This window comes from Salarias fasciatus, chromosome 4, assembly GCF_902148845.1.
Source record: "Salarias fasciatus chromosome 4, fSalaFa1.1, whole genome shotgun sequence".
Taxonomy (NCBI): Eukaryota; Metazoa; Chordata; class Actinopteri; order Blenniiformes; family Blenniidae; genus Salarias; species Salarias fasciatus.
In genome coordinates, this window is record NC_043748.1 from 11,949,349 (window position 1) to 12,071,934 (window position 122,586).

The 122,586-nt window shown below is 45.5% G+C and overlaps 6 protein-coding genes across 9 annotated transcripts; 3 read left to right on the top strand and 3 right to left on the bottom strand.

Moving 5' to 3' along the window:
• Window positions 1-2,962: 2,962 nt before the first annotated feature.
• prkar1b (protein kinase, cAMP-dependent, regulatory, type I, beta) lies at window positions 2,963-48,708 on the bottom strand. Of its 2 annotated transcripts, XM_030089152.1 has the most exons (11): window positions 48,576-48,708; window positions 46,665-46,852; window positions 35,230-35,400; window positions 32,146-32,237; window positions 17,759-17,820; window positions 15,152-15,198; window positions 12,746-12,904; window positions 9,640-9,700; window positions 7,561-7,682; window positions 4,031-4,112; window positions 2,963-3,812 (listed from the first exon to the last, which is right to left on the bottom strand). In XM_030089152.1, exons 2-11 carry the CDS (start codon window positions 46,836-46,838, stop codon window positions 3,640-3,642), a joined length of 1,143 nt encoding a protein of 380 aa, XP_029945012.1. In that variant the 5' UTR covers window positions 46,839-46,852; window positions 48,576-48,708; the 3' UTR covers window positions 2,963-3,639. The 2 variants fall into 2 exon arrangements, with proteins under 2 accessions (XP_029945012.1, XP_029945013.1); XM_030089153.1 differs by lacking the exons at window positions 46,665-46,852; window positions 48,576-48,708 and adding an exon at window positions 37,750-37,895.
• Window positions 48,656-70,909, top strand: dnaaf5 (dynein axonemal assembly factor 5). Its single transcript, XM_030089179.1, has 14 exons — window positions 48,656-48,765; window positions 50,310-50,878; window positions 51,114-51,298; window positions 51,468-51,592; window positions 51,823-51,941; window positions 52,968-53,200; window positions 53,503-53,727; window positions 57,743-57,886; window positions 59,200-59,368; window positions 62,376-62,523; window positions 65,576-65,726; window positions 66,830-66,986; window positions 67,069-67,260; window positions 70,534-70,909. The coding sequence occupies exons 1-14, from the start codon at window positions 48,656-48,658 to the stop codon at window positions 70,686-70,688; spliced, it is 2,682 nt and encodes an 893-aa protein (XP_029945039.1). The 3' UTR covers window positions 70,689-70,909.
• A 1,345-nt stretch (window positions 70,910-72,254) lies between these two features.
• LOC115386722 (glycerophosphodiester phosphodiesterase 1-like) lies at window positions 72,255-75,518 on the top strand. Its single transcript, XM_030089157.1, has 6 exons — window positions 72,255-72,539; window positions 73,224-73,399; window positions 74,043-74,148; window positions 74,432-74,524; window positions 74,943-75,154; window positions 75,371-75,518. The coding sequence occupies exons 1-6, from the start codon at window positions 72,279-72,281 to the stop codon at window positions 75,516-75,518; spliced, it is 996 nt and encodes a 331-aa protein (XP_029945017.1). The 5' UTR covers window positions 72,255-72,278.
• Window positions 75,519-77,176: 1,658 nt separating this feature from the next.
• On the top strand, window positions 77,177-80,530 carry LOC115386737 (MAPK regulated corepressor interacting protein 2-like). Its single transcript, XM_030089175.1, has 5 exons — window positions 77,177-77,638; window positions 77,726-77,795; window positions 78,079-78,218; window positions 79,137-79,241; window positions 80,115-80,530. Exons 1-5 carry the CDS (start codon window positions 77,587-77,589, stop codon window positions 80,183-80,185), a joined length of 438 nt encoding a protein of 145 aa, XP_029945035.1. The 5' UTR covers window positions 77,177-77,586; the 3' UTR covers window positions 80,186-80,530.
• trap1 (TNF receptor-associated protein 1) lies at window positions 80,476-86,178 on the bottom strand. 2 transcript variants are annotated; one of them, XM_030089113.1, is made up of 18 exons: window positions 85,981-86,178; window positions 85,276-85,446; window positions 85,118-85,200; window positions 84,887-85,027; window positions 84,597-84,668; window positions 84,350-84,510; window positions 84,149-84,258; window positions 83,931-84,004; window positions 83,471-83,626; window positions 83,085-83,205; window positions 82,939-83,008; window positions 82,623-82,770; window positions 82,287-82,472; window positions 82,054-82,192; window positions 81,880-81,965; window positions 81,536-81,681; window positions 81,372-81,444; window positions 80,476-81,181 (listed from the first exon to the last, which is right to left on the bottom strand). In XM_030089113.1, exons 1-18 carry the CDS (start codon window positions 86,090-86,092, stop codon window positions 81,080-81,082), a joined length of 2,151 nt encoding a protein of 716 aa, XP_029944973.1. In that variant the 5' UTR covers window positions 86,093-86,178; the 3' UTR covers window positions 80,476-81,079. The 2 variants fall into 2 exon arrangements, with proteins under 2 accessions (XP_029944973.1, XP_029944972.1); XM_030089112.1 differs by having other exon boundaries at window positions 85,276-85,449.
• A 1,085-nt stretch (window positions 86,179-87,263) lies between these two features.
• crebbpb (CREB binding lysine acetyltransferase b) lies at window positions 87,264-119,822 on the bottom strand. 2 transcript variants are annotated; one of them, XM_030089177.1, is made up of 31 exons: window positions 118,949-119,822; window positions 109,712-110,340; window positions 103,659-103,826; window positions 101,391-101,643; window positions 99,924-100,037; window positions 98,280-98,519; window positions 98,072-98,181; window positions 97,851-97,984; window positions 97,649-97,766; window positions 97,358-97,532; window positions 97,169-97,231; window positions 96,784-96,905; window positions 96,492-96,674; window positions 95,945-96,346; window positions 95,648-95,821; window positions 95,360-95,543; window positions 95,030-95,148; window positions 94,700-94,939; window positions 94,476-94,564; window positions 93,504-93,584; window positions 93,306-93,362; window positions 93,145-93,222; window positions 92,969-93,036; window positions 92,740-92,890; window positions 92,414-92,560; window positions 92,215-92,328; window positions 91,935-92,100; window positions 91,369-91,536; window positions 91,002-91,163; window positions 90,403-90,684; window positions 87,264-90,316 (listed from the first exon to the last, which is right to left on the bottom strand). In XM_030089177.1, the coding sequence occupies exons 1-31, from the start codon at window positions 119,031-119,033 to the stop codon at window positions 88,016-88,018; spliced, it is 7,377 nt and encodes a 2,458-aa protein (XP_029945037.1). In that variant the 5' UTR covers window positions 119,034-119,822; the 3' UTR covers window positions 87,264-88,015. The 2 variants fall into 2 exon arrangements, with proteins under 2 accessions (XP_029945037.1, XP_029945038.1); XM_030089178.1 differs by having other exon boundaries at window positions 93,504-93,614.
• Between the last annotated feature and the right edge of the window lie 2,764 nt (window positions 119,823-122,586).

Genomic DNA, 122,586 nt, shown 5'->3' on the forward strand with positions numbered 1-122,586 from the left:
GTGTGTGTGTGTGTGTGTGTGTGTGTGTGTGTTGCTGTGCACTCTCTAATTCTCGCTCTGGCGTAGGGCCATGGTGTCGAGGCCTCCACTGTACTGTTGGCGTGGCGGTGCCAAGTTCTGTCCTCGCTGGGCCCACCCAGGATGGAACAGTCATGACCACGCTTAATCAGGTACTCACACACACACACACACACACACACACACACACACACACACACACACACATATACCTATACACACACACTCTTAAGTAACACAAAGTTCGAAAACTCAACGTTTCTCTTCAGCTTGTCACTCGTTCATGTCTTATGTCCTCATTCATCATTTTCTTCAGATTGTGACACAAACACCGACTGGAGTTCATACAAAATTCTTGCAACATAGGAGAAGTTCCAATTCTCTGTGATTTCAAGAAAAAAAATTGTTGGCAAATCAGGAGTTTCCTCATACGTTCGTGTCTTCAACTAGTCATGAGTTGTCTCAGGCCAATGACAGAGACTTTGTTTCTCTAAAGAAAGCTGTAACTACTTCTTATCTCAACCTAAACTACTCAAAATTTCAAAGATAAGTTTCCTTCTGACTTCAAAAATCGTGTTTGAACTTTATTTTTTCACCTAAAGGGACAATACACACAAATGCACTAACTACAGCTTAGGTCATTTTGAGACGAGCGTTCTGAATATTTCAGAGGAAGAAATCTCTTAATCCTGTTAAAGAACTGTCACTTTTTTTCACCGACGACGCGGCGGTTTCACCGTCCGAAGCGGTTCACTCCGCGTGACCGTTCTGACTAAACAGACTCAACAATTCATCCCACTTCTTTATCCAGGTGAAGTTCGCGCTGCGCCGGAGCCGATCCCAGGCGAGCGGAGGTGAGGGCGGGGTTCGCCCTGGACGTCAGCGCTCCATCAAACACACACATTCACACAGCTCGGGGCAATTTATTCACCTGTAAGCCTCAAACATGAGTTTAGTAATGCAATTCATGTTATTTATGGCAAGACTTTTGTTGTGCTAGAATAGAATGTAGGGTGAACATATGGTGTGTGTGTGTGTGTTGTGGGGGGTATTAAACCCAATGTTAGCAGGTTGGGGCACATTCCTCAGTTGATTTAGGAGGCATTAAGATGAGGAGGAATGTGTCAAAGCTGCGGCAGCTTTAGTCCTCGGCGGCGTAAAGCGGCTGGGAGGAGCGCCGGGGCTTTCTGACAGCTCCGAGTGACGGATGACTGACACCCGGCTTAACGGGGGACGGACGGACGGACGGAGAAGAGGTATACCTGCAGGAAGATCTGAGATTATTGGGCTCGATTTTTTGTTTTGAAGCAAGAAAAGAGAAATTATTCAAGATTTAACTTTAAAAGGAGATCCAGGCGTGAAAGAGCAGGAGCTGAGATAAAGGAAAGGAGGCAGAGCCAAGTCCTGTCAGCAGAGGAGGAGAGGAGGCCAGCGGCTGGGATGAACGGCTGGAAAAGAATGTGGAAAGTTGCACTCACAATGGGACAAGGAGGGGCGAATCAGGAGAAAATTGCCACTCAAATCAAAAGGATTTCAGAAGCTTATCTTTATTTGCTCAAGATGGTTTTGATACTTGAAAGAAAAAAAAAATGATACAGAGAGAGAGAGAGAATACAGAAAGGTTCTTTTCTTAAGGTCTCATTTGAACCACATCAGTCGCCGGGTCAGTTGTGCAACTTTGACAGATTACAGCAGATCAAAGGAAAGCAACAGGTTCATATTATTTGATTTTCAAATATTCTTTTAAATATATAAGTATATATATATATAGAACATGTAAGTAATGTCTTTAAAAACGCCTAACTCCAACTGCTTGTTTCGTCCAACGTTACAAACTCTAAAGTGGTGCAAAAGCTTTCGTCTAACATCAAACGAAACCAGCGTAAAAAAAAAAGCATCAGGTAAGACGTGTGTGTATATGTGTGTGTGTGTGTGTGTGTGTGTGTGTGTGTGTGTGTTAAAGATTCATTCAGTCCTGAGACAGTGTACACATATACAGTAGATTGGTGTGTTTCATGTGTGGACTAGACTGATAACAGGGATCAGATTGAGCCTCTTATTGGGAAAGAAAAATTCCTTTTTTTTTTTTTTTTTTTTAGGATTAACACACCAATTGCAAAAAGTTTCAAGATAATTCTGGTGATTTTCTACATGTTTTTACTGTCGACAAATCAAATCCGTGACCAACAATGAAGCGCTGCGTCGTCCCGGTATCAAACTGCTCCATCAGCTGTTGCACAAGAAGTCGGTTCATTTCAAGAAACGCTGCAGTTTGTTTGGAAGCAGCTTCACAGACGTCAACTTCGATGACGTCCACGCTCCGGTCTGAGTGAGCAACACGTGTGTGTGTGTGTGTGTGTGTGTGTATGTGTGAGTCCTCTGACACACAAGAAGAGGGGATGACGAAGTGTGTGAATGTGACCAGTGTAAGAAGCTGTGCTGTAGAAATCGCTGTGTGAGAGACAGTCTGGAAATCTGTGCTGTAAGAGACGCTAATCACTGCAAATGGCCCCAAAACTGAAGAAAAGTGGAAGACTGTAAATTCCAGATGCATCATGTCGCAGTTTTATTTGCAAATAAACTAAATCTAGCTTCATCTAACCAGAAAAGACAAAAAAAAGAGAAGATTATTTACAATATAAAATGATTATGAGCGTTCGCACCAGTGTGTGCATCAGAGAAAAGTCATCTTCATCGTGTCCAGTGAAAGTCAGCGTTGAGTTTGTGGAGCTGCTTCTAAATAAATAAGCTTCCTTCTTCTATGAGATGCAAAAACTGAGAAAACGACAGAGCTTCAGCAAGCAGGTTAAGAATTAGCAGGGTTAGCATGCTCCAGATACAAAAGTCCTCAACAGAATCACTTCATTGTTGGTTTTTCTCTTTTCATGTAATTTATAAGCAATAAAAAAAAAAAAAAATTGAGAAAATCAATGTTTTTTTGAGGTTTTTTTTTTTTTTTTTTGGCTCAGATCTAAACTACATCTGAACTCATAAGTCCAAAGCACACAAAGAACGCAGTGAAAAATGAATCAAACGAGCCAATCGTCTATTTATTTTCTCACACCTCTACAGCTACATCTTTTTGGGAACAGAGGTCTGTTTCACGAGTGAAAACAAGGCAAACCACAGCCGGCGAGCAAAACAAATGAGTACTCACCTCCTCCCGCCGCAAGTAAACATGACTTTTACTTCCTTCTTGTGTCCTGAATGTTTCCAAATCCTTCCATAAACTAATGAAAGTGCAAAAACACCACTGGTTGTCATTCCGGGAGCTTGCATCATTCTACAGCTGACACACTGTATTTGCACGGCTCTTTTACGTGACGTGTTCGATTTCGAATGACCTCTCGCCTCGCTCCTGCGTGTTGTTTCGGACATAAAGCTACGTGACGGCACAGATCAAGTCAAAAGTGCACAAGGGCCAAGAGAGACAAAGAAAGAAAGAAAGAAACTCGCGACATGTATAAAGGCAGGAAATGAGCGCTCTGTCAGTGTTGATTTGGAAACCCGTGTCCTTCGCCCCGTCCTGCGTCCCATCCCTCCCACTGACCCGAGGCTCCGGCGCCGCCGATGCTGCCCACCCCTGCTGGTTGGTGGAGCCCGGAAGGGGGTGCCGAGGCGTCACACGGTGAGGGAGATGAAGCTGTTGTATCTCTGGATGTTCCTCTTGAGGATCTCCGAGCAGGGCCCCAGCACGCGCTCGAAGCGGGGCCGGTCCAGCTTCACGCACTTCAGCGGCCCCCGGGCGACGACGGTGGCCGCCCGGGGACGGTTCAGCAGCAGGGCGATTTCACCTGGAGGGCACGAAAACCGTTTGAATTAAAGATATATTTTCCCTCTACTAGTTTAAAACGTTAAACCAATCAAACAATGTTTGACATGTATTAGATGATCATCTCATAAATTTAAAACGTTATAACATTTGAGTTTTCTCAGCTTCTGCATCCGACACACACGTGTCCATCCCGTCATTCCTCACGTGGGAAACAGAAGCCGACTGAAGATCACTCACCAAAGTAGTCAGAGGGTCCGAGGCGTCCCACTTCCACATACTCCTCGTTGTCGGACCGGCGCTGCAGAACGGACGCGATTCCCTGGAGGAGAGAGGGAGAGAAGAAAAGAGGGAGAGACATTAAGGAGGCACCGAGGGAAGAAGAAAGAACAGGACGAGAAGCGAAGGAATAAAAGGCAGGAAGGAGTGTATGGAGAAGGGACAGATAGAGGGAGGGGTAGGGGGTATTTAGCAAAGGGGGGGCTGAAAATCATCGGGAGGATTAAGCCGAGGAGAAATTCCTTTGCTTCATAGAAACACAGGTGCACAGGATTTACTCCGCTTCTCTGTGGAACGGACACCTGTTGTGTGGGACGCGTATGGACTGAAACACACAGCTCCAGCAGGGTATGAAGTCCAAAAACCCATCAGTTTGTAAAGAAATCAAACAGCAACAACTGCATTTCTGCAAAATCCAACTGAAAAGTACAACATGTTTGTATCAGATTTCTTTTTTTGTTGACATAGTGACATGTTCTTTCCATGTTGGGTATATAAATCCAGACAGAATCTGTGTATTAAATGCGACTGTCTGCAGGTTTTCCTGTGCACGGGAGCCGCTGCTGTAAGTGGTAGCAGGTTGAAATCCGGCGGGGGAACTTCCCAGCTTGTCTTGGACCGTGTCATGTAACAGACTTGACCGTTCCAGCGCCCCTCTGCCGTCTTTAATCCGTTTCTGCTAGCTCCAGGCCTTCTGCTGACCAGGCTAATAATGCTAAATATGAATATAATGAGCCTTAATGAGAACCAAGAAGAAGAAGAAAAAAAAAAAACCTGTCAGCTGCCCACTGCACGCACACAAAGGTAAGGCTGTGTGTCAGCGAAGGGGGCGTGAGCGACTCAGGGAGTTTTTGTTCGAAATGAGCTGTGGAGAAGAGTGTGTGTGGTGTGTGTGTGTGTGTGTGTGTTTGCAAGGAGGGGTTACCATTTAAGTAAATGAATTCTCCTGTGTGAGTGTCTTTTTCAAGAAAACTGGTTGAAATGCAATGACCACAACATGACACAGCAGGGTGAACCCAGCTCTGCAGCGAGGGTCTCCGCACTGCAACATCCATCCATCCATCCGCAACTATCTACCGCAACTGTGTATATAGCTAAGGATGAATATATGCATTGCATGTCCTCTTATTTACTAGAAAGTTTCTTCTCAAACTGGTTAAGAAATCACAAGTTACAAAGTTTACGTCTGACATCTGAACAGTAACGATCCGATTTTCCAAATGTCGGCGCAGCAGAAGGCCTTACGGTGGATGTAAACAGTTTGAACAGAGCAGGACTTGAGGACGAGCCCTCCCACCACCACAGCGGCGGCTCGGAGCGGAGCGAGATGTGAATGGACAGACAATGAGGTGTGCGCAGCACTCAGACCGCTGCCGTGTTTACAAGCGGCTGATTCCTCTTCTTTCCGTTCACGTCCAAACACAGAGAGTGAGACAGCGCAGCCACGCCGGTACAGTCGTCCTCCGGCGAACAGGCCTCGTCCAGTGTGGTCCAGATAACCATCTTGTACTGTACCACCCCAGGGGCTGCACTCTACTGCACATATATTTCTTTTCTAAACATCGGAGAGCCTCCCCCTTTTAAACACAGGGCGCACAGGACTGGCAAGGAACAGCCGGGGAGGCCGGGGGAGGCAAGACGAAAACAGGATATGAATGAATGCAAGCTGGTAGACATAGTGAAAGTGAATCTGAGTCACTTTAAGAAACATATTTCGAAAATTATCAGCAGAAAAGGATGCAAAATTCACATTCACACCCTGTAATGCCTATATCTGCACGACAACGTAAAGATATAATGTATAAATGTAGCGTCATGGATGTGAAGGAGCGAACAGCCGCCACTTGAATAACGGTCCTGAGAAAGAGAGAGAGAGTGCTTGGACAGCGATGAAGAAAGATGATATGCTGAGCAGCCGGTTCACGGGGCCACCCAGCGCCAGCGGCGCCTGCACCTTCTCATTCAAAAGCAACTCGCTGCCTTTCTCTGGAATCTAGACTCCAATTCAATACTTTTTACACGTGACGGTGAATTCTCCACCTGACTACATCGATCTCCAATCCATAAAGGCAGGTTTAAACGCCATTAACTAAATTGCATTTCAGAGAACATGTGTAAATAACAGACGAAATATAGTGCAGACAATTTGCGCAGCGTCGCTTCAGCGTGACCCGCAGTGACCTTTCAGACCACTTAGGTGAGATTACTTTCATTCCAGGTCAAAGGACAGATGTGAGCTGCTGCTAGCGCCGATGACCGAGACGGAAGTGAGTTTATGAGCACAGAAGATGGCAGCAGTTTAAAAAAATGAAGATTGCAACCGGAGGAAAGGGTTTTGCACGTTAGGTGAGTCAAGATCCACCAAAAACCACAGAAACAACAGAGACACGAAGGGGTGAGTCAGACTCACAACTTCCTTTCTCTGCTCCGTTCTTTGGAATCAGCTTCATTTCTATCATTGCGTCCCTGCAGTCTCCTGCTCATCCTCCTCTCCGCCGCTCCCCGCTCTCCCCTCCCGGGAGGCTGGGTCTGCTGACCCCGTGTGAAAGTCGGCAACACACATTCCTCCACAGTGCAGCCCGCTCTGGGAAAGTCGGGCTGCTTCCAGAGACGGGGAGCCAGAGTTTAGAGGTAAAGTCGAGGAAAAGGGAAGCGTTAAAGGAAAGAGCATAAACTGTAAAAAAAAAAAAAAAAAAAAAGAACTTTTTTTAACAGAAAAATAGGAAGAAAACTGAAAGTTATTCCAAAATGAGGGATTTAAAAAGCACTGAGTCTCATAGCGTGAGACACACAGACAACTGGAGTGAACTTCTGGCTTCCTGATACAACTAATCCTACTTTCCTTTGTTTTCCCTCTTCTTCCTCCGTCTTTCCATCCTGTAATCCTCCAGACTCCTCAACACTGTTGTTTTTTTTCCCTCCGGTTTGAGTCAGATTGATGTGTTGTACGATGCAAGCAGCCAAATAAAAAAGGCTTCAAGTACTGAATTTTTGACACGAACTGTCCACACTGAATTCCCTTTGTGTTGAAGCAGCGCAGTGTAAACTCTCCTTTTCAGCAGACGTACATGACAGAAAGAGTTACAAAGTGCAGTTTGATAATGGGAGCAGCGAAGGACGAGACGGCGGCAGGTTGCGGCCCGGTCCCCTCCAGATGGAGGCCTCTTGACTCGACCCTGGTGAAAGCTTGTGTAAGTATGGAGTTAATCAAAAGTGTGTTAGGATGACAGGCAGGGGGCCCTTCATGAAGCTGCGCCGGGGGCCCCCCTGTCCCACAAAGCCCGCAGTGTGAGGGAGGGGGCTCGTCTTTGTGGTCGAGGGCCGGGGCGGTGAAGTCTGTCTGCTGGTGGCAATAAACCGGGATCAGTTCCGATGTCGGCGAAAAGCCCACCAACGTCTCCGTACGACGCCGTGTGCACCAACCCGGGGTTTTGGTTTGGATCGTGATCATCGCTTCCCCCGAGCGCCGCTGCAGCGCGGCGGATTCTCACCTCTGTGATGATGAAGAAGTCGTCGCCCGGCTCGCCCTGCACCACGATCTTCTCCCCGTCCTCAAACTGAACCGGCTCCAGAGCGTCAGCCACCGTCAGGCGCTCCCACTTATCCAAAGACTCTGCGGATATGCAACAAATCACAAGGAAAAGTGTGTGAATGCGCTGCAATGACAAGATGGAAAAACATGCTATTGTGTATCTGTGGAACATTATTATATATTTCACTGAGTAAATACAATCACTGAGTAAATGGGTTCAAATGGCCGAGCGTGTAAAAAGAATAATTCCATTCATTTGTGGTGGAACTGTCACAAACTGTAGTTTCATGGAACGAACTTAAAATGAGATGTGACTGACAATAAGAAGCTTTAACATTTTAACTCCCAACCTGTCAGCGCTGACTGAACAGCAAGCTCACTTCTCGTTACTTTATGGTTCATGACGCTCTTTAAAAATCAAAAATCACCCAAAAGCAGAGCAATAAAGCTTTGCGCTGATATACCAGCCATTAGAATGACCCACAGGACCTCGGAAGCATAAAAAGACAACATTTACCGCCATAAAAAGGCACTCATTCAATGCAGATTCATGACAATTCAACAGTCAAAAATTTGAGCGTTTAGTCTTACTTTCACACTTGTGGATTATCATTGTTGTCTGATCAGAATAGTTTATACATTTCAATGTAGAATGTGACTGATCTGCAGTGGAGACATCATCAGATCTGCCTGGACGAAAAAGACGACTCGCCGCTCCGACTGAAGCGAGTCGGAGGCGAAACACTGCGGCAGGATCTCTTTGTCTGAAACCTCGTCTCAGTAACTGATCCCAGCGCGTCTCTTTGTGTGTGAAAAAAAAAAAAAAAAAACGTCTATGTACTTAGGATTAACTAGGAGAGGTCTGACAGTGTGAAGGTGTCCAGTGTCCGTCCTGGTGGGGCCGCGGTGTCTGCCGGACCCGGATGGATGTCTCCCGTCCGGCAGCGGGTCCTGTAGAGGTGATCCTGAACGGCTCGGCAGGTAACGTGAGACACAAATGTGCCGAGTAAAGAAGCTACACTTCACGCTTCGCGGCACCTGCACCCACTTGGATCACCTTGTTGCACATATATAGAGTAAACACACTGGGAATTGGCCGTTGGGATGTTCAAGAGTGTGTGTGTGTGTGTGTGTGTGTGTGTGTGTGTGTGTGTGTGTGTGTGTGTGTGTGTGTGTGTGTGTGTGTGTGTGTGTGTGTGCACGTGATTTGTTTCCTCTCCTCGACATCAAGGGCTTTGCACCCAATTTCGTGGCTATCTGAAAAATCAAAGACAAACAAAAACACTCCCGCCTCCTTCCCCTCCTCCGATTCAAAGAGGCAGAGCGGAGAGGCCGAGTGACAGAAAGAGGAATGAAGAGAGGAAAACCACTTGGAAAGAGGGAGGCGGGTGTTTGAATACAGGCCTCAACAAGGCTGTCAGAAAGGAGAAGAAAGGAGGTGAATGAAAGGAGCGCGGAGCTGGCGGAGACGTTCTCCTAAGACCTAAATTGAGTGTATGTGTTTACTCAGCCAGCTAATAACTCTGTACAGGGGGCATGGCCTTATTCTATACACCGCACACACACACCGCCGAGTGGAAACGGAGGAGATGTCAGTTCCAATTGCAACTCATTTCTAAAGTCTGAATGAATCTCATTTGCTATCCCTCCAAACCCAATTGCCTGTGCGGGCCCGGCGTTATCCAAATTCCAGTGGGAAAGAGGGGCTTAGCTTAACTCGCCGCTCTTTAATTGTCGGCGTGGAGACGTTGCAGTGCGGACCGGCTTCTGGTATGAGCGGCGTGAGGAGATTAGGGGGTGAAACACACAGCCCTCGACTCAGCCGCCCGGCCCCCGTGCGACAACGTGCGCCGGCGTTTACATGGGTTAATCTACAGTATACGTTGATTCAACTGCCCTGGAACTCGTTGACCTTTGAGATATTAATGCATAAAATGTGGCGCACGTGCAAACACGCTCACGGTCCGGCACGTTCGTGAAACGCACAAAGAGTGAAACGCAGGCTATACGCTAATCTCTGCCGCACACGCTGACTTACCGAGGATGGAGACCTTGCTGAGAAACTCTTCGTACATCTTTCTCTTTCGGAGTGTGCTGCCCTGTAGGACAACGAGAAAAACACAACTGGGATCAAACATTAGAAAGACGAGTAATAAATGCTCCGTTTTCACCTCACGATGAGACTCTCACAGTTCATGGGGTCGTCGTTATAGAGATGTGCGCTAGTGTTTATGACGTGCGTACGTGTGTGTGTGTGTGTGTCTCTGTGTGTGTGGCCCACCCCACCCACCAGGCAGGCAGGGGGACTTTCCCCTCTCTGCCTCCGCCATGAAAATCAGGTACTTCCTGACAAGTCCGGACCCAGAGGGTCCCCCTTCTCCTCCGCTGCACAGAGCCGCTCAGGGGAGCGGCGGCATGAAGGAGGGGAGGAGAGAGAGCGAGGAGAGACGATCCCGTCCGCCTTTGCATATGGAAATGATATACTGAGGCTCGGGGTGTCGTTAGTGCAGAAGTGCCGGAGTCCCGCTGCTGCCTCTAATTTCATATAATTTCACATTTTGTCTTGAAAGGGTTGAGGATATTCCCGAGCGAGCCAACGTCAAACTCAACATCGTGAGCAACTTGATTAAAGGAATTCTATCCTATAGTGCCTCCTGGACGATGTGTGTGTGTGTGTGTGTGTGTGTGTGTGTGTTATCAGTGTGTGGAGTCAGAGCGTGCGGTCTGTTTTCAGTTTTGCCACTTACGTTTCTCTGCTGTCTCTGCAGAGTCTAAACTTGCTGATTAAGCGAGCAAATACAAACAGTTGCGTGCGCGCTGCGCACTGTGTCTCCCTCACAGTCGAGCGCACGCACACACGAGCGCACACCCACACACACACACACTTCCATCGGATGTTGAATTGTCCGTCTCCAGAGCTCCTCAGACAGGCTTGCTGAGCTTAAAGGCTTACCAGGCGCACATAACGTTACATTATATAGTTGGTCTGATTTATGCCGGTGCTGTAAAAGGGCTGGGTGGGCCGCAGTAACGTCAGCTGGAATGAAAATTATACTTTTCTAAAATGTTTTCTAAAATTTCAGATGACTATCTACAGCATGTCGTTGGTGAACATCTTCTTTTTTTTCTCTCTCTCTCTCTCTTTGCATTCTGCATCTGTCCTTATCCATCCTGTCTACTTGGGAGGGCCCGGGCACATGTTTCATATAAAAAAGAAGAAGGAAAAGAAAAGAAAAAAAAAACCTACTCATACTTCTGTTGACTGTAATGTCTTCTCTGCTCCTGCGGTTAAAGATGAACCAGCCTCTGCGTCTCTTGTCTGTCTTTGAGGTGGAATCATCAAAGACTTGAGGTGTGGAGCAAAGCCAGGCTAAACCAACTGTACCTTGACGTCCCATCTCCATCACCTTCATCTCTGTCCAACGCGAAAACGCCGCCCCGACACCGCTCCGCGGCCTTTCATATCATCTCTGCCCGCTCCCTTTCGTCTTGCGTTGTGTTTGTTGACGGTGGTCTGTCGCTTTGTTAATGGCTTTGTCTGTGGCTGAGTGTGTTTGAATACCAAGGTGACACAACAAGGAGGGTATTGTATGGCTGAGCGCGACACACGCCAGAGATATGTCTTTATCAGAGGTGACGGTAAAACAATGTTTACCCAGTGTATTCCTGGATACAGAGAGGGGATGGATGCGCTGGCAATGAAGAGATGCCAAGGAATTACATAATATCACTGACAAGATGCAGAAATCAACATGTTTTAAATTCAGTTAAAAAACAGCTGAAAAAAAAGTATTGATTGTAGAAAATAAATTAGTTCATTCCAGTGGGGAACATGCAAACTCCACAGGAGGGTCCCGAGGAACAAACCCAAGTGATGGCTGTCGCCGCACAGACGCAGGCATTCAGCCTAGTTCTTACTGGAAAACACATGCACGCGCACGCACGCACGCACGCACGCACGCACGCACGTGCATGCACGTGCACGCACACACAGAATGCTCATTGTGCCGGCCTGAGACGCTGCCAGAATACCACACTTTGCAAAAGCCAAGCTTTACAAATCATTGACAGCAATAATTAACTGCAGGTTCACATAATTCACCCCGTCGCCCCTCCTGCTGCTGCTGGAGAAGAACGGAGGAATGAATTAAAAAGAGAGAGGGAGGGAGAGAGAGAGAGAGAGAGAATCCTCCCAGAGAAAGGTTACCGGGGCGGACTGTGCCCTCAGCTTAACTATGCGCTCAAGAGGTGACATGAGTGGCGGGCAGGCCAGTGCCAACTTTACCCGGAGGTGAAAGGTCCAGACGCAGAGCCTCGTCCATCTCCGAGTGTTTAAACTGTTTGACGTACAGCAGAGCTTTCGGCGCGGCGGGCGAACGCCGACATGCTCACAGGGCGTTCCAGAGGTTAATTGGAGACTATCTAATTTATTTGGAATAAGGTGTTAGGGGGAGACGTGAGGAAGCATTTAAGCAGTCAAGGAGTCCTGCATACACCGCACACACACACACAATAATTAGTCATTTTAAGATGTGTGCGTGTGTGTGTGTCTGTCAGTGTGTCTGTGACAGCCGGGGCAGAGCACCTTGTGTTTCCAGTTTAAACATTTAGACATTCCTGCTAGATAAGCTCCTGCAGTGGGAAGTGTGTGTTCAGGCATTAGAAATGACCCTTCCTCTCCCTCGCTCCCCTCCTCTTTCACTTGTTGCTTTTACGCGTGTAGGAAGAGGCCGAGGGAGACGTTGCGAGGGGAGGATACACTTTAGCGAGGGAGCGTGTGTCGGCCGAAAAGTTGATGGATACGGAGTATTAAAACGAAATGCTTTATGGACCCTCTAAGTGGCTGAGTGGGAGAAAACGGTGCGAGTGAACGATCATGACTGATGGCTCTAAAGGAGGGGAAACATTTTAATAGTTTGTACAATACATCATGCTTATTTTTGTGGTGTGTCGTGGTGCATGACTGAGTTTCAGCTAAAAAAATTGAAAGGATTTCTCAACTCCTTAATGCACAGAGGTTATAACAACATAGCAAGCCAATAAGCACCATCTGTATTATAATAATAATAACAGCGCGCTGGAAATCTGATAAGCTTCCAGCATGAAGGAAATGCATCGCACTGTGCGTGGATGGAAGCTCGTACCATGAGAATGCGTCGGTAGCTGTCCCGGTCGATGCCCCACAGCTTGAGATCAGTCTTGGCCTTGACGGTGGCGGCTCGAGGAGTCCCGTAGATGAGGGCCAGCTCTCCAAAGCTGCCTCCCTCTCCGATGCTGGTCACCCATTCACCGTTCACATAAACCTGCAGAAAAGATCGGAATTAATGAATGACCTTGCAGTGATGGAGATCGTGAAGCTGAGGCGGACTCTGTGCTGCTCTCTCTCTCTCTCTCGCTCTCACACGTGTGTTTGATCATTATGGTTCTATTAAGGCCTGCCGCTGTAGCTCTTCTGACAATACAGCCTCAGTGAGACTCATTCGGGTTATCTCTGGGGCCGTTACGGTTTCACCTGCCGACACACTATCCACCATCTTGTTAACTTAATTACAGTGAGAGAACGGCAGTGCCCAGGAGGAAGGAGAGACGGTTTATCCGTCCGTCGGCTGCTGTTTGCCGGAATTGTTGCAAAGCCATTATGCAGGCTGAGAGGAGACCACAGGGGACTCATCCTTCACCCTGGACTGGGATGGTTTCAAAGAGATGCTGAGTGTCAGCTCCTGTTATTTCAAGCCAAGGGGAAGAATTATATACGTGTTTGTAAAGCGTTGGTGCTGCAGTAACGTCTTCTGTTCTCTCCTAAACTGTTAGTTTGTACACATGTACATGTGATCCATCCACCAAGACATGAGGTTCCTATAACTATGATCTTTTTTTTTCTAATGAGAGCTTTTGGTAGTGAAGAGTACGGCTATTCAACAGATAATAGTTCAAAATGCTTCATCCAATGTAAAAAACATTCAGCACATCCTCGCTTATACAACAATGGATGACTCAGCTCGGAATACTCGAGTGCGGTGTCCATTTTTCCAGAAATAGAGGTAATTAAAAGGTGCTCAAGTTTCAAATAAAATCACTTTGTGTTTGGAAATGAAGGCTTTCATTTGATCTGCGGTGAACGCGACTGTGTGCAGGCATGGAGGGGTGTTTACATTCGGCGGTTGTCAGCTTTCAGGCAGTTTATGAGACGCTGGCAGATTTACACCCTCGCCTAATGAGAGACATCTCCACGCTTTAATATGCCCGGCACTGATCTCCGGGTTGTCTAGGGTCTGCGCTGCAGCTGGGAGGCAGCAGCTCTTCTGCAGGGTTAGCAAACCTCAAGTTGCTGTTGCAAACCACATTCAAGCAGGTCTGAGCGAACGTTACGTGGGTTAGAGAGAGCGGTGGGGATCGACTGAAGAATGGGCTGCTCCTCACCCTAACGATCCAGGCAATTTCAAAACACTGGCTGAAAAAAAAAAAGCCACAGCCTTGCGGTGAACACGAAAACAATGTTTCCCGCTGTTGTAAGTGAAAGACCAATTCCGCGCCAGAGGTTACACAACTCTACCTTAACAATGAAAAAAGTCTGAATCAAACAAAACAGAAAATACATTTGTGGACGCGCTGTTTCAAAACTTTCAAATTACACTAAATTTAAAAAAAGGAACTTTTGCTCCATCAGGTCTTCTGAAGATTCGGGCTTTCCAGGTCGACGTCATCCTCGACAGTGACCAGTCAGGACTGAAAGGTTTTCCTATTTTTCTCCTTTTCCTTCACTGAATTTCCTCGCTTGCATCAGAACCTAAATATAGGCTTGAAACAACAAACAACAAGTCTTTTGTAGAAAAGAAAAAAAAACCCCATCAGTTACTCCTTTACAGGAATTTTAAAAGAGGTCACTTTCCTTATCTAATCACATTTCACAAGACACTATCTGAAAACAAGAAAATCCTCACAGGAGTCAGCCAACGCACTCTTTCGATTATTATTGCAGCGTCTGACTATTTTTAGACACCCTTTTCCCTGATTAGATGGGTCAGTGATATCGGTGAGCCGGGCCTGCCTCTCTCCTCTTCCCCACTGTCTCTGAGCCGGCCGCTGTAAGCCGATAAGGTCACTTCCTGTTTAACTTTCCATCGGCTCCTGTTTTATCTCTCTCCACTTAACTCTGTCACTCCGTGTCAGGCTCGCCGAGACAAAAGATCTTCTGGGTTCGTGCGCCCTCACCATGCCTCCGACTCAACATCGCCAGGTACAGGTCGTCATCGGAGTGGAACTGAACTTTGAAAAAAAGCAAAACGCGGGGGGGGGGCGATCGTACGACCTGGCCACCGTCGGAGGGAAATTTTGTCTCATTACGAGAGGATCAGGTCGGGCTTTCCACTGAGTCACAGTCGCTCTTGTAGTTTGACATGAAAAGCAGGAAAGCACAAAGCTAAAGCTGACGTTGAAATCCTCTTTAATTGAAGTGTTTCACTTTGATCCATTTAAAGGGTTTAGAGATGAATTAATCTGTGGGAGAAACTTGTGTGTGTGTGACTTGTGCCACCGTGTCAGCCACTTACGTCCACTTCACCCTGGTCAATCACATAGAAGTTGTCTCCTTCATCACCTGGAGGAGAGAGAGGAGAGAGAACACAGACGTTTTTACACAGAGAACTTTCTTAAAGAAATGACAGCATTAAAAGATTAAAAACCAGCTTATTCATGCTGCCTTTACTTGGGTTTTCTGTCATTCAGTGGCAGCCAGCAGAGACAGTGAGCTTCGTTTCCCTCAGTCTGCAGGTTATCTCCTCATCTCACACCAGCAGAAAACTTACAGTCATCACTGCATCACTTCATATCAGACACAAAAATGTCTGAGCACACCAAACTGAAGCGCTGAGTAATGACATGGAGAACAGATCTGCAGTAAAGTTTACGACCACAGACAGCAGGATTATATTTTCTGTTCTTAGTGTCACAGAAAACTATTGGCTTTATTGGCAAATTTGATATTGTATGAAAACAGATGGAAACTGATCCACTGACAGACAACTGCATCTGACAAATCTGCAACATTCCACAAACAAACTATGTAGCACATCGAATACAATGAAGATGCAATGTCAGATAATTTCTCATATGGTGTTGTTTCATACCCAAATACAAATTTTCTTGTTAGTCAGTGTCCTTCTCCCAAAACATTGCAGTGGAGCAGGTTTATTTTACACCGTCATTTTTTCTCCTCAAAGCTACTTTAATCACATTACCGTTCCTAGTTTAACGCAAACCGAAGTGCAATATGTTTTTTTCATGTTGGGTCCCAGCAGATATGGCCCTGTATGTTATATTTACAAAACCTGTTGTCTCATCTTGTTGCTGGATCTCTGCTGGATCACTGACCGGGAGTCACGAGGTCTGCTTGGTTGACGACTGTGAAAAGCATCTCGTCCGGAGACAGGATTGAAAAATCGCAAGTGTCCCTTTAATTATGCTATCCATTACATAGGGCTCGGGGGAAATTATTTAAAAAGAGATAGGCAGGGACTTCAGTGGGCGAAGTCAATCTCTTCCTGCAGAAATTCAGGATCCAGAGGTTCAAGTAGGTCATGATACACAGGTACAGATGGCACAAGTATGCATGTGCATGCATTTTCAGATGAGGGTGTGTGTACATGTGTGTATATGTCGACTTTTGTGTGTGTTCACCTGAGGAGTTGAAAGGCTGAGAGCGCCCTGTGAGTAAAGTTCACCGGAGTTCACACGGCTAATTAATACTGAGTGGTGAGGGCTCGTTAATCATGCAGCCCTATTTGTCACACAAAACGCTCCTTGTCTGTCTGAAGGGCCGTCCCAGAGGAGACCCCAGACACACACACACACACACACACACACACACACACACACACACACACACACACACACACACACACACACAACCTGCTGCAACCTGGCCTGCTGCTATCTCCCTCTCCGCGTTTCTGTCTCTCTTTCATCTCATCTATCGCTCTTTAAATTCTCTTACTGTGTCTTTTTTTTTTCCTTCGCTCTTCCTGTCTTTTATCACTTTGGTGCCTGCGCCTTTGTTTTGCACCTTTTCATTTCCCCCGTGCCTGAGAGTGCAGGCAAATATTTGACCAGTGCGCACACACACACACACACACACACTCACACACATAAGACACATGCACACTCATATATCCTTTTCCACGCTGGTGTACTCGGTGTGGACTTGTTTTAGCACGGCTGATTCTGCCATCACACTGCAGTAGTAACATAAACGCAAACACTAACTGACCACGAGTCAAGAAAGCACAATGAAAATAATTCTAAAATCCATTTTTCCTATTTTGATAGGATAGATTCCCTCTTTGTTTAAATACCACTTGAGCCTCACAGTCAATAACTTCTCTGACTGTCTAAATAGTGTGTGAGTGTCCTGCAGCAGGGTCGGGTTCTTGAAGTTTTACAGTAGTCCAGACGTTTTCAATGACATCAGTACGGCGTACGGCGCATAACACACTCTACGGTGAACATAACAGTGGAGGGTCTGGGAACCGAGGTCCTGTGAAAGTTAGCGAGACTTATTATCGCCAAATTAGGACAGATGTGCTCGTTGGTGGAAGAGACCGAGCTCCCACGTTTTGCTTTATGAGGCATGCGTCACATGCGTAGAGGTACGGACCCGGTATTATCTCTAGGTGGGAATTTGTCTGTGAGAATGTGTGTTTTCAGTGTTTTGAATATGTGATTACGTGCGTCTGTGTTTGATAGGAGTTTGAGTGGGGGCGGGCGGAGGGGGAGTAGCTCTGGAAAAATCCAGTCTGGCCCTGCCAGCCTGTCTTCCTTCAACGTCTCGGGATGATGTCTATGGCTGCGTACTGGGCAGCGGAGAGGGACCTGACATCTGCTCCAGACTGGGGGAATGTGTGTGTGTGTGTGTGTGTGTGTGTGTGTGTGTGTGTGTGTGTGTGGAGAAACGAGAGGAAAAGGGAGGGAACATGGGAGCGGTGAGACAAAATAAACATGAGTCATTGTGCCAGTGCAAGAGATGCATCCTTTGAGATAAAGCCACTGAAGGTCATCGCAGAGAACGGCGCACGGAATCGAATGAAGAATGATTTCACGATGTGGTCATTCATCGATCCACTACTGACGCCACGCAAATTCATTAAAGGAGTCATACGAACCTTGCTGGATGACTGTTTCCCCGGCAATGTGGGTTACTGGGAACATGGCATCAAATATGTCACTGGAGAATAAAAACAAACAAGAGAGGGGAGAAGGAAGACGGCAGATTAGACAACCATTTTTAACTGTTTATTTAACCCAGTATACAGTGAATACAAGATGTTTTGCTGGATTAGAAAAGCACACAGTCAGTTCTGTTAGCAGGTAGTGAAAGCAGGAGAGGGAGGGCCGAGACGGTTTGCCTGATCCCTGAATATACACACAATCTTGCGATTGCGATTTATTCTTTATCATCTACACCCAACACAACACCTATTAATCAATTGTATAACTTTAAAGAACACGTGCACCAATGAGAGCACACGATTTAGTCCAACGAACGCGCCACCATTCATTATCAGACTCAGATATCAGTTAAATGTTTTTTTTTTGTTGTTTGCATCATTACAATAAACTGCTGCTGTGCAAACCAGGCGGTTTTGTTTCAGCTCACGATCAAAGACTGTATCACAGTGTGCAACTCTCTTCAGAGGCACTGAGAAAACAAACAACATGAAGGCTGTGCCTGAGCACTTAATTTCTGTTTCAGGCCAGCAGGGAAAGCGCCTGTTCAAACCGCTGCTAATCGGGCTGTTTAAATGCATGAAGCCTCAAAAGATTAGAGCTCCAGTGCTGGGGATGTGTCGGGACAAGAGAGAGAAGTAAGGTTCCTTCCTCTCCTCCTCCCTGTCTGTCTCACACCTTTAGGGTATATTTATCCGTCCAATCAGCCGCATACCACCCGTCTCATAGAGAAATATAGAAAAAACAATAACGAGGGTCAGGCATATCAGAGACACACAGGACCCGCTGAGTGACTGCGTGGGGCATGTCTGAGCCCGCTCTCGCTGATTTCTGTGCGTCTTGTGTGTATCTGGGCCAGTCAGGCTGGATCTGAGCACACACTGCCCATGAAAACACACACAGGTTAGTGCAGAGTAATGTGTGGGTGCAGGGCGAGCGCGTTCTCCTGACGGCGCAGCAGGCCGGGCTGCAGCGCTCGGAAATGAAAAGGCTCGGGCGGACAAACACACTTTGCAAAACACTCGCGGACATGAAAGTGTTGCTGTTTTGTGAACTTGCCGAGTAATAAACTTCAGGTCAACAGATGTTGAGGGGAAGAGAGAGAGAGAGAGAGAGAGAGAGAGAGAGAGAGAGAGAGAGAGAGAGAGAGAGAGAGAGAGAGAGAGAGAGAGAGAGAGGCTGCAAGAATGTTACTGAGTGGCGTGGAAGTGGATGGACCCTGCTGGGATTTGTTTATGTGTCACAGACGAGGATTTGGACCAGCAGGTAGGACCCGAGCACTTGCACCTGGCTATTGACTCATGCATATTTGAGGGACACGGATCTCAGACACGCACATGTCGTCCAAAACCCGCGCTCTTTGAAGTGAATTAGCGAAGCCCCCATACTGCTCGGTGATGTGGTGCCGTGCATGCTCACGCACACATTCGCGAGAACGTATTATCGGGGCACAAGGATTCTTAATGAAAAAGTTGCATACCAGCACCCTGATACGGCCGGCGAGTTCAAACGGCTCGGCGGTGATTAGTCAGAGCACATGTGTGACCAGCTGCTCTCGGCACGGAGGCTGTTTGTTTAGAGAGACGGTTGATTTCAGATCAAATGTAACCAATAACGCGATGGTCGAAAAATAATCATCTAATTGAAGTCAAAATTGTGCACAAAAATAATAGCGGGATAGGTTGTACTTTAATAAGCGTGTTTGTTTTGATGGATTTCATGCTGAGCTTGAAGCTCCAAGGATCAAAGAGCAGCAAAGATGCATTTGGGTAATTACACCTGACCACGTCTTTCTTTCCTCGCTCCGCTGCTCCATCCAGTCAGTGAACGCATCGCTGAGCACAACAAAGATACTTACGCAGGTAATTACTTCCTCTTGTCTCTACCTGTCTCTTTCCCTTTCTTTATCCTCCACTTCCTCCCTGTCTGTTCACAATCACTTTTTCTCTTCCTCTCCCTTCTCAATTACCCTCTTTCTTCCCTCTAATTCCCCTGACGGCCCCACCTATTTCCACCATCTCTTGCTCTGTCGCCCTCTCCCCGAGTGTCCCAGATGGAGTGATTAATCTTGTCCTTTCCGCTACCTGCAGCCTCTTTGACCCTCGGAAGGGGCACGGCGGTCGCACTAACAATGGGCGTGCTGTTCTGATGGAAACAGCTCGCTAGACGGAGGGGCAACGGAGAGCGGAGCGGCGGAGTTCACCTCCACCTGAGGGAAGGGGGCAAACAGGCTGCGTTCCTTCACTCAGTCTGACACACAGCAGCACAGCAACAGCCTCTTATTGTAGTCGAGCGCCCATAAAAGAGCGGCGAGGTAAGGGGGGTTTGAGCCATTACCGAAATAAAGCCCGGCTCGCTCCGTGCAGCCGGATTGCTTATTGTTCTTCCAGATTGACGGCGAAGACCTCCCGCTCCTGCACACCTCTTCCATCCTCCTTAATCTCTCCCGCCGCGCCGCTGTTTATTTGTTCAGCCGCAGACGCCTTATCTTTTACATTACTACATCAACACACAGCGCGGCCTCGGTGCCATTAACACCGGCGGCGGCCTCTCCGGCGGCGTGCCGCCATGTCTTTGTGCTTCTTAATGGGCCGCAGGATGTTGAGTTACACCATCCAGAGTCTCCGCTCTATTGGAGGGATTTTTTGCAATATCCAACTGTATATGGGAGCGCCGCCGTCCAGGCCGTGTGTCAGCTTGGCAGTGGGGAGCGCTGCTTTGGCTGCTGCGGCGTCGATGCCGTAAGTACACGAAGAACTCGTTTTCACTGCAAGAGTTTATGGTAATTCAGAGTGTTAATCCTGGAAAATAAGAACAATAGTCTTTGTTATGTAAGTCTGAACAACTGCATCATGCAAGCAAGCGGCAGGAGGACGAGGTCTGAGGCCGACACAGCGATCACTGCGTTTTTTTTTTTTTTTTTTTTTTTTTTTTAATGAAATCATTTCACACATTTTACAAGCACAAAGACGCAGATGTAGCGGCGCGTAAACTGTGAGCTGACAATTAGGCGAACATGTTTCGAGGAGCCTTTGCTGGCTGTGCCTCCTGAAAACCTCCGGGACCCGGGGAACGTTAAACAGGAATCACGCCGCATGCTTATCATAGTCTACCTAGAATTAAAAGCTCTCGGAAGACTGCGGAGACACTGTGAGCATTCTCGACAGCCTTAAGTGGCGGGTTGCTAAAAATAACACGTACAACTGTACTGATTTTTGTCTGGCTGTTTTTGTGATTAGTCAGCATCGTGTGCAAAGTCCCAAATATGAGCATGTAAACATAAATTAGATTTTCACTGTTGACTGTGTCTGAAAGAACGGTTTAGCCTGTTATCAGAGCAGGCTGGAAAACAGCTTCACGAGGCTGAGTAGGTGGCGCAGAGTTTAACACCCTGCACGTACAGTAAAGCACAACCAGCCTCGCGGACTCTCATGGAACAAGCGGCTCAAGTTTTTGTTGCTGGAAACACAATGATTTATTTTTGATTAGCGTTTAAAATTGCACAAATTTACAGACGGAGAGACTAACATGCCGGAGCACGCCACCGACGGCAGCCAACGGCGTGAGAGAAAAATAAAGGCGGAGACGAGGGAGGGATAGCTATAGAGCAGTGAAGCATTCAGAGAGGATATTTATGACATAAAGGCTGTTAGCGAGTGGCCGCATTCACCCCGGCGAAAAGTAAAGGAATAAATATAGAAGGACGGGCTGGTGCAGCCTGATCGCTGACAGACTCACAGCGCCTTTCGTATGCTTTACATACACTGAGAAACTGCATTGAGAAAAATATCTGGGTAGTTTTAATGGGTGTGAGGCTTTAAAAGAAATTTTCCTCACTGCAACTGAGATAATTCTGCGTTGATACTGCTGGAAACTGGGATAATTACCAGTTCAGAAGATCCCATTTCCCACTGTACAGTGTTAAAATGATAAAAACAAGCAAGCAAAGCAAATTCCCTCCCGAAGTGCCACTGACTGCTGCTGCCAGAGTCCAAGAAGCAGACATGATGTACAAGCATCGTTCTTTGTGACCCTGTGAGACCATTTGTTAAAATCTAGTATTTTATTTGCTCACAAGTCACTTCAGTATAAATGTTCTGTAATTACAAAGAAAAAATTAATATTTTGGCCCATAACTCCAATATGTCCTTGTGCTCTGTCAAAGTATGTCTCTCTGGTAATAAAGATTATAACTTTGTGGTCCTCAGAGTACTCAGAGTTCCAGATCCCCGACACACAGCAACCAAGAGGAGGTTGAATTTAAGCTCTGGATGGAGAGTTACTCATACGACACATTTCCTAAACCACTGTTATGGTTTTATTCCATCAACAAATGATATGAAGCTATGCGGCTTTATAGTTACAAACAAGTTAAAAAAAAAGTCAACATAATGTATTTGTACACAAAGCGAGGAAACTTCCGAAGTTTCGTGTAAACTGCTGCCATACTAAGTGACATTGGTGTCCTCTAAAACTTCCCACTTTCCCACTGGGAAGCCTTCATTCTGACTATAAACAGATGTATCTTTTGTTTTCCCATGATCTAACGAATAGACTAAAGTTTACTCTGGTGCATTCATTTCTGACTGCACCAAGAAATACCTCAGCTATTTGTGATGCATTTTATACGAAAATAATTAAATCCTATGAATAGATGCAAAAAAAATGCTATTTTGTACATAATTGAAAACTCCCCAATCTCTAAATTTAAGAAGACAAGAGCAGAACACGGAGGTGGTCCTAGAGGTTAACAGGTTATGGGTGATGGGAATGACCACTTAGGGACGGTCAACCATGTGGGAGGAGAGAGGACATAAAAACCAGTCAAGGAAAACGAGAACTCTTACTTTCCAAAAACTCCACAGGCTTTTGGCCAATCTGCTTTTAGGTTTGGTCCTCGGGGCGATAAAAAATCCAGAGCTGATCAACATCATAAGCTCCAAAACCCACACTGGATTTACTCTGTCATGGTCTGCTGAAGACCGAGGAACTCCTTAAAGTCCTTAATAGAATATAAGAGTGTGGCAAAGCTGCAAGGAGCGAACATTGGCGTATGTGACATCTTCAAAGGGAACTGATGAGAGCAGGATTCAACGTTAAGGGGAACCTGTGTGAAACGAGCAGAGGGCAGCGGGGACACTGTGTTAAAACCACACACCTGGCGCTGCTGGGTTTTATAAGGGGCGTAAACATGGACGCATCCTGTTGCCTTAAAGTGTGGACGTGTGTCTCGGTGAGTGTGTGTGTGCAGCACCGCAGCGCCCGAGGGTCAGTGCATTTATACTGGTGATCTGTGTGACCTGCGGACTTCTGCTAAACCCCACTGAAGAAAACTGTCATTTATATAGACCCGCAACCACCAGACCACCTGAGGAGAACCAGACTGGGGAAAAACAGGTTTTCAGGCATTTTTCTACTTTAAAAAATCAGTTTCACTCAAAATTCCCCTACATGGATGTAGAATAGTAAACACTTACTGACACAGCAGCTTCTTATAAACATTTGAGCCTCATTTAATCAGTAAACTATCAAATAAAAAATAAATGTAAACTCCCCTGCCAGTCTGGAGACATCACACTTTCACCCTGGCATCGGGACGGTCGGAGCCAGAAAGGCACGGCGGTGGTACAAAGAGCTGGAGAGAGTGACTAAGAGGGAGCAGTTGATGGGAGGATGTGAAGGAAACAGCAGGATGTGTTACAGCGAGGGAAAACAAACATCCAAGTTTGACAGTATCTTCACTGTAAGCTCATTCATTTGAGAGTGAAAGTATTACAGATAAGAGCAGAATTATTTCCCAGGAAAAATACCAGGTCCATTTCTGAAGTAGTCCCTCTTGTTCTCTTGAAAAGTATCTATAAATAATATTAAAGATTAAAGCTGGATTAATAAAACAGATATAAATAAAATCTGACGTGTTAAACTGGTCGTCTGGCGACATGAATAAAAACTCCGCGCTCCTGCTTTAATGGACTGTTGTGTCTATTAAATGTGACAGGACTGTTTTACAGGCCTACCTGTTGATCCGACACACACCACCTGCTGATGCAGCCATGATCTCAGCCCCGAAACATCACAAACATGTCCAACCCTGCTGCCTCTCCCCTTCTCTCCTCTCCCTTTCGCCGCTTCCTATCTCACATTTTCTCAGAGCAGTGATTAGCCGGCTGAAAGCTTACTTAACTTTTGGAAAGCATTCTTCTTCTTCTTCTTTTTTTTTTTTTTAAAGTTGTGAAACCTTTGATTTTAATTCGTTTCTATCGCATCTTAATATTGGTGGATTTCACACGTTCTTGATGCCCTCTTTCTCGTCGTTTCTCGCCCCGGGGCAGGAAAACACCAGCTTTCCTCCACTTAGCCAGAAAAGGGTCAGGCTGAATCAGGCGCTGACAGGGCTAAGCCCTCACCACTCTGATGTGTCCACAGGGGACACGTCCCCGGGACGAGTGGAAAGAACCGGAGAGACACACACTCTTTCCTCGCCCGTCGCACAGAAATAATTCCACTAAATGCAAACAATTAAACATATATAGTCAGATTAAACCCTATAGGATATGTACGGGTTTGACAGCCTCTTTCACTCACTCTCTCCCACACACACACACACACACACACACACACAAACACACACGTATCCTGACACGTCGCTAAACATCATAAGGCATGCCGCCGTCCCGCGGGCATGTCTTTTTCTTCCCCCCCTCCCCTCCCGCCCTCATTCCCACCTCTCAGAAGACAACAACTGGAACAAGAAAAGCATTTGAGAAGCAGATCGGGACGCAAATTGCCTTTTGTTGGGGTTTTAAAGCTGAGAGGTGTTTACACAACACGGCCCATTATACATGCATGCTCAAACACATGCACATGTTGAAACCGAGACGGCCGCAAAAGTTTGGAAAACAGCTCCAGGAAGAGGGAGGGAGGCCTGGATGAGGAGACGACTAGATGGAGAGAAATGGAGGAGGCATCCCCAGAGGAGCCAGTGGAACAAAGTGTGTGTAAATACGTTTTAAAGTTGGACTGCAGGTAGTCGCAACAAGACAGATTCACATGCAGGAAAGAGTTCTATTGAGCAAAGAACAAGCTTTTTTTCTGCATAAAATCCTAAAATGAAATATGCTCAGTTTTATTCCTTAATTTCATAACATGCCTTCGAGAGCCAAGCATTCCGTTCGTGTTTTGTGTTACATTTGAATGATCTCATAAATGCTTGGTGTCTGAATTTAGGATTCCATTTAAGTTTTATATAAACTGATCTTTTTCCTGTACGATTCAGGAGTAACTGATATTTATACACAAAAAAAGTTTATGTACTGGTTTGGGCAGGCGATGTCTTGCAAGTTAATTGTTCAAATGACACTTTTTGCATACATGTGAACCAAAAAGAGTCATTTAAACAGAATTAAAGTGCTTTCACTGCACGTTTCTAGAAAATTAACCCACCCTGTCCACTGCTGCGAACCAGATATCAGCAAATCCTCCGGCTTCAGATGGGAATTATGACTCGAAAGGCCAAGTTAATGATGATGGCCTAAAATATGCAAAATAAACTCCACAAGACATGCCATGCCAAAACCTAGCGAGCACGGAAATAGGCTGCACCCTCCAATCTAAATAAAACTCGGAGTGACACCGAAAAACCAATAAGGACGTCATGGGAGAATTAACACGCTATAACAAGACTGTTGTCTGTGCCTGTGCACTGGAACCTATCGCAGTGGCGCAGACAAAGAGGGCGGGATGTATACAATAGGAGGCCATGGGCCAACCCGGGCTATTCTGTCAGGCGCTAAGCTGCCCCGTCTCCGAATAATGTGTGGTGGTCAGTGTGTGGGTTGTCCTCTGGGCCCGGCTGCAGGAACATCATGTCCTCACAGCAGGGGCAAGCCCCGGCGAGGAAGCCGCGGTCATGCACACTCGCACATTTAGCCTACATGTTAATTCACGCGGGGTGAAACGTGACGACGACCACGATCGCAGATGAACTGTGTCACTGCAGTACATGAAGTGTGGTGTGGTCACACACACACACACACACGCGCTCACACACACAGGTGCTCGGCCCTAATGGTGGCACTGATGTTAAATACATGTTCTCTCTTTCACGACACTTGACCTCTGCTCCCACCGCGGTTAAAAAGCAGTCCTGACGGTCGTTTTCCTTTCAAAGACTGACGTGAGGCGGAGAAGATTTGTGACTTTTCAAGTGATGTTTCTGGCAGGTTTGGACTAATCCAAACCAAAGCTACGAGGTACCAAACACAAACATATACCTCACCTTAACTTCAGCCGAACACAAATTCACGTCTTCATTTACAAATCTGATGTTAACAACCTTACAAACAGAAGCACACACACACGGAAACACGCGCTCACGTTCTCAAACTTGATTGCATAAGCAGCCGAGAGGGCAAAACTGAATCACAGATAGCTGGAAAAGCGTCCTCTAAAGACTCTCGGGTGCGTTTTGGAGTGAGTGAAGCGTTTTTAAAAGGACTCCAGACACTGAAACAACTGCATTTCTCACTAGTTTCTGAAGTTTTATAGGGAAGTGGATAAAGAAGGATGACAGGGGGGGCGGAGGAGGGAGCAGGGGACACGTTGAGTCAGCAGAAAGCACATGCGAGAGGACAGCATTTTCCAGCGATCCGTGCGCACATGTGTGCCGACGCGCATGTTTCAGTGTGCTTATCTGCGCTCGCAGGCAGAAAAAAAACGCAGCCTGGCTGATGCCGCCTTTCGTCAAATTACACGTGTGCGCGGCGCGGAGGTGAGGGGGTCGGAGCTGAAGACGAGACGTGACGTCGTTGTTGGGGGGGGGGGGGTGGCGACGCTTCGCATGGCACGTTGCTCCTCTGTGCCGCGGCGCTGGACGGCGGTGGGGATGGTGGAGGTTCAGTCAGGCCTGCAGCTCTCCTGTGGTGACTGACCTCATCGCCTGGCCCCTGGCATTGTGGCAGCAGCACAAAGCCACGCGGAGCGAGGAGGCTGCACAGAATTGTGGGGGGAGGGAGTGGATGTGCGTGGATGTATAAGAGAATGACTGGGAGACAGAGAAAAGAGAAAGGCAGGAAGGAAAAGAGGGGAAGACAGAGAAAGCAGTCGATTCTAAGACCACCGAGTTCTCAGGAAAACCGGGGATGAGTGCGGGGATGAGTGCCCCCCCTAGGGGCTGCTGTACGGTAACAACAGATTCAGTGTCCGACAGCCTGGATGTTCGTCTGCGGCTGCATTCTGGCCCATTTCGCCGAAGCGAAGACGTTATTTCAGAAACAATCTGTCTGTGTTTCAGACCCAGGTCTATTCACTGCGCGCTGCTCGAGTTCCACATTACTTCTATTGAGCTATCCGATGCGACGATGACAGCTGTGTTCATCTGATACGGCGAGACAGTACTCTATCTCCCATCGCATCCTTCTTCTTGTTTTGTCTCTTTGTGCAGGCCTTAAATAAACGTCCGGCGAAACACAAGACAAGACGGATTCCTCTCCGGCAGTTTTAGGGCCTTTCCCCCCGCCATTGTTTGTTTAAGTTTTCAGTTGCCCGCTGATTTATTTATTATTGTTATTGCACCTCTTTCAGCACACACTCACACACACACACACACACACACACACACACACACCAACAAAAGAGTCCCGGTACACTAAAGATGTCCCCTGTCTATCAGCAGGAGCCGGTGGGGAAGGTGCAGAGGTTAGGGTTTAAAGGTCAAAGGTCGGCTAATCATTCACTTCATCAACTCATTACCGTGTTTGTTAATTAGAGGATTGAAGCCGGCAGGATGAGATGAGCAGAACCACTCCAAGAATCTGCCTTCTGCTTTAAAATATTGTTATTTAATTCATTTCATGTGACACACAAAAAAAAAAAAAAAAGCTAAAGAAACTTGATAAGGAGGGTTTTCTCATGTCCGCCAACCTACTTCTGTGAATATACAGTCAGCAGGGCTTTTAGTGTGGAAACGATTCCCAGGAGGGTCCTTTGTGGTCTGAATGCATTAGACTAATGTGAGCAGATCGGAGCAGACGGCTCGACCAGTTGATATGTGTCTATTTGAGTGTGCTTTGTTTGGGTCAGGAGAGAAATAAAAGCACCTCTCACAGATTCCTTAAAGGCCTCTTCAATATGTTGTGCTATCGGATTTCTCTTCGCAGTGACACACAAACACAGCAGAGACACCATTAAGGCATGTGACACAAACTTCTTATTCCATAACATATAAACCAGAAGCTAAATTTAATAGTCTGCATGTGACAAACAGGCTAAATCTGCAAAAATACATTTACAGTAAAGACCAACCCGTAAACCTGACAAGCAGCTGGGATTAAACCCCAACAGGTGCAAAAGTAACCAGCCTCTGTTATCAGTCCGGATCATTTCCAATTAAACAGTTCATCTGAAAAGTATGCAAATCAAAATGAAACTAAAATTATCAGATATCCGGATGGTAAGAGGAGATAACAGTTTCACTCGGTGTGATAATCATTTGAATGCAAGCGAGACGGACTTCAACATGACGTGAAATTAAACACCTGCTCCTTCCTTATCTTATGGTGTCTGTCTGTACGCTGAATCCTAATGAGGACATTAGTGGATGACAAATCAAACTTTTTCTTAGTTTGTTTTAAGAGGAGCAAGAGAGGAAACACACATCCAGGCATATATCAAGCGTACAGTACCTAATGATGAGGGGACTACTGAAGTGTCGCTCGGGGGCTTTCTACGCTTTATCACCGCGAACAAATCAACTCCATCCCGACCAAAGAGAACGGGCACATTCTTCAGTAAAGCTTCGCCTTCTGGTTTTTACCATCGCGGAGGAGGAGTCGTACGGCAACTGAGAAAATGTTGCTGCAAATCAATGTCAAGGGTTTGCAGGAAATACTTGGAAAAACCATAAGACCAAAGTAGTGATTGTCACAGGCCTTCTTCCACAGTCACCTGATAATAATACCTCTAAAAGTTTATGGGGACACTTGAAGATGGAAAAAGCACATTATTCCTGGAGTTTATGGATGCTGACTCTAAAGAGAAGATGCTAGAACAAGTGTGCTGATTGGTTTGATAATTTCAGATCATACAGGTTGGCAGCTTCTTCTTCAATGTAACATTTTTGTTTTATATCAATCTTTATATGAATGTTTTCTACTTGCATCTGCGAAAACGCAGCCAAATGCGGCCAAACTTCACCTCCAGGCAGCGGAGGAACAACGAGCTGGCTGCGAGCGCACGCACACACGGCTGGTGGAGCTCAAAAATTTTTGAGGCCATAAAGTTTGACATATGGAATGGTGTGTTAATCAAAGACTCCACGCTCCCAGCTGGTGCAGACACACTGGGAAAACACTGTGACATGCACACTTGAGAATGCACTTGCAGTGTGTGCGTGCATGTGTTTTCTCATGATAGAGTAATCCCTGTCACTCTTTGAAGTGATGGTGGTGTTTTTTGCACCTGGGCATGTGTGTGTGTGAGAGTTTCATGATCGATACTGAGTTTTAAGATAGGATGAGCAAAAGAGAGGAAACAGGAAGCGGAAGTGGGGCTAGTTTGCATTAATGTGCTGATTTCTCTCCCTTTCTGTCTTTGCATGGACTGATCAGGTACCGCTATAGCTGAGACTAACAAAAGATGTAACCTGAATATTTAGACATTCAGGCCACAAAAGCCTTTATTCCTTACTCACCCCCCGATCTCCTTAAGAAACCACACACACACAAAAACCCGACTACTTTGGATCATCCGCAATGTAAGCTGAGTAAGCGAACATTTACAAAACAGGATTTGATCAAAGCTTGGACGACTCTCTCGCTCTGTTTTAAGTCAAGTAATATTGTGCTTGTCCCAAGATGCCCGAGTGGATCATTTTTCTGCTGTCTGGTTCACTCCTGTAATTATACACTCAGTCATTACAGCCCGAACAGAAAACTAATAGGCAGGCTTCACTGCTGAAAGAAAATCCTGTGGAAAGACACCATGTGTGTAATGTTTAGAAATGGGCTTTTTGGGGGAGTGCCTCAGAAACATAATGATCAGAATTAACCCTACAGACGAATTAGAAGAAATATTTCACAATTAAAATCTGAACATAGAGTACATATGAAAATGTACATTCTGACTGCTGCTAGTTTTCATGTAGGATTGAGTGTGCAATTACGGCAAGTCAAAACACAGCAGAGCTGTGCAGAAATATCAGGTTTGGGCAAAGTTATGAAGTCTGACAGCCGGGGTCTCCAAATAAGTTGAGCAAAAGATTTCTATTAGCGTGTCTGGAAGTACTTCTGCATTACAGGAGGGGCAGATAAGCCAGGAAAGACTTTCAGAGAGAGCATAAAAGTGAGACAGCAGAGGAAAGGTCAGGAAAAAGTAAGGCTGGAAAGAGAGGCGGTGGAGAGAGCGGCGAAACAAAGAGGGCTTTATTGTTTTCGATCTTCCTCATTACTGAAACAGATGATAGCATAATGTAATGCTAATGGGGGAACAAACTGTGTGGTGTTCGGCTTACATAACCGATGACTGACTAATGGCACAAGGTGGTTTTTTAAGACACACACAAATATCCACTTTGAGGTTTTCGTACTCTCACGCACCAAACCTGAACAAAAAGAGTGCTTGTGAAAGTTTTGAGAAACTTGTCAAGCAGAATTGAAAGTCTACAGATGTGACGATCCACAAATGTGACATTTGATCCATCCTCATATTGACGTGAAATAGCTTATCTGATGTGATATTATGACAAATGCCTGAACCAGTCATACAACGTCATAATCTTCTCACCTAATGTAATATGTGAAAGAACATCTGATAACCCAAATGGCCAGCTGTTTGCAAAAAGAAAAAAAAAAAAAGCAAGCGCGAGAGAGAGAGAGAGGCGAAGGAGGAACTGAGAAGTTAGACTCCATCTGCTAATCTGCGTCAGTCCAATCTGGCACTTCTGGACAAAGCCGATGTGCTTCATATCATGGCTGCAATAATGTAAACAGAAGGCAGAAGTCAGCTTTCACAGATTTCCTCTCCAAAGTGCCGAGTTTTTAAGCTGAGAACAAATCGCAGATGCACGAACTCATGCAAAATATGTGGCATATTCTGAAATGGCGCCATCTGGAAAGGCCTTCTGGTTGCTTTGTACAGTTTTCCTTTAATGCCGGGTGACCACACTGGCCGTACGTCAACACTCTCCTGTCTGTGGCAGCTCCAGGCAAAACAACCGCGGGCCGACCGCAACGCAACCGAGCCGCCAGCCGGCGAAGCGGCCCGCCGTCCGGCATCATCAGCTGCAGGCGAAGAGTGAAGAAGAACAGCAGTGAGGGCGAGGGAGGGAGGGAAAAACAACGGGCGAGGAAGTGGAAAGAAAGGCCAAGAAATTGCTCCATAATCGGACAAGATTTTCACAGAGTGGGATCCTTCTGCGCTGCTGTTCACGCTCAACCGCAGATCCCACAACGACCACTTCCTGTGCGCACGGTATCAACGGTGGACGTTAGTTTGTGCGTAGTGAGACAGCAAACACGACGGCCAGTCCAACAAATTCTTCATCACGCCCGGTTTGATGGACTGATGACAACGCCGTTGCAGCGCCGGGCGTGCCGGGAGGCCTTGAGCACGTTAAACCCTGACAGTTTATGGTCTGCCGCCACATACACTTCTGGTGTAACTCTAATCTGCCGCTTCAGCCGCCCAGCGACACGACTCCTCAGCCTGTCCGGACCCGTCACGTGTCGCGTGCGGCTCGAAGCTCCCTCAGAAGCAGTGACGTGCAATCAGACGCCCGCGCGCCGGCGTCGAGGGACCGCGCTAAATTGTCAGCCGACGAAAGAGCGGAAAAAAGTGTGTTTTGGGTTCGGTCCGCCGGGGCTACAGCCAACAGGAAAGCTCCGGTGTTTTCCTCTCCACGGGGCATAATGGATTCTCCCTGCCAATGAAACACTATTCCGGCTGGCGGGCGGGACCGCCGGCCACCTGAGAGCCTTTTCCCACAACACCCAATCCTTAAGCCAGAGCCAGACCCAGAGCCATCATGGGAGATCCGAGACAGATGTGAGGACGGCGAGAGCGCGGCTGCGGAGGGGAGAAATCTGAAACAACAATCAAACGGCACAGATGGCAGAAAAAGAAAAACCAATCATTTCTAAAAATGCAACACGACACTGACGCGCATTCTTGTAACCATAGCAACCAGTTCTACAAAAAAACAAAACAAATACAGACGTAGATAAACCCCCATAGCCACATCTGTCCATGCTGAGAGGCCAAGAGGGCAACACAATCAACCAGAACAACAGTTCATGACTTTATCGGCGCCGCCACCTAAACGTCGTACCTTCTCTCGTTGTCGTCGAGGTGAGCGAACAGCACATTCTTGGAGATGGCTTTGGCCAAGGCAGTCATGGTCTTGTAGTCTTTTGGAATCACCTGTTGGAGACAAAGGAAGTAAAACGACCGCGTGAGATAAACTCAGCTGCGACGACACACGAAAGAAGCCAGAACAAACCGACTTCAAAAGGAGGCTAAACTGAGTAATTAAAGAGCAGCATATTGGCAAACTCTGAAAGGGATACACCACACGTGTGCTCGTGTATTTTTGGGAGAGTCCATCTGTTCGGGGATTGCGCTGAGAATGTCGCACAGACGTTTAAAAATTCAAAAGATCTCCCGACTCATTCATAAAACATGCATTCTTTTTTTTTTTTCCATGTCCCGGACTCTGCGGCGTGTGTTCATGGAAAGTATGAAGCCACAACAAAGCAGCCCCATCCAGAAATCTCAGTTAGAACGGAACCTACACCTATTTCAGCATATCGTCAAAATGAGAGAAGAGAAAAAGAAAGGAAAACAGAGGACGAGCGTTATATTAATGCCTCTCGCAGGGGGATGACAGAGGGGCATGGGTATGTGTGTTGTGGGAGAGAGGAGGGGAGAGGCTGTAATTAAGTTAAAGCAACAGATGTCTCCACATGAAGATAACCACACGGGGGCCGTGCACAATATGCGCAGAAATGCGCGCGCAACCACATCTCATACGGTATATAATAAGAAGTACCAACATTCTATCTGTTTGCAGAACTGCGGGATACTTAGCGGTCGGGGAAGAGAAATCGGTTGGTCTGGCCTGGAAATGCACTCGGAGGAGGACACGGGTTTTAGGTCAGCCCTCCGACACGTCTTCCCAAAGATCAAGCTGCAGCTTCAACAGCCAGGGGAGCATTAGATGCCGGGGCATCGCTTTCTTGCTCTCCTACTCATGATTCAGTGAGTGTGTTTCTACCGGTAGATATTGTGCTTTAATAAAGCCAAGAGGCGGAAAAAAAAAAAAAAAAAGTTGGAGTACAGACAGATGTGAAAAGATGGGTTTCTTCATGATTTAACAGCTGCAAACAGTTGTGAAAAAAGATATTAGTGGAATCCAGTTGGTTAAAAACATGTTTACTTTGCAATAAAAAGTCAGAGCCAGGTGGACGATTAAAAACCATCTTTATACAGGAACATTCACATTTCTTTTTCTCCATATTAATAACATTACTTTCACTGTCTGAAAAATCTCTCTCAATCTGTTAATACTTAATTTATTCTGCACTAAACCCATATTATTCTGGAGACGGGGGTTCGCTAACTGGCTGTATAATGTTAAATTTCACACTGTATGTACATCAGTGAATGTCTACGGGGGGAAACATCTGGCTCACCACATCAGGGCTTTCCACACGGCCACAAGAATTTTACAAATTTAAGAAAAAGCCCAGCCAGGAAGAAAAAGAGAGAAAGAGGAAGAGCGTGTGCTCCATTGATCCCTCTGTGGGAAACTTCTTCCCTGCATTTAACCCTCATCCTGCTGGGAGCGGCGGGCCGCCGCAGCGCTTCGTGCGGCGGTCAAGGGTCTTGTTCAGCGAGCCATAGTGGTAATCTGTCAGCAGTGGGATTCGAACCGGCAATCCTCCAATCCCAGGTTTGCTTCCCCATCCTCTAGCGCAGTATTTTTCTTCATTTCAAAAATGCCAATGAACCTTTTGCTCTTTATCGCAGCTCCGTCGGAAGACGTGCACGCGCGCAAGCGTGCGCACGCATTCAAAGGTCAAAGCAGATAACAGAGATGCATCTATTTCCCGTCTGCAATGGGCCACTCTGGCAGGTTTTTCACGGATATTTAGGTTTATGTTCTTTTCCGGAGGCCATCTTGGCTCAAGGTGTGGTTTCTCAGTCTGGCTTCTGTTACGGAGGAAGTGGAAGGAAACACAATGAAGCTGGTTTCATTTTTCTGTGGCAAAGACAACTCTGTTTTTCTTGTAGAAATGAAAAGAAAAGTCATTACTTGTCTCTTTTAATATCTGCACTTTTGGAAGACAACACACGGAGCTATTTTTAGTCATCGTTCATGAAGTCCTTCCTGTCTGCTGCAGTTACATTCTTTGTAATTATTATATTGTTTAGGCTGACGTCAGGCACTGCTTGGCAGTTTGTGATGGTTCAGGCTCAGATGCAATACAGTCTGTCATCAGCGGGCAAGCCCATCAAAGCACAGCCGGCGTGTGTTTGTGCGTCTGGATACTTTGCTGCACGTTAACGGTTCAGGCCTGACTGAAGCGATGTGCTTTCATGTTCTGATTCAACTTTAATTCGCTTTCCTCCGAGGAGCCCGCCGTGTTCTGCAGGCACGTGAAGTAACGCCACTGACGTGGCCGGCGGCGTGAATCACCACATCCGTCACTGAGACGGTCTGTGAGAGAGTGAAGGACAGTGAAGGGAAGGAAGAAGAAAAAAAAAAAAAAAAAAAGCTGGAGATGAAGGCAGGCTGCCTGCCATGACACACGGCTGCAGCGTCTCTGGTAGAAGTCTCAGGGCCGTAAACTCAGACGTGCGTGCGCACACCTGACACACAAAGAGACACACCGCACGCTTCGGCGGCCGCGCAATTACGGCGTGGTGACGGGGTTCATGCCGTTATGTCATTACCCGGCAATTACTGGCGTGTCAAGTTAAATTACGATGAACAAGCACTGTCCAATCCAAGAATGTGCATGTGTCCGGAGCATGAGCACGCTTCTGCGTCTGTGTGTGTGTGTGTGTGTGTGTGTGTGTGTGTGTGTGTGTGTGTGTGTGTGTGCATGTGTGTGTGAGAGAGAAGGTGAGTTATGGTTTCTGGCACAGGAGCGTTTTCCCCTTTTCCCATGGCTCTGAAAAAAATTATGTCATGGAAACAGAGGAGTTTTTAGGGGAGACTGATAACTTTACCAGTAGAACCATAAATACTTCGACTTCTTTTATCATTTATAGGTTCGGGAATAAAGTAACATCTTATTCTAATCTGATGTCGTGTTCTGTCAAGCTATATGAAGCGTCTGTACTAGCAGCAATATGCACAGGAGTGTGTGTCTGATAACAAACAGTGTTTCGGTGTCCGGGGGCTGACCTTGCGTACGTAGCTGACAGCATCCTCCTCGGTGTAGACCTCGGCGCTGACCCCTCCTCTGCGGCGGCGGGTCTTGACGACGGGGTTGGGCGGCGGCGGGGAAACCTCATCGTCGTGCGAGTCTGACTGGCTGTTAGATTTCTGGCGCGCCATGATCTGCTTGCATTCTTCCTGCAGGAACAACGACAGAGACGAGATGTTTAGAGGCTTGTGCTTTAGAAAGGGGGAAAAAAAATCAATAAATACATACAGTAAATAATTTGCTGCTCTATCCACTATTCACTTGTTCTTGACACGCTGTAAAAAAGGTACGTGTTGAAAAACAGAGAAGACAAATGCAGCTTCAGGCAAGATCATCTGAGACGACCTGCTACTCTTTTAACTCATAAATGATCACATGAAGAGGGGATGACGAGCCTCTTCTGACTGCGTGCATCATGTGGCGTCCTCAGCAGGCCAGACCACCGACCACAAAGAACGCTTGATCAAATAAAACACACGTATTTGTGGTCTGAGCACACTGGTACCATGAGGAAGACGTCAAATCCTGACATCCACAAGGCCGTGCAGTCAGAGAAGGGAGAGCTGGTACAGGTGCTCCCCTCCTCAGCGACGGTCAACAAGGAATAATTAGCATGTGTACGCAATCAGATGACTGAGAGCTTGTGAATGAGTGAGATTACTTTGAAGCGAGGCGAGGTGTTTGCACAAAAATTGGCCATCGTCCGACTGCTTTGAGTATTTTTATACAAATGCCTGACGTCATGGATTTATTTTTTTTAGTATTTGAGAAAATGAATGTCTTCCAGCATAGAGTGAAGTGAACGCACATTCTTGTGCAATACCTTAGTTGACTTAAAGGATGAAATTTTAATCTACAGCATTCCCTTAAATTTGCAATGTAGAACTAATAAAGTGTTTTTTTTTTTTTTTCACAGAATGAACAAAAACAAAGCTTATTACATTCTACACATTCTACAACTCCTCCACTGAGTTGCGTACTTATAAAAGAATGCCTCTTTCAGCAAACTGAGAACCCAATTTGGTAAGATCCTGTATAAAGCATGCTGAATGGCATATTTAACACGTTACGTACTTTGTTGGTGCGCTGAGCCTCAACAACCACAAGATGAAATGTGATCACATCGAGTTGGATAAGCTGACGGAGTAAGTGATCAAAAACATTTCAGCAAATAAATCTGAGTCAGAACAAAGCAATGCGTTGGATGACTGACCACAAAGATAACTTAAGCATTTGGAGAAAAAGAAAAAAAAAAGGAGCAACAAAAGAGATTTAGAAAAGATTTAAAGAGCTGAGAAGTGGTACAACTGAGAAAATCCCTGAAAGTTTGCAAACAGAAGTTGTGGCGAGCTCAACGACGGAGCGGCTCTCACCGCAGTAACAGAAGCGTCTCTGGTGGAGGCTGACCTGATCTGCACCCTTTCTTCAAACGCATTAAAAACAGATGTGATCGCGATCAATGCAAATATTTTCAAACAAACCGCACTGCACGCCACTCAGTGATTCACAAGAACTTCTCTCTTTTTTTTTTTTTTTTTTTTGGTACAACGCGATGGATGCGCCCAATACTTAGTCTGTAGTGTCTATTGGCAGATTAGCGTCTACCGATGTGTTATATGTGCCCATTATATTCCGCAGAAACACAGAGATGCAGAGAATAGGTGACAGCAGTTATTTCACCTGAAAAAAAAAACCTGAGACAGCCTGACCTCAAAACTCAACATCTCTCCGCACCATATTCTCCAACTGTCTGGTTGAATAATGACTGCATAACGTTGAAAAACAAAGAGAAACCGAAGCACGAGCGAGATCAGCTAATTAGGCAGACATCCACGGTGAACTCATTAGCCTGAACTTTGACTTTATTCTATGAGACGGCACCTTTCACCCAGCGATCATTCCCTCTTTGTCTGACTGCGTCTCTCCCTCCTGCTCATTACGCTCAAAGGTTACCGTGATGCGCTGCTCACTGTGTAAAACACTGTTATAATAAAGATCTCATACACAAAAACAACTCGGTGGGGCACACACACACACACACACACACGCGCACACACACTTTTTTTTTTTTTTTTTTTGCTTACGCAGAGTCACCGCCTGAGGGAACGCAGCCAGCAGGAGGAGCAGAGGGGAGGTGGATCCAGAGAGCAGCAGCATCGATGCACACATTCACACACTCCAACCTCCAAAACACACGCACACACAGAGGCAGAGTGCGGCGGGAAAAGACAGCTCGCACACACACACACTCAGCTTTATCAAGGAGGCAACCGCTGCAATCAAGTGGCACACACAGCTTCCTCCGAGGAGCCAAAACAAACACTTCAGTACAAACACGCTTTTTTTTTCTCTCTTCCTTCACACAAACTATGGAACAAAACACTGAGCATCACTTCATCTAAACACACACACACACATGCATTCACCTTTACCTTGACGTGACATCCTACACGCTTCAGCCTACTAAAGATCATACAAATGTGTGAAAACGTATTTACCATGGCATGGACGGCTCCCGGTCAGGCCTGCTGTGAGTCCCTCAGCCTGTCAGAGGCGCCCAGACATCCAGTCAAAGTTTGTGTGTCAGAGCATCGACACACTTTCATCCCCATCTCATACACACCTGACGCACGCGCCACAATGCATCAGCATCCCGCCGCTCCCGCACAAGCATGTGGGCCAAAAAAACAAAAAAAAAAAAAAAAAAAAGAAGGAGAGAATCCAAGTTGGTTGTTGTGTGAGACAAAGTGAGAGCGTGCGGGTGGCTGAACGTCTGCAATCCCAGCGACACGGCGGCCAAAGAACAAGTCTATTGATGAAAACACTGATCACAGCAAAAAGGCTGTCTCCTCATCGCTCCTGCGCAACTCTGTGTCTCTGCTTCCTACCCTCTCTCTCCCTCTCTCTCTCCCTCTCTCTCACAATCAGGTGGCGCAATGAGCGGGTTCCTCTCGCTACCCTTCGTCCCTTCGTCACTATGACAACTGTGCACTGTGAGCATCCTGAATGGCTCGTAGTGAGGCTGAGCAGGAAGCACGCACCTACATCCAGACAGCAGTTCAGATGCCTGTTGACGGATTCTCTCTCTCTCGCTACATTCATTCACATCACGAGAACGAAAACACTGCTCTCCTCAGTACGGACTGCTGCTCTAACTGATCCATGGATGTGAAGATTCCCACAGGGATACAACACAATCCTGCAGATTCCCATGTGTGTGTGCCCCGGCGCTATCCATCTGTGTGTCTTTTTCACACACACTTATCTTCGGCCCGCCCACGGGCTTCCCTCTGAGGTCAGAGGGTTAGTCACTGAGTGGGGACTTTGTACCAGGCTCTGACAAGTGTCTGTACTGCTGCGGTCGAAGCATCCAAAGAGGGAGATGCACGAAAATGTATAATTATACACAGCGAAGTCTTTATCAGTTTAACGTGAGGAAAATATCTCAAAAAAAGAGATTTTTTGAGACATTAATTCAGACAGTATTTATTGTCCAGAATGAGTTATTTCGCCCTCTATTAGACAATCTCTCTCTTCCTCTCTCCTTCTATCTTCTGCACTCTCTGCGTCATCATCAGAGGCTGCGTGCCAGAAAGAGAGGACAGAGGGGGGGAGGGCGAGGAGAGGAGACAGAGGACACAGGCGTAAGCAACACACACAGAGGCGTTTTCAAAAAGTGTGCTTTGAATCAGTGACAGAAGGACCTCAGACCGCAGATTCAACAATGAGAGCGCGGACAAAAGATGACACAAATCCAGTCCCTCACATGCCCTCTCCTCAGAAAGTATCTTCTATTAAAAACATCATTAATTCCAATTTAAATTCATCTGCGGATTGACGATTCCTGTTAAAAGGGTCCATATTATACGGGTTTGAACCAATTTGCACCGAGCAGACGTGAACAAAAGTTATGACTACCTCTCATCTGAATCGCTGTGTGACGAACCAGTATTAATGAGCCCAGCCATTCAGCCCGTTCAGCGCCAAACCATTCAAGCCATCCAGAAGGATCAGTGAGTTCAAAGCATAAACACCTCAAAAGAACTATTCTTCCGTGAACTCCATTTTTCATATTAGTCAGATAAAAAAAAAGAAAAATCAAACATCAGCAGTCTGACCCAAAAATTTATCTTATATTTCCTAAAAGAAATGTTACCTCAGGACAGCACTGCCCTCGTCCAATGGCACGGACAGTCTCTCCCTCTCCACTGCTGACGCTGAAAGCGTGCAAGCGAGGCAAAAAAAACAAAAAAAAAAAACAAAAACAAAGTGACGCACAAACACACACATCCAGGTAATGAAGCATGCAGCGCTGATCCACCAGAGAAGCTAACAGTCAACTCATCACTCTGTTCCACACCATTACAGCGCAACAATAGACAGAAAGTTCACTGCTGTATTCGGCCTGCCGCTGCGTGGACGCCAGTGAGACGATGCTCATTCCTCTGCAACGCATAAACAATCCTGTCTCGCTATCTGATCATGTTGGCTTTAGCATATGAGATCTGGTAAAAGGGAACTTTTAGAGAATTGTGTCTATTACTTGGAAAAACAAGAAGGTGCGGCCTAATCACGAGAGAAAATACGGTCCTAAAGCAGTGTTGTTCTTGGATGTAACAGTGTTTGACAGCTCAGATAAGCATGTTTTGTTACAGTCCTGTGGAGTCTCTCTACACAGCTCTGCTTTCACACAGACCGCGGGCTGGCAGAGGAAGGTGAAAGGATGCAACGGGCAGATGAGAGAGGACAAAGAGGGACCACCGTGGAGACGGGGACCGGGGTGCGATTCTACCTGCGGAGGCGCAGGGTGAGCTCGGGTGGAGGGGGTTTAGGTCGGGGTCACTGCGCGCAACCTGGGCTGATCTGACAGACGACCCAGTCCAGCATGATGGCGATGAGTGAGTGTCGCGAAGACAATGGCTACACTTTAAAGTTTAAAAAAAAAATGCTTCTGTTGCAGAAATACATTGAATTTTCTAGATTTGTACGGAAAAAAATAAAATCAATGTGGAGGAAAAGACAGGGAAGCTAATCCAAAGCCACACAAGGCTCCTCTAAATGCACTCAGCAGACTCAACAAACAACAGAAACCCTCCCGACGAATTGTCAATCAGAGGCCTTTGAAGGGACTGGTGAATTTGTTATGATAGTCCCTGGTGACAGCTCAATGGCTGGCAGCACATAATGCCTTCTCATTTTACAGGGGAGGGGGTGGGGGGCAGCGGCTGATTGACTGATACAGTGAAAGACACGGAACAAAGAATCTCTCCCATAATGCAGCGTGATGGGATCGTTCACAAGCGGGGCTGATTTGGCGGCGCTGGCGTTTGTTCCTTCCTGACATGCTTGTTGACGCCGTGTTGAGTTTTACAGAATGTACTACCACCGGCTTCAAAGAGACGAACAGACACACGGCCTGCAAAACACGACGCCGACGTTTCAGGACGCCGTTTTTCTGTCGCTGGAGAAAAAGTTTGTTATTATTCTAAGAGAAAGAGAGAGTGTCTGAGCTGACAAGAATGAAGAAAAGTAATAGAAATGAAAAAAAAAGAACAGAGAGCTTTCATAAATCGGGGGCAAGAGAAAGAGCACTGTTATATGGAAAAAAAAAGAGAGATGAGTCAACTTTGGGAAAAACAGCAAAGGATATTTTTTTAAACTCTGGGGCAAAAAGGTGAAAATGTACAAAATAAAAGTGTTTCGTGGCTTGAAGAAGAAAAGCTGTATAAGTGTGGAGAGCGTGAGGACTGAGAAATCGCACGAGGGATAAGAGGCATAAAAGACAAACTGTAAAAACCCAGAAGTAAAGCATGAGACGCAAACTTATGATGACCCGCGGGGCTGTAAAGAACAGAGGAGCATTCTGGTACAAACAACAGTTCACACAACACAACAGTAATCACACTGTACTCGGATTACAAACAGGCAGAAGCTGCCACTGAGCAAGGAGATGCTCTACTTACTACATCTTCACTCAGTAAAAGGCTTTCTGGCCGTTGGCCAGTTTACCAACAAGCTGCTGCTCTAAAAATAATGCCATAAATACAGCGCAAGTAAAGGAAGCTATTTTGTGAAACTGAAAACCTGACGAAAACGTCGCTTCAGGAATGTTTACGTGGCTCAGAAAGGCGGCTATGGTCAACTTTCCATAAATGGTTTACGGCAAACAACCCACCCCCTTTTCCCCCTGGGGCCAGGCAAATCAAAGACGACTAAACGAACGCATCAGGAGATCAAAAGTTCCATAGCGAAACATCACATGTTGAAATGCGGCACTTCCAGGCTGTGCTGAGGCGTCACATGCATGCAGATGGAGCTGCGGAGTGAAGCCTGTCATTGCCCTGAACCGTGCAGGTGGCGTGTTATATAAAGATGCAAGTGTTGATTCCTGCAGAAAGAGGAGGGAGACACGTGTGAAGCCATCAGATATGTTATCATGTGAAGAGAGAGGGGTGAAACTCATGATGTGCCTGCAGTACAGAACAAACTGTCAACAGATGAAGCAAAGGGAAAGCAGTTCGGAGACATGAACAGGAGAAAAAAAAAATCATCTGAAGATAAAATACACCAAATTATACAAAACATCTGTGGTGCAAGCTGCCTGCTTCCCACACTGAGTGACATTTTCTACAGTCACACATTCAGTAATATCACATTTGGATATTTGGACGGTGCTGCTTGCAAGGAAGCCTTCTGGCAAACACTGACCGCCTCGAGAATAACACTCGGAACCGGTCTGCTTCACAGTGCAACATATGACCGCTTTAGATCGCTGAGGACCTGGATATCAGGAGGTGTTTAAGGTCAAGAATAATACTTGGGAAAGTTTATATTGATGTGATTTAAAATCTGAAAAAAAGTTTGGGTTGTTGTTTCTGGCTGCATCCACTTCAAGGCGTCAGTATGTTTCTTCAGCTGGGTTTCCACACGACGTTCAGCCTTCATTATAAGATCATTTCTGCATTCTATGGCTTCTTTGCTCTTGCCATCTTTCCTAAATTTCTTCTTTTGCTTTTCTTTCACTGGAAGTTTTGAATTAAACGATACTCTCTCCAGCTGATCATTCTGGTGTAGAATGGAAGCCAGACACTGTTTTCAACCTGCCTTTTAATGCGTCGTCATTCACGGTATTACTGTTAATTACTGTTTACACTTTACATTTACAATGTTCAGTTCTGTAGCAGGGTTCAGTTCCTCATTAATGATATTCTTCATCACTGCTTTGCTACTTTTCTTAAATAAGCTGTAATTTCCTAAAACATCACAAGTTAGAGAATAATTTTAGGTTTTCTAGGTGGATGGAGGTGGATCTGAAAGTTCAAAGTAGAGACAAACTCACTATCACAGAGGAAAAACACAATGTGGTGAAATGCTTTGTCTTCATAGCCTCTATTGCCCACATTGAGGTTTAATTGTCTGCAATTACACCCTGAGCTAAAGTGACAGAGACAATGAATTGGAGCATTGTTCTGATAAGACATCATTACCATGCATAAATAGGCAGAATGAAAAGGAGCCTGTTATTCTGACATTCACAACATGAGACGTCTACCAAACATGTTATTATGCATTCCAAAAATCCAATAGAACTGGTACGTTAGATATTTATATGAACTCAAAATTCAAAAAATATAGAGAGAGAAAAGGAAACGTGTATGTGGAGAAAGTGGATGAAACAAGACAGAGGAAAGATGTTGGGAGAAAAAGATATTCGAGGTAAGATTGCTATGAAAAGTATGAAAAGTATCCTGTGCCACTGTGAAAGGAGGTCAGGTCTGGAAAGGGGGGGGGGGGGGGGGGGGGAATAATACCCCAGTTATCTAACTGGCACACAGAGAGGTTTGGACACAGTGGTGGACGAGGGGACAAAACTTCCGTGAATAAAGGGGCTCATTCAACACGGGACAGAAACTGTATATCTATCAATTTGTCCTCCGCCGTTGCCAAGGTTACCACCTTTTGTTGATGAAAATGGCTGCAAGAGATAAGAAACCTGAATACGAACTGGAAGAGAGGAAAAACCTCTTTGAACTGATAGCTTGAACTTCCTGCTCAAAATAACATCTAGAAGTAAAGAGACGCTACAATGAGTTTGAGCAGAATTCACAAATAATATATTCCTTTAGTGAAAGCTTTTTGTTGGGAAAAATATGGATTCCTGTGACGACAACTTCTCTTTGCAACACAAAATAATCCTCAAGAAAAGAATAGCATGATGGGTTTCAAAGAAAAACTGAAAAGAGTATTACTGCTTTATCCGCAGCCGTGTATTTGAATTAAATTGACAGGGCTTGTTGAATGAAATATTGTGCCCACAGTTACCGTGTGCATGAAGAAAGGAACACAATAAGCCTCTTAAATAACTGGGACACCGCCAAAGCATACATGGCCCGTTTCAATCCCTGGAGCGACCGACCCGACGACATAAGCAGAGATTTGGGCAGCTTGACTGGAATAATGTTGGGCAACTTGCGCGGGGCAGCAATTCTGCTTTTTTTTTTTTTTTTTTTTTTACCCCAAACCTTTTGTACACACCGAGCCATTTGTCTGACCGCGATTCAGCAACATAGCATGGTCTGCTCCCAAAACAGCCCACTTTATCCCTTTTCACCCTAAAAGATTCTGTTTTGTTCCTGCACACAATTGCGCAACGCAAGTTTATTTATATGGCACTGTTCAGGCAACGGGCAATTCCGAGTGCTGTACGGCTACACAGAAATACATTAAAATGATTCTTTTCTCTCTGGGGTCACCACGCCAGAATAAAACACAAGAAGCAGTAATGACATACTATTACAGGGTCAAAATGTGCCTGTATTGACACACACGCCTCAGAATTACATCTCTTGAAAAAACTTGCTTTTCATGGGTGCAGACTAGTGATTACCACGGGTCTCTTCTTGTTTTTGTTTATTCCTTTTTGTAAATATGATTAAAAAAATATGTAAGCATCCTGTCTACAGGTTCAGGATTGTTTTGTCTATTCATTCACAAATGTGCAGATTTTGTATGGACAGATTATTGTGACACAGATATATTAACCCCAAAGTGAAGCAAAACATCAAATCCCATTTACACTGGAGCAGCCAGCAACAGGTCAAAGTGACACATTCCTGCCCCCTTCAAGAAGAGCATGATCATGAACGATGGGTGAGGTCGATGTGTAAAAACTGTGAGACACGCTAAGGCTGTGAATCTATCTTCATCTCAATATCAACATGTATACATTTCATGATGGAGAAGGAGATGAAGCATTCATATCTAGCAATTTAAAAAAAGCAAATGTCAAAGGCATAAACATTGCAGCATTGGATGCTTAATTTTGCATCATTTGCAAGTCATATGGCGAACACAGCACATTATTCCATATTGTTCATTAACATCATGCAGCCCTAATGCCTGCGAGGAAAACGTAGTTTCGGTTGCCCTGGAAGCATGATTTATAAGGGTTTACCACAATTATTAGATTAACTATGTGCTGTGGAGAGCAAAAGATGCCATGTACGTGCATTATTATATTTTTCCATCCATACACACACACACACACACACACACATATGATGGGTATATATATATATATATACACATATATATATATACACATATATATACATATATATATATATATATATATATATATATATATATATATATATATATATATATATATATATAAATATATATAAATATATATATACATACATATATATATACATATATATATATACATATATTGCACTGGAGTGTCAGTAATGGTTAAAAACACAAAGGATTACATGAATTTGGCCTATTTTTTCATGCTCGCTTTTTGGGTAAATTCTCATTCATCTTTCTTAAAATATAAAAACATTTATACTAATAACTAACAGAAAGATGTACAAAAACCTCATTCTGCCTGAGGCCCATTTGTTCTTGTGACGGCCACACATGAAGCAGATGTGCTCAGTGTGATTGTTATCCAGCACGTTTCACCAGCACCTCTGCTCTTCTCCCGAGGTCTGCCGTATTAGTATTCATGCTGCCTCCCTGACTATGCAGCACTACAGTCTCCATTAACAGCAGCAGCTGTACTATCAGCACATTGTTCATTTTCCCAGAAATAAAACTCAAAGCATTCAAAATATGGAAACATAAAACAACTGTACATGCAATTGTTTAAAAAAAAACTGCAGTAGATGGTGTGTTTGTTTAAAGGACTACAACACTTTGATATTTTTGAGAAAACCTGATCATATCAGAAAAGTCTCACATGCTACAACACATGTATGCATATCACTGCGGCAGAGCAGAAGATTCTCCTCCAGACATTACGATGAACTGCTTTTTGTTTTTGCTCGCTGCTGCATCTGATCTCTCCTCATAATCACTCCTCTTGTTGTCGATTTCTTTCTAAAGCTAAACCCTCCTCAGGCCACCATCTCAAACGCACCTTCATGACCTTTACGTAACAGCAGGAAAAGAGTGGGGCCCCTTGTTTGAGGTGTAGAAATCTCATGACCTACTCGTGTGATAACCCCCCAAGTGCGTCAAAGACAAACTGACGAACTACGAAAAACACAGAGAGACACTCGTTCAGAAACGGCTTCAATCACAGCGCTCATACGCTAATTCTGTGATGCTTAAAGACTTATTTTAAAATCACATTATAAATGATCACAGGAATTGAAAAGACCTTGCTGCACACACACACACACACACACACACAAACACACACACAGAGCAGTCACGTTGTTTGTGGGCCACGGGAAATGTGCTACTGAGGCTGCCCCAGTTTTAAAGTGTTCTCTAGTAATAATTCTTCCAGCTCTCCACTCACAAAAGCCGGCTCGTGCCTACATGGATTCTGTCTGTTAATGAATATGTCGCTTCTGTCGACCGTCTGCTTCCGAGCAGACACACAGACAGACAGGCGGACACGAAACGTCCGCTGTCGGCAGGCAGGACACTGGCCTTTTATGGGTGCTCCTTCCACACTCCCTAATGGATTCTCCTATTATAGGGTGGAAAATAAAAGCCCTATTATGACCGTTTCAGGGAATCTCATTTTTGATATCGGCAAAATGTGACATCTCCCAAATGAAACAAATAAAACAAATCCGACAGGAAACATCAGCACAACCACTTCAAAACATACATTGATATTCTATTAAAAAAAGCTGTAATTAGAATTTTTAACTTTTTTTTAAGCTTTCATTCATAATAGATATATCTTGTCACGTGAGAATATTACTCAATTCTGGCAGGAATTCATAGCTGCAATGAAAATAAATATAAAACAGACATGGCAATAAACACTTTGAAGCACAGCACACAACAAATTTTCAACAAAGATCCCAACATTGCAAAACAGAGACGTACAGTGACAACCCCAAGCCAAACAGGTATATAAACTTTAACTTTTGTTATCACCAACCTTCTCCAGTTTTTCAAAATGCTCCCGCAGGAACTTCATAGGACGCTCAGGCTTAGCGATGCAGAGGTTCACAATGCACTCTTTGAGGATCTGCTGGATGTTGTGCTTCTGCACAAAAATTTCACAGCCCTTCAAACTCTCGTCTTCTTCCAGAGTGGAGGAGGAGGTGGCCATCTTATCTTTTATCTCTGTGGCAGTGGGAGAAAACAGGGTGGACCATGAGAGGAGGGGACGGAAAAGCAGAACAGAGGGGGGTAAAGCAGTGCGGCAGGGGTGAGGAGGGGGGGGGGGGGGGGGGGGGGGGGGGGTGAGGAGAACAGAGCGATGGACAGGAGGGGGCAAATCTGGGAGCACATACTGTCGGCTATGAGGCGAACTAATGAGAATGAACTGTAGGAAGGAGGTGAATTCATCTTTCAGTGGTGATGTATGCTGCCTGTAAAGGATCTCAAAAAAATGCTCAATGATGATGGTTTTAAGTGTCGTTGAAGAAGACGACAGACTATCTTTAATTTCCAAAATTCCTCCGCTGAAATATAACAACACATTTAATGTGGAACAATGAACATTGAGTCTTCTGCATTGTGATATACTTGGCTCGGTAATACTTTATAAATTGTTTTAATGAAATTGAGATGGATGACTGTATTATGAATACTACAGCTGGGTTCGGATTCATTGCTAATGTCATCTATTTGCTTTAATTTTTCAGTTGTCATGTTGATGTAATTCTTGAAAGCAGGGACGTCAAACATAAGGTTTGAGAGGAAAAACCTTATAGGCTCCAATACGGCCTGCCAAATTGGAAAAATGTCAAAGATTTTTTTTTGTTAAATACATTTTTTAGTAGTGGACAACTGAGCATGAGCTGAGACATCAGTGATGCTGAACGATAGCTCCCTGGCATTCTTCTCAAAATCATGCTGTCAGGGTGAGTTTGTAAACACACGCATCATGAAATGGTTAAAGGTGCTGATCCCAGCACCAGATGGTGTAATTAAAATCGGCTTTATCTTGAGACTCTTATAATTAATTGTTTGGTTAGACATTTTCATCACATTAACTCGGCACTGCAACAGATGAAAACTTAAAAGTTTAAATGTAAAGGTTATTGTGGTGCTATTCTACAGGTCTGGCCCACTCCAGATGAAATTGGACTGTATGTGGTCCTTGAACTAAAATGACTTTGACAGCCCTGCTTTCAAGAGTCATCGCCTTTTATTAAATATGGTAAGTTTTCATTAAGCTGGCCTCTTTAACCAAAACATTTGATACAAAATAAATACACTTCAACATCACTGCTGTTTTTCAAGCAAAACCATGAGGACTGTATATATTTAACAGGTGGATAGAGTTAACTGAGCATGAACAAATTGATGAAAGACATTTGATAAAGTAAATACTTCAGCAGGTGCAGAACAGGGCAACTGTCTACCATTGTCAGAAAATAGCAACGATCATGTCTATCAAATATGCCATGAAACGCTAAATTAAATGTCTCATAGCAAGCCAGGAAGGTGAAAAGCTGCAGCTAGCTAACTTGAAACTCCCCTGGATCACTTCCTCATTGGGACATCACGTCTATAACATGGTTACTGCTGCAGAATAAATAATAATAATGCCTTGCTTTTGGGGCGTCGGGCATCTATCCATCTCCACAACAAATACCCCAGCAGCGGACTGCGCGGATCAGTTTTTGTCAAGTAAACTGGGAAGCTTGTGATGAAACTGAGCACCTGTTTAACTACATTCAATAGACGGCTAACGCGGCTAGCGACGCTAGCCTCGCAATGACAACCCAGACCACGGCGCAGGGGAGGGGGAAATGCGGCTGTCAGCATCGTAAGCGCTCCGGGGAGGTCACGGTCTCACCCGCCGACTGCGGAAACGCGGTCCGGTGGTCGTGCCTACCGTTGTCGGTGGAGGATGCTCAGTGAGAAAAGCAGCTCGCTGGTGGCGGCAGACGGGTGAGGGGCTGTTTGTGAGCAGGGATGCTGCTGCTGCTGCTGCTGCTGCTGCTGCTGCTCTCCTCCGCCGCGGCTCGCTCTGCGTCAGTCCCGATGACGTCAATCTGTCATCTCTCTCACGAGCGCCTCTCACGAGGCCGGCGGCGGCGAGCACGCGGGCCTGCAGGTAAAGACCAATGGCAAAAACCCTTAAAGGAAACACACGCTCAAACAGAAGGATATTTAACATCCCTATTCTATTTTGTTTATTATTAGATTTTTTTCCCTCGGTAAAGGGAAGAAGATGGGCGTGTCTTCATACAGCTTTGAAATTGTAAACATTCCTTTTCCCAGAATAGTCACATTTCCTGTTAGATTCAGTAGATGAGCTTGTTTTTCTCTTTCTTCACAAAGCCCTCCGCATTGGAATGATGGTCCTCTTTATGATTGGTGCCATTTCCAAAACTGTGGTTACCCATCCATCCATCCATCTTCTACATCCCGTGCAGGGTCGCAGGGTGCTGGAGGAGTCAGTCCCGGCTGGCAAAAGCAGGGTACACTCTGGACAGGTCACCAGTCCATCGCAAGGCAAACACAAAGAGATAGACAACCACATACACTCACATTCACACCTAGTTTATAGTAACTGATTAACCTTAATGTTTTTGGACTGTGGGAGGAAGCCAGAGAAAGCCTACATGAATCCCCTTGTGGAAATTCCTTTTTTCCCCCAAAATAACCCATGGGTGGGCAGCTCCAGGATGCTGGTAGAGGTTGAGGGTGTTGCTCAGTTTGTCCACTGTGGGATTTGAGCCTGCAAGCTGCTGCACCCAAGCCCACCTATCCATAACCTTGCACCTCCTTATCTCACTGACCTCCTCCAAATCTCATCCAGCCACACCCGCAGACCTGCCTCATACCTCAGTCTCTGTCCCTCACATTCATATGAGCACCACCTAGTCCAAACCTTCAGCTGCTCAACCTCCCACCTCTGGAACTCTTTATCCAAAATATTCATTCCTGGATACTTTTAAATTATTTTTAAAACTTGTGTTTTTAAAACAAGCATAGTCTATTCTTCCTAATTTATGTCGGGTGTACCACAAATCCCTGAATACATTTTAAATTGTTTATTTTTATATGTTTATGATGTACCTGGATGTCTTGACCTAAATACATCTCAGATTTATTCACAGAATCATCCAAAGCCCTGAGGTCCTCAGGAAGAGGTTCACTAAATGTTTCCAGAGTCATAGGGAAACTAGGTTCAGTAGCTTCTAGTTTCTGCGATCCTCATCTGTGGGATAAACTTCCTGAAGCCTGAGGACTGCTGACACAATCATTTAAATCAGGCCTTAAAGCACAATTATTTGCTAAGTCTTTCTAGAAACAATATATTATATATATTTTACTTCTCCCTTTACAAAGTTTTGCTTAGTTTATTCTCCTGTTTTAATCAGATAAGATTATTATCACCTACAGTATTTTTTTAGATTTATTGTGAAGCACTGAATTCAGTAGAGTCTGAATGGTGCTATATAATTAAATTTGCCTTACCTTGACAAGTGCTGATAAATACAATGTATTGTTGTTGTAATAATACAGTTTAGGCATTATACACAGAAACAAGAGTTGTGTGCGTGTCACTGTAAATAAAGGTTTGCGGATTTGAATCGTAAAGCAGTCTTTTGTTTGTCGTGCAGCTGTCGGTTGCCATAGCGACAGCCAAGATGGCAGCCACGGAGGCTGAAGACCAACATGCTGCTTCAGAAGTGCTGAGAGGACTCGCTCGGCATTTAAACTGTCTCAACGAAGACAACAAGACGACGAGAAAAAGAGCTATCGAGGCAATAAAGAAGGAGACGGTGGATAAAGGGCTTTCAGGCGGAGTTTTGCAGGAAGTGTTCGCCGCCCTCCTCAAGCCTCTCCTCAAATGCCTGTCAGACCCGATGGAGAGGTGCCGGGAAACCACGATAGCGACGATAACGGAGTTTATTCGGTGTGTTCCCAAACCGGAGGAGTCGCTGCCTTATCTCGTGCCTTGCCTGGCACAGCGCTTTGGGGAGAAAGAGATTGTGGAGCCGGCGGAGGAGCTGCGGCTGTCCGCCATGGAGCTGCTGTCTCTGACGGTGGAGGTGTGCGGAAGACACTTAGCGCCCTATCTGAACGAGGTGATCAACATTCTGCAGAGAACCATCGTGGACCCTTTCCCGGACGTCAAAAGAGAAAGCTGCAAATGCACCGTGAATTTTGCGAAATGTGTGCCAGGTTGGTGAAACTTTTCCGGTGTTGGCCATTGGGGTTACCATGGTAACAGTCTCTGTTGTCATGTCTTTGAGATAACATGACTCTCTCGGTTGGACAAATGCTCTAAGATATATATTGCAATGACCCACTGACAGTTAAGGATATAAAATATATTGAATTATGACTTTTTAATGTCCACCTGAACATTTTATCATTCCATCAAGTGTATGATATCTGGTTGTGTATTTCTCCTCAGACCACTTCCACATGCAAGCAGAGAGTCTTGTCAAGCCTTTAATGCAGACGATTGCTCATCAGCACTCCCGAGTACGAGTGTCTGTCATCGAAGCCACTGGGGCAGTCATTCAGCATGGCAGCGGGAAAAACACGGATGACGTTCTCTCTCACCTGGCACAGAGACTGTTTGACGACTCACCTCAGGTATTTTTCTTGTAAATAATTAACTCTTTGCCAGGTGTACATGTAACTATTATGTTTCTCTTACCATCTTGCCTTCGGCAATTTTTCTGTGTGTTGACAAAATAATACTATACCTCTGAAGTGAAACATGCATTTGGTAAACTGCAGTTGCTCTCAATTTCTCATTCAGGTGAGAAAAGCAGTGACTGCTGTTGTTGGTGACTGGTTGCTGCACCTGAGAGACCGTTACTCTTATTTCCACAAACTCATCCCACTCCTGCTGAGCAGCATCAGTGATGAGATCCCAGAAATAAGGTTTACATTCATTTTTTTCTCTTTCTTGATTTAATGTAGTGCAGTAATTCCATATTATGTGAAACCCCATCTCCAAAATGGTTGTTGGTTATATCAGTTGTAAAATAAATGTGGGATGCAGGAGTTTGGGTTATTTCTAGTTTTTACATTTTCAGACATGTACCACAGCGGTTCGTAAACATTTCAAATGCTTTATACTGCTCACAATGACATATCTTTGTCTCTTGCAGACTTCTAGCAGCTGATTTGTGGAGGCAGGCTGGACTGCAGTGGGAAAAGGAGAATGAGGATGACATCAAAGACAAGATGGACTTCCTCCTCACTCCACCACCACACTTTCCACAAGGAGGTCAGTCACTTGAAAAGAATCCCCCTCCCCCAGCCCAGTTTAGTTGAGAGAGAGAGAAATGTATGAGTCACTTGGTGCATAAATAAACTTAAGAAAATGTATAGAAATTGAATTCTGTACATTTGTTCTTTCTATGCCTCATGTGTTGCCCTGCCCTCTTATCCAATAATACACTACTTTGAACTCTACTCCGTCAATATAAAGAGTGTTTTCAACAGCTGTGCCATTTAAGTTCATCTCTTTATCTAAACTACAAACCATCAAAGCTGCCTGCCTGTTTCTTCAGCTGCACGTCGGTGTAATAACTGCTCTTTACGTACGGCATTAAATCTTATCTTTTTTATTACAGCTGTCCACGGCTATAGCATACAGTAAAAAATATAATGCTGTATTTGACAGCTTTTTTTGTTAGCACATGCAGTGGCTTGGAAAGATGAGTGTTTGCCTCAGGGCCAGGAATAAGTGTCAACCTGAACATGGTCAACACATGAAGCCTATCTTATTCTATGTGACGATGATGCCTGAGTGATTTATAGAGGATCGAGGCTTTGCGTTTTGATTACTTTAAAGGTCTGCCAATAATACATCTGGCAGTATGGATCAACGCTGAGTCTGCCTAAAGACAGGAAAGGAAATGAATGATAAAGGAAGAGACTCCCTCTCCTTCTCTCCCTCTTTGTGCTTCTCTCGCTTGCCGCCATAAATCTGCCAGGCCTCCCAGTGTGAAGAGGTCACTGTCAGACAAGCAGGAGGGGTCTTGTTTGGTCTTGTTCTGATGTGTTTCTCTGATTTATCACTGTCATCCCTTTAGTCCTTGCTTCTTTTCAGTTTCCCTATAGAAGAGGGAGAAAACAGAGAGGGAGAGAAGTTCACAGGAACTCAGCTGTAGAAGTCTAGTTTAAAATGTGTTTTATGCAAAGATCATATAGTGGCAGCTGCTATCTATTATCTATTAACTGCTTTCTGCTAACTATTATCCAGGTTATATATCTATTACAATGGTTAATGCTACCTGTCCTCCTGCAGTGGAGCGTCCAGGCTTAGGCTGCAGAGAGCTGGTAGTGAGAAACCTGGGAAGGCTGGTACCGGCCATCAGCCACGATGTGACCGACTGGCTGGTCCCCACACGGCTCCGGACCTCTCAGCTTCTGTCTGTGCTGCTTCTGCATGCCGAGGACCACAGCACCCAGCATCTGCAGCCTCTCCTGGCCACCCTCTACCGGGCCTGTACTGACACAGAGCGAGACGTCGTCAGCAACGTAAGTTCCCATAAACATTCGTTCAGATATGTCATTATGTAATGCCAATCTGAGGACAAACACAAAGGAAGCGAAACAGTTCCAGGAAACATCTGCTGAGTCAGCAGGTTTAGCTTCGTGTGTGTCCTAAATTTAGACAAAGCTAAGCACAGTTCGGGGACATGGTATGATCCTGTTTACATTGGAGGATTCAGCAGATCTTTGATGTGTGGCGTATTGTGAAAAGGCTCTCTGTCTCATCCTTGTTCAAACTCCATGTTTATGTCCCTCGGCTTACCGTCTCTCTTTCTACCTGACACCAGTGCCTGGCAGCCGCTAAACTCCTCGGGACTTTTGTCCCTCCGCCCGTTTTCCTCAAGTTGCTGCTGGAACATGTGACGGCCCCGCACTCGCCCTCTCACCCCTGGGCCCCCCTCATGGTGCTGGCCGCCGTGCTGGGCGGCTGCCCCAGGCCGCTCCTGAAACCACATCTCCAGCAGATTGCCAGCACTCTGGCCCAGCCCGAGGTCTGCCAGGAATATCATCAGGTTAGCATCGAGCGGGGGGGGGCTTCAGTTGTGGTTGACAATGAGTTTAACTTATTTACCTGTGAATGACTGTGGTTCCAGTAACTCTGAATACCTTCTTCACACCCACTCTGAACACATCCTAACGCTCTTGCTGACATTGTTGCTTTACTGCAGTATCAACACCTGTTGTGTTTACTGAGGGCGGGGGACTCGAGTTTTCGCTCTGAAGCTCTGAAACTGCAATTCAGGCATGTTTTGGAGCAAGCTTTGCTCGCTTTCCTCCACTGTCACCCTGCTCTTACTGTACCCCGTCTTGATTTCCCCCGGGACTTGTGCGAACCAGCTGTTTCTCTTCAAGTCTTGATAGATGATCTTGGCAGTCACAGAAGGTCATTTTGTACCTTCTCTGTGTATCTTAGCGCTCTTATTTTTGGCAGTGATAGGGCAGCGGGCAGCCCATATATTTCATTCCCAGTTGGTCTCTTATGAAAATAATTTTTATGATAAGATGCCACATCCTTTGAAAGGCTTCAGCTGAAGGGTTTGAATACCGCCACTGTACTCAGTGAGTTCTGTGGGTATGATGTTGAGCCATTTTGTAATATCTATCCTGCTAAAGCGGCAGTCAGACGATCTGTTTTTTGTTGGGTTTTTTTCCAGTTCTTATATTACATGTCAGTCTTTGATCAAACCGTCTCAGCTCACATGCAACTTTGAAATTTGAAGCAATATTTTTTTTTCACATTCCAGAAAAAAAAAAAAGGTTAGGATATTTAAACTCTCCTTGTAGTTTTTATGTAAATAACCACCTACCAGTGGAAAAACCCCAATCTTTTATAGAGAAAGGGTCATCCATGTTTCTTTTCCTTTTTGCACCAAATATGCTTCCCTTTTAAACTCATAATAACAAAGAGCTATTTTCTGATCGTGCTGCACCATTGACTCGCCCATCCCCGTGAACTCGTCCCCCTCTCACAGAGGCCTGAAAGAATTTCCTCCCACGAGATAATAACAAAAAAAAAAAAATCAACTACTTTCGTTGACCTCTGCATAGCTACTTTGATCCCTCGGAGCAAACAGAGGACATTGGCCTTTTTTAAAGCCGAATGTTAGGTGTCAGTACCAGACTGTGTTTCAGCCACACCATTAATAGGATCCCCCGAAATTTCAAAGCCTGGCCGGTCAAGGCCGGTGATAAATGGGTAGAGAAACTGACCTCCCTCTGTCCTCCATCGTCGCTCTCTGGCAGGGTGAACCAGAGGGGGAGCGAACAGGACGGGACCGTCGCATGCTTTCACACAGATGCAGGCAGACCTCTGCTTCCTCTCTGTCTGTTTCACCATCTATCTCCTTCTGTCACTGTCTGCCTCCGTGTTTCCGAGGGCAAATTGCCCACAGCATTGTGATTCAAGAGTTTCCCCCAGACAACGCACCTGCAGCATTCTTCGACAACAGGCAGAATTCATTGCAGGGCGAAGGGCCAGATCAGCGTGTCGCTGTAAATCACATGGCTAGAAGTGGGACATGCTGTCTGGCTGTTTGACCTTCTTCATGTACATCGCTTTGTGCAGTTTGTCGACCTGCAGGTGCAACAATATTAATGCATGAACGACTCACTTTGCCTTTATTTTCAAATAAGACATCTAATAGTGTTTTAATGATAGGTTTGGTCAGATCTAACTTGGGTGTCGTGTGTCAGATGAACCAAAAAAAAAGGAAATAGAAGACTTTGACAAAATGAGGCCTGAAACAAAAAGACAATCAAAATAGTCTTCAAAGAAACAGATGGATGGGGATCCACAACACACCGTGGGGCGCTGGAGATTTGAAACCTGATATATCATGTAACCTTCTCAATTCTTTCAACTCTGCCTCTTCTCTTTATTTCAGTCTGGCAAAAATAAATGACAGATGCTCAGTGAAAAAAACAAAACAAAACAGAAACAGTGGTCATAAGTTGAAGATGTCGTCATGCTCTGGAGAGGAAATCAAAAGGAGCCTGTGGTTAAGGAAGCCACCGTCTTCTGAGGCCCCCGGTGTGATTTATATGTGGTGCTTGCTGATGAATCACATGCAAGTTTCCCTTTTCTGAAGGGGTATTCCGCCGAGGATTAGCAAACACTCACCGTCACACACACACCTCACACAGACGAGTGTCGTGGTGTTTTAGGTCGTCATGGTGACGCTGGCAGCACAGATAGGTGATACCAGTGTCACAAAGCAGGCTCTGTGAATTAGGGGGAATATTTACAGCTATTTTTTTGGAAGACGTTCTAAAGGAGCGTCGAGGTGAAAATAAATAGGAGACTGGTTACAAAGAACCGTTCTGTATTTTTTTTCTTTGTCTGTGCATGAAGAAACTTCTTATTCATTGTGTATTCTGCTGAGTGTGGAAAAGAATTGTCTCCAGCATGCCTGCGTTTTACAATGAAGGACATTTGAATATTCTCCTATTGAAGCAGCAAACTTCTCCTGACTGCAAAGAGCCAGTGCTGCATCCACTGACAGTGTTTGTGTTCCTGTTGCCATAGTAACATCAGTAGCTGTGAGGTGGGGTGGGGGGGGCTCCCCACTGGATAGGAATCCTTCGCCCGGTATGGGTCTTTAAAGAGGAGTTGTGTGTAGGTGTAATTGATGCATCCAGTGGTGGACAGATGAGCACACACACTGTGTAATGAGGCCCCCGAAGCGTGCCCAGCCCAATGAAACCAGGTGTATTTCGCCCGGCTCCAGGTGTCCACCTAGTTATTACCCCGCACCACTTTTTCCGCTCTCCCTCTCTCTCTCTCTCTCTCTCACTCTCGGCGAGCCCTTAATGGTTGTTTTCTGTGCATGTATAAAACGCTCGCCTGTGTGTGCGTACACTAATGTCTGTGTGTCTGCCACCGTTTGTCACGTTATTTCCACTACTGCCCGACTGGCGCCCCCGCTGCGCTTATGTGCCAGTGAATGGCTCGGTCACAGGCAGGGATTTCCCTCCCGTTCAATGACGTCTGAAGGCTTTTTTAACACCGGCGTACAGTGTTGTGGGCAAGCCGTTTCAAATGTTTGATCCATTCCAGTCACCTAAAGACGTGAGCGCAGGTTGTGGCGGCATGGACAGCCTGAGGAAAATTCTTAATCTAACCTTTTTTCCAGCCTGTGCTCAAAGCTGCGGCTATAAATGAAAACATTCACTTGTTTCACTTGCTGAAAGTACCGTTCTCACAATTTATTGCTTTTGTAATGCTGCGAGGATCTTTTTGGCTTAACACACGCTTTTCCTGCAGCGAGGTGCCAAGCTTTGCTGTGCAAACGCAGCTGAAATTTATGAAAAGTCATTGCACCCCCTAGTGAAAGCGGTGCGCTATTTGGCTGCCAAGCAGACAGAAGGATTCCATGTTTTCAGAGAGTGAGCAGATGAGGATGGAGTTGAGTGTTTCGTGCTCACGCAGTCTTCCCCTCGTGACCTGACTGAGCAACAGGCACCTGAAGGCGGCCCTGCAGCTCAGCCCTCGACGTAGAAAAACACGACACTCTCGCTCACTGTGGAGCACACTTCCCCTTCCTCCTCCCCGCAAAGCTCTAATGACAGGCCCCCGTGGAAACAGGAAAAGAGGCCACGATCCCACTGATGGCATGGAAATTAGCTCGGGCCGCAGGTCTCTGTCTAAACATGAGCTCACCACAACACTGGCGGAGAAGTGACAGCAATCACACGCACTCGTGCTCAGAGGTTAGACGCAAGTCCTCACTCTCATGTAGGGCATTATGTTTATCAGAGAGCTCAGGTCATTGCTTATTTAATGATGTGACTAAACAACAACAACAACAAAAAAACAAGTTTGATGTTGTATATAGAAGATTTGCAGTGACAGAAAAAGGTGAAAATGCCTAAAATAAAACCCAAAATGATCATTTATGATCCCTCAAGTCTGATGTTCCTGGATTAATTTGGAGAAAATTGTAACAGAATTGTTCCAGAAGGTCCCACATCTGTTGCAAAGCAAATATTTTATTAATGTTTTCCCCTCGCTCTCCCCCTGTTTTCCAGGTTGTGTACTTGGAGCAGCTGCTGGCCTGTGTGGATGCGCTGCTGCTTCAGTGTGAGTCAGACTGTGGCGGCGTCAGCCTGCAGCTGCTGCAGGTGCTGGTCACCGTCCAGAGCCTCTCCAGCGAGCCTCGGCTCACTGAGAAGGTGAGAAGACTCATCCGTGTTAACATACAATCCAAGGCGCTTCCCGCCGCTCTGCCATTGTTTCGTTCCACGCCGGCTTCAAATCTCCTTCAACCGACACTTTTTTTTTTTTCTTTCCATTTCCTATTTCCATCCATTTTTACTAGAAAGGTGCACGGGGTTTATGAAGCAAGACAGCTATTCAAAGAATGTAAGCATTTGTACTGGTTCAAAGTGGGCATAGCCAACAGTATAATTACCCACTTAGCCAGGGAAGCTGAAATTGTACCTTTGGAGTGGAACTTTAAAATCCACTGTTGGGTGAAAAGAGGCGAGGGAAATGTGGGGAACAAGAGAGACAGAAAAGTAAATGGAGAGATTGGGACTGTTGACAGTTTTTGCCTTCATATTCTTGCTACCACCTCCTCAAGCCACAGAGTCTTATGTAGGGAATTATCTTTCCACTTGCGGTCAGCCTCCGCACTGACAGACACACAAGGACAATAACGAGCGAGGCAAACAGTATCTGGGGTCAGCGTGTCATCTCGCTTCTCACTGCCGCCGTGAGATAATGACGGAGGGACGAGCGGGAAGAGACCGGCGCAGATGCGCCGCAGACGCCACGTGGGCCACCAGCGTGTTTACATCCGTCTGCATCCGCGTGTCTCACACTGGGGGCAATATTAGCGAAGAGACGGGAAAATATGAATTAAGAGAGAGAGAGAGAGAGGGAGGGTGAGAATGGCCCTGAGCATTCCTGGACCCAGAGGAAAAGCAGAAACTTGTTTTCCCAGAAATGGGGCAAGCCTTTCCCATCAGCAGCCGGCTCAGGGCTGTCCCGCTCTCTTCCTAACATGCCGATCTGTGACTCAAACAATGTCTCTGTCCCTGTACATCCCTGAGGGACTCTGTAGGGAGCTATGAAGAGCCCTAAAGGTCAATTCCCTTGCCCTCCAAGGTCTTCTAATTACTTGCTATCCCATTCCTGGTCTTTCCTCTGAGCTCCTCCATCTGTACTTGTTTTCGCGTGTCTTATGGGTTCCTTACATTCGGGACATCCTGTCTGAGATTTTGTGACTAAGCTGTTTTATGTGTGAGACCTTGCCATGTCTGGCACTCTTTTTTTTTTCTTTTCCCCGTGGTGTTGCATGACTGTGTTGTGCCTGCCACGTGAGCAACGCCTGAAACATTTCTGAAACTGTCATAAAACAACAAAAGTGGTCAACTTGACGACAATGTTCTGCTCTGTTGTCCTTTTCTCCCACCCACTCTTTAAGTTGCACTCTAAAAATTAGTTGATAACATTGTGTTCCGCCTCATCCTCTCGCCCTCAGGCTTTGGAAAGCGTACAGTTTCTATGTAAAGTGCAAGGCCTGGCCTCAGCGACGGAGCTCTATCGACAACATATGGGCCTGCTGCTGGACTGGCTGTCTGCCTCCGTCAACGCCTGGTCCAGTTACTCCCCACAAAGGCTGCAACTGCATATCATAGTCGTACAGTCAGGTGAGACCTGAAAACCTCTGTGTGTGTGTCAATTCAACCCACATAGTCAATATATGGATAACTATATGATTTTGTTTTACTTTCAATTATAAAAATAACACAAATTGAAATGTAAGTCTGTGAGGAATGCATGGTCGGACTGATTGTGTACATGCTTGTATGAAGTCAAAAACCTGTGAATTCTAGTAAATCTTCAGTTTTACATCAGAGTTCATCAGGCAAGCTTTGAACAGCTGAAATGCAGTGTTTTAAGAGGTGTGTATTGAGAGGTGTTTACAGTAGTCTTCTCAAGCCAAACAGAGCAATGCTATCTGTCTGAAGGCCGAATTTATGACTGTTGTCTGCAGTTGTACTGCCAGATCACATTATAAAAGTGTTCATAATGAGGCCAGTTAGTGTTTACGCAAACAGTCTGTTCTACTCTGAACAAATTCATGTTCAGAGATCTGACAGGTATATCAAATTACAAAATGTGAGGATTGTTCTTTAAATCTTCCAGTACAGTTCGGAATGTGTTTGTGATCGACCGATACCTGTCATTGAGTCATTGATAGCGCTTCTAACACATTGTTGCATCTTGTTGCTGTGGTCTAACACCCACTTACAAAATAACAGAGCTGTCATTAGCGCTGTTTGGCCTCCTGCCTTTGACTAATCCCTGTGTCTCCCTCTGTTTGTCAGTGACCAGATCTGTCTCGGACTTGCCTAAAGCACTTAGTCCATGCTTGCATATGTGTGTGTGTCACGAGGGGTTAAAAAGCTCTGACCCTTGATTTGGTTCTGAGACTCCACATTGCCCTCCCTTTATGCCATGTAATCCTCCACTATCACCACCTCCCTGTGCCACGCTTTCATCTCCGTATCGCCATCCCGTTCTCCCTCTCTCACCTCGCCGTCTAATTGACCGGGCAGCTGGGCACTCCTCTAATCCTCTCTCTCTTACACACACACACACACACACACACACACACACAGTCCCCCTGACTGACCAGTCCATTCAAGGTCCCCACTGAGGTCACTACATCAAACAAACACACTGCCGCTCTTGACCTTCTCCTGGATCAAGGCCGCTTTGAAGCTGTGTGCGTGTGTGTGTGTGTGTGCGCGTGTGTACATGCATGTGTGTTGAACCCAACTATATAGTGGAAATGAATTTGTTTGACCCCATGAAATTTTGCAATTTTTTAAAAGGTAAAGAAGGGACTTGAGAGTTCAGATCACCATGAGTTAAGATTGGGTTGCTGTCGCCATTAGGCTGCTAACCTGTGTGCATGTCTGTGTGTGTGTGTGTGTGTGTGTGTGTGTGTGTGTGTGTGTGTGTGTGTGTGTGTGTGTGTGTGTGTGTGTGTGTGTGTGTGTGTGTGTGTGTGTGTGTGTGTGTGGTCTGCCTAAAGACTTGGACTGTGTTAAACTTGTGGGAACCACCTTTTCCAGCTCACGTTGTCGGGCCCCACACTGATTTAGATGTATTTGAGGGTTAAGAGGTGGTTTTATTGCTTAAGTTACAATTGCGGTCAAGGGTTAGGGGCTGGTCACTCACTTGTTATGGTTAAGGTTAGGGCGGTGGTCTGGGGAATGCATTGAGTCAACGGGAAGGCCCCACAGAGGCTGTGTGTGTTTCATCCACTGACTGCTGCTACATTTGTAAGTTTCTTTCTTGCATGCCTGATCGTTTGTTTATCACCACAACTGAAAGACTTTGCTCCGGGCATCAGAATTTGCGCCGTCTGGCCACTTTGTTTGAAGTGCAGATGAGTCAGTTGAAAGGCCTCCGTACTGGACGAGTGTCGGTAGTTCATACGACAACTGGGAATCGGTCATTTTGCTTGCTCATCATGTCTTCACAGACAGAGAGAGTTTGTTGGAGACAGGAATAATTATTGCCCTGTCATATCCTCCTCTGTCTTGTTTTTCAGCGGGTGTCAGATAGTCCAGTTGTGTGAACCTTGAAACAAGAATTCTCTCTCTCTCTCTCTCTCTCTCTCTCTCTCTCTCTCTCTCTCTCTCTCTCTCTCTCTCTCTCTCTCTCTCTCTCTCTCTCTCTCTCTCTCTCTCTCTCTCTCTCTCTCTCTCTCTCTCTCCTTTTGAAATGTTGTTGCCAGTGCTTAGTTCAAGCACTAGAAACATTCCCTCAGTCTCCAAGCGGTAATAAAAAGCACGTTTGTTAAATGTAGCCACTATAAGATAATCAGCGGATTCAGACTCCTCAGGTGAAATGACACAGTGTTTGACTCACCCCATTCTTTTGGATCAAAATGATCTTTTTCTCTTTCTTTCTGCTGATTTATCATTTTCCTCGTATCGTTTTATGAGGCTGACAACATCCCCAGACAGTGTCAGGATTTCCTCCGTCTCGTTCCAGTTCTGTACAAGTCAGAGTCCAAACAGGGTGTGGGCACTTATCTCACACACGCACGCACACACACGTAGACACACGTGCACACACACAGAGTTCATTTTATATATAGTTCAGTAAACATGCGTGCAGACTTTGGAAGAAGTGTGTGGGCATGACTGTAACTGGGAATGGCTGCAGTGTGAGTTTCTCATTTCCTATGAAAGACGTTTGTTTGGACACATTTGTTCACACAAAGATCGTTTTCTGATTCATTTCCTTGGCACACAGTGTCACCGTCTTCACCAGTCGCTGCTTCACACAGAAGGTTCTGTGTGCTGACCTGGGTTTGTCATGTAATCATCAGCTCAGAGAGAAAAAAACAAAAAACAAATTAAGGCTGTAACGACTCGAATGGCACAACTTTATGATGACAGTCACTTTACTGGCCATATTTTGCGACAGCGAAATAAACAAGCTTGCTTCTCTGCTTTAAAATCAGATCAGACTTTCTCTTATTCAGCCCACAATGCAAGATGTGGGGATAGATGATGAGAATTTAACCCCCCACTCACTCACTGGTTTGTTTCCAGCCAACTCTGAATCCGTTTCGAAATGACAGTTGTAGTGAATCATCTTGTGTGTGTGTGTGTGTGTGTTTGTGTGTTCTAGGTCCAGTAATTGGGGAGTTTTTAAGCCAACTGATGCCTCTTCTCCATAACTGTCTGCAACCGCAAAAAGACCCAGAGATGAGGATGAGCGTGTTCACAATGCTCGCCAAGCTGCTCCTGGATGCCAACAACACACTGGATTCCCAAGGGTGAGAGAGACACGTGTTTGCTTACTAATTATACTACAAAACAGGGAGTTTTTGCATTTGTTGCCTGGTGCAAAAACATACATATAAGACAAAATTCCTCCTACTATTCCAGACCTGTTTCATTTTAGTCATTATTGAGTTGAACAGGATAAAACCCGTGGCTCGGCCTTCCGCAGTAAGCCTACATTCTCATGTGGCGCATCTGGAAAATCAATTGCCCACCTCTGAATTAATCACTGCATGAAGTCACAATGAGCTTTAACCTCAGTGATTTAGAAGGATCCATCAAACTATCCACATACACATTTTTTTGTATAACCCTGCTCACATTTTTTTTACTTGACCCTATGTTGACCTTAACAATTTGGTTACATTACAATAGTAGCAAAGCACACAAAGAACCTTTGATGTGATGTTTTCAGTCAATGTAATAATAATAATGTGAAATATTACAGTAAAAAAAGAGATGAAAATGGTCTTGTTAAGTTGCGATGTTGTTTCAGGTATATTAATGATAACATGCAGTGTGTTACCGAGAACGATAACCTACGTTGCAAGATGTCCCATTTGAGTTCAAATGGTCTCTCAGGGAGTATCAGAGTCGCCGGGATTAGTGAAATACTCCTCTTGCTGAAAGAAAAACATGGCACACATCGTCCAGGTCTGTCATTAGTAATTCGAATGGTCATTGACTGATGAAGAAAGTAGGACAGCAGGAATTTCTGACACCGGGAGGTGACGGCCCCCCCCCCCTCCCAGAGCCCTCAGCTGTGCAGCCTTCAGCCTGGGCTCAGAGCTCCACTGAGGGAATGCATTAAACCTGAGGCCGCCCCGGGCAGCTGCTCCCGTCCATCAGGACAGACGGGCTCTGTCTGCGGCGTCGCCATGGCGACGTGAAATGAACTGTAACCTTACAGCACGAACGGTCCTCATGGCAAAGTGTTAAGAGTCTTAAGATGAAATAAAATCCTCGTCAGGGAAATTTGTCACACAAGAAACAGGAAGTGTCCTCAAGCCAAACTATTCTGTGACTTTTTGCCAAAAAATGCAGAGGTTGGAAAATTTAGCTTTCATCAGTTTTTTTTTCTTTTTTTTTCAATTCAAAGGCAACTGTTCCTATTTAGACAAAAGATGTCTCTGTTTCCTCCCCACTCTCAATGCGGCCACCTGCGCCGCTAACTGCTCCGTTCATTCCCGAGGTATATCTCCCGCAATCACAAAACCTGGAGGAGACAGAAATCATGTCATACCTTCAAAAGGTTTCAAGCAAATGCTTAACTTACACGTCGCGGGGCTGTGCGGTCTGCCATAACATTCCCATTCATGCTCGTCGCATCTCCCCATTCATGATTTACAGCCCGATCTCTGCGCGTCAGATTGGAGGCCACACGCACCGCATGTCATCAAGAGGACAATGATAGTCATAGAGAGGAGATCTTTTCTTTGTTCTTCGGTCAGAATGACATAATGACAGCTCGGGGATGGAGCAAGCTGAGAGGGAAAGTTTTTTTTAATACCTGCAAGCGCCTGTCATCCGCATTCGCTCGTGATGTTTTTGTTTCATGTGGAGTCGTGTGCCATGATTACAAAGCTGGATACGAAATCTAAGTAGAAGGTGATGCATAACGAGTGAAAGTTAATGCTTCTTGCCTGGATGCGGCCGACCAAAACCGCGCGCAACCAAGATAAGAGCGTGTGCGTTCATGTTATGCACGAACTGCACAAAATAAATGCCTTTATTCTGAAATTCAGGTTGCACATTAAAAAAAAATGTCATCCACTTGCGGTTTTCCGTATGTCAGGAAACTTTGAGACTGTACTGTAGATAAATCTGCAACTTCAATCAAGACAGATCCAGTTCCGTCCTGATCAAAAACCATCTGTACTCCAAGAAAAGATCTGAAGCAAAAGTTCACTCACCTCACCTTGCTGGAATGACTTTCAAATAAAACATTGTGGAAGTGAGTATATCTGGTAACTTCCACATTTCTTTTAGTCTCTTCTGAATGTCAGTTGTTGGCGATCAAAGCATGCATCATTTTTCAGAAAGCCGAATACTGAGCTGTCATCCAAGCACCTGCATTATGCTTTCAACTTGAAATATTCCCACAGAAAACGGCACTTCAGTGTTGTTTAACTCTCTTTTATGAATTTTTAAATAAGTGCCGTTGAAGGTGTTAAATGCATACAATGAAACTAGATGCATCATAAATTAAACGTAGCTCTGTACATTTTTCAAGCTTAAACTTATTTTTCTGCTTCGACTTTACTACTCGATCAGTGGAAATTTCTGCAAAGCTTGATACGAACACAGTCTAATCGTGCTGACGTCTGCAAAACAACCTCCCTGAGTCACCATTTAGACATGTTACATAATGAGCCCAACACATGTTGTTTTTCTCAGGATTTTCAGCCTCACAGCTTGGTTTACTGCAGATTTGCTTTGCAAACATCACACAGGCAGCCCCATCGAGATATACAGTCGAAATTTCCTGGCACCTGGAGTTTGTTTGCGCATAAATGTGAAAGTAAGAGGTAAAAATCCTACTCTTCTTTCCATTGGACGCCGTCCCTGTAGAATGGAAATGTGTCTTGGTGATCTGTCAGCAGCTGTCAAGATGAAGCCACTGAGCTAATACAGCAGCACAGTTGCGGCTGCATTACTGGCATGCTGACTCCCCCTGTTGGCACCGGCACAGCACGGCGTAGTTTATCATGTACAGTACAGAGACGTTTATTAGTAAAGCAGCTGAACGGCCAAAGGCGAGAGGCAGCTCGGAGGCGGCTGCCAGTAAAGGGCATCGCAGACTCTGCTTGTGGATGAATAAATGAAAAGAAAGAGGCCAAAGAAGGACACTGGGATTTCATAGTCTGGTAAATGGACTACATTTATATGGTGCTTTTACACTGCTTGAGCAGAACCCAAACACAAAGTGAGGAATTGCCTCCCAGAGAGCAATAATCATTCCTTCATCTTCGGTATTTCTTCAGCTATTGACTTGAATATCAAAGCCCTCAACATGATCCAGTTTCTCGTTCCGTCCGGTTCCAGGCACTTTCGTGAGGAGTCCGAAAAGTTTCTGAGCGACACCCTGCTTCCCAATCTGGTGTGGCAAGCTGGACGCACCGCCGCCGCGGGGCGCACCGCGGCCCTCAGCTGCCTGTTTGCCCTGCTGCACGGAGGGGCCGTCTCACCCGGACAGGTAAACACGCACACAATGACAAACCATCAAAGTTTTAGGGTTCTTTTGTTTGTTTGTTTTTTCCCCCTAAGTTTAAATCCTCTATTCTGTCTATCTTATGCTAAAAAGCACGGCCCAGTTCAGGACCTGGCTTCGCCCTCCGTCTCTCTCCATGTGGCTGAAAGGGTGGGCCAGGGCAGGTAGCAGGTGTACACGGGGGCAATCGGGTTCACATACCTTTGTCCCCCCGAGGAACAATGCCTCCACTGTCCCGGCGCCCTGCGATATGAAGGAACTATCACCGGAGCGCGGCCCTTGCACCTGCCTGTCAGAGCATGTGCCGAGTTACAGTACGCGCCCGTTTGCGTCGACGCGCGCACATCTGGCGGCCAGCGTCCGCGCGTGCAGAGTGACCGGTTGGAACTGGCTCCGGCGCCTCTTCTTTTCACACGTCGTTAACTACAAGGCAGTGTCTGTGTGGAAGATCAGGTGTGTGTCGCGAAGCGAGAACTGCACACACGTCCTCACAAGAGTAGGGAAGTTGTGGTGTGGTGACTCTATCAAGCCGTATCGCTTCAAAAAGATCAGGTTTTGAATTCAGTTGTAGTGGAGATCACGTCAGCATGCCCCGACAGATGTAACAACAGTAGGTTCTGTGTGTATTTTCACAGAGAAGTCAAGCAGCCTTTCATTTCGAACACTGTTTCCTCACGACTCGCTGTGAAAACAATTAGCAGCTCTGGTTACACTTGGCACCGTCGCTTTGTCACTGATGTAATCCCGGATACCTTCTCCGCCAAAATGTTCCTCCGCTTTCCCTCCTGCTCCCTTCATTCCCCCTTCTTTTTTATTGTTTTGGCTTCAGGGTTTCGATAGCAGACACAGAGGGGTGACAGAGGTTTTCGCCATCACCTCCTGGCTGTGGCTCAGCGCTTCCAGCTTCACCTTGTTTGTCCATTACCTCCGTTTCTCAGCTCTCGGTGTGACGAGAACATCAGGCTCCGTATCCTCGTGACTGTGCACTAATCCAAGCCCGTCCGTCACACTCAAGGCTGTTACTTCTACCTGTAACACGTAGTGGTGTCGGTAAACTGTGTCTGACCCCCGACTGTCTCCGTGTGCAGCTTCTGTGTGTGGAGGAGAAACTGACACTTCAGGTTCTGTCAGCGCTGGAGGAGGACTCGCGGATGAGCCGACTGTTGGCCTGCCGCTCGCTTTCCGCAATGCTCAGACTCATAGGAACCAGCCTGCACCATGAGGCGCTCAACAAGATTTACCCTGGTAGGAATCAAACAGTGTGTGTCGGGTTTTTTCGTCCTGTGACGGACTTTTGTTGTCATGCGTCATGTTTCTGTGTCCACAGAGTTACTGAAGCGACTGGACGACAGCAGCGAGGAGGTGCGCTCCGCGGCTCTGCAGACACTCGGGCTCTGGCTCTCCAGCCTGACCAAGGACTATGACCCCGAGCGGTGCTCCCCTCATCTCCAGCTCGTCTTTCAGCAGCTCATCCTCTACCTGGACGACCCGGACGGCTCGGTGCAGCAGCAAACTCTCGGTGAGACGAAGCAGATTCAGAGATGAAGACGGTGTTGATTGACGGAGACGTCCTAATGGGAGGAGCTGCAGGTGGAATTGTGCTTCAGCGAAGGTTAATGGAAAAAGAATGAGCGGAAATTGAAGGACTGTATTCTTTCAGATTTATCACAATTCATCCTCAGAATGATGCTTGACAAATTATTTTATGTAGCTGGCCCTAAATTATTTGCTTTTTTAAAATTCCACATAAAAGAAATACTCATTCCATCTTCCTGATAAACCTCCATGTGCGTGCACTCAATGCGATTCTCCTTCTGATCTCGATTATCTGAGGAACAGGCTGCGATGAAAGCCGAGTTTAGGTGTAATGCGCTGCAGACCGGCCCGCCGTGTCCACGACACTCACGGGGGGATGAGAGGAATTCGGGGTGTCCTCTATCAAACATCAGACTGCATTATTGGCGCGCTGCCAGCAGACCCTCCACTCCCTTTTTTTTTTTTTCCTAAAGCTCTCCGTGATCCCACTTTTCCACGCAATTTATCACTCAGTGCACCGTGAACAGTTCCAACTTGCCGGAGCAGCGGCTCGGCCGGCGGCGGGCTTCAGGGGTAAAATACAGGATCCAGATATGGATCAGCTCCCGCCCCAGAGAGTCATTTCACAGGTTAATATGCCGACTCTTGTAACCCTCTCTCTATGTGTGTGTGTGTGTGTGTGTGTGTGTGTGTGTGTGGCAAAGCTCTGCTTCTCCACTCAGGACCACTTTCTATTGCCATCGCACCTAACGATAACCACATGAGGACCCTCTTCCCACCTTCCCACATCTGTCTTCAGGCCCATCCCACTTAATCCCTCTGTCTTTTATCTGTCAGTCTCCCTTCCTCTTCGTGTACCTTCCGTCTTCTGGGACGGCCGAGTTTTAATTGACGTATCGGTGGAAATTCCAGAGCGCCGCTATTGGGGATTTTCACCGTCTCCCGCTCTCCTGGATGTCTGCTGTCATTACTTCAGACAGGACCAAGGTGAGCGCTGATGCAGTCGTCAGCCATGGAGGGCCTCACTGTGGGATTCACCGTCTTCATTCTTATTCTCACCAGATGCAGCAAATAGTTCAGGGATACATGTCTCGGAAACTACCTTGTGAATATAACCAGTATTTAACTGTTCAACCTAGACTCGATTCTGGCCAGTATTGTCTGTCAAGCCCAGACCAAACAGTCTTTAAACGTATTCAACGTGCAAATGACCAGCAGTGTCGGACTGGATGACATGTTTCTGAATTTTCCACGGCTCTGAGCTGTTTATTTTATTTCAAGCTGATCCCGCGGACACAGTCGCGCTACCTCAGATAAATATCACAACACCAAATCCAGAGCTTAAAATAACTAGGAACGAATGCACAGCTTGATCCTGTTTAAATCACGTTTGTTAAAAATAAACAGTAGCCAGCTGTTTTAGAGAGTATGTTCGATGTTTATGAAACATTAAGCCCTGTACTTTACCAGGATTACCCTTTTGTAAAGAAAACCGATGACCTGATAGGGGTTGAAATGTCCGGTTTATTCCTACAGAACCTTTCAAAACAACAGGAACTGTCTGAAGCGCTTCACAAGACCAGACATTAACAGTTAAATTGATGCACATTAGATATAAGTCAGTTAGATAGAAGTGTAGATCAAGCCGGAGCTGTTTGGATGGTTCTAGATCTTCTAAACCACTTAATCCATCCCAGGGTCTCCAGGTGCTGGAGCAGGGCCGAGCTGGCCTTGGGCGAAGGCAAAACTATGAACATGTTGTCAAATCATCACGGGGCAAAGAGACAGAGACAGGCGATCCCGCACACTCAGATTCACATCTGCAGTCAATTCAGAGCCGCCAATTAGAGCCAAATTCAAGTTTTTTGGACTGACGGAGGAAAGCGATGCATCCAAACACCACACAGCCGGCCTCCGAGCCCAGCCTGGAATCAAACCAGTGACGGGGTCTGCGATGTCCGTTTGTTAAATTGTCCTTGGGCAAAATATTTTTACCGAGCTCGTTTTCACGGTTACTGCAGTCTCGAGTGTGAGGAAGGCGGTAAACTCCAGCAGAGCCACAGCAGACAGACAATCTTGTTGTTTGTCGGTGAAGCAGAATAATATATTTCACTGCTTCTCCTGAATTCACTGACTTCAGATCACTATAGGTCAAAGTCTAGTTGTTCCTTGTGGATCCACCAGGCCTTCAGACTGTGATTCTCAGGGCGGACGGTGGACTCAGAGACAGCTCGGAGTCTCTTTGTGAAACAAGATGAGCTCAGCCCTCGCTGAGTGATCGCTTGTATCCGACAGCACCCACAGCCGGCTGCACCCCCAAAAGTGGAAGCATTCCTCGCTCTCATGCACGGTTCTGTTTGAAGCTTCACTTTCTGCCCTCCCCGCTCTCCTCCTTCCACTCCCTCCACTTTAATGGTTGATCCTATTCTTATGCTTCTTGTATTTCAAACGCATGTCTGCGAGGTGGCTTGACGTCTGCAACATGTCGAGACAGAATGATGGACAGCGCTGCCATCCCCTCCCTCCCGTCCCTCCTTCCCTCCGCGTTGGCACGAGCGTAACTGGCTTCCCACAAGCCGTCATTGTTCTCCTTTAATTCAAAGCTCGGCCCATCCATGCATCCATCCCATCTGAGCACAGTATACACAAAGGCTGAAATCCCCTCGATCTCCTTGAAGAACAAAGGCAGGTATCAAATGGTGACTTTACACGAACGGCGCTCTTGCACTGTCCTCTCTGAAGCATTGACAGCAGTGGAGGTAATTCAATAGTTCTCCACAAGTCAGCAGGTAATCTGGGAACAATCAGACTTTCCTCTGCGGGTTTATCGCCTCCCTCTGGAAGGACAGGGAACCTGCACATGTGAGGATTCAGCGGGTATATCGTTGCAGTTCATCGCCGCCATCTGCTGGTGATGGGATCTTTGACAGAGGAGAATTAATGGCACAGCTGTTGAACTGACTCAAGAGACCATAAAATACAGTACTTTGTGGAACAATAACAACTCGTACAGTTTGTGAAAAATTGCCTTCAGCTCAGAGAGGAACAAGTGGTCTTTTAAGTGAAGCTTAGTTCGCCAAGATGCTTTGAAACGTCTCCTCACCCTCCATCAAGCTGGATCGTCACACTAACATACTGATCTTTCTCCCCTACAGGTTTACTTGCAACTGGCATCAGGAGAATTACAAATGTACTATTAACTGATCAGTTCCTGTTTTGACAGATTTGTGTTTTTTGTCTGTTTTTGGACATCTAGAAATCCTAAAGCTGGGCAGCTCGGTCCACCCAGGACTCCTGCAGAGGGAGGTGGAGGCTGCCAGGGACAAACAGAGGAGTCCTCTCTACTGTGACCAGCTGCTGCAGCACATCCGCTCCCTGCCCGCACAGACGGCGGCCGGATGTCCCGACTGACCACAAACGCATCTTCAAGAAACCCAGAGACTGAAGTCTGTGCCTTCAAAGCAGCCGCATCTCAAGATTTTGATGTTTTATTACTGTGGTTTACATGAATTTATTTTTCAAGTTATAATTAAAAAAAGACTCAAGTGGAAGGGAAGTGATACTTGTTTTTTAAACAAATAAAATGAAGTGTGGCATTCTAAAGTATTCAAACCCCCTGAGTCAATACTGAATCACCTTCGGCTGCAATGTCTCTACCAGTTTTGCACTTCTAGAGGCTGATTTTTTTTTTGCCTATTTTTTGCATTTAAGCTCAAGTGCAGTAATGCCAGTTGGATAAAGGTTTGGACTTTGACTTTGTCCATTCTGACATAAATATTGTTCGAGCCTGTCACTCCAGTGTTGCTCTAGCTGCATGTTTAAGGAAGGCAAACCTCCATCAACATCCCAAGTGTTTTGCTGAGTGTTTTCCCCCACAGCTGCCCTGTATTCAGCTCCATCCAACTTCCCATCAACTCCAAGAAGCTTCTTTAGTTTTGGTCTCATCTGACCAGAATCACCTTCCTCCACGTTTACTGTGTCCCCAACATGACTCTTCTTCTCCCTTGTCCTTGTCTTCCTATTCTTCCTCTCTGTCTTTCTCCTCCTCTTCCTTCTCTCCCTCCTCTTCTTCCTAAAAAGTCATCCAAGCCATTTGTTTGATTAATACAAACATAAAGACTTTCTCTTTGTTTAATGATTCTTTCTACTTCATTCTGTGTGAAAACAGCTGAATTCAGGCTGATTAAGTCCTGCTGATCTCATGAGGAAGAATACTTCAGTGTCACAGCTCAGACATCGTTGCTCTGTGCACATGCAGGAGACCTGTTCAGGTCTTCACCCTGCCTTTACCCACAAGTAACTGGGACTGACTCCAGCACCCCCTGAACAGGATAAGCGATACAAGATGAGTGGATGAGCATTTGAAATGTAAACCACGCAGATGCTTACTGCACCAGCTACAACAATAATTGAAACAAGATTTATATTCATCATACTATTGAAAACTAATTCAACAAGACTAGTTTCAGTAGAATGAGTTGATCCAGAAAGGCTGGATTTTGTTGTGTTGACATGTTCGACCAGTGTCCAGTGAATTACACTGTATTTAATTAGATCAACAGAAAAATAACCTTTACATTCCATAAAACACAAATCATTTGAACTATTCAATTGATTTGAATATACCAGTATATGGAAAACAAATGTAAAAATCTTATAAAAATTCACATCAATTGCAGAAGTCTTTTATATTTTTTTTTTAAATGCATGATTCTTCTTGTTGAGATAACAGAGCGATTTAATTATCTGAATACATGGAAATGTGTTTCACGATTAAATTAAATGAACCCAACAAATTATTGTTTTGGAGTGTTCCTCCTCCTCCTCCTCCTCCTCCTCCTCCTCCCATCCATCCTCCAAACAGCAGATTCCTGCTCTCTGGCTCAGCATCATGTAGTCTGCTGCGTCCATCCTCCTCCTCCTCCTCCTGAGCTTCATCCTCCAGCTGACCTCCTCTCCTCCTCTCCTCCTCCTCCTCCTCCTCCTCTTCCTCCCGTCGCCATGCTGCAGGTCGGGGATGAGGCGCTGGATTTCTCGGTGTTGTTCCTGCTGGTGTTCGGGCTGTCGAGGAGCGCCGCGGGCTCCTCGCTCCTCACCGCCTCCCTCTACGTCTTCGTGGTGATGTTCCGCTTCCCGCCGGTGCCGGCGGACCGGGCCGGCCGCGTGCTGCGGCCCCGGAGCCTCTCCGGCGGCGTGCCGGTGGTGGCGCACCGCGGCGGCGGACACGACGCTCCGGAGAACACCGTGGCAGCGATCCGAGAGGTCAGAGACAGGAGGAACATCCGGCCGCTGCGAAGCAGAGAGGATGCATGACAGATGCTCCGACCTGCACCTGTTTGTATTCAGGATTTTGCGTCGTGAGGCACGGAGACATTGATGTGCATGCTTGCAGTGCTGCAGTGAAAGTTTTCATGAACCGATTGTGTGATAAAGTCATTGTATAATGCCACTTTGGGCTTATTTTTAGCACAGTGGAGGTGCTGAGTCAGTTGTGCAGGCAGTGTTTCATAAGTGTCCAACACTCTCAGTCACCATCATCCAGTCCTCCACTCTGATCCTCCTCTGATCTGTCCATTTCCAACTTCCCTCTGCAGCCTTTTCTCCTTTTTAAGGGCAAATTTCACTCATGAGAAGTCTGTCACTGCAAGGCTTTTGTCTATAGGTGAAGACAGGATCCACTCTGCAGAGGTTTTATCATCCATCACAGGTTTTCACCACTTTACTGATTGGTTGCTGAACCTTTGGCAGCCTTGACTTTTGCATCTATTTGAAAGCTTCTTGCTGGCAGTGCTGAGGATTCTTCTTTACTTCTTTCTAACCTCCAGCTCTGTCCTCCATAGGACTGAGTATTTCATGACTCAGTCCACCTTGACATATGTTGAATCTGTAACTTCTGGTTGAGACTGCAGAGCTGCTGTTTGACAGTGTCCTCCATGTTTCCCCCAGGCCAGCAGAAACGGGGCGACCGGCGTGGAACTGGACCTGAGCTTCTCGTCGGATGGCGTCCCGGTGCTGATGCACGACGAGACGGTGGACCGCACCACCAACGGCTCCGGGCCCGTCAGTAAACTGCAGTTTGTGCAGCTGAGGAGGCTGGATGCTTCAGCTCGACACCGGCTGAAGTAAACAGATTCACACAAGTCCAACACTGACTTAGACATGACAAATATGAGGATAGTTTATTGATGAAATACATAAATAAGTTGGTACTTGTCAGTTGATATACAACGATTGATTTCCTTCATATGTAGTGAAATAATAATAAAGTGTGAAACGGATCGAAATCACTCACATTTCATCATAATTAGCAAAAATGTTTCCCTGAATGAGATCAATCTTTCAATAGATTTATGTGACATTTATCCTACAATACTGGACTTTATCATCCTAGTTTAATGTGTGGGCCATAAAAACTTTGGTGACGTTAACTTACTGTATATCAAGTTGTGTATTAAAAATTAAAAAGAGCAGACTCTCTAGAATGAAGAGCAGAGATCAATTATCAGGAGACATTTTTTTATTTCTTCAATGTTTCCCTCAGAAATGCTCATATTTTTCAGTTAAAAGGATCAACCAGGCACATTTAAAGATGTTTTCCTGACCTGAAGAGACACTTAACACTTCCCTTGTTGAGTTCCTCAGATTTACCGTAAAAGTAGAACAATAAAACCTTGAAAGTATAAAGTTCTGGAAAATCATCTGAGGTTTCAGTTTCCTCCTAAAAAAACAAAAAAACAGAACAACAGTTGTTTCTTTGTCTTGCAGGGACCGGTTTAGTGGCGAGAAGGTTCCAACTCTGCAGGAGGCCGTGCAGGAATGTATCAAACATCAGATGGTCATATTCTTCGATGTCAAAGGTCAACCAGACAAGGTAGAAAACCACTGATGCCAAACATGATCTGGAACAATGATACAGAAAGATACAGACACAGCATGACACGGACATTCAAGTCATTTCAGACGGTATGTTTGAAAAAAGGAATAAATGTGACTCTCAAGGACAATTACTTCCTGACATTCCAAATCTGTGTGCTGGGTGGAACAATAAACACAAACATTTGTGATTTTCATCTGCTTTCCAAAGATTTCAGGCACATTCTTTTGATGCTGCTTGTCAATTTTCATGTTTTCATGAGCATTTAAAACATTTCCAGGCTGCCTCGGTGCTCCATGAGGTGTATAAGAAGTTCCCTGTTCTTTACAACTCCAGCATCGTTTCCTCACTTGAACCTAAAGTCATCTACAAGGTAAAGAAAATTATACCTGAAAAAGTAAAATCATCGTCTTCTTTTGAGGCTATTTTAAATGTTTGAATACTTTAGGTTTATTGATTGAAAGTCTTTCTCGCTCAGCACAGCAGCTGATTCCTGGTGATGTGCAGATGAAACTTCATGAAGCTTCATGAGCCACTGTCTTTATTTTCTGAAACCACTAGATGGCACTCTTTGATCTACGACAGAGGCTGAAGGACTGGAAATGAAGTGTGCTTTCAAAACATTTCTTAAACAGATAGCACCATCTAGTGGCTTCAGAAAATAAAGACAGTGGTTCATGAAGCTCCATGAAGCTGCATCTGCTGCTTCCTTTCCTCCACCACGCAACGAGTCCATCTTCGTATTTCTAATCCCTCCTATTTTGCTTGGTTTGACCCTTGTCGGCCCTCAGATGCGTCAGACTGACCCCTCGGTGGTCACGGCTCTCACCCACCGGCCCTGGAGGCTGAGCCGCTTCGGGGACGGCACCCCCCGGACCCTGTCCACCTGGGGCCAGCTGTGGACCGGGCTCCTGGACATCCTGCTGGACTGGGCCCACCATCACATCCTGTGGAAACTGTGCGGGATCTCCGCCATCCTCGTGCAGAAAGACTTCATTTCACAGTAGGTCTTCTCAGGTTTAGTACTTTTGTCCATGTAGAGTAAAACGGACGTAAAAACAAATAAACTTAAAGGCATAACTGCCTACCTCAGGAGGTAACTTTTGTCAGTTTTTAAGCAATTTTCTGTGGCCGTACTTGTTTCTAATCATATAAAGAGTTTTGTCCTGCTGTGTAGAGATGGCGTCCTTTCAGATTCCTCTTTCTTTCGTCAAACCAGTGATTATGTGCAGTACTGGGCGGAGCGAGGCGTGGAGGTGGTCGGCTGGACCGTCAACACCGCCGTGGAGAAGGACTACTACCAGAACGTGCTGAAGATCAGCTACATCACCGACAGCCTGCTGGAGGACTGCGACCCTCATCTCTGAACGGTCTCAATGTGTGTAGATCCTTTCTGAGCAATGATATTTAAAAAAGGATTAAATTAAAGTCACACTTGGTATTCTATTCCAAATTTTAAATTGGTGAAAAATGTGGATAAAATCACTTGAGGTGGAAAAAACCCAAAACTTTTGTACTAACGAACCGTTTGGTAAAAGCTTTATGAATCCACAACACACATCATTCCTAGTGACCTGAAGGTTTTCTGAGGTTGAAGACCTGTTGTGAGCTGTAGCTGGCATACAGATTTCTCTCCAGAGCTCAACAGTCACATTAAACCATGAAGGCTTCAGTCCAGTCCCGGTACCAGCAGCTCTACCTCCTCATCTGGATCAGGGATTAGGATTACGCTACCTAAAGATCTTTTCTACCGTGTGCTGATCTGATCTTCCACAGGCTTCGTTGCACCTTTAAGGAAACCTCATTGTATTTGGTAGCAGCATTATATTTTAGAAGTACTTGCTGTCCTGACATTTAGCTAATCATGAAACTCCAGAAGGATTATTGAGAATATTCTGTGAACAGATGTAAACATACTTGATTGTATAGTTTGTAAACTTACCTTCCATTTTTAAAGTTGCACAAATAGACAGTATTTAATTCCTAAAGCTGTAAGATGATGATAATACAAACTTATGTGTACAGATAGAATGTCATAGTTTTCTTTAAATATGCTCACTATAAATGATGGCAGATATCTTTTTTTTAAGGTAGAGTTTTAAAAGAATCTTAAGATTGTTTATTTTATTTATTGTTATATATCATTTATTCACCTTGCTGTTCGGTTATATTTAATTTTTTTTCTCTGTTTAGCTGTGTACAGTTGATAAAGTCCAGTTTAAAAGTACGACGATAAAGAAGAACCCAAATCTGACTTTTGAAAGCCCACAATGTGAGAAATAAAAACTTTTCTCTACAAACCATCATCCAAACATGTCGCTGTCCATCTTTCATAATAAAAAAAAATAATCTTTCAGAATTCTTCTTTTTGGAGCTTTTATTTTTTTTTTTCTTTGCATAAAGTTCATGTGAGTGTTTTTGATGAAACACTTTTTTTTAAGACAGAATCAGCATTACTAAAAATAAACCCTTGTTACAAGTGAATTGTGTGTGAAAAACCGTTTGTGCACCTGACTGCTGGTGTGTGTGTGTGTGTGTGTGTGTGTTTGTGTGTGTTCTTGTATTTCTATCCTTGTTGGGGCCAAATGTCCCCACAAGGATAGCAAAACGTGGAACGACGTGCCTTGTGGGGACCTTTTTCCGGTCCTAAGTAGGAGAAACAGTGTTTTCTTGACCATGTTGTTGTTACTGAAAAAAGTAAAAGTGCAAAAACATTTCTTTAGGGTTAGGCTTTGTTGTGGTGTGGGTTAGGGTTAGGGTAAGGGTCAGGGTTAGGGGCTAGACATGAATGGGAGTCAATGGACGGTCCCCACAAGGATAGAAATACAAGACTGAGCGTGTGTGTGTGTGTGTGTGTGTGTGTGTGTGTGTGTGTGTGTGTGTGTGTGTGTGTGTGTGTGTTGCATCAGTTTTTTTATAAACACTGACGTTCGTCCCCACGTGCTCACGCCGTCCCGGGACGCTGTCTCTTTAAGGCGCACGCGGGGGGCGTGGAGGGACGTCGCACTCAGACGTTGTGCGTCCGGAGCTTTATGAATGACAGGCGCCGTTTCGTGACATTGTGGCAAAGTGACTCGTGCGGTCTCCGTCCCCGGGAGAGAGAGAGAAAGAGAAAGAGACGCGTGCGGCCGGTGAACGGAGACGGAGACGCGGCGTGACATGCGCGCGGACTGCGGGGAGGACGCGCGGAGCCGGAGCCGGAGCGCGCAGCACGGGTCTGTTTCATGAGGTTACAAAACAGTTTGAGGCACGGCGTGAAACCTGCGACGTGGATCTAAAAGAGAGTCCGATCAGAGGGGAGAGAGTCCCGCACGCGATGTGCTGAACTTTAAAAGTGTGTAGAAGAAGAAGAAGAAGAAGATCCGTCTGGGAATCTGTTTATTTACTGTAAAGAGCCGAACTTGGGGACATCCAGGTGAACTTTCCCCCCACGTGATGTACACAATTACAAGAGGTCCCAGCAAACTGGTCACCCAGCGGAGGACAGGTCTGATCCTCACAGCAGCAACTTTCAGGTTGTTCTAACACCTTCTGAAGCAGCTCATGTTTTCTTCCTCGTTTTATCTGATTGAAGGGCCCACTCAGCAGCTGGACAGCAAAATAAGTGACTTCAAGCACAAACAGACATCCTGGAACATGCCTGAGTGAGTATCAGCCCATCCTGGTTCTCAGACTGATCACCAGATCTCCGGTGATCCCAGACGCGCCACATGCTCCCTCCCGCTTCCTCATTGCTCAGCCTGTCCGTCCGGGTTGTTTTCCTGACTTTGAACCAGCCGAGCAGGCCATGTGTGTGTTTGTGTGTGTGACCTTGAGGCGAAGTGGCACATGGTCCTTCATGCAGCTGTTGTAATCTGTAGACTGGAGGAGCCATGGCGCGAGCCACTTTCCTCTAATCCCACTGCGTTTTCTGTGTTTTCCCTCCAGCCTTCCTGCACCCAAGATAGTTTTCAACCGTCCGAACGGTAAGAAGTACCATCACCCGGCTCCGGCGCTCTCCGACGACAGTCAGCGCGAGGAGATCTTCACTCCTGCACACGAGGAAAACGTCAAGTTCGTGTACGACGGTGAGGAAGGGACCGAAGCAGTCTGTGTTGAAACTGGAGGAGATAACCCTCCTCATTGTCTGATAGAAACCCAACACCCGGCACGCCGCTGACGGTTTTGTGAATGACATTGTTTTGGATTATCAGAGTGTGCTGGAGCCGCTGACAGGCCTCCGCCTCCCTCTCCGAGGCCTCACCCACACAGCTGCTGCAGCACTGATAGCCACCATTCAATGAAATCCTCTCACGCCCAAACACTGTACCACCCTCCTCCTGACCCGGCCGAAACCCGCCGTCCTCTCCAGCCTGGTTGGTGGGATTTCGTGGGTTTTTGTCGGGTCCACACGGTGACCCACTTTTTGAAGCGCGAGTGTCTTTTTAACATTCACAGGCCGGTCCGGTCTCCTGGAGACTGCTCCGGCTCGGCACTCCAACTTTCTCTGTCCCGCTGGCCTTGAAGCCCGGCCACAGACGCTCATAAACAACCTCGGCAACCTTGCAGTGGAGAGGACAAGGACACACAGAGAAGGTCCGACTCCGGCCTCCCAGTGAAACCGCTCTCAGACCTCAAACTCACGGAGCGATCGGACTCGGAGGCGGCGGTGGAATTCTGTTTGCGCCGGCTGAGGTCAGGGAATAGCAAAGAGAGGAGGAGATAAACAGACCAGACGATATCAGGCTGATCCACTCGGTGCAGACTGGACGGCCAACAAAAGGCACAGTTCATGAACTTTCAGATCCTGCAGGAAGATGCCGAGATAACACACACACACACGTGTGTGCGTTATTTGAAACACAAACATTTGGCAGGAGCGGCCTTCCTTTGGAGTCAGTTGCCCTTCTGGACTTTACTTGTGGGTGTGTCTCGGGAGGGGCAGGCGGCTTGTTTGTTTTTAAAATGGGACGGGTTGCGTTGTACTGACAGAGTTGTGTTCTCAGCCTGGCAGGAAGTGGCGGAGCAGCAGCAGCAGCAGCAGCAGGAGCCAGAGGTGGCTCGCCAAGCCGTCCACTACAAAGAGACGACGCCCGGCCCGCAGATGGACGGTGAGCATAGCGCCACCTGTCTTCACGTGTCGTGGAGAGATGTGCCGACTCAGCCATGTTTGGAAATAATCAAGCATTTTCTGTTATTACCACTGAGTTCAGGAAGACGGCAGCACAGTTTAACACAAAGTAGATTAGATTACAGGAACACAGCAGAATTTAGAAGATAAAAAAAATACCTCTTTGCGGCCACCAGAGGGCAGTAAACTGAACTAAAACATCCTGAGTTGGTTAAGATGAGTAATAATTAAACAACCATATCAGCGATTCCCCAAGTGTTTACAGGAAACGTGCAGGGAGAGCTTGAGACTAACAGACCGAGGGTCTTTTGAGCAAGAAGCTTAATCTGAACCGCTCAGTTTGAATCAGTGTAAAACCAAGTCTACTGCTGAGGAAGGCAGATGAGAAGAACCACAATAAAGCTTCATGTCTAAATGTCTGCAAACAACAACAAACGATTTGAATAATAAGAAGAAATGTCTCAAAATCCAAAGGTTGGCAGTTTGATTCCCCCTATCTCAGCTTTTCTGGACATTCCAGAGGGATTTTGTTATATCGGGGCGGTGCAGTGGTCTGCTCTGCACTCTGGTTACTCAGGTGATCTCTCCCTGTCCTGAAACATGCGCTTCAGGTTAATTGGTGACCAGAAAGTATCTGGAGGTGTAAATGATTACAGACACCACAGATCTTCTTTCCAATCTTACACCAAGTAAAACCAACACCGCGATCACCGATAGTGTTTTAACAACTGAAAAATATCTATCTTTGCACACGGTTAGATTAAACCACATTTTCTGTATTCGTAGAAATACTATGAAGTTTGAGCTTTTGAAATGTGCTCCATGGTTAAAGTGGACTGGTTTTGGTTCCCAGGCTTCGTGCCCATAGACCTGGATGAGTGGTGGGCCCAGCGCTTCCTGGCCAACATCGACAAGCTCTCCTGACACGTCTCGGCGCTCCCTGGGAGGCGAGACACGAGGCGGGACGGCTGGCGGACCGAGCCCGGGCGGGTCTGCTGGGTCTGAGCGTTCAGGCGGACTGAAGGCGCTGGGACGCCGCCGCCGCCGGAGAGACGCCACTTAACTTGAACTCTTGGCTTCGGTCCGCAGTTGGTCCATCTCTGAACGGGCAGCCAGCGGAGACGGACCGAGGAGGGCTGACCTCCACAGAAGAGATGTTACTCCTTTTAATAAACCTGAATTTTTATTTTAAAGTGACGCTTTTCCGACTCCGTGTTTATTGGCTGTAATATTGAAGCGATTTCAATAAAGACACTGCTGTTTTCATCACATGAACGCAGAACGAAGCCTGCAGAGAATCTGAAGCCTGTAAAAACATAAAATCCAGAGTGGGAATAAAATATTAAATAATGGAAAAACACTAAGACATCCAGAAGAGTGAACTGAAGCACTACGTTAAAGCTGTTAACGCAGTATTTTAACAAGATCGTGAAGCTCTGCTTTGGAGCTGTTTGCGTTCGGCGTTCAGGATGCGGATGACCTTCAGCCCGGCAGTTTACTCTGACTGGTCTGCAAAAACAAGATGGCGCCTTAAACAACCTTTTTTTATAACATGTTGAAGCATGAAGGGAATGTCAGAGTCCACTGAACTGGTGTGACTGTGACCACGGTGAAGGGATTACCACACACACACAGCCAACGCGCTGGGGAGGAGATGCCAAACACACGGCGTAAAGACGATTTCTCCAATCTGTATAAAAGAGGCGCTCCAGATGAACCTGTGAGGTCCTTTCAGTTCTCGGCCTTCAACAGGCCGTCAGCTCGAGGCCAAAGTCATCCGAGAGCAAGTCCGCCCGTTCCGACGCTTCCTGGCGGCTCTCAGTGTTTCTCCAGAGCTTTGGTCAGGAGGTCGTTGAGGCGGGAAATCATGGGCCGGGGGTCGTCGTTCAGGCCGGCTGCGATCATGGCGTTGTCGTAAATCTGAAATACAAACACAGGTGCAGGAAGATTTTTCAGTTGCACTTCATTCAGAAAAAAAAAAAAATATTTTTTGAGATAAAGAGGTATTTTTAAAGGAAAGTGGAGAAAACCACTTCTTATTGGGAAACAAACATGAAGGAAAAAAGAGCAGAACCAACGGGTGAAAACAGAGAGGAGGGACAGCAGGTACCTGATCCAGTAACAGTCCAGCCAGCTCGGAGTCCGTGTCCTTCAGCGAGTGCATCTTCTTGATCAGATCATGTCTGGAGAAACACAGCGGCTCATGTTGGTGGAGCTTCAACAGGATTTCTCCTTCAACACACACACACGCACATACACACACTGTCGTCTCACCCGGCGTTGATTTCCAGAGTGGGCTGCAGTATCTGGGCTCTCTCCTCCGCCGTGCGGGCCAGCTGCTGCGTTCGGAGGAAGTGGCGTGCCGCGCCCATCTCCAGCACCGTGATCATGGCGGGGTGGGTGTCCAGGCGGGGGGTCAGCTGGGGGTCGGGAAAGAAACGCACTTATCAAACACGCCTGTAACAAGCCACATGCAGAAAGTTCGATTTAACCATTTCTCACTCCAGGGAATCAAGACTAAACGTTTAACTGCAAGTAACAGATTTATAGATAATCCTGTAGTTTGAACTGTTCGGAGTTTTGCTTTGACATGATGGGCTGTGTTCTCTCTTCACTACCTTGATGTTGGTGACTCTGGGGCCGAGACAGTTCTTCATCCAGGCCAGGAGGTCGTCGGCCTGCTCCTGCGTGAGCCGCTCCGACGCTGCGGAGCACAAAACACACACGCAGACTTCAGGGTTTCAGTTCCGACGTTCCGGCCGCGTGCGAGACACGAGAGAACGCCGGCCGACCTGGCTTGCTGTCCTCGAACTTCTCCTCCTTGTAGTGGTCCACCACGATGTCCGTCTCCACGGAGATCAGCTTCTTCTTGTCGAACTCCCTGAGGTGGAGCAGGGTCAGCTCGTCGAACTGCTCGTAGCAGAACAGCACCTGCGGGTCGGCCGAGACGGGAGGTTTACACCATTTCAGACCCACATGTGAAACCAAACCCAGGCCATCTCAAATAAAAAGGTGGGAGCCTGACCTCCATGTCTTTCTTCTTCATGGCCTCGTAGTACGGCGAGTGCTCTGCCAGGTGTCGGTTGGGGGCGCACAGGTAGTAGATGTTGCGCGTTCCGGCCTTCATGCGGGAGCCGTACTCCATCAGGTTGGTCTGCTGCCCGGCCGGCAAGGCGGACGACTCGAATCGCAGCAGCTTCGCGATGTCCTCCTGGAAAAGGTCAACATGGAGGAAGTTACAACATGATGCTCAGGAGAAACACTTGTGGGCAAACTTGAGCTTGTTATTCTTTAAAATTAATTACTTATAATTTTTGCCCTGAATTCTAATCCGATATTTCTCTAAGTGAGAGAGGGTCACCTTGACGTCCTGCTCCTGCGTGGTGACGATGCCCTCCCTCATGAAGAGGCCGTAGTCCTCGAAGAAGCTGCTGTACTTCTCGGGCTCCTTCTTGCTCTGGTCCAGCAGGAAGCGGATGATCCTCTGCTGGAGAACGTCACGGAGCTTCCTGAAGAGAGAGGAGCAAAAGCGTGTGTTTATGAGTTAAAATGTGCATCAATGGGTTTCTGACTGTTTTGTATTGTTGGGATTTTCTTTACAAGAATAATCTTAGAAGTGGATCAATGAACATTTTCTGCCTGTGGACAAAATCAATGGTGCAATGCTGGTGCTGTACCTGATGAGGGCGCTCTCCTGCAGCAGCTCTCTGCTCAGATTCAGAGGGATGTCCTCACTGTCCACCACACCTGTACACACACATACACACACTTACTCATCTGGACTTCATAGACATTTAATCGTGCGTGTGAATCGACGGCAGACCTCGCAGGAAGCGCAGCCACTTGGGCAGGATGTCAGCGGCCTTGGTCTGGATCAGAACCTTCCGGCTGTACAGAGCCACGCTGGAGCCCATCTCCCTGCTCACGTCGAACATGCTCGGCTTCTGTTGGCAAACGCATCATTTATCAGTCTTTTCTTTTTTTTAAAATTACCAATAATTATAGCATGAAGACATAACTTCATTATTCATCAATATATCTTTAACAGAAGAAAACAATGAAATGGAAGCTTTTCAAGGAGTAAGAAAGGCTACGGCTTCTTAAAGTTCTAGCTTCCACATCCTTATGAACTGACACGGAAGTGATCTGTCTGACCACAGATTTGCAAAGCAGATTTAAAAAAACAGATGTGTGGATGAAGCCTCTCACCGTCTCGGGGACATAAAAGATGCTTCGGATGTTGAGCGGCGCGTCGGCGCGGTAGTGCAGAGTGTAGCGGGGCTTGTCGTACGCCTGAGCGATGTAGCGGTAGAACTCCTCGTGCTGCCAGTCGCTGATCTCTTTCGGCCCCATCATCCACAAGGCCTGAGGAGTGACGGGTCCGACATAAGGATTAGAACAATAAATATAATAAGCTATGCACCAAAGTATCATGGAGCAGATTAAATGCACAACAGGAGCTCAGTACAAGCTTGTTTGCAATAGTAACATTTGGATAATTTCCTTTGTTTGTACTTTAAAAATAAACTTCTTAGGAAAAAGAAATGAAAAAGTCAAATCGTATCTTTATAATTTGGTTAATACAGCTTTTACTCATTGTTACACAGAAGCAGTGAAAATTCACAAAACATCCTGAAACCGAGAGCAGCAGCACCTCAGAGACGCTCACCTGCAAAGTGTTGAGTCTGCGTCCGTTCAGGAAAATAGGGAAGCTCACAAAGTTGCTGTACTTGGTTACAACCTCTGAAACAGAAATATCAGATGGAGTGATGTAGAGCTGCACAATGAACCGTTACAACACACACAATACACACACTGGCGCCTGACTGAAATAGGAAACATTTGACTTTATCACATGTTCACTGATTAAACAAGATGCTGTCCCACCTTTGACTCTGTCCTCAGAGGAAAACTCCTTGCAGTCTTCTTTGAGGTGCAGCACAATCTTGGTTCCCTGTTGAACTCCAGTGGCTTCAGCAATCTCAAAGACTCCAGAGCTGATAAGAGACAAGTCCGGAGGTTTGTGGTTTTGCTCGTTTCACAGACATTAAATCAAATCTGCTTGTTTTTTTTTTTTACTGCTCTCACCCGTCTGAGGACCACTTGTATCCGGGTGCGTCGGGTTCAGCGGAGCGGGAGTAGACGTCCACGCGGTCGGCCACCATGAAGGCAGAATAGAACCCAACTCCGAACTGACCGATGATGGTGCTGCTGGCTTCGGCCTGGTTCTGCAGAGCGTCCAGAAACGCCTGCAACGCAGAGGAGAGAGTGATCAGCAGACGTGAACAAACATGCAAAAATAAAATACAACCGGGGGAGTGCAAAAACAGCCCACCTTGGACCCAGAGCGGGCGATGGTACCCAGATTGGCAACCAGCTCTTCCTGGGTCATACCGATTCCTGTGTCCTGTTGGAATCCAGAAAACCCCCATCACTCTAAAACAGTGAATCCAAGCATGTTGCAAGATTCATGTCAATTACAAAGGTGCCAAAAAGCAGCTAGACTTACTATTTTTTGGCAATGCAGATAAAGTAAGTGAACTAATACTCACATTTCATTCTATGTCTGCTCTGCAGAAGACTATAAGGTTGCAGAACATCTTATTCATCAAACAGTCAGAGTACCTGGATGGTAAAAGTCCCCTTCACGGCGTCGGTCTGCAGGTGGAGCTCCATTGGGGCTGTTGCACCTTCTGCCGTCATCAACTTGTGACGAAGTTTCTCCAGAGCATCACTGCCATTAGAAATCAGCTCCCTGATGAAAACCTGACAGTAGAAGGAGCGATCGGGGAAATCGGTCACAAAAAGTGAACTAACATGAATGTAAAATACAATCTTTCTGAAAGCATTTCTTACCTCTTTCTCAGAATACAGAGACCTGGCAACAATATCCAACAGCTTTTTTGTTTCAGCCTGAAATTCATGTTTGGAGAAGCTACCTGGAGAGAAATGAGGAGAGGTTAGTTTGACACCGACTGATGAGCTGAAGAAGAACCACGCAACGGCAGCAGCACCTTGAACAGCCTCAGTATCACTGATGATGGTGTGCAGAGGCTCCTCTTCCGGCTCCTTCTCGGCCTCCTGGGTGCTGTAACGCGAGCGCTGGCTGAAGCCGAGGCAGGCGCGCTCCGAGCTCCAGACGCCGGGTCCACTGCTCCACTTTTTCTGCTGTCCAACCTGCAAGGCTGCTGACAGGAGGGGAGAGATGGTGGGGCTGCTTCACAGGTTGTTCTTATTCAAGAACAATTGCTGCTGCAACAATGCAAATTTCTCTATTATGGGACATATAAAGGTTAACACATGACCTGTGCAAAAATTAAAGACTGTAAATACAAAAGAAAACAGTGTAAAATGATTTTACTAACATTCAGAAGTATACAATATCTCTACATCTGAGTGCTCCGGGTTGAAGAAAAAAAAAAAGGCTTTAAAGTTTACTATTTGAGACTATAAAAATTGGTATAGTTAAAGGTCAGAGCTGGGAGTGTTTGTGTTGACATCTGACTTTGAAGCTCAGTCTGATGTAACATTTCATATCATGCTGGAGTTAAACTTGTTTATCTGCTGCTGCAATCTGCTGTTTTCGAGAAGGATTGTGGGTCCAAAAAACAGCTCTTCAAAATGTTGCAAAACGCAGTTTGTTGAATGACTCCAGCGGTTTGATCTGAGTTAACATGGGATTCTGCAGCTGTTCGATGCTAACGATGCTAACAGCTCACCTGCTGCGGAGGAGCGACTCAAAGTGCGCGTGCCGAGCCGTGGCACGAGCCGGGGAGCGGCTCTGTGGGCGGAACCGAGGGCGAACCGGGCCAGCGACAGACACCGGGACATGGCGACACACAAAAAAGGAGGAAAACAAGAAGGAAAGAGAGAGAGGACGACCGACCCGGGGACACACGCCAGACGAGCGTGCTGACAGGACCCGCAACTGCGCATGAAAATGACGTAAAATAGGTGTCCGTCTTCTGCCTGACGAGAAATAGTAATTATTACATGACTCTTTGCATAAGACATCCAGTGAAAAAGAAAGTAAGACATGAGTTGATGATGACAGCTGCCATAGAATCGCCCATTGATGTTAATCCATATACTGATATCTCCGTTTCTAATAATCTAAAATCATGGAAATATAAGGGCACTACTGTTTGATGTATTGCGCGTCAGATAAATGTTCATCCACCTTTGACACCACTCTATCCTGCCTAGGGGTCGCAAGGCACTGAAACCAAATGCCAGCTAAGTATGGGTGAAGGAAGAACACGCCCTGGACAGGCTGTCAGTCCATCACAGGAAAAAGGTCACAAATGAACCTCCCACACGTGCGTGTTTTGGACCAGAGCACCCTGAGGAGAGAATGCATGGTGCCCACAATTTGAAGATATGATCTTTTTGCTGGCCACACTCAGCAGTGCAGGGGTCTGTGCTCTTGTCCTACAGCTGGTTCAAATACCACTGAGACCTTTGTGTGTGGAGTTTGCATGTTCTCCCTCTGTGTGGGTTTTCTCTGTCCAAAAGCATTCTTCCAACAGTATTCTCAATGGACTGAAGAGTTTTGTTTCTCTTGAATGTCACAATAACTATGCAACTTTTAGCTTTCTGCAGAATGTCAAAGACAACGTTTTTGATTTGAAGATGAGATTATGAAAATCGTGTCCAATTAATTATTAGTGAGCTCCAAACAGGAGAAATTCCCTGAAGCATGGAAGAGAGAGGCGGAGTCTGTGGCACACAGGTTTATTTAACAATATGGTATATAAGTACGAAATGAGCCATTTGAACCAATTTGTACAGTGATTTCATTCTTATTTTCTGTATATTTACAGTACTGTCTAGCTGCATGACTTACATTAGAGAACAGTTCATCATCAATTCAAGTTTAAAGTGAGAGAACGTGATGCACAAAACTCTCTCTGAACACAAATCAGCAGTCAAACGAGTAATTTTCCCACCACAGGCAAAAGAGGTTCAGTACTTATGAGACTTTCGTTAGACTGAAGGAGAGACAAAAGCAATTTATGAACATCTGCAAGACAAACGAGGGCTCAGGCCAGTAGAAAGAAACATTCCGGCACTGGTGAACATGAACAAGCTTTGACGCAGGAGTCTCTTCCACCTGCGTTTGGTGTTTGGGTGTGTGTGCAATAGTTCCTAGATCTATACAAATACGTTAATCTCCTTTAGACTCTGCAAACAGGAAAGAAATTAAGGCTTTCCTAAAGACAGTCCCTTTTGAAAAATGGCATATTATAATAAATTAGCCAGGAACGAGGAACTGAGCAAGAGGTGAAACCTGGCAAATAATTCCAAGACAAATTATTTTACAGTCTTTAACACAAATACAACATTAATTTGCAAAGGTACAAAATAAAAAATAAAAGGAATAATAAAATGAAATATCTGTTTTTTGGGAAATTTTCTTTTCTAAAAAAGTCAATACCAGAGCTTAACAAAAGAAAAACAAAATTAAAACAACACAAAAACCAGGGCAAAGTTTTGCAAGGCTGGTCTGAACCAAAAATATATTCTTTGTGTCTATGTTTTCATCTTTTCAACAGCAATTATTATTAAACCACTCTGTGTGTTGTAAGAAAAAGTAGTCCTTGGTTTAGGGAAAGTTCACAGTCCATAGGCCTTGTAAGACTTGTATTTCTTCGAGCATTTTTTTTAATTCATTTATTTATTTTTTTTTAACACCAGCAAGTACAAAAAAAATGAGCAGAAAACACAACAAGGCCTTTCTTCTGTCTCAAAATGCTACAATCCTTCAACAAATTTTTCTAGTGTGTCTCCCGTCGTGTCCCCCACCATACCCATGTCATTGCTTAAGCCCCCCCGGTTTGGTGTGTTGAGCTGCGGGAGCATGGCGCTCTGCTCGGGGGTCCCCATGTGGCCCTGCTCCATGGACCCCGACATGGGGCCTCCGAGGCTGGGGTGGGGGGAGCTGGAGTGGAGGGCCCCGTGCTGGGGCGACGGCTGGGGCTGTATCCGCGGGGAGGGGCTGGAATGGGGGGCCTGCTGCGACGGCGGGCGGGGCGATTGCACTGGGGCCGGGGAGCGTACTTGGTTTCCCAGGGTGTTTGCCATGGCCGGCCCCGGGAGGTGGGCTCCCCCCTGGACCTGGCCTTGGAGCATGTGAGGCTGCGGACTCATGGAGTTGGCCTGCGCCGGCGAGCCCATCTGCTGCTTCATCATCTGCTGCTGCTGCTGCTGCTGCTGCTGCAGCATGCGGTGCTGGAGGAGGTTCTGGGGCCCGTCCATCCCCATGCCCGGCTGGCCCATTTGGGACGTAGGGGGAAGCTGCCCCATCGGACCCCCGCCTCCTTGCATAGCCATTTGCTGCTGCATCCGGAGCTGGGAGTAGCTCGCCGGCCCCTGCTGCTGCTGGGGGAACTGCCCGTGGCCCTGGGGCAAGGCGCCCTGCTGCTGCATCCGGAGCATCTGCTGCCGGCGGTACAGCTGAGGGTTGCCGTTCGGCACGGCGTTCATCATCTGGCCCTGGGGGCCGAGGGGCGCCATGCCCTGGGGGACCGCTTGCTGCGGAGGCGCCATTCCCGGCCTCTGAACTTGGTTTGCCATGGCCGCCATGGCCTGCATACCCGCCTGGGACCCCAGCATGGCTTGAGGATTCTGCTGGGGGGCTTGCTGCTGCTGCTGGGGCTGGCTGGCCTGGTACTTGGCTGTCCGCTGTTTAATGAAGGCGGCCATGAGGTGGGGGTTGGACTTGAGGATGCTGAGGACCTGCTGCTGCTGCTGCGGGGAGCTCGGAGACTTGAGGGTGCGCAGCAGATCCTGCAGGGCGCTCGGGGCGATGTTGCCCGGCATGCCCCGCGGCATGTTCTGCTGCTGTGGAGTCATGGCCTGCGGCTGGGTCCCCTGATTGGGCATCACCCCGGGCATCTGGAGACCCTGCGGCTGGGGCATCACGGGCATCACGGGCCTCTGCATGACCTGCGGCTGCTGGGGCATCAAGGCTCCTGGAGCCTGCTGAGGTGCCATGGGGCCCTGTTGAGGGGCCACTTGTTGCTGGTGGCCCTGCGGACTCTGCATGGGATTCTGCATCCCGGGACCCCACTGGCCCTGCTGCATAGCCTGCATCATCTGAGGGCCCCGCGGCCCCTGCATCATATGCATCTGGCCCTGCATGGAGCCCACCATGCGGGGGTGGTTCATGGGTATTCCGTTCATGGTGTAATTCAGCTGCTGCTGCTGCTGCTGCTGCTGCCTCGCCTTGGCTACGATCTCGATCTGTTTGGCCACCTTCAGGGCTGCCTGCAGCGGCGGCTGCTGCTGCTGCTGCTGCTGCGGGGGCGGAGGCTGCTGTTGGTGTACCATGTTACCCATCGGTGACTGCTGCTGATGGAGCGGAGATGACTGAGGCCCCGGTTTCCCCTGGGGCACCGGCGTCGGGGGCTGACTGTTACGGCCGTTGTTGGGGAAGACTTGGGCGATGTTGGCAGGGTTTGGCGGCGGCGGCTGCTGCTGCTGCTGCTGCTGCTGGGGCTGGCTGGGCATGGGCTGGGGAGTCTGGGGGGTGTTAGGCTGCTGCACTGAATTGGGGGTGTCGGGGGCAGCTGAGGTAGGTGGAGACGGCATGGGCATGCCCCGTCCGGCCATCGTGGCCATTCTGCGGCGCATCATCTGAGCCTGCTGGAGCCGCTGCTGCAGCTGCTGCTGACAGAGCTTGTGCTTGATGTTGAGGCAGAAGGGAACCGGACACTTGTTCTCCTGACAGTGCTTGGCGTGGTAGCAGCACAGCGCGATGAGCTGCTTGCACACGGGGCAGCCCCCGTTGGTCTTGCGCTTGCAGCCCTTGGTGTGCTGCACCACCCGCTTCATCTTCTGGCACGACGGCAGGGAGCAGTTGGCGTTGCGGCACTGGCAGGCGTGGACCAGCGACTGGATGCAGCGCTGGATGCTGAGCCGGCGACTCTCCTGGGGGCTCTTGGAGGCCTCGCCGCCCTGATTGTTGCTGTCGTCGTCCAGACCCAGGCCCCACTTCACCATCTGGTGCTCGTGGCCTTTAGCTTTGTAGCAGTTAATGCATAGGTCGTAATCCTGGTGACAGAAAGACAAACCATTAAAATCATGTCAGATTAAAAATGGCGTTAACGCTCCGATGCCAGAGGGTCCCCGAGGCTCACCTCGCAAACGGTGCAGTGCCAGCGCGTCTCCACGTGGTGCTTGCACTCGTTGCAGGTGTAAACAAAGCGGTCCTGGCCCTGGTTGTGCAGCTCCACCAGCATGCACATGGTGCTCCACTTGCACCTCCTCAGCGAGCTGAACTCCCAGTGTTTGTCCCGGGCCAGAGTCAAAAAGGCATCGCGGCCATCCATTAGGTCACAGGTCAGCAGCGGGTCGGGGTCCATTATGGGTGGCAGGGTGTTGATGACCGGCCCGGCGTGGAGGTGGATGACGAAGAACACCTGGCGGCAACAGGACAAGACGTGAGCAAATGCGGGTTTTCTTTAATGGTAATATGAAAGACACGGATATGTAATGAGATAATCTGACAGTGTGCGACGTAATTAGACTACTAATACAGATTTCTGACAACCTATTGTTCTGTGGCAAGAGATACAAACAATGCAAACAAATTATATAAGAACAAAGACTAATCAGCTTCATTTGAGTATATTTTGGTAGAAACAGCAAAAGAATAAAAATTAAGTGCGATATTGTTACTGTATATGTCTATATACTAAACATGCTCAAACATCAATCATCTGGTGAACTTCCTCACCTCCTTGTGTTTCTCCATCGTGGCGTAGAGTTTCTGCGACAAATCATTGGCTACATTTGGCATCCCAGGCTTTTTCTTATTGGCTCGACTGACGCTGCTCTTATTTTTGTTGGTTTTCTTGTTGTTCTTCTTTTTGGCATTCTTGCTGTCAGCCTGGGCTCCCTGTTAACAGACAAACGTTCAGAGGAACAAAGGATGAATACCAGCGAGATGAGATTACTCAATTAACCTGAGAGGGTGCTGAGAGCCTCCATATAATGACTACTTGAAGATGATAAAATGTCGAGTGGGAGACTTCAGCATTGTGCCGTGACAAGAGGCTCGAAAGAAAGAAAACCACGCCATTCACAGAATTCGTCCGACTTGCCTCCGTCATCTCAGAAGAGGCCGTGTTCTCCTCTTTCTTCCGCTCCTCCTCCTCCTGCTCCAGCTCTTTGATGCTCTCCTCAAGTACATTGGGCCAAAAGTCTCCCTCGAAGTACGGTAGCTCGTAGGCACTGGTCAGTCTGTCTTCTGTCGCCTGCTTGAAAATGTCCTGAAGAAAGGGTCACACAAGAATCTCAGACACAAAGTTCCTCACAGGGGCAGACTGTGCGTCATAGCAGGCCATTTGATAACCACAAATGAATTGAAAAACACTTTTGAGACTACAGAAAATAAAGACTGAAAGTGGGCAGAATGTTTTGTTTTCTAACTTCTGACCAACCGAGAACACTGAGACCAGTCAGAGGACTGACGTCATGCTCGTCTCTCAGCTCTGGAAGAGGCAACACATTTTTCTGTTCCGCTGACTATGAATAGACCTTTAGTACGTGCATGTGAATCTGTGTTGGGCCTGCCTTCCATCCCGTGTCACCTATAACAGGATCCAGCTGATATGGACGACCGAGGAGGTCGAGGCATCAAACCATGACTCTGCAGCGGCTTCCTGACCTTGTAGTCGTGTATGATCCTCTCAGCAAACGCTTTTTCCAGCATCTTCCTGTACCACTCCTGGAGCCTCTTGGGTTTGGGGATCTTCTGATCGGGAGGATGGCAGTGGAAAATGTAGTCGTCTCCTTCGCTGGGTGGACAGGCCCAGATGTGACCCGTCACGTACCTGTGGACCATTCAGATATCTCAGCCCCACTGACCTTGAGATAACGCTACATTTATTCCTTCCTGACTGGCAGGGAGAGAAACACGACACTTTGTGAAGTTAGCTTTCACCTACCCGAGTTTCTTCACGTACTCCAGGTAACCTATCAAGATCTCGTGATATACTGCAGTCCTCAGCAAGCGTGGCCTGAAGAAGTGAATACTGTCGAGGTATGATATGTAAACCCGTCTGAAAGAAACCAGGAACAACGTTAAACAAGCATGGAAAAATGCAGTACCCTCACATGAGAGCTGTTCTTTGACTGCAGCTTCACCTGGTATTTGGGAAGGGGCACTCTGAGCCGTACTCCTGGACGTGCATGCCGAAGAAACAAACGTCAACTCCGTCTATTTCCTCGAATGCAAAAAGTGCTTTGGTTCTATAAGGGAAGCTCTCCACCATCTCGCCCGAGTCTACAAACCTGCCAAAACCAAAACAACACAAGGTTAAACAACAGTTTTATACATGGCAAATAACTGAATTGGGGTCTCTTGTACACGACGACTGCAGATTCAAACTTGGAGTAACCTCACATCACATACACAAAGAGTGAGACTATTTCAAAATCAAATGAAAAGATGAAACGGGCGAGAAGCTTACCTCGACTTCATACCAGGCTTAATCTCCACTGTTTTGTCAGAGCTGGCGACGACTCGCACAAACACCTCGCCAGCTTCTGTGTGGTTCTGCCTTTTCAAGTACTTGTTCACTCTGTCTTCAATATATGTCCCCAACCTCGTGGACTGCAACCCTTCACGAACACACACACACACTCAAAATCAGTCCAAGTTTCAAACTCTGTGTGATTAAAAATGTATATAAAACCTACTTCTGGCAGAAAACTTGTTATCCTTTCTTGTTTTGTTGGACTTCTTCAGACAGTTATCACAGATGAAGCTGAAACAAGAGAGATTAAACGGTCATCATCAAATTACAGTAATGTGGTTTTCAAATTACACCAAGTACCATTTTAAGGTAAAAAAAAAAAAGAAGGTAAAAACTCACCCTGATGGCCAAATGACGTCGTAATGCAGAACGCAGATCTGATGCATCTTTCGTCCGCAGTCTTTACATTCAACAAACCTTCAAGCAGAAACAATAACATTATGGTTTATTTTTCTCCTAAACAAGCACAGAATGAATCATCTGCAGCTAAAAACACTCACGGTTCAGAGTCCAACATGTCGTTTTTCTTCTTCTCAAACTGATCTTTTGATATCATGCTGCACAGAAGAAAATAAACAGAGAGACAAGAAAGTTCATATTGATTCCTTTGAATTTTGCTCCCTTCCACAGAAAGAGTCTTGACAAGTCTTCCTGATGATCACTGGCCAGTGTTCAGACTTCCAGGCCTGGTAACTTACGTCTGTGACTGTGCCGGGTCGTCCCCCAGGGTCACACTGTTGCCCTGGATCTCATTGAAGCACTTCTCACAGAAGTGATACCTGTCGGCAATAAGGCCATATTTGGGTGAACTGCAGCCAGCACACACAGTAGCAGCACAGGCAAACCGGCGTACGGGTGGAAGAACGGCGAGCGAACGGAAGGGAATAAGCAGCGGACAGACCGAGAGACACACACAAACACACACACAGGCAGAGATACAGGTTAGTCACAATGGAAATGGTCACGATCCAGTCCCTCATTCAAACTGGAGAAGGAATGAAGGACAGCATGCTAAAAGGACACGTTAAAGACAGTAAATGATTGTCAGCAACAAATGAGACCATTCAACATAATCAAACTGCATGCTGGACAGTAAACGTGTCAGAACCAACGATCATTTATGACATGCAAAACACGCATCAAGAGTTGATGAATGGATGACGTGAGCGAGTCAGAAGGAGTGAAATTGTAACATGAAGACATTTTAATTCATCCTAAAACTTAGCAGCCTGTCAAATCAATTCTAAAATTAATATTTATTTATTTTCAAGTTTATCTTGAATCACAATTAGAGGTCTTGCAAAAAAAATGAAGACCCAAAGCTGCTTATCGTGCCTTAATGTAACCGCCAGCTATTTCGTGCCACACAGTGAAATGAACTCAGTGTTGCCCAAATATTATTGGACAATAAACCCACTGAATGCTCAAAAACTTTTTTCTAACTGATGATGATTTCAGGTCCTAAGCTATAAGTCGGTGAACCTCAGCGCTTTCACTGCTGGGTATGTGCAGCATTGGAGCAACATAAAGCTGCAATGACGGGTTTTGTACAGAAGGGGGCGCTTTGGTGCAGAAAAGGCTGACGATCATAAGGCAGTCACTCTCAGTCAGTGGCTTTTACCAGCTCCCATCAGGGAAACGTCATTTAAGGACTCAGAATGCATCCATACCTGTTCTGGTAGCTGTAGTAGGTGCCATCCCTGGAGATGGTGCACAGCTGTTTCCCATAGCAACACAGCGTCTGGGGTGAGAATTCATACTGGGGAGGAAAAACAAACACATTTCAGCTGGATGTCACCGTGACAGCCGTGGAGCATCCAGTGTCAATAAATTTCACAATAACGCGGCTCATGAACCAACACTGTGGGTGCGCTGGCGTGTCGGAGCGCCTCACCTTCCTGCCGCAGCAGTAGCCCAGGCCCTGCATGACGGGGTCGATTTCTGATTCAAACACCTCCGCCAGCTTGGTGCAGTACTTGTAGACGCGGGACGTTTTGCGGTTGTACAGCCAGGCGTTGTTGAACATGAGCCACACGTCGTCCACGTACTGCCACGGCTCCTGGTACTGCCCCGTGTCCAGCTTCCGCTTGATGGTGGACAAGTCGATAGGGTTCTTCACGATGTCGAAGTAGTCCTGCAGGAGCAGAAACAGAGGGGAAACATTTCCAGAAGTGCACTCACGACCTGTGAATTTGTGCATGAATCGAGAGTGGCGGGGACTTACAGGGATTCCCAGCAGCATGGGGTCAACAGGTTGTCTGAATGGCAGCGACTCTGGGTCTTGCCTGTAGAGGGCCTCGAGTGTTGGCATTAGGGCCTGTCTCAGCTCCTCCGGCTTGAAAACTACACAGAAAATAAATACGATAAGATGAAGGAGATAGTGTACAGCTGCCTGCAAAAATGACTCTATGGCAAATCTAAGTTAAACACAGCAAGAAAGGGACATTTTCTTTGTGGTGTGTAAGAAAAACAGGAGGAAGACAAATCTTTGTTGAGAAAAGCAGCAGTTTACGTCACTTGATGTTTAAGGAACACATGAGATGAGTGTTCTTACTCTTTTTTCGGTTCTGAGAGGGGGAAGTGGTCGATGAACTGTTGTTGGCCCCACTCTCCTCCTCTTCTTTGGGTTCAGCCTTCACCTCTGGCTTCTTCTCCTCGGTTTCCATTGGTTCCTGCTTTGGTTCAGCTGCGTCTGGTTCCTCCTTTTTCACCAGCGGAGGTTTGGTTTCATCATCCGGCTGCATGAGCATAAAGACCGACAAGTTAGCAAACCGACAAACACTTCAATGGTTCAATAATAACAGTACTTAGCACTAAAATATGTTAAAGATGAAGCTCGTACCTCCATCTTAATGTCACTTTGCTTCTTCCCAGAGTTGCTGTCGTCATCTTCATCTTTTACTTCTGGTTTGACTTCAGTGCCGCTCATTTCAGGCATGGCCTGCTGGGAGCTCAGCTCGGCCACGGAGCCGGGGGTCGGCACTCGGTTGTCAATACTCGCCGCTGCCTGGGACAGCTTCAGGGAGAGAAGGCGACATTCTGGTCACTATGTGGATCACACATTGATGATCTGATGAGTGCTGATGAAAGCGTGAGCGGCTGGAAAGCGGCTGCCTGGGGAGCGTCTCGGGTGTCTCACCGGCGTGCTGGGGTGCTGCGCCTGCACTGAGGTGGGCTGCGGTATCTGGCTGGAGGGGTCGGTTTGGGGCTGCGCGGGCGTCAGCGGCTGGGAGGGGTCGGGCGGCGTTCCCATGGCTGAGGGCGGGCCGGGGAGACTACTGGGCATGTGAGTCGGGGTGGAGGAAGGCCCCCCAGCGGAGCTGGGGGTGGAAGGCTGCGGAGGCACCTGGGCCTGTGGGGGAGCGTGATGCTGCTGCTGCTGCTGAGGCTGAAGCTGCTGCTGCTGCTGCTGCTGCGGCTGCAGGCCAGCAGAGGCATTGGGTGGAGGGGTGGTACCCAGGGTGGGCTGGGCGGCGGGGCCACAAGGCAGCTGGGAGCCAAGAGGGCCCAGAGCATTCATAGGGAGGTTAGAGTTTTGTGGCTGCAGGAACAAAGAGGGACGGGACTATTAGCACGGCGAGATACAACAACACAGAAACGCAGGCGTGGACTGGCAACCACGGGAGAGACGTTCAAACGGGAACATGCACGTCCGGGGTTAGGTGCAGCACGGATCGCAGTCTCACCTGTGAGACGGCAGTCTGAGACATGGCCTGTCCCATGCCCACATTCATCGCTCCACCTGCAGAGACGGGGAACTGGCCCTGTGGCAGAAACTGGCCTTGGCTGGCAGGCTGCGGCACCATGTTATTGGCATGACTACCCATCATCCCTTGAGTTTGCGCCATTCTTGACGGCGACATGCCCATCTGGAATGTGAAAGCATTGATAAAAAAAAAATAAGACATGACGAAAAATTATGACCTAAATTTCTCCAAAACATTTCCTCAAAAGAAGAAATAAAAATCCCGAACTAACCGCTGACACAGAGCTCATGTTCATCTGCTGCGGATGGTTCATGGGGGAGGGAGCCCTCGCTCCCATGGGCGCCTGAGACATCTGTGCGTTCTGCATTGCCATTGGGTTAAACTGATTGATTCCTGTGGGAGCAGATACACAATTATCTACCTGATGAAAATGCTTGGGAGCTCTATTAATTTAATATTCTGCCTCTTGCTGGGCTGGCAGGGGGGTTTAACCAAGCCTATTTCTAAGTCCCAGGTCCAAGTAATTAAATAGTGTTAAATGTTCAGGGGAAGAACCTTCACGTTATAAATGTTCTTATAAAGTCCCACTATATGGAAGAACTCTGCATGTAGCAGCTATTGGAAAAGATTGCTATCAGAGCAGAGTGAACACATACCTTGGGGCACCTGCATGCGATTCATTATCTGATTTGGCATGCCGGGCATTGGCACAGGTCCATCTGAAAGAAGGCAGGATGGAAGATATATTCCTTCAAAAGTTGTTCTTAGAGTATTTTTGGAAAACATCCAAGTAGTTGTAATACAAAAATACTTATAGCTACATTTACAGGGGTCAAGTTACTCACTGGGGGGTCGCACAGCCTGCCCTGGGCCCATGGGGCTGGGCTGAGCCATGCCAGGCTGCTGAGGTCCAGCTGGGCCCACCATGCCCGGCTGTTTCTTAAGCCGCGAACGCCTCTTCTCCTCTAGTTCCTTCTGGATCTTGTAGATTTTTTCTGCCAGAAAGTGGTAGTACTCATCCTAGTGAGAGGACGAGACAAATAAATATATTCAAGAGTGATCAGTGTTCAAAGAAAAAGCATTAAGAGGGAAGAGTATCTCCCAGAATGTGATTTGATGCAGTATGTTGAATGTACCCTGCTGTTGGCCGACTCATACATGTCACCCTCAACCTTGCGTGCGTACGCAACCAGGTTTTCCATTCGTCGGTCCTTCAGTGCTGCAGGGTCTGGGGTGGGGAATATGGCTTGTACTCTGAAAGGAATTAAACAGATGACAATGACTTAACGTACCGCGAACTTCAGTGTCTGCGAACAGCTTTTGTTCCGTCGGACTTACAGTTTGTGCACCAGGTGGGTGCGCAGGTCCTGAGTGACGTGTTCATGCCAGGCCTTCCTCACCCCGCTGGCAGAGAGAGGGGTGGCCGCAGGCAGGTTTCCCATACCTCCTACTACTGACCCATCCGGCATCAGCTGACTGGAAACACAACGGCAATGTCACTTCGCGTTATTAAAAAACAAACCCGCCCCCACTGTGAGTGTACCACTGACAGCACAGACACGGGTCTTACTTGTTGAGTGTGTTGGATAGAGGGAGTCCGAGTGCAGGCCCGTCTGGTCGGAGGACGCGTTCCCCATGCCCCCTGCCATCTGGCTCATCTGATTAGCTCCTGAGGAAAAAAAAACAACAACAATTAGATGCAATCATTCACAAATAAATCAGCAGAGCATTTATTGTGAAAGGAAAAAGAGAGAACAGTGACGGTACCGAGGGTGTTCATGTTTCGGAGCTGCTGGTGCTGGGGGCCCTGGGGGTTCTGCTGAGCCGGACCCTGGCCCTGACCAGAGGGCTGGTTGCCGTACGGCAGACCCAGGGCCGCGTAGGCCCTCTGCATGGAGCTGGGATCTATGTGCGTGGCAGCGCTGTTGATGGCTGTGGCACTCGGCTGGCCCTGTCCGACGGTGTTGATGGCGTTCTGCAGGCCGGCGCCGGGGGAATTTAACATAGCTGGAGAGACAACGCATGAAAATGACACATTCAAGGTTACTACCAATGTAGTGCAAGGCCAGTGGGTCTCTGATCAGTGGGACATTATACTGCTTAAAAATATCTTTAAAAAAATTTAAATGAAGATCATAATGATTATTTTATGATTGTAACCTTAAAATAAATATATGTGGAGCTCATGATTACAACCATGACACCATGTTGGCATTATACAATAATAAAAGTAAAAAAAGTCTTAAAACTCTTAAACTTGTATTAATCCAGTGGTCATATTTGGTAAAATCCTCATCCTGCCTCATTTCCTTTAAGGTATTTTTATACAGGACAGTACTGTTCAGTTATGTATAGCACGTAGCAATAGGATGGTATAAGACATTTATAGAAATTGAACAAGAAATGTATTCAATTTCAATATATTCAAGCTTTAAATTGTGAAATATTATTGTTAGTTCAGCTCTGAACTTCATAAAATAGATTTCACTGTAAATAAATAACACCTGATCTTTATACGCACTGACATGAACTTAAAAAAGACCTTAAAACTGCTTTTTTTCAAAAATCATTGATTGCAAGAAGAGTTGAGATATACTGTCAATACTATATTTAAATGTAATGATTGGAAAAAATATACTATAATTTGTAAGCAAGCAACTGTTTTAAGTAATAAGAAAATAATTTCATATTCTCAATTATTAAAAATCAAGACATAATTAGGCATTTTTCTTAATTTCTTAAATGAATCTTGTCAACACATAAAATTAGAAAAATTAAGTTTAGCGAAATAAAATAAAATCAACTACTGAACAAAGCTGAAAAATGTGAAAAAATAAGTGTCCATATTAAAAAAAAAATCACAAGAACATTTACATTGCAACGGCTTTTTCCAATTTGAAAAAAATACTGCACCTTGCAGAAGCAAAACAAACCCACATCTTCTTGTTCCTCCATTTAAAATCCCTGCAGCTCCCTGCTGTGTTGATTGCTGACAGGGAGCACGCTGCCTCTGAGGGGGATTTAAATCTGTCATAGGGCGTTTTGGCCAATTAGAGCGCACGCTGCCCCGAGACCCTGCCCCCACTGATGGCAGCGCCGCCGGGCCCCTCCCCTGGGTGTCAGATAACAGGCCCAGCCTTTCCAGAGGAATCCTCTCACTGTCGGCGCTCCGGCAGCCGCCGAGCCAGCACAGGGTTGTAGCAGAGAGGAGCAGCCTGCAGGTGGCGCCACTCCATACTACACACATCTCCTCCAGGCACCCGGTGACTTATGACTGCTTTGTTAAGCAGTAAGCAAGGCATCTGGGATTTTTTTTTTGGCATTACAGCCCCCATTCAGAAATTTGAAGCTGTTTTATACGGGTTGACTGATGAACGGGAGGAGCCGAGAAGAGCTGCTGGCGTTACTCACGCTGCTGATTCCTCTTGTCACTTGCGTTCTTCAGAGGCAAGCAGACGGGACAGTCGTGTCGCGTGCAGTTCTTCCAGTGAGAGATGATCTGTCTGGATGATGCACAGTGAGCCACTGGAGGAGAGCGAACAGAGCACAGAACACAGAGTGAGATGGGACGGCGAGGAAAACGGCGCTGAACTAACAGACACGAGGGCCACTGAAGCCGGTAATGATAAATTAGGACTGCGAAATCCAATGAGCAAACAGGGTGAATGCTGTAAAGCTATAAATTCAATCTTTCATTGACCATCAGTGTTTATCCAGTGTAAATATGGGAGTTCAAAGTTCACGGGGCACACATGACCTCCGCCGGAGCCCACAGCTGTGAGGGGAAGCTGCTGCCTGCCAGGCTGAAACTTCCAAATGTAACACAATCATCGTGACAGCCGTGTAAAAGAGATTAAACTGCTCACACTGCCAGTCACTGGGATTTCTTCACTTGAGGGAGAAGAGCGGCTCTATTCAAGCGATAACCAGTTTTATGCTTTAGACTGTACAAAGTAATCCAACCATAACATTTGTATTTTGGATTAATCGATTTTTCTGTAACTCCATTGAAAGTTACATTATCTGTTGATTCCATTCAACTTCTTTGGTTGGAGGTCAACCACATATAAGAGTATTTAATCATGCTGAAAAACTAAAGGTAAAAGGTGCTTAATGTTGTTTGGAGGAGACGTTTTCCACTGAGCTCGTCCTGTAGTATGTAAATCAAATGGCACAGAGCCCACAGCACAAGCTTCAATTATAAGATGCATGATGCACTTAATCTGTCAGCCCCTCCAGGACCGAGCTGTCCTGAGGGTAAATCTTCTTCTTTTGTCTACCGGCTGTTCCCTTCAGGGGTCGACACAGGACAGGGGGTAATCTGCCCCACATCGACTGCTAGACCAATCGCCTCCTGTACAGTACGTCCAAGAACCTCCTCTGAGGTCTTCCCAGCAGTTCTATCCCCAACATCCTGAACCCAGCTCGTCTATCATCTCTCCTCAGCCTTCTGAGCCCATGCACTTGGTCTCATGCCTGTTCTCTTTCTACAGTACAGCCCTGCAAACACGGTGGTGTTCATGGAGCCTCCCATCTTGACCTGTCACTCACCACATGGAAGGAGAACTGACTCAGAGCTGATCCCTGAAGGAACCCCACCTTCAGCCCATTTGTCACTCCAACCGCACACTACACCATTATCTCACCGCCCTCAAACATGTCCTCCGTGACCCTCTCATGCTTTCTGCCGCTCCTTTCTCATACAGTACGATACCTTTCGTGTCAATAACGCAGGAAAGTAACATGTTGGTAAGTTTGTAGTGAGAATCTACGGAAAATCCAGTATTCCCACAGCCCAGGAACATGGATATCACAGCAAGTTTTAACATAAAACCTTGTAAAGTAACGAAGAGATAAGATTTTTCCACGGGCACTCACCCTGGCAGGACTTGCCGGCCTGGCAGTGGGTCATGTGGTTGAGAACGTTCTTCATGGTGCGGCAGTGGGGCAGAGTGCAGGCCCTCAGGTCCCCGTTGGCCTGCTCCCGCCGCTGGCACTTGTGAGCGTGGAGCAGCAGGACCAGCTGCTGCTGAATGAGCTTCCGCTTCTCGGGGTCGGCCGTCGGGCCCGCTGACACGCCGCCCGCCCCGGGGACCATCCCCATCGACGCTACCTGCTGCTGCATCTGCGACTGGAGAGGGAGCGTGAGAATACACGGCTTAGGCAGGCGTCGCCGTTATCAACTGTTCAGGCTCGGACGGATCCAAACAGCTAACAGAAGTAAAACCACTGACAAATGGTATTAACCCTTTAAGCTCAGACCGGCCCGCCGGCGGGCCGGTCAACTTCTCCCGATCATTTATTAATTATTTTGCATATTCCACAGACGTACTATGTACCGTTAGAAAGCTGATATTCTCATGAATCCGCTGGTATAAACCACTTTCAGATGTGATTACCACAGCGGGTAATATAAACACATTTGTCCAACATACAGCAAATTAAGTAAACAGCGCAACTCACCTTTGGAGGCTCATAACTGATCACAGATGATCCATAATCCAGATAATCCAGCAAAAACTGCCACAGTACAAGCGTATGCATCCAGGCAAAGCTAGAAAGTATAGCCTTTTGTCCAAAACATGTCTTGAAATAAGCAAATAATCCAGAATTAGACGCGCCACCGCGCGCGCACGCGGCGCGTCTCTCCGCGTGCGCGTCCGATAATAATCCATTTTTTTATCAGATAAAAACATCCAGACGTCTCTCCCTCACTCTGAGGATATCCAATATGGCGACTGATCGGTTTCCGTTGCTTATTCGTCAAATTTCAACCAATCAAGTGACTTATCCCTCCCTCCGATGGCTAACCAGCCAACCGCTGCCGAAAATGATGGACCACGTCATCGGTCGTCATCACTCGTAATCAACGTATTCTGAGCCAATCACATCGGTAGAAACGTTTGACTGACAGGGCTGGTAGCCAATGAGCTTGCTGAATGGCTGGCTCGCCCGCGAGCGGGGTTTTGTGACTTCTCAGATATCTGCTGAGGGATGCACCTGCTGTCTGTCCCTGCTCCTCTCAATCTGAGGGCCTTATCCCACACTGAAGCCTCTCTGAAGTGATTTTTTGAGTACTTTAGGAGTTTCTGGAGTGAAAATAATATAAAAACGGGCCAAAAACCAACATATACCATTGTACAGAGGGCATCCAGGGGGTATACAGAGGATGTCCAAAATTGACCCCGCCGGGGCATAGCAGTACAAATACATGTGTGAAACACTCATTTCTTGTAGTACTGCTCTGACATTTTGACCTGAACTATGTAAGACCCCAGGCTTTAGCAAAATTGTGTTTTCAAGCTTGCACAGTGCTTCCACACTTATTTCCAGGTGTTTTAAGAGGGAAAAAATTCAGGCGAGAATGAAATTCATCCTAATTCAGTGTGCTGCAACATAAATAAATCTGTGGCAGTAGCACCTAGAGTAATTCTGACTGCACTGGGTGAAAATACAGGTTGTCAGCTTTCAAATGAGACCCCAACCATGCATGTACTCCAAACAGTTCAAGAACAGCATTCAGTTTACTTTGGGTATGTCTTTAGTTGAACTTTTAGGCGAAAATGGCCCCGAGCTTAAAGGGTTAAAAAAGGCACCAGCACCAGTCTGCAGACGGCGGCCATTTGCTGCGACTTTAAAAGAGCCTCAGTTGGCACGCGGCAGAGAGCAGAGCGCAGGGCAGAGGAGAAAACTCAACACCAGTCGGCCACGGCTCCAGCGAAATCTGCTTGTATGCAGGACAATATGTGCGGTTTCCCTCACACCTGTTGAATGAGCAGACGGGAGCAGAGCGGCAGGAGTGCGCTGTCCCCGCTTCACCCTGAATTCACCAACATCTGAGGTGTGACGGCGCATCTGTCTGGTGAATCATCGGCGGCGGGTAATTCGCCAATCGGGGGGGGCGACAGCTGAGAGAGCGCCCACCCACTCGCCGAGCAATTCAACGACCCGGCAACCTGAATTCACAGCGTTTCAAAAAGGCTGCGGTGGAAATTAAAGCAGGACAAAAGGCGTAAGCTCCTGCGGGGAATGTGTCATGGCGACAGCAGCGGGTTTAAATGAATCAAACGAGTTTTGTTTTTAGTTTATCTCAACAGAGTGAGTTCTTTATGTCTTTTTTTTCCCCAGGACCAGTCTGACACTCACCATGTTTGGCACGCCACCCGCTCCCTTCAGCTCCGCGGGGAACTGTGGCAGGTTGTTGGAGAGAGCCGCCTTGTTCTGGAGTTGTTGGGCGTTGACGCCCGCTGCCCCCATCTGCTGCACCCCGGCCGGACCGTACTGCTGGCCAAACGGCGCTCCAGACATCGCCATCTACAGGAGGCAAACAGGATAGACGGAATCTATCTATCAATCAATCAATCAAACAATCATTATATGAAAAGCTACCAACACATGCAGTTTGGTGCAATATGAATTGCTAAAGAGGTTATAAAAAAGGTGGTATAAATCCAGTGCAGTACAGTACAGAAGTTCCTCCCCTATGTTAATTGATAACTTTCTTTTATCATTAATAATGAGGTAACATCAAGTCCTTGAATTCTCCGCCTGTATAACTGTTCAAATTAGAATCAAGATGGTGATTTTTTTTGCTGCAACGACTTAATTACAATATTATCAATGTTATCATTTAAAAGAATGGCTTTTCTGCAAATGAAATGGCATGTTTTAATCCAACAGTCAGCTGCTCACCAGGGGGCAAAAAATAGACTAGCTCTTCACTGTGCTGCCTGACTGAAAGTGCAGCACACTCAGTGGATCGGATGAAGACAGATGAACGGAAGAGTGACGAACCACGAAGACACAAAATGAACCGGACAGCCCTTAAGGAGTTTCCAGATCTATTCAGGTAAGTTTCACAAAAAATGGGAGCTATTTAAAAAATCCAAATACTTTAGGTTTGGTTCAACATTTGCCATGGAAGTAAGCATCTAATGCCTCCATGGGCCCAACTGAATGCACCTACAGCCCGATAAAACAGCAGCACTGACTCCAGAGTACAGTTAAAAGCTGAAGCTCTCCAGACGAATGTTGATTTTGGTAATCTGCTTTGATTTTAGTGTTAGGCTAGTCTTCATTTTAGTTTTAAGTAGTTTTAATCACGTTCAATTTCTTTCTCCTGCAGTCAAGTTTTACTCGGCTACAAGTCTTACTTTAGTCAGGTTAACCCAGGACTGTTTTCCTCTAATTTTGGTCCACGAAAACTGATGATATTTTAGTCTAATTTTAGTCAATGAAAATTGTATCTTACTGTCTTTTTAGTAATGTAATTCTATTTAATCAATCAACATAGTATAATTTCCTGCCATTGTTCTTTTAGTCAAACCCATTTCACAAATCAAACAAGTTTGTCTTACTATTATATTATTGATACCATCTAAACTCAAGAGCACACCCATTCCAGACATGGAAGATGCTCTGGTTACACATTTTACCAACCAAACCTGTAGGCACACACGCAAAAATTTAAATAAAATAAATGAATAAATACCACTAAAAAAATCATATACTCAGGTTTTACATACACAGAGAAAGAAAGTGCATGAATGTAATTCACAAAATTTACAGTGTGTGTCTCTTGCTTCATATAAACTCAAACTCAGAAGAACAACACAGCAGATGACACTGACTGCATACAACTTTATGCAACTGGAACTTCCTGGATGTCTTATTTTAAAACTGGCTGCCACACTTGCCAAAAAATAAATATCTCTATCATTGTCCAATACAAAATTATTTCCAAACTGTTGGGGCGGAGCTAGCCTGGCACGCCAGACTGTCTCTCCATGCTCAGGGATACATGGGGAAAGTCTGGGACCGCGCAGTTTGAATCTGAATTCTGCCCCTGCAAACTTCTGCCGGGCCAATCACAGCCCGCGAGAGGCGGGAGTTAGCGATGCGTCATATTATACCTCCCCCAAAACAATCATGATGGCGGCCGCAACACAGCGAGGTTTTACCACGGCTCTGTCTGAAGTTTTGAATCAACGGAATTTGTCGCTGAAACCACAGCAAGAATCTGCTCTGAAGGATTTTCTTTCTAAGCCCCAAATTCCACCGCCGCGTCCCAGAATCGCCGGTGTAGCGGCGGATCACCAGAACGCCGGCGCGCGCCACGGTGCTGGTGATTCGTTCTAGGTTTATTTTCTGCGCCGCCACTTCTGAACGGCGCGGCGCGGCGCGGCGCTGCGCGTTGACTTCAGGAACAAGATGCCGGCGCGGTGCGGCGCTTTAGCGTTCGGTGGAATTTTGGGGTAAAACGGATGTAAAACTACACGCCACGATCCCATGTTTTGGACTACAAAACGACTACAGAAGAAAGAAGCGCTGCGTACGTCGCATTGTGGTTGCGTCACAGCCTTGTTTCTTGGATTGGTTCTCTCCGCTCAATAGTCCCGCCTCTCGTTGCCAGTTTGAAATGCTGCCCCAATGGCGCGGTACCATATGTGTGTAACACATAAATAAAGTCAGTCTGGCATGTCAGGCTAGGGCGGAGCGACCCTGGTCCTACCTGACAATGAGACACAGCTGAAGTCATGTGAGCAAAGAGAAGCTGAGATCAAACTCTGATGGTGTCAGATTGGGGATTATCTCTCAGGGGTGTCAGAAGCCTCCAGCTGAAGCAGATGATCGGACTGTACCATGTCCATAGGGGAAAGTTTAAGGCACTCTGCTCTGCCAGCTTCTAATTCTTACATCTTGAATGAAACTCACAATAAACTCACAGAAGACACAGAGCCAATGTAATCTTATGCAAAACACAGACTTTGGTTAATTACAGAATTTTCCATCAAAAGATGTTGTTGTCAACTTCTGATTGGAATCATAGGCAGAATTATTATTGCAAGAAGAAAATGAGAATAAAATAGGCGGGTCTTCATATACAGCCCTGCAATCGTCGTACCTGTTATAGCTGTTCACTAAACGTTATCTTCAAGTTTTTATCTCCAATATATTAGATTCAATTATAAACACAAGCTTTAGAAGCTCATGCCTAAACTCCAGTGTCTAGGCATATTCTCATCCATCCAGGTAGGACTCAACCTAGATCAACTGAATTAGATCAAAATAGATCTAAACTCGTGCTAATTCTTTTTTTAATTTTGAACTTTATTTCCTGTAAAGACTTGCACAAAAAAAGAAACCTCAATGCTTAATATAATCAAAGCATCACTGAAGCTGTTGATGTTATGATCACATATTTTAATGGAAATTAAAGTCTGAATCAAAACCGTGTGTGAACCGTTCCAGCCATATTCACTGCCGTAGCTTAAACCCGACTCCTGCCTTCCTCCATGGTGGCCAAAAGCAGCAGCGAGAGCGAGGCGATACGGCATGAGAGAAAGAGCGGTGTGCAGGATGGCTGAGCGGAGCCGAGCCGAGCGCTGCACTGCCGCCCGCCCCTCCCCCTCCACTGCACACACACAGATGCCTGCCTGCTGCCTCCCTCTCATTCACACATTCAGCCTCCTCACAGACGGGTTCTCCCACTTGATGATCTGCACTTATTACAGGGGAGTGTCGGCAGGCGAGGGGACCGCGCCGCTCAGAGAGCCGCTGTTTGATTCATTATTCGACGGTTTTTAAAACTGATAAATGCCGTCAGTGATTGGAAAAATAGACATCCTTCTCAACATGGTTGAATTATTCTATAGGAAACATTTTTGATCCAAAGTTGCATTGCTGTTGTATTTTCCAGAGAAAAGCTGTAATCACACCATGGTACAAGTTTCATAGCCCAACTATAATCACTGAAAATACCAACATAAATATTTTTTTCTCGCAAAATTTAAACTGTGAACCCATTCTTATTCTTAAAGCTTTGGTCTAAAATAAGTCATAATTAACATTCTCTAATTCTACACACACACACACACACGCGCGCACATATACAGTTCAATTAATTCTTCTAATTTGCTTCAGTAGTTTCCCTTGATTTTTCCTCGGTGGAGTATTTCATTTGAAAAACATCCACTTAAATCCAAACAGATGGATGGAAGTTAAACTAGAACAACCCAATCTGCCACATGAAAGAACAGGTCCAGCACAAAAACGAGCTTTTCTGTTTTGGAAAGAAAAAGTTTTTCTTATCATGTCAAACTTTCTCAAAAGCCAGTCACACTGATCTGTTGTACCATTCATGCACAGAATGACTTTTTTTTTTTAATTAATGTGAAGCCAGTTGAAATGACTAGAAAATAAAATAATCAAACATTTCTGCACCACATCTTTCTGATAACATCCAACTTGTAAAGCTGCCTCAGGCTGCACTTACATGGCAATGTTTGAATACGTATTGTTTTAGTGTTTATATGGCAACGTTTTGAAAAAGACATTGATTTTCTCTGTCAAACAACATTTAAATCTACAATGTACTGGACGCCAAAAACACTGCTACCTCAAATGCAAATGAAAAAAATGAAAAAAAACATTCAATTAATCCACAGACATTCATTACCATTTCAGAATGAACAGCCTTTTGTTTTTGGCAATGAAAGTATCAAGGCTGTCAGATTTGCTTTTAAACAAAAGTCAAACAGATGTTTGTGTCTGTGTGGATTTAATAACATTGTGTAGTGAAAGATCAGGTGAAGTTACACCACTGTTCATCTCAAGGCTGACCTGCAAACATCCACAAGGAGCAGAGATTATAGAATAGAATTCAGAAACATGCTGCAGTTTCAGCACTATTCACTTTAAACCAAGTGTACTTAACTCAAACTTGGTGAAGTATATCTCTGATAAATACATCAAAATATAAACTGAAACTCCTTTAGTTGTTTAGAAGAAGCACACTTGAAGTACACTTGAATAACTGTCTTTTTAGTATGGGTTTAAGGAAACTATGTTGCTTTATGATATTATTTTTGCCTCTTTTACAGGCAGTCCAGGCTTTGAAAAGAAAGTAAAACAACAAAAAAAAACCATACTCAGATGTGAGGTGCATTTTTTTGGGGGGGAAATACGGCTCCTGATAGAACCTGTAGACATTCAACTTTTTTAGTTGGTCTGGTGTTAAAGCAAACTAAAAACACAAAAACGTCAAAAATCAGAGAATCGAAATTTAAATCGACTCGAAACACCGAGAAAATCAAATTGAAAAAGAAGTACTGTATATATTACCCCAGCCCTGATGGACAGATGAAGAAGTTGGATTTCTATTACGATGAATCTCAAATATAAAACTGCCAAGTTCCAGGAGAATATGGACTGGGAGTCACGACATGACAAAAGTAAATGGGGTCTTGCTCATATCTGAGGTGCAGGAATCTCAGTGAAAACTGGCCTCCTGGCTCAACTTCAGTTCCCCGTCAAGCCACAGAGCCCCGAGACTCTCAGACAATTGCAAGGCAAGTTTATTTACACAGCATCATTCTGAAACCTTTTCTCTAATTGACTACTTCAAAGTCTGCACTTGTATTCATTCCCAGATTGGTGAGTTGAAAGAAAATGCAGAAGTAAACAAATCAACGCTGATCTGTTGGGAACCTCTCTTGACCCAACTTAACCTCACATTCGCAGTGTGGACAAAACCCTCTGAAACGATCGCCTGCTTCACCCAGCAGATCAATAACTGGTGAGAGGTAAATTAATAACGCAAAGTGTAGATTAAAGCTAAATGATGATATCGTAGGTGCTTTTTTTTCTTCATGGTTTGAATTTCAAGATAAAATTTTAAACAAAAACACTGGCTATTTATATAAAAATAAGAAAATCAGCATTTGTCACTATCAAGCGATCATTACAGCTCCACGGGCCATGACCGTGACAACAGCTGCTAAAAATGAATGAGAGTGATTATTCTGCCGAACAATTAAAGTTCTACCCCCTTCACTAGTCAGCACATGAAATATCTAAACCTTTATGATGACTGTTAAAGAATATTTTGCAGAATTACCTTAGTTTCTAACAATTGAAATTTCTTCAAACTATTCTCTAAAAATATAAATGAAACAAAGCAACAAGTGACAGTCTGCTCCAGCCACACCGAGATGAGGATGAGTGTTGATCCAGTCGGCAGCTTTGATATTATGAAACAATGCATAATGTCTAAAGCTGATCAATCTTGTCAAACATTTGCAACATTACTGTGCTAATTATTTGCGATACACTGGTTAATATTTTACTGGCTGAACAGAATACGGTGTCATGTGGTGCACGACGGGTTACTCCTGAAAGCGATTAAGCATGAGCCTTACCTTGTTCATGTTTCCAGCCTGCTGAGCATTCAATGTGTTGTGTGCGCCCAACTGTGGCCCTCCTTGGGCGAGTGTCTCTGCCAGCACGCTGCCTCCGACGCCCGGTCCAGCGCCGACTGGATTCCCCGGCATGCCCTGACCCTGGTACTGCATGCCGGGCCCTGGTCGGCCCCTTCCCGCTGGTCCCATGCCCCCGTTCATCACCTGTCCCGTCTGGCCCATGACGCCATGACCCTGTCCACTGTTCAACATGGCCTGGTTGAAGGCCATGCTTGCGTTTCCGTTGCCCTGTCCAGCGGACGCGCCTCCTTTCTGGCCCTGGGGAGACTGGTGATTCGGCGAGCCTTGCCTCAGTGGACTTTTACCGAGCACGGCGCCGAGCTGGTTTCCCACCATGCCTCCCTGCTGGGGGCTAGCAGAGTTGAGGCTGCCTCCCAAGATGGAGGAGCTTCCTGGTCGCAGGAGCTCAGACAGCTGCTTGTGTTTGGCAGCGGCGTCGGGAAGCATCGAGTTGAGACCAGGACCTCCTCCACTCGGGCCGCCGTTCGAGGACATTCCCATTGCCAAGTCTCCATTGGGGATGAGCTCATCTGGGAGGTCATTTTCCAGGTCAAACAGTGACACAAGATCTAGAGAAAAATAGGGAGGAAAAAAGTAAGAGTCTGCTAACATTAACATCCGCTTCAAAAAGTAACAAACATGAAAAAAAAAAAAAAATGCTGCAATATAAAGAACTATCTTTATATTGCATTGTTCTCTGACTACAGAGAACAATCAGAATGTTCACAACACATAACAAGCAGTCAGTTTTTGTCCAGAAAACTAAACCCACATCCCAGTAGATTCTCCTTATATCTGAAGCATCATGATCACTTTCTTTTTTTCTATGAATTAAGTCCCAAAATACACTTGCTAAGACCCAAGTTTAGCTTTAATTTCCTTTTCTTGAACCAACCCTCTTCATTCACAAACCGCTGGTCTTTCATGCTACCATGGTTACCAGTCTTTGCACTTTTAAGGACTACATTTACAGATTGCCCCTTTAGCAGGACCTGAGACCAAAGAAAGAACTGAATTTTAGTTAAATATCTTCTATCACATAGTCATGTGGTTCGTCTGCTTTGCTTTCACACCCTGAAAGAAACGGCACACAGCAGGCAAGTGCACAAAGTCTGACTGAACAAACCCAACGAAACAGACAGAGTGTGAAAACATTAAGTTCCGAATGAAACTATTGTTTTCGATAGCTTCCTGGTATATCAAACCATCTGTCACCAACGGAAAAGTACTTCTATGAGACTGAAGATACAGGATCTGTATGTATTTAATTCCTATAAATGGAAATTAAAACCAAGCCTGATTAAAGTGGCAAAAAAAAAAAAAAAAAAAAAGATATCTAATTTTTGCATGTATATCGATAAACAATATGGCTGAAGGCAGTGTGTGGCTGAACTTCACAGACTGAATCAATTAGTTACAAAATACCTACTTGGAGATTCCTTTCCGAACATTGAAAAAGAGACCAGCGTGAGGGTGAACTCAGATGCCACTGCCTCTACTGCTCCGTGTATTTATAAATGTTTAAGTTGGAGTTCACATTGTGCTAAATGTGCTCACAGATGCAATGGATGTGTGGGTAGTCCCAAGAAACAATGAGAAAAAAAGCTGTGGCCGCAGAAAACTTCCCACACTGGCTTTTCTGCCAGTCACACGGGCAGATGTAGAATTGCTGTATGACAAGATTGATTTTTTTAGACTATGGAGGATAATTCATGCCTGCGTTGGTCTGGCCACACACAACGCTTCCTTCTTTATGCCTTGTCTACATTTGGACTATATTAATCATTTATTATTACAGAATGTACACATTGATGATATTACTAGACATTTGTTTACTGCAAACGGTGGTCAGTTTAGAGCTGCTGCCATTAAACAAAGAAAGCAAAAGAAGAAAAATGGATGAGATGATCAGTTTAACTTGATGATTGCCAATCAATCGAAAAAAATACCACAACCATCGTCAAACCGATACTTCAACATGTCAGGTAAATTCAGATGCAGGCTTATGGACTTGGCCTTCACACGGCCATGCTCTTCTACTTGGACAAATGAGAATATGCGAGGAGATATTGGCTCTTTTTTTTCTGTCTAATTACAATCAGAGATTATATAACATGTAAAGTGATTACAAGTATTTGCACGAGACAAAATGAGAACTGATCAAGAAAGCAGCTTGATACCATCTGAGAGGAAGGGAAGTTGAAATGCAAAGATTTTCTCTGAATCTCTCTGCACATTGTTAGTGTTGAAAAAAAAATGAAAAGGAAAAGTCTACACAAAGAGAAAAACAACAAAGGCTACCACCATTTAAATCACACACTCATACCAAGGTTCATCACGTGAGGGTATGTGTGTGCCGGCCAATAAATCTTTATCAGCACAACAGCCACACCCGCCCTGACGCCGAGCTCAGCGTCTGTGGTAATTACATTGGTACAGAACGGAATATGGACTGGCAATTACTATTAGATTGGATATTACCTCCTCGGGCTTCAAATTAAATACCCGAGTTGCTTCATCTCAGAGCAACAGGTGTCAGAACAGCATCAGATGAGGATGGTTGACTGCCAACACCTGCACATTTCTTGAGGCATTTTCATACAAGAGTAGAGACACATGCTTGAGGAGTGGCCTTCACTAGGAACTCCTTCATGAATTCTGTAACGGTAATGTGAGTTCAGTCATTATACGAGTGTAATAGGTGGCAGTCATTTCCAAGCATCAAAAAGCCAGTGTCGCACTATTCTCACCTGAGGAGGACACCGCTGCTACTGAGGGTAAATCAGGGAAAAGCTTTTCACCAGTTAAATGAAAATCATTTCTTTCTTTATTTCTTGGGAGTTTTAATTTTTCCTGTTATGACAAACAGAATCCTTGCAATTGTAGCATTTTTTTGACATGATACTAAAAGCTCGACATGCTGAATAATAGCCAGTTACGAAAGGATTCTTATTAGAACATTGAGTGAGACAAGATTAGGCTTGTGAAGCACCTGACCTGAGATTGGTGGTTTTTCCTCAATGTTTGTTTTGATATTTTATTTTTTTACCTTGTAGAGAAACATCTAGCTCACGGCAATCAAAGCTCATTTCACACCTCATCTGTAAAACAACATCAGCTAAGACAATGACAAGCCAAAACATTAAAACCACCTCCCTAATAATGTGTAGGTTCAGCTTCGGTTGACAAACCAACCCTGAGCCATCGAAGGACGGACTCCAATAGAGCTCGGAAGGTGTGTGGTGGTATCTAGCACCATGATGTTAGGAGCAGGCTCTTAAATTCCTCCGAGTTGGAAGGTGGGGCTGCCACAAGACCACAGGCATCAAGCAGCTATTGCCACCCACGACCACAAATTGATTGGATTTTTCCTCTTTGCTTGGAAATCTTTTGCTAATTACTGACCAATGCAGACCTTCGGTGTTCGAGGTGCTCTAATCCAGGAGTCTAGCCATCACAAAGTCATTGATACTTTTACACTCCTTTTTTTTTTTCTTGCTTGTAACAAAACAAAGAAACTCCATGTTCACCCACTGGAGTATGAAATATATCATGCAATAAACCTGACATATCTGATCCAAAGGCAGGTACCTCGATAACAAGGTGATCAATAGTATTCACTGAACATATCTGTGGTCATAATGTTATGTTTTATCTGTACATGAATGTATGCGGCTGCAAATCTTTTCTCTTTCTCATTTTGATTAGACTGCTGTCTCAGCGCACCGTTTATTACTGTTTGCTCATTTTTTAGCATTGTGTTGCCTGTATTTTCAAGGACCAGGAACACTTTGTCACTCAACTATCATTTTCTGTTTGGAGCTTGGATGAAGGACTTTTGTAAAAATAGACAAAGCTCATCATCGGTGAAGATATATAATGCTGAAACAAAGGCAGAACACAAAAGAGCAGCACTGGTGATGACTTTTTGTTTTTAAATGCCATAAAGCACTTTGTGTTGCTTTTAACTGTATGAAAAGTGCTATATCAATAAAGATTGATTGATTGATTAAATGCATCAAGACCTATCTGACTCCCAAAATAATTTGCACGGTGACATTTGGCCATTTGTGTCAATGATTTCACAATTGTGCAATCATCAATGTACAATTATTAGTTTGAAAGAAACAAGAAGGAATGCAGAAGTTCCCAAGTATGGTGGTCTTTTTTTGTCTTAAACCTCAACACAAAGTATCGTGTGATAACATTACATAACAGACGTGTGCACAAAGTGAATATGAGAAGTTTACATGGACCCCGACTGGACAAACAGAGGAATCAGCAGTGAAGCATGCAAGGAAAATTTCCCCACCAAAATCATAATCAATACTATTCAACACAAACATAATAAAGATGCTGGAGTCATAGCACATTCATAGCAAAAGACTTTGACTTATTTGCATCAAAGATACCAAACAATTTTGCAGAAGAAAGTTGCGATCCTTGAACTGAGGAAATGTGGCATGGTTTTTTTGTTTAAGCCCATTTGAGTGGCGGCACATTTGTAAAACTTTTAATATGGTGTTTTATGAGAAAAACTGTGATGACTTCAAGATGTAAAAAATTAGTGCCACACAGCTCATGTCAAAGCTGGCGGCTGCAGTCATTTGTAATTGCCACATTTATGAAAAAAACCACAACCATTATGAGAAACAGCCCAAAATATATTCAGGGCAGGGGTGCTGAATTTAAATAAAAAAAATGTTTTTCTTGCTTTTTGGCAGTCAGACAGTTTAAATGAATAAAACTGGTCCTACATCCTGTTTGGAGAAGCTGGTCTGACAAAAAGGATTAAAAAAAATGACTGGTTGGCAGCTAGTAGCACCCACCCATCTCATCTTCATCAGTTCCACCTCAGCTGAGACATTAGGCAGTAACAAGTCACCAGGCTATTGAGAGGCGGCATCTTTACGCTTAGCTGGTCTGAATACGCACTGCCCACACTGCCAAAGAACGCACACCCAGAGGTTGGTTATCATACATGCAGGCGGGGACCGAGGACGTCCCGCTAGGTGAACAGTCATACTGCCTCTGGCTTGCGGCACGGACACGCCCACTGAGCCACACCAGTGAAAAACCAGCCTGACAATGCAATGGGTTGTGGCCACAGGCACAAACACATACAGACACGAGACTGAAGCATCATAAAATCTGTCACACATTAACATAAACATCAAAGACTGCTAATCTGTGCCTGTGAGCGTCGGTTCTGTGAGCAGCAGGTTAGATGTGGTAAAAGCAGTTGTCGTACTACTACTCATAAAATGGAGGTACCAATAACAAATGATTCATTCCATCAGATGAACTTTGAGATACCTGAAGCCTTGGCATAAGTGCATTTTGAAATTAATTAAAAACAACTAATGGTGAATGCTTAACACGACCATATTATAATGATCTCAAGAATCAGATTTTATTTTACGGACAGCATGCTAATTGATTATTATGATTATTTACAAAATCTTAAACGTAAAGTGTTGCTACCTAAGTCAAATTAGTTCAATTTCCATGGAGCAACAGGAAAAATGACCACTAACCAATTAATAGCGTGCATTTACTGTTTGGGATATCTAACTTCACGCAGATCAACTGAAGCTAGATTCACACAACACGGAATGGTCGCACTGATCAGATTTTACTGCTAATATGTGAACAAAACTCAATTTATTTTTTTAAGACAGTGTGAGACAGTGTTTATATGACAGCTATCAACTGGAAATAGCATCATCTGGCTTCTTAAAAAGTTCACGTTCAAGTAATGAAGACTGATGCAATTGGAAAAAATTGCTCTCTGGAAGCAGTTTTCGCGAGGATCTTCTTTTCAGAGATTCTCAACGCCACTGTTGTGTGGACGAACAGCTAAAATGCCACAATAGTTTACCATTTCCACTTGAAAATGTTTTAGAAACAGGGCCTGATCAGCACAAATACAATTTTCATCTGCGGGCCTGAATTTACACAAAAAAAAAAAAAAAAAAAAAAAAGCTGAGGTTTTCAAAGCTACCTTAGTCTGAACAGTCGCGTTTCCTTTCCTTCAACTTACACACGTCCAGGAATCGAAGTTGCACTTTTTTAGTGGATACGATGGATGTCACTTTGGATTGACACCTGTCTCCTATACAGTTGTGTTCTTTCTTAATATTCCTCAATTTATAACTTTGTAATTACTCTGTCCGTTGCAGATCAACTTCAATATTGACACAAACACACTGAAATGTGGCATCTGAATTTACTGGATTTGTGCAAATAAATGACAAACGCAACCCTGTAACCAGTCAGATATTCAGCAAAAGGTCAATTCAGTGAGTATTGTATTCTGATCATATTCTGACTGTTCGCACAGGAGTCTGATGGCGGTGTGAACAGCCATGCAAAAGCACAGGCCCATAGTGTCTTTCCTTAAGTGCTTCAGAGGAGAGCCAATCTGAAGAGGTGCTGTTCAATGCTTGCTGCATGCCCGTCAGCTGAGACAGAAACAGCGTTTCTGGCAGAGTTGGGGGGAGGAGGCCCAGTATCAGCCTGCTTTATTACCCAGTGAAAGTTCCTGTCACTCCCCGCTCCAAGAAGATGGCTGCTGATAGAGGACTTTCAGCCACTTAGAAAACAAACACCACCCCTCCAGTGGGCTGCATCCATCCCAATACTTTGCACTCCATCGGATGCCGGTTTCACAAGGTGAGATGATAATCGGGGATACACCGTTTAATTCTGGACATCCCAGAAGAAAGGGATACAAATGTGAGAAAATCTTTAATTGTGGCTTCAAATCTGTGGTCTTGGGTTGTAAAACATGACAGGTTTGGCAGGGTGAGATTTTTGCGGCCGGGACCTTACTACGTTACGCAGGGTGACCATGACCGCTGAGCCACAGCTACCAACAACCAATAGAAATACAGCAGAAAAGGATGCGACAACCAAAGCTGCATCAGCTTGTCAGCAAAACTTAAGTTATCAGATTATTAAGAACATAAAACATTGGGCCAATTCTGTTACCTTCATTGATTTACTTTCTGAAGGCACCGGCGGTGTACACAGATGGTGCACAGAATCACTTAGTTTAAATACTGCTGCATGTTGCTGCAGTTGTCACATCCAACTCAGTGGAAGGGAACACTTTGTAGTTAAACTTACCGTAATTAAGTTTATAAAATCCACATTGTACAATGTAACAGATTTAGAACAACAAAATTTGTAGTCAGTAGGACCATCGAGGAGATTGTTGCCCATATAAATGTCATCAGAGGTATGTTCTGAACACTATATAGACTTCTATATGCGTACAAATATGGACAGCTATAATATGAACAGAGAGCAGTGTTTGTAAATGAACCGTTGCGTATGTCACTAACAGCTTGCTGGTTCTCAGCAGTTTTTATGACTTCGTAAATAGAAAAAGGGACAAAGGTTAGATTTTGAAACTTGAATGGTGCAATTTGCAAAATTTTGCACTAAAAGGTTTTCAGTCCTGAGATTTTATCATTTATTAACGAATTATTTTCAATGCTCATGTGAAGGGCAATGTGTCAGTGCAGTGGTGAACAGTCTCACCTCGTAGCAAAAAAATATTTCAGGTTCAAGTCTCCCTGTGCCTGTGTGGGTTTTCTCTGAGCACGGCCAGTTTGTGACTGTAAACTGCCAGTGGGTGTGAAAGTGTGTGACCTGTCTATGTGGTTTGTTGCCCTGTGATGGATCGGTAAGTTGTGAAGGGTGTAACCTGCCGTCACCCATAGTCAGCTGGGATTGGCTTCAGCACCCTGTGACTCGAAGCTGCAGAATAGAAGATGGACGAATGGCTGCTCATACAGAAATCCTGAATCAACTTTTCAAGCATCTATATTGTTCTCTTATGCAAGAACTTGGCCAACTAAATTATTGCTTTCATGAGGAATTGGTTCCTGTTAAAGAGCCACTTGCCAAATTCAGATAAACATTTGTTTTGCAAGTAGTGATTACTGTTTGTGAATCGATGAATTTAGAATCAAACCTCTATGGGCCTGTTCAATGTTGGATGTCACCTTTAAATGAACTCCTCCTTTGGGCTCAATTAGGCAAAACTTTTCATTCAACAATTTATCTAAAATGTTCCATTTGGAATCTGATGAAATATTAACAATCACAGATTATGAATACGTTCCTTGTTTTAAAATGCTGTCCATGGTTTTTTGATGGGAAGGGAGTTTGTTAATACTGCTGAAACCTTTTTCTATATACACTTGTAACATACACATAATGCTTGAAAAGTTTCAAAAGAAGATAAAAAACTGACAACAGTAAATTGTATAGAAAATATGTAAAGGTTGCATTCTGAGTCATAAACCAGTTATAATGACTGACAGTGGGAGTGTGGGCTAAAGATACTTAATGTTTACAACAACAGCACAAAACTATTGGAAACAAAAAAAAAAGTTGCTCTGCAGGATGGACTGGTGAGGATGTAGACCCTGAAGGCCGCTTTCTAGTACCGAGCCTTAAGGGGAAAAGTTAGATGCTTTCTCCATTCACGGTTTCGGTTGACTTAATTCAATCATATGGCTGGATGGAGCAGAGCTGATACTTCACAGGCAGGCTGACTATCATCCAATCACACAAAACAAAGGTTAAAGTGCTTCTGCTGAGCTCAAGTGTCTATTAGAGTGACGCTAATTTCAACCACTCAACAGATACACCAACAGCAACTTTATCTGTATCGGTAGGCTGGACAAAAAAAAGACTGCTTCTCCTAATGGATCAGGAAGTTTATCACGTAGCTTTCTTGTGCGAGGGTTGCGAGACACGCAGACGTAATGTCAACCTTTCTATCCTCTTATATCTCTAATGAGTTTTGCACAATTGCGCTTTCCGCAAAAGTCAATTTCCAATCATGCAACATTGTAAAGTTGGAACAAACTGCCTGTTGAACAGTTGCTGTCCTCCCGATGAGGATGCTGTGAGTCTGCACATGCTCTGACATCAATGACTCCTCATACGATTGGTCAAAATATTTCAGATCGGACACAATCAGACAGTTTTACTGTCGCATTTGCACAATCCGCTGAAGTGACTGGTGAGTCTGGGTGCGTGCAGTGTCAATAAAAAAAAAAAAAAAAAAAAGCACAACCGAGCCGAGTGCATGTTTATCAAACATCAACTTCATTGCAAGTTGCTGTGTGTTATGTAAAAGCACTGTCCCGTCCTTACCTGGGCCATCTGATCCTGAGAGGGGTGAATTGAGCTTGGGTCGCTTTGCGGTGGGGGGTCCGACATCCAGCAAATTGTCAGCCATCCTGCTCGGCGAGTCTTATGAATGGGTGGTAAAATAGACAGTGGGCAAAAAAACGTAAGATCGGTCCAAATCGTTGCCCACTGGCTGGTAATCGCCGATGACTTCTCGTAATGTTGCGCGTTGAGGGATAATTTAACTGTTTTTTTTCCTCCTTTTCTCGGCTGGCAGACAGACGAAACGCTGCCTGGAGAAAAGGGATTCAAAAGAAAGGCAACAGCGCCACGCTCCGCCGCCGAAGATCACCCCATGATAATCCAACACCCAACACCCACATAATTATCGTCAATAATCACGTCCAAAAAATATTTCGCTTCGAGAAAAATAAATAAAAATCATTCATAAAATATTACACACCGAGTAAGCGATTCCCTTTCTCCGCGGATCGTCGGTTTCACGTCTGAACAGAATCATTTTTTTCTCCGACGAAACGAGCAGCCATAAAATCTATTCTTGGTCTAAATAAAAAGATCAAAATTCAAAAAATATTTTCTATGAGGCGGATAATTTTTCCCGTCGCTGTCTGCCGGTAAATTCAGCGTCTCTGGACGGAGATACGGCGAGAAGCGGCGCTCGCAAAAGGGAAATCAAATATACAGTGGGCTCTCGAGACGACAATAACCCGTTTAAACCTCATATGTTCGCATTAATCCTCATCGGAAGAACTAAGGCTTCGATTCAGTGCAAGAAAAGGCCGTTTGAGCGCCGTCTGGGGAGCTCCGAGAGGTTTTTAAAATTAATGCTCCCCCCGAAATCCCGATTCTGAGCCGCGTCAAGATGGCGGCTGTTGATTCCTCCGATACAAAAAAGTTTTTTTTTTTCTTCCCAGCTAGACCGGGGGAGGGAGGGGAGGGGGAGGGGGGTGCGTGGCGCTGTGACGCCCTGACGTAACCTGTGCCCCACCGTGCGTCATGTGGACGTACGTCAAGCTGCCTCTAGGGGTGGAATAACGCAGAAAATGTTGCTTTTATTCTCTGTTGTAACTGATTCAAACTTTACATTCAGTTGCATTTGATTTAAATCAGAGGGAGAAAAATATTTAGGTTGATATGCAAACTAAAAATCATCTACAGCTCCGACATCTCACTATTTAAACTTTTTTTTTCAAGCACATGGACTTGCATGTACAGCAATAATTTTGTTTCTATACATTTTTCCACATCAGCACTTCAGGGATTAAGTTCTACCAAAGTTATTCCGTCATTAGAATTGTACAAACAATTAAACATTTGATTTGGAATACTTAGCGTGATATGCAATCAAATGGAATTTGATACACACCATTATTGACACCTAAAATGCACTCATAATGCATAATAACCCTCACTATTTCAGCATGTTTTGTTAAAATTGTACTTAACACTTCATAAGAAATACAGATTTATTACAAAGTTTTGTTAACAGACTATGTCATAGCTTTTTAAATTGTCAAATGTGAGGTGAAAACCTACTGAAAACTTTGTGACTATTGAATGTGTAGTATCCAACTTTTTTACAAGTTGTATCAACATGTTTGAAGAGCAGATATTTTTCTATGCGCTGTTCATTCCTTGCACCAGTTGTTAGAAAACTGCATTGTTTTGTTTCTAAAAAGAAGAAAAATGCCCATTCCTAGAACAAAGTAGCTGAAAAATGGACAAATTGGAGCTTTTGGAATATCACAATACACTGTCAGTATAGTGATACATGTACAAGCCAGCAAGTGCAAAAATATTTTTGATTAAATAATGCTGAAAGACAGGAAGGGGACTGTGACTATAGTAATAACAAGGATACTTTTAAAACATTTCAATGAATACAGCTGTTTTTTTAAATATATCTCCATGTTGATACCTACTATCAAGGTAAATATTTTAGTGGATTTATGAAGTGACTGTTGTTTGCTATGAGCATCTTTGATCACAAAACCCTTTAAAATAATACTTGCCTTTACCTGATGGTCTTGTCATATGGCAGAAATGGAATATTAATAATAATAGAAGAATATTAACATGTTAGATTGAAGTGGCATAAAAACAAAATACTGAAGTATGATAAAATCACCCCAATTTTGTACATGTTTGCAGTACACACAAGTAATCATAGTTCTGTGTTCATAGCCATCAAAAGTAAACGGACAGATATAGCAGACTATAGATTCAACTCTACAGCGTTTTCCCAGCAACTGACTTTATTCAATATTAACTTTCACTTTACCTAATAGCGTGCTATATACAAAACATATCCAAAGAAAGCAACAGTTGATTAAAACCTGGTGGAGCAGTGGCAGTCTTGCCCATTACCACCTACCAGCAGATGTCTGTAGCATTTTATTTGGCGATTTCTTCAAATCAAAACGTCTTCTCTATTGAGTGGAGCTCTATCAGACATTTTGCAGTAATAAAAGTAAGACTAAAATGTCCAAATCACATTCCCTCTAAGATTAGCACATCTTCCAGAAGATACACAATCACACCGTTTTACAAACACTCATACATTTTTTTACACACATGCAAAACGCACATATTTAAACATGACTTATTTTAAACGGTTCAATCGTCTAGAACATGCGCTTATATAAATAATAGAAAATGCTCAGATACTATACAATATAAAGGCATACTGTACATAAAAAGTGAGTGCCTTGTGCAATTGTGTTTTAACAGTGAGTATAAATGACTTTTGCATGTGCACAACAAACCTGCAAACAGAACTGACAGACAAAATCCAAGAGATGGCAATGACACTCTTTGGCATTGACAGTTTCCCCATGTGCCACTCTGAGGATTCAGAATGTCACCATCTCGATAAATCAAACCAAATCAACAGATATGTTCACAAATCTGTGACTTAATACACTTATGTCAGTATTTCGGTTTGTCCCCAAAATGTTCAGAGTTCGTTTAAAAAAAAAAAAAAAGCACACTGTTCAAAACAAGTTATCAAAATTACAGAAGGAAAAGAAAATGTAGCTTTTATACTGTATCCAACACTTTATATCACAACTTTTGAGCACTTAACCTTTAAAAATTAACAATTATTCCCTTTATTGTTTGCAAAAAGTAACATAAATAGTAGGCTGGTAAAAGGGTTGTGTGCTCATAAGCAAAAAGAAAAACACTCCATTCAAATCATTTCCATTACGCTGAAAATCCAGATGTCTTCTGTGCAGACCGAGAAATGAAAAGGAACATTCAGAAAACAGGAACAAGAACTAAATACACTTGTGTGTATAAATATAATTAGTTCCAGTGACTTGCTGCGACAACCCCTGCAAAACATAAGACATGTACAATGTTTATTTCAAATTGGAAACATCAAGAAAAGGCACAACTGAAATGTCATCATCTAAGAAAACTTCGTCAGAATTATACATTCTGAGAAGCATTAAGTGTCTTGAGTTGGAAAAGCTGGAGAAAAATTGTATGAGTTTCAAGTTGAAGGCACGTGATACCCAAACTCCAAGCATGCACATAAATAGGCTATTCAATATTTTCAAAATGAAATTTTGAGGGGGGAATATTTATAACTTTATGTTCATTTAAAAATAAGAGGATGTCATGTTCAGGATATGTGA

Excerpts from the sequence above, each read along its gene's own strand:
- prkar1b (XM_030089152.1), bottom strand. The coding sequence starts at position 46,838 with ATGGCCACCTCCTCCTCCACTCTGGAAGAAGACGAGAGTTTGAAGGGC. Across the intron at positions 17,821-32,145 it reads CTCGACGACAACGAGAGAAG|TGACATATTTGATGCCATGT; the intron begins GTACGACGTTTA and ends TTTATTCTCCAG. Across the intron at positions 7,683-9,639 it reads CAGCAAGGTCTCCATCCTCG|AGTCTTTGGATAAGTGGGAG; the intron begins GTAAGTCAGCGT and ends GCATATCCGCAG.
- dnaaf5 (XM_030089179.1), top strand. The coding sequence starts at position 48,656 with ATGCTGCTGCTGCTGCTGCTGCTGCTGCTGCTGCTCTCCTCCGCCGCG. Across the intron at positions 53,728-57,742 it reads TCTGCCAGGAATATCATCAG|GTTGTGTACTTGGAGCAGCT; the intron begins GTTAGCATCGAG and ends CCTGTTTTCCAG. Across the intron at positions 57,887-59,199 it reads AGCCTCGGCTCACTGAGAAG|GCTTTGGAAAGCGTACAGTT; the intron begins GTGAGAAGACTC and ends TCTCGCCCTCAG.
- LOC115386722 (XM_030089157.1), top strand. The coding sequence starts at position 72,279 with ATGCTGCAGGTCGGGGATGAGGCGCTGGATTTCTCGGTGTTGTTCCTG. Across the intron at positions 72,540-73,223 it reads CCGTGGCAGCGATCCGAGAG|GCCAGCAGAAACGGGGCGAC; the intron begins GTCAGAGACAGG and ends TGTTTCCCCCAG. Across the intron at positions 75,155-75,370 it reads CAGAAAGACTTCATTTCACA|TGATTATGTGCAGTACTGGG; the intron begins GTAGGTCTTCTC and ends TCGTCAAACCAG.
- LOC115386737 (XM_030089175.1), top strand. The coding sequence starts at position 77,587 with ATGTACACAATTACAAGAGGTCCCAGCAAACTGGTCACCCAGCGGAGG. Across the intron at positions 77,796-78,078 it reads ACATCCTGGAACATGCCTGA|CCTTCCTGCACCCAAGATAG; the intron begins GTGAGTATCAGC and ends TTTTCCCTCCAG. Across the intron at positions 78,219-79,136 it reads CGTCAAGTTCGTGTACGACG|CCTGGCAGGAAGTGGCGGAG; the intron begins GTGAGGAAGGGA and ends TTGTGTTCTCAG.
- trap1 (XM_030089112.1), bottom strand. The coding sequence starts at position 86,092 with ATGTCCCGGTGTCTGTCGCTGGCCCGGTTCGCCCTCGGTTCCGCCCAC. Across the intron at positions 84,669-84,886 it reads AGGGGACTTTTACCATCCAG|GACACAGGAATCGGTATGAC; the intron begins GTACTCTGACTG and ends GGATTCCAACAG. Across the intron at positions 83,627-83,930 it reads GCAGACTCAACACTTTGCAG|GCCTTGTGGATGATGGGGCC; the intron begins GTGAGCGTCTCT and ends GTCACTCCTCAG.
- crebbpb (XM_030089178.1), bottom strand. The coding sequence starts at position 119,033 with ATGGCTGACAATTTGCTGGATGTCGGACCCCCCACCGCAAAGCGACCC. Across the intron at positions 103,827-109,711 it reads AGGCTGGAAACATGAACAAG|ATGGCGATGTCTGGAGCGCC; the intron begins GTAAGGCTCATG and ends TGCCTCCTGTAG. Across the intron at positions 96,347-96,491 it reads CTCAGACTGCCGTCTCACAG|CCACAAAACTCTAACCTCCC; the intron begins GTGAGACTGCGA and ends TTGTTCCTGCAG.